The sequence below is a fragment of the Vidua macroura genome, chromosome 5 (assembly GCF_024509145.1).
Source record: "Vidua macroura isolate BioBank_ID:100142 chromosome 5, ASM2450914v1, whole genome shotgun sequence".
NCBI classification, from domain to species: domain Eukaryota; kingdom Metazoa; phylum Chordata; class Aves; order Passeriformes; family Viduidae; genus Vidua; species Vidua macroura.
In genome coordinates this window covers 25,970,793-26,088,872 of record NC_071575.1, presented here as the reverse complement: position 1 = coordinate 26,088,872, position 118,080 = coordinate 25,970,793, and the positions used below count along the sequence as shown (strand labels likewise).

The 118,080-nt window shown below is 42.7% G+C and overlaps 1 protein-coding gene across 1 annotated transcript; it reads left to right on the top strand.

Moving 5' to 3' along the window:
- The first annotated feature begins 7,721 nt into the window (after positions 1–7,721).
- DENND5B (DENN domain containing 5B) lies at positions 7,722–113,677 on the top strand. The gene is made up of 21 exons (XM_053978418.1): positions 7,722–7,833; positions 57,050–57,159; positions 62,297–62,963; positions 73,179–73,366; positions 76,567–77,100; positions 78,456–78,687; positions 80,764–80,914; positions 90,255–90,348; positions 93,706–93,837; positions 94,818–94,970; positions 95,418–95,496; positions 96,715–96,796; positions 101,274–101,402; positions 102,137–102,258; positions 103,907–104,052; positions 105,698–105,816; positions 106,849–107,036; positions 107,687–107,769; positions 107,915–108,041; positions 108,793–108,967; positions 109,813–113,677. Exons 1-21 carry the CDS (start codon positions 7,722–7,724, stop codon positions 109,994–109,996), a joined length of 3,807 nt encoding a protein of 1,268 aa, XP_053834393.1. The 3' UTR covers positions 109,997–113,677.
- The last annotated feature ends 4,403 nt before the right edge of the window (positions 113,678–118,080 follow it).

Genomic DNA, 118,080 nt, shown 5'->3' with positions numbered 1-118,080 from the left:
TGTCACTGTGACAGCAGTGTCTCTGTGGCCCTCTTCAGTTGTGGCACCATGAACTGGTGCTGGGGGAGCCAGGACAGGAGCACCTGCAGGTGAACTAATCCTCAACATGAATAAATGGCCCAAAAATAATGAAGCATACAGGCTCTGTTATCTTCCAGACAAGAAGGTAAGCACTTCCACCACTGAAATCAGCACATCTCAGCTGCGTGTGCTGAGTGTCAGGGCCTTGAAGACACTAATGGGTCTTACTGGCCCTGGCTCTCCCCACACCCTGCCCACAGCCCAGGACCCTATTTCAGCACCTCTGGGGCTGTCAGTCCCTGCCCAAGCAATGTCACTACAGGGCTGGTCTCTAGCTCCCCACATTCCTGTCCAGTCCATTCATGGACCCCAGCAAGCCATCCCTCTCCCCCTTGCCATCCCTAGGTTGTGTTTCCAGTCTGGCTCCCTTCAATGTCACCCATGGGCTGACATCAGAGTTGGAGCTGCCACACTCTGACAGTGCCTGGCACCAAAGGTTACCGATGATCTCTTGCCTTCATCCCGGCCCCGGCTAGTGTTGAGCACCAGGAAGCCAATGGCTCTGATTTAGCTGGGAAAATACTTTTTACTGGGTTTTCCCAGTAACAGCTGAATTTTAGCCTGGAGGGAGGTACTGAGCTAGCTCATTGCCACATTAGGCAGTGTCAAATGCTCCCACCCCCAAAGGATGTGCTTGATGGGAACTGCTGGAATTGCTCAGCATGGATCCGGGCTTAAATAAATTGGGACTATTGCTTTGCAAGGAAGTCACTAAGAAATATGATCTTCAAGGAGAAGCAAACTGCTTTGATCTCTGTCCTTCTGGTTGAGCTCCTCTGTGTGAGCTCAGAGCTGATTTCCAGCAAAGCACGAGCACAAGTCAGCCGGCATAGAAAAGCTGCGGTGTGGCTGCTGTCAGTAGTAACTCTCCTGGGCAGCAAATACTGTAAGGAGGTGTGCCGTTCTTGGACATGAGGAATAAGTGGCAGAGAGATGTGGCTGAACCTGTGGATGTAAATGTTTAGATTTTTGCTAAAAGCACTAGTAGGGAAATTGAAACAGACCCTTGATTAGTATGAACTGCTTCTAGATTCAGAACAACACCACTGCAACGATGTGAACACAGAGGACAGAGCAAAGGCAGTCCTTGCTAAATGACATCAAAATTCACAATACATATTCATTGCAGGAAATACTTTTCATCCGTCCTTGATTACATATTGGCTATGGATTCGATGGCTTTGGATTTCTTTAACATGCCCTTGGGCTTTCGAGTATGCTAGGATGCATTGTAATGTAGATGCAGGGTGTCTGGCACTTCTTACTGAATGAGGCTTCAAAGGGAAGTTTGAATCAGACTCTAATTACATTTGTAATAATGCCAAAGGCATTTTGACAAAGGGATTACCTGCTGTTCATGGACAGATTTTGTCCAGAGCACTTGAAACCCGTGGGGTTGGTTTACGCTTCCACTGGTATTGGTAGACATGGGATTACCTGATTTTTGGTAACTGAGATAAAGGCAGGCAATATTTGTGACTAGGCTTTGAACACAACGGTGTTACTTAGGTAGATGTGACAGCTTGAATATCTTCTCTGGAAGCTTTCCCAGTGCCAGAGATCATCTAACTGGGAGCACAGACCACTGACACAGCTGTGCCTGAACCCCTGCCACTGCAGACAATATTGCTGTGGGCATGTGGCCCAAGCAGCTTGCCAGGATCCCCTCATGCCTTTCTCCTTGCCACAATATGTACCTTTGAAGCTCTGGTGCTTTAAAAAGAAGCACACGCCTTTTCCTCATGCTTTATGTGGGCAGCTGTATTATGTTGTAAGACTCTTCTACCTTCTCAGGTCTTCCCCAAACAGACAGTTTGGAAAGGACTGGGGTCCTGGAGCACTGAAAACAGAGGAGTTGGAGTTTAGAGGCAGGGAAACAAAACACCTTCAGTAGAGAGCAGAAATTAGTTTGAAATGAAGAACAGAGATTTGCTGTCCTCACTGAATGCCTGCCTCATCTCAGGCCTGGTGTGAAAGGCATCTGTCAGCAGAAATGGTGGTGGGATTTTTGGCTGGAGGACTCGGCATAGGGGCTGCTGCCCTGTAGAGGTGCATCTGCCTCCTGGTGCATCGGGCTGGCCTGGGGAACAATAGAGCTTTGTGCCTGGCAGATGTTCAGGCAGTGTTTGCTTTCTTTTCCTGAGGGCAGTTGAAACACAGTGACCTGATTTGCACAAGGGCTTCTGCAAGTCAGGTTACAAGCAATTTGGCCAAGGTCATGCAGTGAGTGAGTGATGCTGTCAGAGATAGATGGACACCTCTGTGTGCTGTTTTAGCTTGATAGTCCCAGCACAACACTTCCATTAGTGCATGACATGCTAGTGATTTATCCAAGCAGTACTTTGCTCATTAGGTTTTATCTCACTAGCAGTGGGCACAGTCTGTGTGTCTTCTACATCCAAAGAGCAGGAAGTGTACCTTACTCAGAGCAAAATAAGGTCTTTGACCCAAGGATCTTGGCAGTGAACCATACAAAAAGGAATGGTTACATATGATCTTTCTCCTGACTTCATGCAGTGAGGGACTGGAGCAAGCCCTCACCTGCTTGGCAGGAGAAGGTGCATCTCACAAGCTCAGTACAGAATCACAGGCAGAAGTGGAGGAAAATGGCAGGAATCACCACAGATTTTTGCTATACTGTACCACTAAACACAGGGAGAGGAAAGAGCAGGGTGGTGAAGGACACAAACCTCCAGAAACCAGGTTTGGCAACTGCAGGACTTGCCTAGGAGTGGTTTCCAAGGCAGTGTTAAGTCTCACCTCTGTGTGCCCTATGTGCCTGGGGGGTTGCTGTCACATCCCCCCCTCCAAGACTAAACCCTTGAGGGGGTTCAGGATGGGGGGAGGTTTGAAAGGCCAGAGAGGCCAGCCCTGAAGCAAAGCTGCCTCCTCAGCAGAGGGATAAGCTGCATGCTGAGAAGCCTGGCTTGCAGCATGATGATGATGTGAATGAAAACGGACAACACAGTTCCATCCCTGCCTGTGTTTTGGGATCTGTTTGCTGATGGTGAACTGGATGCACTCAGGACAGGCAGATAAGGCTACAGATTTGTTTGTGAAGGAAGCAGTGGGAACACAGAGCCAGTCCCATGAAGGAGGGGGGAAGAAGGTGCAATAAACTATTGCATAATTTCAGTTGCCTCATGAAACCTCTCCATCAAGGATCCTCTCAGAAAGCAGATAACAGTGGAATGAACCTATATGTGTTTGCAATGCAAAGGCATGTGTATGACAAATGTACATAAAATTAATAAAATGCAGTGGGCTACAATAGGGAATTAGAGATTTAAAACCTTCACATTTTAAATCACCGGAGCTTCAGAGGTCCTACGGCAGAGGTCCTGGAAAGTAATCATCTTTTACTTTATCTGTAAGTCTGCTGGATGAATAATAATTACACAATGTGGCAGAGGAAAACCATGTGCCTTTATTTAAGTTTAATCTTCATAGATATGAGGCAGGTATAGAAAGTGAGTTACTTGCTTTAATGGTATTATAATTTGATTAGATGTTAGAATATGTACCTGCAGTATCTGCTTTCTAAGCAATGATGGATTGGGCTGGAGGAAGTGTTCTTTGCTTTTTGCCTTATGGTTTAATTGGGATTAGACCCTGAGGCAGCCAACACTTCTCCCATGCTCTAAGCAGTCTTCCTGCATAAGCTCAGAGAATGAAAATTGCATTCTTTATGAACCTCTCTATAAAATCTTCTGCTGTTGTTTTTTTCCAACTTCTGCTATAGACTCTTCTGCACTTTGTGCCAGAATGACTTGGATTTCAGTCTTACAGTCCATCCTTAACTGATCCTTATCCCATGACTATTCACATCCAGCTCCTCGTGAAGGGGCTGACAACACTGCTCCACTGAAAGTCAGCCAAGGGTTGAAATGTTCTGAGCATTACAAACGTTCATATTGCATCTTAGTGGTTTTCCTTCCTTCCACCCTACAGGATCTCATGACCCAATAGATGCTAGAGCAAAACAGGAGAGGCTTTCAATGGAAAATCAATGTGGCTTGGCAGCTTGTGAAAGAGAGGTAACTGTGGAGCTGTGTGGAGGAGTGAGCAATCCATCACAGCAGCATGATTTCCAATTCATGGAAGAATGATGAAGAAAATAGAAAGTGAAGCAACAATGTCACAGCAAGGGGAAGGGACATAACCTTTAAATAGCAGGTTTTTCCACCTCTCTGAAGCACTGGGCATTGGCTTCTTGCAGAAGTAGGCCAAAGAGCTTGATGGTCTGATCTTTTATGGCAGATCCTAAGGGCATGGGGAGCTGACATGCTTGTTAGCATTTGACCCAGTTTAAACTAACAAGTTCTGAGGAACAAAGACTAACTGAGAGGTTATGGAGAGGGAAGCCTGAACCAAACTGACATTGAGAGAAATATTCATGGCAACTAGAGATACAAATACCTAAGGAAGAAGAACAAATCTGCCAAGCCAAAAACCTTCCCTTGCTTTGCTGTACCAGTGGCAATTCAGCAGGTGAAGGAACAAAGCTGCTGCCATGAGAGAGCAGATCAAAGTGAAAGGTCACAGGCAGATCTGGTCTATGCCAGTAGTTTTTTTGTGCCTGTCCAGTCTGAAATTCTCACTCCTACCTTATCCCTGTTCTTTGGAGCAATACATAAGAAGTTCTGACACTGCTTTGTGCTCTGCTGTGCCAGGGAGAAACCTCATCTCCCTGGGGTAATTGTTAATATGATTTGAATAGAGGACACCCATCCTGTTCAAATCTCTTGTGGAATTTTAACACTTTTTGTTGGTGAAAGGAAAAAATACTCATGATCCCACCCAGTTATCTCTGATCATCTCAGATGTGTCTCATGGCACAATCCTATCAGACACTGCTGCTTCCCAAGCTGTACAAATGTTTTCTCATGGTATTTGCCTGATTAATTAGTATGTGCAGCACTTTGTGATGCTTTTAAGTCTCATCTCTGTTTTTCTCTCACTCTTGCAAGAAGCTCCACAGCATCTTTGTGGATCTGCTGTGACTTCTGTAAAATTTAAGCACTCGATGTTGCAAGTAGAGCAGAAGTACTGAAAGCAGGGCAGCCTTTTTAAGGAGGCACAGGTGATCAGTGCAGGGTGGTTTTGGATGGTGAAAAAACAACCAAAATGCCTAGATTCTGCTCAAATGTCTTAAAAGTTACAGATTCCTTGGCATGAGAGCGAGGATGGAGGGGGGAAAAATCCCATGAGAGTGAAGAAGAGTTACCCAAAGATAGTGTGCAGTATCTAAAGCTAGATCAGCTTGGAGGGAAATATTAGATCAACTCAGATGGAGGGGTTTAGGTGAGAAAATCCAGGCCCAGAGACATAACATGGCTTAACAGAGCCCAGGCAAGCTGGGTCTGCTGGCACAGCTTGCAAAAGATCTGGGTGGCCTCATTAGGATGACTTTTGTGCCCAGAAGATCAGTTGTCATAGGAGAAGAAATCAGTGCCCCACAAAAAAAAGTGTCTGTGGCAGCTGGACGTATAGAAGTGGGATCTCAACCTCACAGGTAACTCAGGAAGAATGAGTTTATTAATTTTACACCTCCAATCCCATGTGTTGTGCTTTTTCCTCTTGTTTAATGCTATATACATTACTGATTTAATTGAGATTGAGGTGTCTGTGCATTGAGTTTAATTCAAGAAAAAAAATGCTGCCCTGTACAGAAAACAGCTAAACCAAAGCAACCTAGAACCAGCTAGCAGCTGGTTTTTACTTCAGGTGAAAAGCTCAGAACCTTGTGTTAATTTTTGGGTTATTTTTAGAAGCAGTCTTAACTCATATATCCTTTAGAGAGGCTGATGAAGGGAGACATCCATGCCATTGGGCCACAAAAAAAAAAAAAAAAAAAAAAAAAAAAAAAAAAAAAAAAAAAAAAAAAAAGATAGCTACAATATCTACAATATAAGCACTTGGTTTTGAATGAGAGTCACAGATTGACTTGTCAAGCTCTTACCATCTGATCTAAAGCTGAATAAGCAAATACATACAAGTTAATAAACAAACCAAACTAAATAAAACAACCTAGCTCTGGTGCAAAGTCGAGAATTACTAGTCTCACGGAAAATTTCTCTGCAGCTCCAGAAAGGTTCAGGTTGTTACTGAGTGCTGCAACTACAAGAATTGGGGATTGTGAGAGCATTCATCTTCTTTTAAATTAAAAAAAAAAAATTATTATTGGAGATTGGGGTTATTGGGAAGGGAAAAAATATTAGTTTAGATCTTGTCTGATTTCGTTAGAACACTAGAGGAAGCTAAGAAATAAAAGGGCATAAAATCTGTTAATTTGACAGGATGAAGAGAGAGAGATGCTGACCTAGGTGGCTTCCAGGTCAGACAGTTACTCCATGTACCTCCATAAAATGACACAAGGTGGATGAATTATCAAGTTCCTTGTAGGCATTTTCTTATCATAGGCACTTGTTGAACAAGGACATGTAAACCATAAAAAGAAAAGATGTGATTCACACTGCTAAGAAGTAAAATAAAGGGGTCATAGGAGTCCACAGTAAGAAAATTACAAAACTGTAATTATTACAGGCAGCATGTTCCAGGACTAATAAACAGATAAAACACAAAAGGATAAAAGTGAAAATACTGAATGATTTGATATCCAGAATACTGGATAATACTTGAATACTGGAAAATACTGAATGATACGATATCCTTATGATATCCAGATGTCAGAATTATCGACATGTGGGGGGGATCTCATCACTTTGGAGCAGAAAAAATTACAACTTCAAAAGAATCATCTCTGCCTCTTTAAAAGTAGGTGCCGCTCCCGGATAGAGCTGCCAGTATTTTGGCATCGGGTGATCCTAACGAGAAGGATTTTAGCAGCGCGGGTAAAATAATGCTGATTTATTTCTGGACACGGCAGAATGGCTAGTAAATCTTAAATAAACTAGAAACGAAGCAACATTTTAGATTTTTGCTTGGAAACGGGATGCGGGTAGCCAAGAAATAGCTCTCCCGTAACGTGGTACGTGTGCCATCCATCACGGCGCGGGGATGGAGACCGCACAAAAGCCATCCGCCGCGGGTGGTGGCTGTTGCTTCCACGTTCGGGGGAGGAGAAGAAGCCGTTTCCCCCGGCAGGATTCCCGCAGGAAGCGCTCAGCTCAGCCCGGGCGCCGGGCGGGGCTCGGCCCGTTCCGGCAGCGAGGCTCCGGGAGCTCCTGCTGGGGCGTGGGGGGGAAGAGACATTCCCGATAGGAAGTGGCACCGTCTCCTGCTTTATTTAAATAAAGCCAACCTCTCCTGCTCACACGCGGGGGAGCTTTAGGCTTCAATCGCGTATCCCAAGGATCGCGGACACAACGGGTGACAAAGCCGCCCGCGGCTCCCCTGACACGCCGGGAACGCCCGACCAAGGCGCGGGGCGGGGGCGGCCGCGCAGGGTTTAAATGCCCCGCGGGGGCGGTCCGGCAGCGCGGCGTGTCCCGCCCGTCCCCGCCCCGCTCAGCTGACAGCGGGGCCGCGGCTGCCGCCCGCCGCCGCCGCTCGGTGCCCGCCTGCGCGGTCCCGCCGGGGATGGGGGGCGGCGCGCCGTGACCGGCCCGCGGGCGCGCCCGAGCCGCGCTGCTGCCGCACGGAGCCGCCGCCGGGAGCCGCCGGGAGCCGCCGGCGGGATGAGCGGGAGCGGCAACCCCGGGCCCGGCGCGGCGCCCTGCCGCTTCGCCCACTACTTTGTGCTGTGCGGCATCGACGCGGAGAGCGGGCTGGAGCCCGACGAGCTGGCAGGTGAGCGGCGCCGCCGGAGGCCTCGCCCGCACCGCTGCGGCTCGGCGGGCGTTTGGGATGCGCTGCCTCAAAATGTCTGCTCCCCCCGAGCAGGGGAGGAGGAGGGGTCGCCGCGTCGGTGGGAGCCGCAGGAAGGGAACGACTTTAGAGGATAAAGCATCCTCCGGAGGGGCTGGTGGAGCATCCCCCCGAGAGCAGCTCCCGCCGGGCAGTGGGGAGCGTTTGGCGGCCGGGATGCGCCGTCCCCCGCAGGCCGGGCTCCGCTGACCCCGCTGGCCGGGTCCCTGACGGTGGCGGGAACCGGCAGCCCCCGGCGGGTGGGCGCAGCGGCCCGGCCACGGCCAGCGGGGTGCCACTGGCAGGAGAAGGAACCCAGGGTTACGGAATTGGAGGGAGCCGAATGACCGAGCTTTCTGCCGGGGCAGATGCATTTTCTTCAGTCTCTGCACTGGAAAGGAGGGGGAGGGATCTAGGAAGAACTGAATATATTAATGGACTCGCATCTTTATTATGTTTATTCGCACCTTATGTCTATTCAGAAATAGTCTTCTTGCATCCTTCTTTCCCCCTCCACCCCAAAAACGTTACAGAAAAAAAAGGAACGAAACTATTGCTTAGGCTCTAACACATTTTCTAAAATGTTTATTTTTGGTGGGCTCATGACTGGATATGAGCTGATTACACTGGCTTAAGGCAGCAGTTCTTCCTCAATGTCACTTTTGTTTATGCAAAAAAACCTATTTAAGTCCGGTTTTTACATATAAAATTTGATCAGCTTCAGGCTTAATAACAGGGCTTAATTGCATGGAAGCTAAGCATTTCCTCATGGAGTTACGAGTTTGGAAGTGTTTAAGTGCCAATGTTTGCCCATTCCCATGCCTTCACACTGCAGGCAAAGGAGCTGTGCGTGGCTGAAGTTGAAGTCAGCTGTGAGCCCCTCTGCCTGGCGATGGGATCCTGAGGATGGGATCCTAATGAGGTCTCTGCAGCTATTGCATCAGGAAGTAGCTTGCCTTCTGGTTGTGTAAGAGAAAGACACGATGATCTATATCAGTGGTCAATGTGCGCTGGTTGAAGTTCATGTTTTTGTCACCAGTAAAAGGGGTGGATGCACGTATGTTTCCAAGGAACAACTTTCCAAGGAACCTTATCTTAAGGCAGGGTTATTTAGTCTCTATCCTTGGCAGTGAGCACACACTACTATATGGAGGTAGCTCTGGGGTTTCCAAGTTGAAGCATTAGCTAAATGTACTTTCATCTCTTTGTTTATTCACATGTACTTGTGACCACAGAAAACTGTTTGTTTTCAGTTTTGCTGCTTTTAGTAGAAAACTCCTGACTCCCAGAAGCCACCTCCCAGCTGATGGCATACAGGATTTGATTTGCATGGTGTGACCTATTGGGGTTTCAGCTACCTAAATTTTGAGTCATGAGAAACTATTTTTAAAGCTCTGTTGGCTGGTAGGCTGTGCCTTCCCTGATGTACCCAGACTTTCGAAGTTGTCTTTTGCTGATTTCCCAGGGAGGTGCACAACTGTGTTCTTGCACTGCTCAAGGATAGCCTGAGTGTGGTGGGTTTGTGCAAATGTGGTGCCTCGACTACAGGGCTCCTCTTCCGTGGTCATTCAGTAGGTTTGGCTGAATTGCTCCAGCAACACTAAGCAGATTTCAAAGCTAAATTAATCTCCCTCTTCATTTTTCAGTGAAAGAAAGTAATTTTGGCACATATAGGATATATTTATAAAATTCAGTGCAGTTGTGAATAATTTCAAAGAGAAATTAACAAAAGTAGTAATTTTTGAAGCAATGTCTTTGCAACCGGCTTAAACTAGGCAAGGTCCAGCAATATGGTTTGGACATACAAACACTTCTGGTAATGCCAGTTCAGGAGGCATTCTTAATACCTTAGGAGGGTTGGGATGTGACAGAGGAAGAAGTGGAGTAACAGAAATATGGTGGGACTTAACATTGCCACTGAGCAATGCTATATTTTTAGGGACTCGTGACACGAGCTTTCTGCTATCAGCTGGGAGCTCAGCAGTGGGAAATGCTGGGGAGGAACAGGGAGTGCTGTGAGCCACAAATATAATACAGCCATGGAAAATTAACTCTGGTTTGGGATGTAGCTGAGAAAACATTTCTGTTAAAGCTTGGGGAGTACTAATGCTGCTGTAGGCAGGCAGTAGTGAGAGCCCATCTAGAAATCTGTGTTACAGGTTTCAAAAACCAAGGTACTACAATTGAATTCTCTGCTGTAATGGGTGGAGAGAAAGATACTTGAGGAAACAGAAAGTCTGTTCTATCACAGCAAACCCACAAATGGCTATTCTTTCTAAAAATGTTCTTAAAATTATTTGTAGAAGTAAATGACCCTGTTCTTTCATGTAATGTAGCTGTGATAGCTACATCTTGCTGTCCTTGTGCTTAAAGAGCTTGTTGAGGTAAGTCACAAGGCATCAATGAAAAGTTGCTGTGACTTAAGCTGCTACACAGATCATCTCCAGTTTAGCAAAAAAAAAAAAAGTAATCAAGAACCTGCTTATCTCCAAACCCATGAATCCCTTGGCAGCCAGTGTTCACAGAGCGCCCTGCTCACCCCAGGTCTGACTGATGGAGCTGCCTTGGGGCTGAGCAATGAGCAGGAGAAGGGACAAGAGGAGCTCTGCTGCTGCTCTGGAGGCCCAGGGCCTCTCCTGTGAAGAGAGAAGCAGGAGTTAGAAAACCTTTGACGATTTGAGATGGACTCGGTGGTGGTGATCTGTAGGCAGCTCTCCGTGGTGCATGGTGTGCTGAGGAGCTGCCTGTGAGTCAGCTCTGGCATCATCTGGAGCTCCCTGACCTGTGCTCTGCCTTGGCTGGGACAGCCCAGGACTTTCCCCAGTGTGGGGGCACTTTTGGAGCTCCCTGACATGTGCCCTGCCTTGGCTGGGGACAGCCCAGGACTCTCCCCTGTGTGGAGGCTTTCCTTGCCTTAAGCCCAAAATCTCTTTCCACAAAAATTCTCTTCAATTAAAAACAAAAAAAAGCACAAAAAAAAAACCCTCATCTACTGCATAAGGCCTGAAATGAAATGTTTCAGTGTTACTCGTGAAAGCAGGGCAAAGAACTGCTTTTATGATTCTTGTAGTGTTGATAGGTCTGTTCAGAAAATGAAATAAAATCAACATTTATGGTTGTATAACATTTTGACATGCTTTTAGGGATGAGTATTTTGTTTTATAGTTCTTGTTCCACAGAATGGATGCTCAGGGCTTAAAATAAGCTTGGTAGATCAGAATTTTCCACCAAGCAAAGGGTTCATTTTGCTTAGATTATTTTTTGTCTTTTGCATGTATGATGTTTTCTGGTACAGAATTTTTTTTTTTTTTTTTTTTTTTTTTTTTTTGAGTGAGTGAGTGAGTTGCTCCACAGCTGGTTCTTCAGATGGCTGATTTGGAGTTTTTAAGTGAACTAATTTTGAACAGCTAAAAGCTGTTTACCTATTGCTCAACTTGGTAGTGTATCCAGGCACACAACAAAATGGTGTGTAGATTATGATGTTGTCAAAACACTTGTGGCCCTTATCACAAAGCTCTCACTCAAGGATGGAGGGAAAAAACCTTTTTTTTCCCAGGCTCTTTCCAGGGACTTGAAGGAGGAAAGGAAAGTAAGGATTTCTTGGCGTTTAATATTTGGAGAGATCATAAAAGAAAGGCAGGGTATTTGATGTGAAATATCTTGAAAAGCATGAAAATTTCAGTATTGGTTTCAGTGCCCTGTTGAACTCCACTAAAGTAGGGTGAAAGGAGTTCTTCTGTCATATTTAGGGCTTATGGAAAATAAATTTCAGTTCACTTTCCTCTTCATGCCTGCTTCTTTCAGGTAAAGCCATTTTGAGACTCTCAGCCTTGGAATTGTATGTGCTCAAATGAATTTGTTATAGTAAATATTTAACATTGCTTTAACCAAAAGGACCAAAAGAAAATGAAATATACTTCATTGGGGAAGTAATTTAGTGCTCTGGAGGAAAGTTGGGAGAGAATTAGGGGTGGGTGTTTTGTTCTGAAGTGGAAGGACTGGTCTCCATTGAGGGTGCAGTTTGGGGAAAGAGAAGATGCAGTAAGCCAGTGTGGGAACTGGAACTTGAAGGACCGTCCTGGATGGTGCCTTCCCTGTTTTAGGCATGAATATTGGTGGAGTTATGGTAGCCTGCTTGCTGTGTGAAAAGATTTTTAAGGTTTTTATAGAGTTTTTTTTTTTCCACACATGAACTGTAAATGTTACCTTGCACTGTCTAGTTTTGGCCATTGTGTAAAGATTCAATGTCTTAGTGTCCTATTCAGTGTATGCTTGAAAACTGTGGAGAGCTTCATTACTCTACTTTTAAGATCAAATTCTTTATTTTAATGGCCAGCAAATCAGAGAGCAGATATTGGTCATGCTCACTGAAAATGCTGAATGTCTTGGGGAAAATGTACATTTCTTCTACCTTATGCTGTTTCCCTACAAATATCCACATACTGGAAATTAATTTCTCTTCAATGAAATGTTAAAATCCAAACAGGGCATGCTGCAGTCTGGCTAACCGTGCTTCTTATCTAGTAGGCTCTTATTTTTAGAAAGCGAAAAGACTTTTTTGTCCTTGTGTGTGCTTGGCACCTGTGTGCTCACGCCTCACAGAACCTCCCCACCGCCTGCGCCGCTCTCCTTCGCGCTTCCTCCGTGCCAAGTCTGTGCGCCAAGTGCGCTGCCAGAAAACTTGGTGGCATTACTACAGTCATACAACTTCTTGTGTGCATGGCTTTTCTGAAAATAGGCAATTGGATTTTTTCCTAGTTTGCTGGAAATAGACTAAGTTTTCCTTTACCGAGGAATATCTGATCAGTTGCGATTCCTGTTCATGACTTACGCAACTGACACAAATGAAAAGCAGGCTACAGAAGTTTTGCTTTTCACTTTTAAGTGCAGTCTAGATTTGCACAAAGCATTTTGGAGGCATTGTCCAGATTAAGTAACCTAGATGTGAATGAGAATGGTGCAAGTAGAGGCAGAGATAACTTGAACAGCTAACAAAATAAGCTAACTAAACTTAACTTGCTCATCAGAAGCAGTTGAGGTCAATTGCTTAGGATTTCTCATCTTTGCAGGGCTTGTGGGAGGAATGGAATTCAAGCATTTCTCCAGCCCCCCCTTAAGAAGTGATGCTCAAATGCAGCACTAAATCTTCTGACATTATAGCTGGAAAAAAACCAAGTCTCATGGATTAGGGATTGGATGGACTAGCTGGCTTATTGAAGTAACTGTCATTTTTTGTGAGCTGTCATAATAATAGGGAAATACTGTGTATTCATTTGGGAAACCTGTTTGATAAAAATCTGAGCTGGATTAATATTTTGTTCATGTGAAACCAGATCTTATTCTGCATATATAAAGTATTGCCTTTCTATTTAAAGGAGTGTGGAGATAATCCCTGCTTTTGGGAAACCAAAATTGGATGCTGAAACAGAAACATTGGTGGCACGGATAATTGCTGTAATGGTTAATTTTATTTTTTTTTTTTGCTATTGGAGGAAACCAGAATTCCATTGTATTACCACAAAGATTTTAATTTTATTAAAAAAAAATCTGAATTATGCATTAAAGACTTAGTTCCTATAGGAGGATTTCTGTAGCCAAAGGAAACAGTGCTTGTTATAAAGAGCTGTCAATATTATTGACAAGTATGATCTCCAGTTACAATAACCTTTAAAAAGGAGTAACTCTCTTGCTGTCTTGGATAACACACCATTTGTGGAACTGCTGATGGCTGTGATGTATTGCTGTGTTTCAGCAATAGCACTTTATTCTCTATCTGTATATATGCCAGAGAAATACTGGATTTAAATGCTTGCCCAGCCCTGGTGTGATTATTCTGTTATACATTTGCCTTCATCTAAGTTTTTTATACTGTATTCCTTTGAAAATAAGGTACAGATTGGGTGTGAAAAACATCATTATTCCTATCAATAGCACTGACTCACTAATGCTAAACCAAAGAGAATTACTTGTACTTTGCTTGCCAGATAAGCTGCTGTTTTGATTTCCACTTAGAAAGACTAAAACTTCTTGCACTCTTGGAGGCTGCTTGGCTGCCAGTGGCTGCTGCAATAGCAGAGAAGAAGATGTGACAGTGCACATGAGGGGGCTTTTTCAGGGAGGATGCCAGGAACTGCCCTGTTAATATTGCAGGAGGCAGCCCTTTTCCTTCTCACACTGTAATTGCAGTAGTAATCAAAGCAATGCCAGGCAGAATGGCTGAGCTGCTGTCCTTTATAAGAACGACCTAAATCCAGCCCTAATCTTGTTCCTGCGCCTGCAGTCACTGCTGGCCCATCCTGGCGGCTTAGTGGTGCAGTAGCTGTGGAGAGACGGGGTCCCAGGCCCACCGCCGCCTGCCTGGGGCACAGAGCCCTGGCAGACAAGCGTGGCACGTCCCGGGGAGGGCGGCAGTGCCGGGTCGGGCTCGGCACGGCCCTGTGTCGGTGAGGAGGGTATGGATGTGGTGGTGTGAGCCTGAGGTCAAGGTCCTGCTGCCAGGGCAGAGGCTCCACCCTGGTCCTCAGGGTGCTGGAGGATGGTGGCATTGGGGGAAGGCGATGCCCAGCGCTCTGTACATGGAAGAGCAGTAACCATAAATATGTCAGAATTGCTCAGGGCAGTGTGTGACTGTAATATTGATTTCTCTGCTCAGCTGTTTTCCCCATGTCCTCGCCAGAGCCATTTCCCAGTGCTGCAGGAGCTGTGCCAGTGCCCTGACGCCCTTCCCACAGCTTGCCTGTGCCAATGCAGACCTCCACGTAGGAATAACTCCAAAATGAGCTGCTTCAGGAGAGGCTGCACGTAAGCCAGGAGGGTGAGGGTGGCAGGGCTCTCTTGCCTGCCTTTTTCACCTGCTTGTCATGGACTAATCAAGTTGTCCTTAATTCCAGCTCGTCCCTAAAACATGCTGGCAAGTGTACAGCCCACAAAGCCTCTGCGTGGGCTGGCACTGGATATGTGGCTGGCACACTGCTCCTGCTGCAGTTCTGGTCTATTGCAATGAGGGCTGGAGTCAAGGAGAAATGTGAATGAAGGGGAAAAAAAACAAACAGTGCGTGCACCTCGATGCAGTTAATGCTGTGATCTTTTGCTGGTGCTGTTTGAGATCATGTAGGACCACTTATATATGTGGAAAGAGTTTCCTCTTGAGCCAGCTCTGGTGTGCATGGAGAGGAACGTTGTGCAATATGTGAATGTCTATATAGATCATGACTGTAAATAGCCTCCCATTTTTTCCTTCTCTTTTTTTTTTTTTTCCATTGTCTATCTCTTAACCAGCGAATAGCAAAAATATATACAGTAGGAAAAATTACATTGAGGAAAACCAAATTTGATCAGGAAACAGTAAGATTTCACTGTGTTTTTTTTGATCACATTAGCCATATTGATAATCCCAAAAGTAATTAGGGAAGAAATGGTGATGGGTCATCATAGTTAAAGAAACATTCTGGGGAGATGACTAATGTGTGATAGACTGCTGAGGTGTTAGATGTAGGCATGGCTGGAAGAAATTTCTGTTATATTACAAGTATGAAAATATGAACAACTCCATTTGTGCTTCTTGCTTGGAGTCAAAGATCATTTTTAATCAGCTGTCTGATCATTGTATCTCATTTGAAGGTTCTCTCATTGGGTGTCCTAGGCTTGGTGGAAGTGCCTGGCTGAAAACATGAAGCCACTCTCCTTTGGGGTCTGCAGTTTTGCTTCTACCCCCATGACTACTCAAGCCATGAAAAGTAACATCAAAACATCCAAGCAAATTCTTGAAGAGTGAAATGGGAAGAGTATTCCATGGGAAAGAGGAATGGGAAGAGTCCTTCTGTGGTTTGAAGTACTTTGCCAGATTTCAGTGACTTGCTTCAAGGGATAGTACAAAAATTAACTTTTAGTAGAATATGATATTGGAGTGAGGGGTCTGTTTTTGGTGAATCTGTGAAGAAATCTGGTTCTCTCACTGGAGAACAGTCTTCACAATTTCATACAAACATGTCAGCTGTTCTTGGTTTGTATTCAGAGCCAATGTTTAAATATGTCAGTCTTGTAGAGTGAGCACCCTCTCACCCTGGAGCATGAATTTGAGTTTGCTTTACAGTTGTTTTAAGCATCAAATTGCAATAATAATTCTGGGATCTAGTAGCACTTAAAAAAAACCTAGCAAGCTTTATATCAAGCTTGATATAGAGTCAAGTCATGCTTTGAATCTGTGTGAGTGGTAAGTTGCACAGCATGAAAGCCAAAAGTATCCTCTGTCCACCCCCTTCTTGGTATTCTCTTGTCATGTTAAAGACTAACATGTGGAAGGGTAAGGGGGCTTAATCTGAAACACCATTCTGTGTAAACAATGACAGGATTAAACAAAAAAAAAAGCCAAGCTCAACCGTCATGGGTGTGTAGTGGCTGCTGCTTTTCACGGATGACTGAAATTATTTGTATAAATTTGCATTTTCCCCTCAGCATCTCTATAAAGCTCTGCTCATTTCCATGCAGAGCTATTTTCACGTACAAGCGGATTGGCATGCGGTGGCACGCGATGCGATGTCATGTCACCTGTAGGAGCAGGAACTAGTGCTACAAGGGAAAATCAAGCATCACCACGTCTGCTCCTTACACAAGGCTGCCCAGGTGTCAGAGGTGCTTTGAGTCCCTTGTGACTGAAACACAAGAGGGCTGAGCTCTTAGTAATGAAACTATGAAACCCAGAACTCACTTATCTGGTAATTCCTCAATGAAATATTGATCAGATGGGCGAAGCAGCCTGCTTTGGACTGAATGCTTCCAGCATCTGGAATCAGCTGGAGCCTTCTGGACAGCATGCTGCTGTCATGGTCCAAATAGGCATTGCTTACACTGGCTTCAGGTGTCTGACAGGTTCTGCAGAACGTGTTCTCATTGACCTGGAGCCTGCCTAGAGGGTCCAAATCATTTGTTTTGGAGATCCCTCTCCTGCTTTTTCTCCAGATTGCTGCTGAGATTAATCCAGTCAGATGGTGTAAATACCTTCTGCTGGGCTCTCTGGTCTCCCCTGAGATGCTTAGGAAAGAGAATTGAGATTTGTTGTTTTAAATTCAAATTATGAAGTATTTGAGCAAAGAATGCAATATGCAATTGAATAAATATTTGGCTTTTCATTGTTGAGAGAGGGGAGGATTTGCTGATGAGTTAGTTATTCACACAATACTATTTTTTTATCAGCATTCCCACTTGGTATTCTTGTTTGTTTTATGCTGTGCAATACTCTGACATGAATTTAAAATGAAGAACAATTTTATGCTTAAAAACAAAACACTAGCTCTGTTAACACAGACTTTCAGCTGTAAAGCTGGCTGGTGTGGAAAAGATAAAGGGCTGCTGCACTGTTTCTAAAATGGGAGTTTTTGGAATGTAGATTTTGGGCTTTCTCACTTTTATTCTTCCAGTATAGCTATACAAAAATGCACAGCACCAAGTATTTGAGGACGAATTTCCACTTTTTGTTTGAAAAAACCCGAAAACCAAAGAACCCAAACGAAACTAACAGAAACACTGAAAACACCAAACCCCCTAAAATTTTGTGAGGATATGAAGATTAAATGTTGGTCATGATTCACATTGCTTGAAAACTGCCAGGTGCTTTATAAAATGACTGATGGTAGATGTGTGTAAAGCTATAAAGGGTGTATTTTGCCATACATGATGCCTTGTAAGCACTGCAGAAATATCAAGGCCAGGAAGAATGGTATTACAGTGTCTTTAATGCACCCCTTTTGGGGTTGTCAGCCTTTGTCTGTGACTACTATTGCTATGAATCTATTAAGGGAGAACATTTATCTCTGGAAATCAGGATAGCAGCTATTCAGCATGGATGGATTAGGTGTTTAGCCGTTTCCCAAGATGATGCTGTTCAAGATAGGTTTCTCTTACAACATATTTGCAAATATATTGACTCTTTCTGGCTTTAATGAGTGTGATAGCAGATGTTGTTTGACTCTCTTAATTCAAACAGGGATGTGTTGTCTAGTGTTTGTGTCTGAAATTGGGGAATGACTAAGAATTAAAGAATCCTGGTGTAGGGAATGCTATTAAGTAATCATTTTTTTCCTGTATAAATATGAACATCTGCATGGGGTGAGGCAGCTGTAACCGTGGTCTGCTATTGCACTTAACAAAAGGGGAATGGTGATGGGAGATGTTAACTTTCACAATAGCAGTTCTGGGCAACAACTTATTGTCAATTCTATGCCCATGTCTTTGTTTCTCTCTACTTGGAGCTGCCCACAGGGTGGTGAGTTGAGTGGGGAAAGAAAGAGCCCTGTTGAAATTTGCTCAGTGTAACACACTGTTAAAAAAAACCAACAACCAAAACCAAAAGAAAAAAAATCCCTCCAGCCTTATGTGGGCTGAACTTCCCATGAAAACAGTGCCTTAATGAGCTCAGGCCCCTCAGCCCTGTTTTGTCCCTGTCAGCAGGTGAGAAAGAGCCGAGGTCCCTGGCGCGGGTGCCCTGGCTGTGACCCAGGAACTCGGGGCCCCGATTAGTTCAGCTCTTGTGCTTTCAGCGGGAATAAGAATGACAAAACATCTTGTCTGGGGGCCTGGATGTATTCATGCTCCTCGCCTTCAGGTCCATGCTGGCGCTGGAAGAACCATTTGTCCAGGAACTGGGGAGAAAAGGCACAGATTGAGGTTTGTCCCAGAGCTGGGAGTGCATTGCTCAGAGCAGCCGTTGCAGCGATGTGTCCAAGATACAGATCGTATATGATGGTGATAATTATCTGAAAGCTATCTACAATTCAAAATCGGTATTGGGTTTCAGTTATTGGTTAATATTTTGTCAGCACTTTGTGACAATGACTTCTGACCCTGTCCCAGTATTTCTTGTGATGCACTGAATAACTCAAAAGGGATGCTGATGCTAACTAAGCAGGAGACCATCTGTGTTGTTAGTAGTTCAGTGTTATCACACTCAATACTCAGCTTGAGTGATTGATAACATGATCACACTAGGCTTGTTTCCTTTTTATTAAAAAAAGATCAAAATACCAACCCCCCCAAGCCAATCTTATCCTCCCCCCCAGTCTTATCTACCAACTTCAACTAATTTTGTCAGAGATGGAATGGAAAAGAAAGAGGATTTTTTTTTTGTGAAGTCCCTGGAGCTAGAGCAGAGATCCTAATTAACCTTCCAATAGTGTAGGCACTCAGTTTGTGGTAACTGGGAGTGGGGCTGCAGCCGAGCCTCATCCCCAGTGGGTACAGCTGTGAAAAGCAGGTGAGCAGTAGTGAAGGTAATGAGAATGGAGTGCCCAGATGCACTGACCAATCACCAAAGGGAACAGAGGGCACACAGGTGCAGTGCACGAACATGAGGGGTATAAAAGGTTGGGCTAAAGAACAAGAAGGGCAGATGCCTGCAGCCTTCTGAAGTGGCGTGGTGTTACTCTGTATGGGCTGATGTCTGAAGCCTTCTGATGAGGTATGGTGTTACTCTGTTTGGGCAAATGCTTAAAGCCATCTGAAATTGTGTGTTATGGCTGTCTCAACTGTGACATATGCTGCAACACAATGGCACAAAGGCTGCAGGAAAAGCAACAGCACTTTCTAAAACAAGGGAGGCCCCTCCACGAGGGTATCCTGGAAGGCTAATTGGCAACCCTAGAGCTGGGCTCCAAGCAGAGTGCATGCTGCCTCCTGCCCATCTGGTGGGGTGAAGAGCAAAGGTAACTCTTGGTATTGAGGGGGAAGGAAGGACTATTGGAGCTAGCAGGCCTTTGTGAGCAAAAGGAGCTGCAGATGAGAGAACTGTGATTTCTGTCCTGCCATCCTGTTGCATAATTCCTAGTGCTATTCACCCATACCTGTGAAAACCTACAGCTGTGCTAAAGCTATCATTCTTAGTATTTCTTGCCCAGTCTCAGGTCCTACAGTGTGATAACAGGCAGTGGGAACAAAGCTATGTTTGGCAGTAAATAGCAGTTCTCAGATGGCTGTTTGCAGGGTCCAAGTCCTTCCTCAAGCTTCATGAAAGGATTTTGGAGCTTGACTATGTTGGTACTATTGCATCCAGATATGTGTCTATGGAAAAATACTAACGTATTTTTTTGAAATATACTGAATGGGAGATACAGAAGCAGAATATACTGGGGAAGAGAGCTCTTTACTATCTATTTTTGTATCTTCCCCCTTCCTACATTCAAGAACAAACCAGCTCATCCTCATGCTTTATTGTTCTAAAATACTATTCTGACCTTTCTGATGATATTGTTAAGAACAAAAATCTGTAGTCTGATGTATTGAAGTGCTAATGATGCATTAGGAGTCATAAAACTGTATTAAGTGCATTAAATTTTGAGTAACTCCAGTAAAAGACTCTGCAAGGGATGGGTAATCACTTTACATTTATGAGTTGTCTTGGAAGTAAATGACAATATCCAGCTGAATCTGCCTGCTGAAATAGCCTAGAAGGAGATGGCATTGCCTTGCAGTGGAAGGTCGGCAATGTGTGCTTGATTAATCTGTTCACACCAAAGTGGCATGGCTCCATGCTTCCAGCAAGCTTGTAACAGATGAATGCATTAATGAGCCCCTGGGTAACTGAGACGACCCCTGGGGGCCAGGGGATGTGGGGAAGGATAAGCACTGCTGACTCAGTTTCTCGCTCTTATAGTACGTATTTTTTTTTCCGAACTGTGCTTAAGTGATTCCTTGTTAAAGTGAGACTATTTAAGTGCCTTGCTGCGTCGCTGACAGTAGCAGAGCTATTTGTGCGGGTTTGACTGGCTGAGTTACTTAGGCCTTTTTGTTTCCCTGACTTTTCTTGACTTAAAAAAATGTTATTATCTTCAGATGTGAAACACTGACTCTTAGTTAGTTGCTGCTAGGCCATGCTGAGTCTTTGTATGTTAGAGAGACGCTGGGATCAAACCTCCCTTGGGGCCAGCCAAGTGATCTGCTGAGCCACCATCATCCTCTGTGTGTATTCAATTAACTGGCTGGTAAAACTGTGTAGAGACCTCTGAGGGCTGATGACAATATGTGTTCTGGAAAGTTTGGAAATTATTCTAGCTATAAGAGAAACAGTTTCAGGAGGCTACTTAGCTTTTGCAGACTTGATTATCTTTAATTTTCACCATCTGAATAGGTTTAATAAGAAAGGAATTGCAGTTAAATTTAAGCAGGCTTTTGTGTTCAGGAATTAAATTTCTGGTTTACTTTCTTGTAGTGGCTTACTGACAATTGTCTTGCTAATGCATTTAAATTCTGCTCCTTAAAAATGTATTAAGTGGTTTATTTGTAGGAGGTCATCAGTTTCACAATATTGTATAAAACTGAAACCAAATCCTCCTGTCTGCAGCTGCAGTGTTAAATAGAGCATCATTGTCATGTGGTGAGCATGGCTGTCAAAACACTTTGGTCGAAGTGGGTAACATGAACAGTTCTTCTACATTAAATATTTATAGAAGAAAATGCAAACTCAGAGGGCTGCCAGCAGACAGACATACTGCTTAAATACATTGTTGTGGTGGCGAGGGCACGAATCTTTGCACTGCAGCTTTAGGAAGAAGACAGCAACCTGTTTCTCCTTGCTCATGGCCTCAAGGGTGTGCTTTTTCTGCATATGCACATGTATGAAAAGGAACTGGAAATTTAAAACTTTGAAAGGAAAACAATAGCTCTGCACAAGTGATTTGGCTGCCAGCATTCCCCAAAATGGTTTGTTCTGCTACAGCAGCCACAGAAGAGCACAGCACAAGCTTCTCTTGCGTGCCTGGCCTCAAGGGCAGCACCTCCTTATTTCAGGTCCACTGGTGCAAACAGGTGGTGAACTAGAAGTGGCGAGATGCTGAGGAGAAAACTACGTAATTAAATCTGGCACTGTAGTATAATAAATCTCTGTTGTATTCTTTAGCTTTCTAGAGGCCTTTCGAGCAGTACACAATGGCTGTGATTAATGACTGTTGTATTGTCTTAAATAATAAGCTTGAGCCTTTGGATAGGTGACATAATTTAGCCGTAATGAGCGTCAGCTTCATGTGTTTGATCTCAATGCTTTGAATTTCAGTGTCATTGTTGCCATGTCCTTGAGAGATTGTTTTATGCTGAAGAAAACCAGTAAAGCAGGGGGATGGGCAGCAATTTTTATGAGGGTGTGAAGAATCCAACCAAACTGTTGCTCTGAGGATGCTGACTTTCTTGTTGTCTCTCATTTTTTTGATATGCGAGATGAAAGTGATTTGAATTGTTTATAAACTGGACCCACTGCTATTGAGAGAGATCTTTTCTTTGATAAAAGTACTCCTTGCTGGGAGGTGTCTGCTGAGAGTACTAGTCATGGGTGTTTCCTTTTTTGTGTCAAGATGCACCAAATAGCCATAGCAGGGAAAAAGATTTTCGATCCTTTCCACACCATTGCCTCATCCATCACCACCTCAGCAGGCTTCTCTGTTGTTTTCTCTCTTGACTGAAGGCAGCAGTTCTTTGATATGAGCTCCTTGTCTTCACTTTGCCTGGATTCAGCTGGCAGATGAGAAAAAACATTTTCTTCCCCGCAGTACCTGTGAAGAGCTTTCCCCATCTCTGTGCTGTGTATCTGCTCAGCACTTCAGCAGGGCTGGAAAGGGAGGGCTGTGAAACTACAAAGCACATCAGACCTAATTATTCAGCCAGCATAAGGGCCTTTCTTTCCTGCTTGGGCTACTCACTTTTGCTTGTGTGGGTAGTTTGACTGACAGAGTGTGCTGATCCCAAAGCCATTGCACTGTGTCATAGAAATGCTCCAACCCCAAATCCATCCTCCTTGGGGCAACCTGGCCCAAGGGGGCAGCTCTCATAGCAGGGCTCATCAGTGGAGGGTCAATGCAGACTCTCCCCTTTGTCTTTATTTTTGCAGGGATGTGGGGAAAGGGATTTACAATCCCTCACCCTTTCTTAGTAAGTCTGACTCATTCTGTTTGGTTTAGCGTTGTGGTAGAAAGAAACATAATGGATTTGTTAGGGTCAGTGCTTCACAATGCAACGGTTGACTTTGATGGGCAATAGGGCCTAGTTTGCCACTCCAGACAAAGGATTTGTAGGTCTTGCAGGCTGCCATCTGTTTCTAAAAAGCAAGTTTTTGTGGAGAAGTGATGCAGCTTGCATGCTGAAAAAGTTGGGGTCTTTTTCTTGAAAACTGCTGTGCCCTTATATTTGAGCTTTAAATTTCAAAACTAAACACAGTTTATTAATAGTAGGACTCCCTTTTGCCCTCCCTCAGGCAAGCTGAACATCCAAATAACATTAGTGATGTGTTGACATCATCTAAAATATTTGTATTTTAGAATGCACACATTGATCCCTAGAGTGGGTTCTATTCTTTTCTTCAGCCCCCACCCAAACTCTGAAATGTAACATCTGGTTGTATTCAGGTTGTTTGCCTTTATTCTGCTACATAAGCATATAAGGCACAGATTGGAGAAGAAATAATGTGCAGCTTTCATTTGATTTTTTCTTTTGTGCTGAAGTTTTGTCCTCCCTTAAAAACAACTGAAAAACAGTTGATCATATTCTGCCCCTATAATCCAGAGTGGAAATTCCTGCTTTCCTGCAGTGAGTCTGCTGCAGAGTCTCTTAAATAAAGTGGCCAGCTGACCTGCAGGGCTTAGACGTGCTGACAAATACTGTCTATTTATGTGCTGTGCGTTAACCTGTTAATGGATTGTTTCTATGTATAACTACTGGAGGAAGCACAGAGCTGCACAATCCAGGTCTGGATGGCAGGAAGACATCCTGCTGCAGGACTTAGCAAATGTAACTAGTAAAGCCTCTGCAGTTCTCTTGTTTACAGCTGGAGATGAACAGGACCTCCAGCACTATAAAAAGATCCTGGATTCTGGTCCTGCCCATTTGTTTAGCCCTTTGCTCTCATGGTGCAGTCCTTCCCAACACCCTTACTGTGCTTTTTCCTTTTTTCATTAAGGGCAGTGACTGGTGTGGCTGCTGTAGCTGTGCAGGTACACAGGAGCATCACTAAAAATGGGGCTGAAAGTGCTGTGCTGTGACAAGTGAGCTAATATGCTGCTGCTGCTGAATGTTATATTAAGACTGTGGTGGCAGCCAAAGGAAGCTGGCACCTTCCCTTTGCCCCCAAACACAGCAGCCCAAGGTGTGCCTCCACAGACATCCCAGGCATCTTGTCACTCTCCTGCAAACCACTGTTTGCCAGCCACTAGCTGGCTGCACTGGGACTCATGCTCTCACTGCTGTGTTTCTGGCTGTTCCTGGAATTAACCTGTTCTCCAGACTTGCTCCCAGCCCTGGCAAGTGGCTCGGTGCTGGGGGCTGGTGTGGGAGAGTGGGCTTGCTGGCTTCCCTGCCCTGCTGGGCAGAAGGAAACCCAGTCATCAGCTGGTGAGCAGCAAGACCAGTTCTGCTTCCCTGCCCTGGGTTTCCTCACAGCACTGTGCCTGAGCCAGTGCTGTGCAGACAGCAGTGAAAAGAGGATTTTTTTTTTTTTTTTTTTTTTAAGGGAATTAAAGGAGTAAAATGACTGCCTTTGATGTGGTGGCCTGGTTCTGTACTGAGCTTTCTGCCACAAGAGCTGATAGCCTGTCCCTCTGCCAGATTTTCCTCTGAAGGGTGGACAAGGCTACTGACAAAGACCTGAGGCCCAGAAAAATGGCGTTCCTGGTCAATAGGATTAATTTAAATGAGGGGGTACCCAGCTCTTACATGAAGATGAGAGCAGATCCATAGTAGGCAGTCTAAACACAAGCTGCTTCTACTGATTCAGGCTCCCAGGTCCTCTACCTGGCTATTTTGTGGAATTTAAATAGTTTGCCAAGGAAGGGCTTGTCATGTCTGGGTATGTAATCTAGACAGCTTTGGATCAGCTGATGCTGATGATTATCTTTGGAGATGTGACAAGGATTCAATCATCAAATACATGTCCCAGGAGTGAGCCTATCCAGCTACCTCTAAACTCCTTTCAAGCAGCAGAAAAACTTCTGTCTCCCTTTAGGTGCAGCAGTGCCATGGTGTCAAGTCCCCACGCCTATATGGGACCCTTGGAAATATGCTTGAGGAAGCCCATCATTTTCATGCAGTTAATTTTAAACTTCAAAAGCTGAGACTTTCTTGACTCTCTTTCACTAAAATACAGAGTGACACAGAAGCTTCACAGAAGTGCAGTTATTAGCTTAAGAGGCTCAGATAAAAATTGAAAGGGTTTTGTTTAAGAAAAATTTGCATCAAGTACTTCTAGGTAGCTGTGTTATGATTATGTCTAAAATGAGTATTGAGTTTGAGAAGCCAGCAAGTTCTTCATAGTCCATTTGTGGACTCCAGGTTTTTGGCAATGTGTATATACTGCAGCTTTGGAGCTATCAAATTTATTGAAGTGGTAGGTGTATGACCCTCTGTATCTTTTTTGTGTAGTCTTTGTATTTTCTAGACCTTAAAAAAAAAAAAAAAAGATAAAAAGGGAGAGTTACAGAGAATAAACTTCTGAAGAGTGAGGACAAAAATGGTGAGATTGTCATTTGTAGAAACAGCAGTTGATTTAGTCAGTTTAGCCAAAGAATCTTTGGCTCTATCAGAGAAGAACTTTTTCTGCTGTACTTAATTGAATTTGCCAAGCTGGAACAAGCCCTGGCATAGCAGTTTCAACCCCTGCCTTTGCTAGTCAGCAGCATACAGAGCTGCAGAGAAGTGATGAAAAACGCTGAGCAAATGCTGTGTGAACTGGAAAGTCAGCACTGAAATGCCTTCTTGACCTGGTGGTGATTGTCATTTCCTCCTCCTGAGTCAATTTGGGACATTTGGCATGTGTCCAACACACAAAAATGAATTGTGTTCTACAGGGTTTCTCTTCCCTGCAGAGGTCCAGGCGGGTGCCTGTGCAAGACAAGCTGTGCTCTGGAGAATGCATCTGATCAAGCGCCTATGGAGGAGGAAAACTCAGATTAGTTGGGAGCTGCAAGAGGAAAGGAGGAGTTCTTACATACTATTGCAAAGGAGCATTGCTTTTGTCTGGAGGCATAAGGGTTATAGTGGAGAAGCCTAAATCCTAAATTTCAGTCCTGATGTGGCATTGACTGTAGGTCCTGAGGAGCTTAATGTTCTGTCATTCCTGCAGTCTACTGGAAAAAAATGTTATTTGAACAGGCAATGAAAGCATTGGCTATGGAAGCCGCAGTCATTTGCACACACAACTGGATGGTTCTGAATCAGTTCAGTGATGAGCAGTCCCAGCCTGCCTAGTGAGATAGTGGGGAGCTAGCATCCTACCAAATTAGTTGTTACTTGAGTTGTGAAGGAGAGGAGTGGTGTGCAAATGAATGCCTTCCATTTGAGTTCATTTGGATGTAGGAGCTGCTGTTTTTGTTTGATAAACTTGATAAACCGCATCTGCTGTAACAGTGATTTCAATTGGAGGAAGATAAATTGAGGTGGAGAAGGAAATTGGAGGGCATAGACTCAAGCCTGAGCAGGAAGGTTGTTTTAATAACCTTGTCAAATGTATGCTGCTCTGGTTCAGGGTAAATGCCAATTCTTCAAAGTCCTTAAGGTAAGAAAGGCAGAGAGCTCAGTTTTTCAGGTATATTTGAATATAATATTCAAATATATTTGAGATGCATCTGAAAAGCAAGCTCAGTTTCCACCAAATGAGCAAGACAGAAGACTGTGTCATTTCCTTGAGAAAACAGACAGACTCTCTGCTGGGTTTGCTTTCCCAGTGCTGGAATGAGAGCTTTTTCTTTGTGCTATCCAAAATGCTGATTAGTAAGATGTCCTAACAAAAAGGAGGGGAGAGGAAGAGTGATGTAGTTTCTGTGGTTGTGGGTGTGCCCCTATGGGTGTGTGGTATTTTTGCCCTGGATTAAGGGCGCTGGTGTGTGCTTCTGTTGGACCTAGAGGAAATGACTTTCAAGTGAATTGAATAGTATTGGGGGTGTGTGTGAGAGAAGAATAGAAGGCAATGAGCAGAAGTCTTTTTCTAACTTAAGGTAAGTTTCACTTCTATTTGGTGCACTGGACTAAAATAGCACAGATACAAAGCTTGAGATTAAAACGCACACTAAAGCTGGAATACAGACTACTGTTTGGAGTAGCTAAATTGCAGAAATTTGTAGAGAACATGAAGTCTGTGGCTTAGGACATAAGCAAAACCAGTAAGAGATCTGATAGCTTTTTTTAGGTTATAAGGCAAGAAGGATTATTATGCAGAAGTAGTTAGAGTTAGGGGTGCTGAAAGTCAAAGCAAAGATACACAGTGCCTGGGAAGCTGAGGGTGGTGGTGGCTGGTCTTTCTCCAGATCAGTGGGGGACTCTGTGTGTGTGTACAGATGCATGTGCAGACCAAGTTACTCTTTCCCATCACAGAAGAACCCCAGGTAACCTGGTTTGTTAGAAGAGGGAGTTTCTGCAGGCTCGCAGCTCTCCGAGACCCTTTTCCACTCACTAATGGCAATTCACTGGATATTTCTGACTGTCCTAAATGAGAGACAATGACCTCGATGACCAATAGGGACAGCTTCAAGAAGAATCCTGGAAACCTGATGGCTTCTTGTGTGCATTTTTTCTGCACCAGATCAGAGAACTGTAGTAATCTTTTGCATAAAGTGTCCAGTCAGTGATCTGAGTGAAGGACCTTGCTTCATTTGGTGCCAGGGCCCTTGCACGTGAAGCATATGCAGTGGCACTTTTTTGTTTTTTTAATAACAACCAATTCTAATGCTTGTTGAAGAGCCTCATTATTCCACAAGTCCTAATGTTCTACCAGGAGTGATCTTATACATCTCTTCAAACTTTTCACTTATGCTAACAGGAGAAATTTTGACATCTTTTTCCCTGACTCTGTCCCTCGGTCCACTAACAGAAGGTTGTGGAAATGTGAAACAAGAAATCAGTCTTTTTGTGTGTGTCTGTTTGTTTCTATGTATGTTCATGATAAGTCAAGATAATGTTCTTAACTTTCTTAAGGCTCTGAGTATAAAATCCATATTTCAAAATCTATGAGGTAAGAAGTAAAAAGACATAAATGGGAAGTCCTTTCAATAAATGTTTAAGAGGATTTGAGACAGATGACATATAGGGATTACCTCATACATATATATGTATATTTGTACTACAAGATGAACTAATGCTAAACCTCTGACAGACAAAATCACAGTATTTCTTAAATGGGTACAGCATTTACATTTTTCTCAAGATACGGCTCTGATGTGGAGTCATTTCCCCAGGCTTCTTCAGAAAGCTGTGGAAGCATGAGCTTGGTTGCATTCAAGTTCTGTAAAACATTCAGTGAAATTGTGGCTGACAGCAGTGCTTTTTCCTTTCTCTTTGAAGCTTCCAAGCAGGTAGAGTCTTGTCAGCCAAGGTGGTGGTTTTCAGGGCTGCATCATCTTTGTCCTTGCATTGCAGATACCACACAGTTCTGCAGGGTGATGGATGGCTTCTGAAACAGGCTGCACAAGCTGTCCTGCTGCTGGAGCAGGAGTGAGTGAGGACTGAGTTGGCAGTGGTGATGGTTACTGCAGCACTGACAAGCACTGGCTGCAGGAACAGGAGAGCTGCAACTGTTCATGAAAAATTCTAGGGAGATATATGACTTGATTGTGACTGTCCTATCTGGGGATATTTAACTGCAAAAAAAAAAAGACTTAACCAAACTAGCATGCTGAAAATATCACAGGGAGCATGGAGCAGATTTTGACAATTTTCAAAATCTTTGTCCATTCATTGGTGTCTGAAATTCTTTCCTTCAAAAACAATTTTCAAAAGAATTTTTCCTGTCCTCCAATCTTTGGCTCTTGTATTGGAGTATTAACAAAAAAGGAGGTGTTTATCTCAGGGTCTCTAAGCCTGTTTTGCAAGGAGAGGTGTGGTGCAAGAGGCTTCCAAGGACTTGCTCTGACAGTAGATACCTTTCAGAAGAGAACTTCTGTGTGAAATTCATCTTCACAATACTTACCTGAGAAAGATCTTGCCAGTCTCTTTGCCTTCTCTTTTACCTTGCTGCATCTCTGAAGAAAAGTACTTTCCTTTTTGAGACATACCAATTTCATACAAGACAACTAATTGTAGTTGTGGCCATATGTTGTATCACTGGGCTAAATTCTGTTGGAAGGCTGAATTAAAAACTAAGATGTCTTATTCAAGCAATCCCACATGTTTATTAAGTAGCTTCAGCTACAGATGCTGTTCTGTGCTGCATATCAATGTCTGTGTAGCGTGCTTAAAGGGTCAGCCTAATGCCAGAGATGGTTCAAAGTGCTTTCTGTCATCCCCTAATGGTGGTTAACTCCTGTGTGGGAATTCCTGTCCTGGTCAGGTGTGTTGTCCGTCTTGTTTACCAGCTGGTATATGCTGTTGCTGTGGAGTGTGATTCAGGGACCGTGTTATGAAATAACTTTGCTGCAGGGAACATCTTCATGGTAACCCTTTGGAAAGGTTGATTTCCATACTGAAATAGTTGGGAGTTGATGCGTGTGTGCATGTGCATCCTCCTGCTGAGCTCAGTCTGTGACAGCAGACATGGGCAATGGCTTTTCATTCTCTACTGATACCGGTTAGGTTTTGTTTTGCTGTCCTCTATGAGTTCTTCTCTTTATGATCATCCCCAGCATGTGAAATAATTCAGCTGATGGCTGTATAACTTTGTTCAATTTGATGGAGGAGATTTAGCCCCATCACTGTATGACCTCTCTACTGCAACTTGTAACTTTATTTTAGAAAGTGGTTTAGTCAGTTTGGAGGGGGAGGGAAATAACAGAGCTTGTGATGATATTTTTGGAAGTGAGAGAGAGGAGAATGTAGTTTATTTAGATTGCTTCCTTGAGGCTGCCAGATTAACTTTCTGAAGACTCCCAAAGCAGGCAGATTTGGCATTTTTGAAGAATATGCTTGCTGCTCTTTTACACAATATTAGGAAACTGTTCCAGCTCAGGAAGATGCCAGACCTCTCCAGTAGTCTAATAAACTGCAGCAGCAGTTGTGGTTTGCCCCAAAAGGGTGTTGGTGTACCCTGCCCTCTTGGAAACCTGTCTCAAGTGGTACAGCAGTTTCTCAGTGCGTGGTTACTCATGCTTAACAAGCCATGGTCCTTCAAACAGAGGCAAGTGTCGTGGTTTGACATGGAAGTGAATTTTTTTCCAGGAAGTTGGGTCAAACCAATCAGTGGTCAGGTTTGGATATTGGCACCTGGAGTGACCACTGAAAGTATGGACACGCCTCTGAGAACACAGGGGGTTAAAAGCAAGAATTCCCAGGGGAACTGTCTCTTTGGTTCTGGTTGTCAGAGAATGCGGAGCTCCCCTGCCCAGCCACAGGCTGGGTGGGGGAGGGGAAGCCATGCGGCCTTGTCCAGGTAGGCCGAGGGGGCTGAGGGTCTGGAACCAAGCCAGCTCCTGTGGATGGAAGGGTGGAGAGAAGCGGAGATGCCTTTGTGTCCCCCCCTCAGAGAGAAAGAGACAGAGAACCTGATGGCACCTGGAGATTTGCTGTCAGAGGAGATGCAGAAAGGGGGGGGATGATGCCCAGCGTGGGAGACGGGAATGCTGAGCAGAGATTTCAGCCATCCAAGGAGTCTGAACCTTTAACCCTTTCTGGGAAATGAGGGCTTTGTAAAATATTACTCCTCCTCAATTTGTAGTGGAAGAGAGACAGTCCGGGACCTGAGATGTTAGAAGAAGAAATATTTAGGTGGGAGGAGATGATGAAGTAGCTTTTGGCTGGACTTTTCTTGTTAGCCATAGACTGAACCAAATTCTCCTGCAATAGAGACTGCATTTTAGGGGGATGCAGTGGTGACCCAAGGAGACCTGCTTCAGCAACCACCAGCACAGGAATGGCAAGAACAGAGGAAAGCTGAGGAGGGAATGGTGATGCCCTCTGTCTTCAGGAAGAAGATGATCTCTGTTCCTGGGCCCTTGGCCCCAGGGGAAAATGGGGAGGACTGTAGTCCCAAGATGAGAAGCTGAACTGTTGTATCTTTGGGTCCATGGCAAAGCATCCTTAAAGGAGCCCTATGAGCAGTCTGTCCATGCACGGTGGTGAGAGCACTGTGACATGGAAAGGAGAGTGTCACACTGGCAGACTTTCTCTGGGCGGTTGCCATGTGTGACATGGAAACACAGGAGGTGGCAGCTGTGTTTCCTGGGGGGTCTGTGGTGCAAGAGAGACTTCTCTCTCCCTTGATAGATTGAGTATTGATTATCTGAAGGGTGGTAATTTGATCAGGAATCCCGGGTGATGTTTCATGGTGGGTGTTTTGGAAATTGGGAGGAGGAGGGATGTGTTTTAAAAGGTCTTCATCCTGGATTTAGTCCGTGTGTCTTGTGTAGTAGTAGTTTAATAAAGTTTTTTTTTCCCTTTTTTATTAAGCTTGGGCCTGCTCTGCTCTGTTCCTGATACCATCTCACAGCATTTATTTGGGAAGGTGTATTTTCATGGGGGTGCTGGCATTGCGCCAGTGTCAAACCATGACAGCAAGAATATGAAGAAATAAAATATCAAGCAGATTGAAGTTCAGCGCAATCGTTGCTTTAATCAAAGCTGCCCTCCTCCACAAAACCAGCTGAAACAAAGTGGTGGACTCATCAGTATGGATTAATTCATTTCCAGATGAGTCTATCAATATGGTGATCTTTGATGTATTCATTTTATCCAGTTCATTTGTTATGCAGCTTTTCTTACCAGACAGTCTCAGTCTTACAGGAAGCAGCTTGGTATGGCAAAACTTAATTTTTATCCGTGTTTTTTGCATGTCTGCCAATGAAGTATACATGTGGTTGTTTATAGGCCTCTAATTTGGGCTTGTCTATAGAAAATTCCTCATCGGATCCCCAGAATCCTTCTAGGAAGAGCTAAAAGAGCCTCTAGGTCCCATTTTAATTTGTGGGTTTGTGTTGTGATTGGCTGAGGGTTCAGCAGATCTTCACCTCTGAGCACCTAGGAAGAGTGGCACAGGCTGACAAAGATTTGGCAGGGCTCCCCTCCAGAGTCCTGTTCCCAGGCTGTGTGTTCTTTCCTGCCCTTCCCTTCTGCTTAATGGGCAGCATTCCTGAGCTGCCCCTCAAGAGGAGTAGTGCTACTTAAAACACTGCCTCCGCATCAGAATTGGTGCGCAATATCTGTGGGACTGAGGAGGCAGAAAGTCCTCTTGCCAAAATTCTCCTCACAAAAGAGATATGAAGTAATTAGGCTATTTATGGAAAGTTTAAGGTCCTACTGTCTGTGATGGTTGCCTACAGCAAGTATCTTGTGGAAGAAAAGAGGTGGGTGGGAAATCTCTGGAAGTTGTGTGAGCATGTGGTGTGGCTGGGTCCAGATGCCGTGTATGATTTCTGAGTAGCAGCTACTGATTTCTGGCCCAGTTGTCACTGATTAAAACATTAAATATCCTTACAGTGTAAAACATAAGTTGATGTGTCTTTTCAATGTCATCCTGTAGTTAGTTTTCCAAGGCTTCAGTTTACAAGGACAAATCTTTTGGTTGTAATGTAAGGCCAGTAGTGGCTCTAAGGGGCTGTGTGAAGGAGTGCATTCTCCTAGGGCAGGAGACAGGTCACTGCTTTGCTGTGGCTTGGAGAGCTGCAGTATCTTGCTGAACAGAAGGCTTTTGGAAGTTGTATAAAGTATTTGGTATGGCATGGCACAAGGTAATGCAGCATGTTGTGAAATATTAATGTAGAACTTAAAATCTTGCTTTAAAAACTTGTTAAACTTTAATTACAACAAATACGGCTGAGCCACCACATTAAAATGTTAGAATTTGATGTTCAGTGTGTGAGTTCAGGCAGGCAAAGATCATCCTGAAATATACATGTGAACAGGATTTCCCCTGCCTTTCCTCTTTAGACTAGTAGGGAGGAAGCACTAGAAAGTAAAGTGTGACGTCAGCAGTGCCAGTTACAGCAACACACATGGATTTAAGTCATTAGGTTCATATCCAGAAAAGAGCTTGCCCCCAGGAAGTAAAAAGCAATTGTTCATTGCCTTCTTAATGGGGCTCACGAATCTGTGTAATCTAAGGAAAACTGCAGAGTTCGAGAGGAACTTTAATTCTGTAATGCAGGTACAGGTTCAACATGAGATTCAAGTCCCTGTCCACACTTCCAGGATTTGTCCCCATGTTTTACCCAGCTGAGGATTGGGCCAGGTATTTCACCTGGCAATGCTGAGCTCATCCCAGTGAGATGGGTGGTATCACCAGGGGCTTGTGGAGGTACAGTCACCTTACAGGTCTTGTCTGTGGCCATTTTACAAGCTTTCTGGCTTAGCCAGGATGTTTTTCCTTTACTAAAGTGTTGTCAAAGGCATGGCATCATTTGAAGCACTGCTTAATCCTTAATGAAGGACTGTGAGTAGTGGATTGTCTTGGCAATGCTTTGAAGCACCCTGTTTGCAGCTCGGTGATCCATACAGAGAACTCAAGCACTGTTCATTCATCTCCAAGAGGGCCTTTTGCTTTTGGTTGCAGCAATTATTCAATCATGAATGATTAAAAAAAAAAAAAGAAAATGTTCCTAGCTTGTCACAGGGATGGCTGCTCTAAAGCAGTGAAGAGCCTCAGGCTCTTCAGGTGCAGGTTTCTCTCCCTGTAGTAGTTGTCTTGGTATAAATTATAAAAGCAGTTATGTCCAATAACAGCATATGACTGGACTGCCTTTGCAGTGTGTGTTGGGGGTGGGGGGGAAATGAGCATTATGTTCTTAAGAGGGAGTTGCTGGCTACACAATTCCTCCTTCATAAGCCAGCTTTTGGTAAGGTAGCTATGGGAACATTTTTCAAAAAGAGGTAATTAAATATTTTTCACCATTCCACATTTCAGGTTGGTTTGCACTTATTTCATTCTTACCTTCCTTTCTTCTGTGTCCTAGCAGTTTTCTTTCACAAGTTTGGGGCTTCAAGTTCTATAGAGCATTAGGTGTCTTTTGTTTCCACTTTTTGAACCAGAACTCATTGAAATCCTTTTTCCTTTAAAGAAAATTTCCATGCTTGAGAAACTTAAAACTTTTTTTTGCCTGCAAAAGCAGAGACAGTTTCCCTGAACTGTTTAAAGCTGGTGTTGCTTTCTTTATTTTCTTTATACCCTCCCTATCCTCCAGGTGTCTTTTTAACAGAAGAGGTTGAAAACACCTCCGAGGCATCACAGTCTCCCATGGAACCCATTGGAGCTTGTGGAAATTTTTATATTGTAATTAACATGCAGATGTTTAACATGAAAATTTTATCTGTGGGTCTGAACATAGCATAATTTATCATGTGTAAATAAAGCAGGCACAGATCTTTGCAATAATAATGAGACTTGTTAATAAAAACTAGAAGTGAAAACCTGGAACAGAAATGTCCAAGTTTTTGTGGCACTCATAACAAAGTGAATTGACTCAGCTGCACAGGTGTTTAGAACAAGGACACAGGAAATAGAAAATGTTGGTTTCTCTCTTAAAATAAAGCCAAAATTAACAAGCACAGCTTGTGGTACCTTTTTATAGTCAATACAAACCTTCTTGGTAGAACACCTGTAGTCTCCTGACTGCAGTCTGGCCAGTAAAGGCTGCTAGCTCTGGGTTAGGTGTGAAAAACTCCCAGTGACATGTGTATGTCTTGTTCAGTTTCTCTAGTGCTACAAAGGTCATAGTTCTGAAGCTCTGATTAGAGATGGCCAATATTATACAAGAGAACATAAAAATACTGGAAGTTTTCCAAGTTATTTACCACATCAGCCATACTTTTGCAGGGATCCATGTGATCCCAAACCCTCCTGAAAATCTGATAGGCAAAGCAGAGTGTGGCCTGTGGGAACACAGTATCAGTGTTAGTTAAAAGTGAATATGTGCAAGACAGACTGAAGAGTGTGTTTGAGCAGCAGCAATAGACAGAAAATTGTGAAGAAGCCAGTGAAATGGTAATAAGTAAAGTTATAAGAAAAATTATCTGGATGGGTCTGATCCTCACTAAATACTTGACAAGAGATGGTAAGACAGCCCTGAGAAGAGAATATTCATCTCTTCCTGCCTCTTCCCCAGTCAGAGCCTGTGGAGCAGGTGCAAGGATAAGAAATTAAGCAGAAGATTGCAGCCACTTTAAGGACAGCACATCTTTTTGCCTCAAATGAAGCTTCAGTACCCTCTACATACGTTTTGTAACTGCTTGAAAAATGCCAATACTCTAAGTTGAGGCAGTATATTAAACAGATAAGTACCAAAAGATTAGTTACTTTTTCTTTAAATTATGGACATGATGATAATTTAAAAGTTACTGTATTCACTAGTCTATGAAAAATGGATATTATGCCTTCCCATAATGTACAGGTCTGTCCCTTGTAGTGAATACAACATGAACACGTTCTCATCTGTTTTTTTGTTCAGTTGTTTATTGTGATAGTGTTTTAAACAGCTGTTGCTGAATAATGGAATGTGTCACCAACTCTGTTTTCAGATGAGTCTTACTGCTAGTGTGTGAAAAGTAACAGATGCTTCAGGATAGTGGCTATCTAAAGTCTGCTAGGAAAAAGATCGAAGTGTATAGATACCAGGCGCCAAGGTAGACTTCTTTGGTTCATAATTTATTTATTTTACCTATGTTCCCTTATTTGTGTTCCATTTAACATTCCTATGTCCTTGGGCTGTGCATTTGGTTGGCTTGGTTCCTGTGGCTTTCTTCTAAGGTAGCTGACTTGTGTTTTTTCATATTTCCCAAAGGAAAGATGATGTGCCAGAACTCTGTAATTTTTTACTTTGAAAGATTAAGTAAAATTTAGAATATTTAATTCACACGTTTGGATGAGTGTTGCAATAAAGTTGTCGTGTTACTGAGGACTGCCATTGTTTATCCAGTTGTTTTGCTATGGTCTGTTATACACACAAAAAAAAACCCCAGCTACAGGAAACATATGGTGTCAGTTTCAGTGTGTTAATTCATGATTTGTAATCTTAACCTGTTTATTTGGCCTGATTTTTAGTAACCTCCATCAGTAGGGTTGGTTTGTTCTATTTATTGGTGGGGCACTGTGTCTGTTTACAACACAGATGTCTGTCTCCTGCAATAAAATTGAGCTTTTTTTAGAGCCATTTGAATGTTTTTAATACTCAAGCCCACTGCAGTCTCATAACTTAACCCAGCAGCTGAAGTGAAGGCTTTCAAATGAGACTCTTCACTGCTGTTCCTATGGTTACCCTGGAACAGACACCTGCTAAGTAGGAGCCAGAAGGGCAGACAAAATCTACTAGCAGTTGCTGTCATTATTGCAAGCTTATAATTTCCAACTTTTCATTTTCTGTGCAGTATTTTCTTTTTACGTGGAAGTGTATCTTTCTGAGGAGTAGTGACTGGTAGTGTTGGAAAACATTAGCTAGAAGATGGAGACACACCCCCTGGAAACAGGTTTTTGTTCTGCTTGCAAGGGGGTTTATATTTTCCCCCTTTACCAGTTAACTTAAATTGCAGAGCACTCTTTGTGTGCAGTTTTAAAGACAGATCGCATGTTATTGGTAGATGACTTGCATGGGAACTGTGAGCCAGCATCAATGTACCCCTTCCTATCAGATGCTGGGACTAATAAGTGGTATGTTAACTGCTATTGTGTGGAAATAATACATATTTAAAGCAAACAACCATCAGCTCCTTGAGTGCTGGAACAAATGGAGCCCAGGTCTCCTATGGATTTGCTTTGTGCATTATTGATTTTTGCCATCTGAGAATGAGCACAAGCATTTCCTCGCAGCTGGGGCATTTTGTGGGGTTTCCCTTGTGTCACATCTCCTGGGGGAAAGCACACACAGCACTGCTGGTGGGAGCTATGGTATCGTCCTCCCTCTCTCATCCCCACCCCTACACCCACCTTTGGGCTGCAACAGAGTGGTCTTCCCAATTTCACTTTCTGTTCAAAAGCTTTGCCCTTGTGAAAATATCCTCAAGCCTGTGGCATGAGTGCAGGCCAAGTCAGCTTTTGTATTACAAAAAAACCCAGGGTAATTAGACATTCATATAAATAGCAGTTGAAGACACATTAAAACAGAACAATGTTTATTCCAGCTCCTTTCTGGATGCCTGAGTTTGCCTTGCTTTTTACATTACTGTAAATGGTGGATAGAAGATCATTGCAAACAAGGAGCAAAAAAATCGGACTATAATCAAATAATGCGAGGTTTCCTGCTCTCTTTAATGCTGTTTGTGACTCATGCCACTTGTGAGTAAAGAAACATGGAGATTGTTTAGGAGGGACTGAAGGGAAAGCAGCAGGACTACAAATTGGGAATTGGGGCTCTGCTTCCTGTTCTGAATAATTTCAAGCTGTATCCCACGGTGTGGTGCCTACTGAGGCAATCCATGCTTTTGTATCACTGGTAATGTGTCAGGAACACCTGGGGCTGTGGGGTTAAGAGCAGCAACAAGCTGTTGGGATATTGGGAGGGAATGCAGCAGAGCCACAGACTGTAGCAATACGCACCTATCTGGCAATCAGGCTTTGTGATGCATTAATCGCTTTTGTTGTGGACTCTGCCCTCTGAGTCAGCTGCTTGGCTCTGGCCTGTGTTATTACCTGGCATCAGGGTTGGGGTTCTCTCACCCCTGCCCTATGTGTGCCCTCCTGTGTCCTGCCTTGCACAGCCTGGGGACAGCCACCTCAGGGTGTGCTGGTTTCTCCATAATATCCAGAGGATAGAGGGTTTCATATAGTGATGGTGCTCTGCTGCTGTCATTTCTGGGATAACCACCCCAAAGAAAGATGGTATCTTATGTCCAGCATTTGACCTGAAACCTTTTCCAATGGGAAGCAGCTTGAGGTCAACATAGAAGATATTTTGTTTTAAATTTATTTTATTAAACAAATCACGGTGTCGAAATGCAGACAATACAGTTGCAAAGTTGAGAAAAACAGGTGAACAGGGATGAAAGGAAAACTAGCTTATTGGACACCTTCTGCTTAGCCAAACAGCTGACTATACCTCCCTGCTTTGGATATTCTTGTATCCCTCTAACCCATCTCCCCAAGAACCAGCCAGCTGTGTGCTGCTCTGGTACCTGGCTAAGCCTTATGTCCTAAAGGGCTGATGGCAAATCACTAGAGTCTTCCATAGCAAATCTTTTAAACCTGGGGTGTAACAGCAATCAATGCACCTTGCATGCTTTGAGGTTTCACTCAAGACTAGCACAGGCTCTAATATGTCACTTCAGGTGATGGTCCATTTAGAGGTAACTTGTGCGGCTTGGTCACAGGGAATAGTGTAGCAAAGGGATTATTACCACAGACTCACTCTGGTGCCTGCTCTCTGAGGGATGATGGGTGATGGATGAAGGCACTGCTTGTCCTTTGCTGGATCTGAGACTTCTGCAAAGCTTCATCTGTAATAATGCTTTTAGCACAAGTGACTTCTCAACACCTGTGCAGTAAATAACTCTGCCACAGTAAATTTATTGAGCTGTTTATTGACGGTTGCTGACTGCTCAGAGACCTTTCTGCCCTGTCTGCTACTTTCAGGGAAGTGAAACTACTGTTCCAGAAACTGGTGGTTTATTGGTGCTCATCTTCAGATGCTTAAAATCTTCAGTCTTTGATACAGTTATATTTATGCAAACACAGCAAGTCTTGGTGGTAAAATAGGGAACTTCAGAAAGACAGTTAAGTGCGTGAATAAATTCTGAATTTAAAATAAGTAACACTTCTGTCGTGTTGATATATAGACATACAGAAGTTCGCTTTGTACCTCCCCTCTCCTTCTATGTCCATTTTTCTTTTAAGAAAGTTTCCTTTTTTTCTTTTCAAATTATCAGTAAGACTGGCTTTTGCCTCTGTGTAAAAGCTATTGATCAGCTGGTAAGGAAAGAAAGGTGTTTAGATGGTGACCCGAGGCTGCTTTCTGCATGGCCAGATCCTTCTGCACAGTTCCCCAAATGCAAGTTCCTCTGGTCTCCACCACCTCTGTTATTTTGTGTTGGCTTTTTTTTTAAATTTTATTAAACAAAAGATGGTGTATTGCTCTTTTGGAGTGTTGTAGGTGACATGTGAAGTAAACCTAAAATGAGGAATATCTTTCTTTAGATGCCTTTAGTTGCTGGGATCTCCTTTGATGGCCAGACACTACTTGAGAGATACCACACAGAGTCTTCTGTTAAATGAGGACTGGTTAGGAGGATCCCGGTGCATGTGAAGCTGGGTGGGGAGCAGACCCCAAATGTATTCATGGACTAACTGAAAATACAGCTGGGTAATGGCTGGGATTCTTCTTGCATGTCTTCTTTCAATGTACTGAAGATGCATTTCTTCTGTTGTGCAGCAAGCTGTTTTTTGTTGATATCACCTCTTTTGGGAAGCAGGAGAGGGAAATTTAGATGCAGTCTCTCCTCAGTCCAGCAAGCAGAAAATTGAACACATTTTTCATGCCTGAAGGCATGTGTTCTACCTCTTATTTGGTGTTAGAGCAGCCCCTTAGAAAGAAGTTTGTCATGGCTTAGCCATAGCCAGCAACTCAGCTCTACACAGCTGCTCACTCACTTTCCCCTGGTGGGATGGGGGAGAAAATTGGAAGAGTAAAAATGAGAAAATAAGTGTTGAGATAGATAGTTTAGTGGGTAAACTAAAAACAGCCTGTGCAAGCAAAGCCAAAAAAATGGAATTCATTCACTGCCTCCCATGGGCAGGCAGGTGTTCAGCCATCCCCAGGACAGCAGGGCTCCAGCACATGTGACGGTGACTTGGGAAGACAAATCCAAGCCATAGCTCGCTACTGTGAGGAAAATTAACTCTACCCCAGGCAAAACCATCACAAAGCTATAGCTGCATTTTGTGAGGATGCTTGTAAAACACTTGAAGCTTTTTTGCTTGCTGGATCAGACTATGCAGGGACTGGAAACCAGGGAAAGTGGAGCCTCAGCTGTAGCTGACATGGGCAGGAGCCTTGTTTCTGGTGGCTGAGGGAGGAAAAGTGATGGGAAGGAGCATCCTGCAGAGCTGAGGTGCCCAGGCCAAAGGAGGAGTTATTTAACAAATCCATAAACCCCCAATCGGTGAGCAGCCAACCCTGCAAGTGCCAAAAGCCAGGGTTTTCTTAAAAATAGAAGGAAAAACCTATGGTGCTGTATCCAATTTTGGATATGAGTTTAAAGACTTTTCAAAGACCAGAAAGCTCAGCAGTGTTACTTTTCTATTTTGTAAAAGCCTGAGTAATACCAGCCTTGCTGACAATAAGTTTGTGCAAGCAGGTCACACGCAGCTTTTGCCTCTGTGCGTGTGCTGGCTCCGGGAAGATGTTGGATTCTGTAACTCATGTCAAGAGATCTGTGTGCAGTTCTGCAAACATGTGATACCCCAGATCAAATCAATAGATCATTCCTGAGCAGGAAACCTTCCTAACAGGATACCCCTCTGCATTTTAGAAACAAGGGCAGTGTGAGGATAGTGGGGTTTGTGAAGGCTGGAGGCTTTTCTTTTAGGGCTAGAGGAAAAAGAGATGGGGGAAAAACATGCTCCAAGAAAACATGCACTGACTGTCTCTCTGGCTCTGAAAAAAATCTGGGGGCATTCTGCTTGTAATCTTACCCACAAAATACTTTTAAAACTGCAGCTCTTCCCTGGATTAGGGGTTTGCTTAACACAAAGCGGATACTTCCCATGTGTCTTCCTTGAGCCCGAGTGATGGGGCCTGACCAAGTTTCATCTCACACCTTCAGAGCCAGGTTGGCATCGCTGGCTTTTAGGATTTGCTCTGTCCTTCTGTCTCATGCTGGGCTAATTTAGCCTCATCTTGGTAAACAAGAAAAGGGTCCTTATTCAAGAGATTTGAGCTGGAGTGACTGCAGCTGTCGTCTGGTCTGTGTGCAAACCAATTTTGTTCATTCCCTTGCCTGGCAGGAAGCCTGAGCCAGAATTGTGTCGGGACTAATCAGCATTAAACCAATGTCAGAGGGGCTGCAGCAGGCTGCTCTGTGGCAAGGCAGGAGCAACAGGGCTGTTTGGGGGGGATTAGCCTAAGTCCTGTTTGGGATGCAGCTGTGCTAAGAAAGGCACTGAAACTGTGCAGTGTATTTTTCTTGGGCTTTCACAACAAGCAGCAAACTGCCAAAAAAAAGTGGCTTCCCAGTGAGAAATCAGCATGATTTACTCTGTGACTGTGGATAAAAAAGCTAGGAGAAGGTGCAGTGTCCACAGAGCTGTAGTATCCAGGAGATACAAATGATGCCTTTGAGCATGCTGGGCTTTCCTCTCCTGGAGAGGCAAGGCAGTAGACAATGAAATGAGTTCAGTGTATGGTCTCCAGCCAAGAGATGACGTTAGTGATGCTGCTGCTGTTATGTTATACCATAATAGATGTGTTAATACTAAACAACATGAAGACTAGGAGGTGAAATATTTTGAAGAGAAGACCAGAGGTTTGTCAAGGGCTGATTCATAGCTCAAGTGCCTCATGGACTCTGTTTTGCTGCCTGGCATTTACCTTGCAGGTTCACAAGTGCCTCCTGGTTTGCACTGCAAGCATTAAGTCGGAGAACCTGCCTTACACTGTTTTCTCCAAAGATGCTGAAATATTGATGTCTTACTTTGCTCTCTTCTCCTTACAGCTATTGAATTGTCCTTGCAGTTTTTCATCTCAAAAATTATTTTTGTCTTGCTCCTGAGCACCGTGATTTGGCTTTGAAGTCAGCCCTGCTTTAAACAGGGACATGGACCAGAAAACTTCTAGATCTGCTTATAACCTTTCTGATCTGGTTATTCTGATCCCCCTGCTTATACCTGTACATATTTTGGGTGATTCTACAGCTGAAATTCTTCAGCTTCCTCTCAGGGGTCTGTTTGTGTAGGTCCTCAATACTAGTCATCCCTTCTCTGACTGCAGCTATGAGAGTTCCTTGGAAACAACCTGGAGCGGGCTCATGTGTTATCCACAGCAGGCACAGCCATGCTCTGAATACCTTCTAGGCCTCCTGAGCCTCTGCTAAATATGAGTCTGCCTGAATTAACATGTCAAAGCAAACAGCCATGAGAGCTGTACAGAGCTAAGCCCAAATGAACTTTGGAACCATATCCCTGCCACATGCTAAGCATGTTTTTGTTGTTTCAAAAGCTCATTTAAGGGGAGCAAGCAGACCTTCTGGTCTGGGGTGCCCCATTTAATTGTAAGCTACACAACATAAGAAATCCTGCTTCTTAGGGAAAAATCTTCAGAGGCAAACCTGTCTGACATGAGTGAACTGAGTGAGGCACAGGAACAGAGCAGCTTTCTGAATGCTTTCATCACTAGAAAACTCCCTCAGGTCTTAGTGAAGAAAAAAGGACCAAAGGCCTTGCCTTGTACTTACTAATAGATGGTATGGTCTCCTCCAGCAGTGTCTGATGGCCTGGAACATTTAGTGGGTGTGAGATTATTCATTAGGCAGAAGAGTATTAGCTACCAGCAGTGCCTTCCGACACACCATTTTCCTAGAGGGAGGTGAAATGTTTGGGGCATACTCTTAAGTGGGACTAATAGGTTAAAAAAATACCCAGCTAAACAAAAAGACCACAAATTTTCTGAAAACATACCATCCAGCCATGTCCTAACTGAGCTGGATGGGCTTTGGAAGGAGCCTTCAATGCACATTCTCAAATAGCCACTGAAATGGCTGAAAAATACGTATGAACCTCTCCAATTCCAATTCTGGTAGTGGTTTGTTTTTTGTTTTTGTTTTTGTTTTTTTTTTTTTTTTTTTTTTTTGGTTTTGTTTGTTTGGTTTTTTTTTGTTTTGTTTTTTTTTGTTGTTTTTTTTGTTGTTGTTGATTTTTGGTTTTGTTGGGTGTTTTGGTTTTTTGCTTTTGTTGGGTTTTTTTGTGGGTTTTGGGTTTTTTCTTTGGTTGGGTTGGTTGTGGTTTTTTGGTTTTTTCTTTGGTTGGGTTGGTTGTGGTTCTTTGTGGGTTGGTTGGGTTTTTTTCATAGTTCTGGCTGAGAACATCCTGGCTTGCCTGAGGGCTGGGCTGTGTAAATGAGGTAGGGCCGGTAACAAAAACTAGATTTGCTGTAACCCAAAGCCCTTTCTATCTTCTGTCCTTCAAGACTGGTATTTTTTCCTAAACAACTTATGACTTTGAGTTTCAGAGGATTTCTCTTAGTGTGTGGATATTCAAAAATTACTTTCCCCAATGCAGTTGTTACACTTGGATTCTGCAGGAATGTATTTTTCATGCTTAATTATAGGCAGCGTGCTCTATGGTGGCCAGCGGCTTCAGGCTGTTATCCTGAAATTGCCACCTCTTGCCGTTTCTAATGTAAGAGGGTTGGGTGGTTTTTTTTTTTTGTTTTGGTTGTTTTTTTTGTTTTTGTTTTTGTTTTTTTTTTTAATTCAGGGTATTTGACAAGTTTGGGCCCCCTCCTTGTGAGAGCACAGATGGCAGCTAAAGGGATGCTGGAATGATTTCACTCCTACCTTGGTGATGACAAACTGGGTTTCAGGAGAGAGTGGCAAGACTCTGCAAATCTGTTTGAACATATCCTGTGTCTCTGACAAATGTGGAAAGGATTTCATGCTCCTGTGATGGCCAGTGCTGAGGTCAGAGGTCCTACTTGCTTACCTACACTCTCCTAATTGATCATTATGTCCCGGGCTCCCCTCCTGTCCAGACTTCAGTGTTGGGCTTTCTGCCTCTTCTGCCTCAGGGCATCCTCTGAGAAGTGCAGAGCTGTTCTTCTTGTCAGGGAATTTATTCTTCATCTTCACGTAGAAGGGCCCTTCAGGAAAACTCATACAATGGTTTGGAAGGGATCCTAAAGATCATCTGATTCCAACCCCCATGCTATGGGCAGGGACACCTTTCACTAGAACAGGTTGCTCAGAGCTCCTTCCAACCTGGCCTTGAACACTTCCAGGGATGGGGCATTCACAGGTTCTCTGGGCAACCTGTGCCAGTGCCTCACCACCCTCACAGTAAATTTGAGCTGGTGCAGCTCCTTTCTCCATCTTAAAGACCACCTGTTGTTTCAAGTTTTGTATGTGCCCAGCCTGCATAGCCCAGGGATTTGAAGAAAAGGACAGCTCAGACTTGAAATGTCTGGCGGTACAGCAATTTCGGAGTTCATGATCTGACTTCGGAGTTCTGTTTTCTCTTGAGGATCTTTGCAAAGCTTTGTGTTACTTTTTGTTTGGCATACACAGTACTGTAGTTTCCTTACTGAACTTTCTTAAAAGAGCACAATTTCCAAAATATTAAATAAAAGAAAGGTTAGGGAAAGGGAAAAACTGACCTTGGGACAGAACAGAAGTTGCTTTTGCATCTACAGGTTAACACATGGTTGCAATTAAATGCCTTTTCAAAGCAGAAGACAAAGACTTGGGAAACATCAGTTATTTTAGGTAATATTGATTTCATGGCTGCTTTGACATGCTCTGACAATTCAGGGAGATGCAGCAGTGTTGATGTTTGTCTAAGAAAGTGCAAACCTCTGTCACAGAGTCCACCTGGATGACTGTTGCATGTGAGTGAGTGTGTTATCATTTGGGTAAGGCAATTGCACTTTGATCTAACAGGAGAGGAGCTGTACCTGTGTGGGGCTCGGGTTTTGCTGCCATTAACTCAGCTGCTCAAGATCTCCTCCTGTGGGCTGCATCAAAATCCACCAGCTCTTGAAGCAGGGAGAAAGCAGTGGAGAGGTGAAAGGTGGATATGGATTAGTGCCTTCATTGCAGTAATGTTACATCTTCCCCCTTCACTGTAACATCAAAGTGTTCCTGACCTGAATGAAACAGGGCTTGCTGCTTAACCTAAAGCAGCTTTGTTGGGATGCACCAGTGTAAGAAAAGAAGCAGGAATGGTGGGGAAGATCTCTGGATAAACACACCAAAAAGTTGAGATCTCCAGGATGGGAGGCAGAAGGATGTTTCTTTAGGGAGGCAGTAATTTGGGAAGGCGTTAACCAGAAGCACCACCAGAACACTCAGTTCCTCAGGCTGTTTATAAATGGATACTCTGATGCTACAAAATACAGATTCAGGTTGAAGTTTCATATTTCTGCATTAAAATAAGTCACATTCAGGCTGTCATATCAGTACAAACAGAGAATAAACCTTGCTGAATTCAAAGCCTGGGGTGAAGTCCTACTTTAGCAAGCAGCCTTTTTCAGAGGCAAGGAAGCATTTTTGGAAGCTTTGTTGTTTTGCCTCACAAATAAGTTTAGCTAGAAGTTTCAGTGGTTTGAAATTCTTTCATGACCCTTGAATTTGCAGCTGTAGGATGTATGTGAGTGCTCAGATTCCTTTAATCTCATACATACATCATGGTTTTGATTTTAAAGGGGAATTCTGTTCCCCACATGCACTGCCTGTTCTTGTGACAACTTGGAGACCGGCCCCACTGGACGGATTGCCTGTATACATGTGAAATATTCATTATAGTCTGTGGTACTCCAATATTAGTGAATCATCTTACAGTCCTTAACAAGAAAGTATTTTTTCATTCTGGTAGTAAAACTACAGAGTTTATTTTAGAAAATAGTCAGTAATGTGCTCAGGTATCCTCTGCTTAGCTTATTGCAACTGCTGAGATCTGTATCATATGTTGTCACAAATTTTTTTTAGCTTGAATCTTTCCTCTTGTGTGTGCTTCCCATTTAAATATTTTTTTTAATTGCTTCCTTAATGAAAATATTTAATGTAATTCACACAGACCTGTTAACCTTTGCATTGAAGAGGCATCCATCAGGGATGCTCTTGGTGTGTATTCTGCAAGTTGCAGAATAAATCACCACAAACCTGTCAAACCCTGAAGAGGTATGCAAATGCCTGTGTGTCTTTAATCTGACATGTGTGTATGCTGCCTGATTTGAGATGCGAATTTTAATCCCACAGGAGCAAAGCAGGAGCTCCTGATGCTACTGCATCACTGTGTGGAATTAGGAGCCAGCTGGTGTCCAGGTTTGGGGACTGTCTCTATTATTGCTCAGGCCATTTTGTGGAAGACCCCAGGTGCAGGGGCAGCTTTTATCCTGGAGTAGAGTGTTCCTGCCATTCCCCTCCCTTTGAGTGTGCACATGTATGTGGCTGTGAATATACTGCACGTGTGCTCTTTCTTACACAGAGATATGATCTTGAGTTGGTGGGCTTGTTTTATAAGGAATATTGAGTGGGGACTATTGAAACCCATCCTTAAACACCCAAAATTACTCTCTTCTGCCTTGATTTGAAGGAATAACAACATTTTCAAAGCAAAATGATAATATTCTTGGGTTTTTTTTGCAACAGGATATTCAGATTTAGTTCTCCTACATTGTCACGCCAAGACACCAGTTTGTGTTGCTACACCCATACATTGTGTTTATTCTCTCTCCTTTTGCATGTACTTCTTTGCATTTATTAGCCTTTCCAGACCTTTGTACAGTCACAGAAACCACAGGTACTAAAGTGTGTTCAGCTATGGTCTGTGGCTAATCCAGCCTTGATCTGCTCAGTGTGAAATGCTCCTTTTCTAATGTGTAATGTTGTAACAGCTACCGAGGCTCCAAAACAGCATGGCATGGTTTGCCTCATTAGGTGAAGCATTTTATTTAACTCCATAAAATTCCCCTTTATGCCAAAGGAAGGTGTAAAATACTATAACATATGTCATATAGAAATAACAGGAGTTGTGTGCAATGGCCAGGAGGGTTCTGGTGTCTGATTGAGGTGGCTCTAAAAGCCTTGGTTTTCAAGTAGATCTGTAGTTGGTGACAGCTTATGCTTATGTAAAAATTAGAGCAGCAATTATGTGCCCTCTACCTATGTATTTTAGCATGCTAATCAACCTGGGATCCAGGCACCAAAAGATTAGTGGTGAAGAGGAAACACTTGCTTAAGTGCTGAGTAATTTTAGGTTTATTTAGATCTCTGCTGCTTTCATCTCTGCTAAGAGGGCACTGAATAATGGGCAAGACATGCACTTAGGTTGAAAGTGGGCTTCAATTTCTTATTCTCCTTTTCTGTGCATCTCTCCTTGTTCAGAGTCCTACTGGCTCTCTTCAACCCAGTTGCAGGCCAGGAATTGCTCCCCATTCCCTTTTGTGGCTCTCATGAGTCTTTTTACCTTTAGGGTTTAAAAACATTCCTGAAGGATATGCCACTCTTAAATGGATATCTACTGATAGAGGGATCTTCACTGGAGTGGCTGTAGAAATGTGAGGGGAGAACGGAAGAGACACTGGTTTTCATTGCTGGGCTTTGGCAACGGCGGTACCTGTAAGATAAAGAGCCTTTTGCACTTTTCTTTTTTGTTCTTTAAGAGCTCTTGTTGATGGCAGTGAAAGGTGTATAATGGGGTTTAAAGCTGCTTTGTTGGGAGAGCAAGCAACCCCAAAATTCTGAGAGAAAATCTGGTAGAAGCATTGAAACAGTGTTTTTGAGGCACAAGGTCAGGGCTGCACTTGCAGAACTGCCTTCATTTCCAGCTGTCTGTGGGGACAAGTGGGACAAGGGAAGAAAGAATCAGAGGCACGTGGGCATTTGTGAACTGTACTCAGAGACAATTACTTTTCTGGCCTTTTCAAGTGAGATCCTTCTTTCCACAGATGCTTTGGCACCTAATGCTCCCCAAGGCATTAAGGGAAGCCAAAGGATTTTGGTTCTGGCAGCCTTTGTAGGGATCTGAGCTAAATCTAGAGGCATGGTAGAAATGATGCTGCGCTTTGAGTTTTCCACCTGGAATCTAGTTTGGATCCAGAAAATAATTTTTGTCCAAGCCTTTGGATTTGAATCCTGAAACTTTACAGTGACCTGGTGATTGGGTCCTGGTGATTGGGTGAGGTGTCAGCTTTCTGTATTTTCAATAAACTTGGAAACTGGCCACAAAATTGGCAGGAGTGATAAAGCTTAAATCTAGGGGTTTGTGCTTTGTCTGAAATAGAGCTCTGCTGCAATGAATAAAACCTAGAGCTGTATCTAACTAATCTAACTAGTAATGATTTACTTAAGGTTTACACAAGCATAAAGAATATTCTTCATGTGGCTTACATGCACAATTACTGTGCACTGATGCACTTAATGATCCCTTTGGTAAACTCACTGGCATTCTTCAGATTGTAAATGAAGCTCGTGTTGTCTAGCACCTGTAGAGATGTTTGTGGAGTAGTTACAACTGATTTTTCTTTCAAGATGCTATTTTTTTCCTTTTAACAATGTTCTAACACTTGTAGTTGACAAAATTCCTTTCCTCTCCCCTGCCCCCCCCCCAAGCTAATAATAACTGCATCATCCAGCATGGTGTATAAATGCCTCAGTCCTTTGGTGACAGCTTTGCCCACTTTCAAAGCATTTGCAGCAATATGCTGATCTCCAGTCACTGTGGCACAGCTGGGTTGAAGCAGCTGAGAGCAGTCTGCAAACTGAAACGGTTTTCAGGTAGCTCTGAAGTGGAAGTATCAGCTTTTAAGATGAATATAGCTGTGGGCAGCACATCCTTGTCTCTCTGCAGCTCCATTCCTGCTTGCCACCCTTCTCCATCTGGAAGCTCTGGTAATTTCAAGGCTTGCCTGAGGGTTCTTGTGACTTTTCGGTGTCCAGAAGGTTTTTAGTCTTCTAAAAGGATTCAGTTGTTGAAAACTGGTGGAAGACTGGCTGTTGGGGACTGTTGTAATGCCAATTCCTTATTGGCAGCAACTTATACAGCAGTTGCTCAAAACTCCCTAAATAAAGTTTGTGCTACACAAGGGAGTGCTTCTACTTTATACTAATGAAAGAGCTTTGTTAGCTGCAAGTAGCAAAGTTCTTTCTTTGCCTGACCCTTTTCTCACCAAGACCACGTATTAACTAAGTTTTCATAAAGCTAGCAGCTGCAGCCTTTGACAGGTGACGGTTGCCTTCTTGTAACTCTGTGCTTGTAAAGGGTAAAACCCTGTGCAAAAGAAGTAACTCACTGCAGTGGGGATCCACTTCTGGGCCTGCCCTTTCTAAATCCTCCTTTTGCCCCACTAAGGAAACCAGCTGTGTAAACCTCACAGGTGTGGGCCGGATCTTCAAAGGACTGCAAAGAGGCTGTCCCTTCTGAGGGTGTCTTAAGTATCCATCATGTGTGCCAGTGTTGGGTTGTGGACTGTGCTGTTGGAAGAAGAAGAATCTTCCTCAAACTGGGGATAGCTTCCTTCGCTGCCAACAGCATGTGGGCAGTGCTGAGTAAAAACCAACCATGAGTCCTTTGCATCCTCTGTGTGGCTCAGCACATCAAGGGATAGCTCTTGGCAACATCAGCAAGGAAGGGCTTCCTTTAATCTGGGGAAATCCCAGTGTAAGGTTGCTGAGTCCAAGGAACTGAGGCCTCAAGCTTGTGTGAAGTGGGTAAAAAGAAGGCTAAACCCCTGGGTTTAACTGGGTATTCTAGCTGCAGTGTGGACATACTCATGTTCTGTTGATGTCAAAGTTGTTTAGTGCTGAAAATGGTCCAGGTCAAATTAAACTTCTTTCTTTTCTTGTACTGATATGCAAGCTGAGCTTAATTTGGATGGCAGGAGTTGTTATATAAATGTAGCTTTGGTGAAACTGCTTCTGACTTCAAATAACAAAACAGCTGAAACTTGCCATCCTGATGAGTGGAGACTAATATGGGTGCATGATGTTATGTGCATTGCAGAGTGGTTTAAAAAAAACCTCTAACTTAACAGCCCAGTTTAAAAGGTAACAGAATGGACTGAAATTATACAAATAAAACTGTTTGTCCCTGTCTTAAAAAAACCCCAAAGCAAAATTTACTGAAAAACTCCTCTTTCTTTCCTGCATTGCTGCACACAAACCTCAACAAGTAGTAGTGTAGGGATTTTCAGGATGACAGGTTCTACTTGTTTGTGGGGTTTTGTAGGTTTTTTCCTTGCCTTTTTCTTCAGAAATGCTAACTGTAACAAAGCAGATCTTGAGGCAAGACTCTGGTACTACCTCTGTAGCGTACCTCTACAGTGGAGCAGAGAACAAAACCTATTTTAAGATTTGAGTCACAAATTGTATTGGTGAGACCATTTTCAAAATCAATCTGAGAATGCAGCATCATATTCTAACACAAAAATTAGATGCATTTGAACTTGAACCTGTCCCTGTAAATAAGCAGAAAGCACAAGCATGAAAGATGTGCTATGCAAAAGGCATGACTGGGCACCTGGTTCTGTGTTCTGCCCACGGAGGGAGGCGAACACATGGAACAAGGAGTGGGAAACTGGCATTGCAGTGGGTAGGAAGCTGTTCAAACTTCACAGGAATGTGACGGCCTCTAAAATACCTTCATTTTCTTCATGGTTCAGCCAAAGACTGCAGTAGTCAGGTACCTCCAAAGCCAGGGATCCCCTTGCTGGGCAGGCTTTAGCATCCTGCTGTGTTTAAAGACCCGAGACAGTGTCTTATTCCTGCTTGAACATTTATCACACTGCCATCATTAATGTTCTTTTGGGAAGTGAGAGCTGCATTTCAAACTTTGCAATTTCATATGGTTATATACCTTGCTCATGTTCTGTGTAACTAAACAAAGACTTAGCAAGCAGTTTAAGAATAATGACGTGTGAAACTTCAATTTAAATGAATTTTAATTGTTGCGCAGATTGTTTTCTCTATTAGTAAAAATGCTCATTCATTTCATATCAACTGTTCAAAAAAATACAGCAGATTTGAATATAAAAATGTAACAGAAAAGAAAATATGCCACTTGTGTATGAACAGGATCAGCCAAGGATCCCTGAGGCATGTTTTCCCTAGTTTGGGAGCCCATACTTGTAAAGGCAGTAGGAAAAGTATGAGTGAATTCCACACCTTGATTTCTAGAGAAAATAAAGGCCCAAAGTATAACTAATTCCCTGTACTTACAAGTACAAGTCAGGTCATATACCTGCTCCACTGTTGCCTGCTAATGTCTTCAGCCTTTGGAGACAGACTCCAAGGTAATTGTGTAGGAGCGCCATGCCTTGGGCACCTGTTTATTAAACTCCACCTGCTCCACTGCGAAAAATCACCCAAACTGATTTGATTTTTTGGATTTGACAAGATCATAATGCAGTTCTGGGTAAAAGGGATGGTGTAATTCATAATTACTCACTAATGTAGTGACATGTCTATGCTCTCTTGGCAGCTGGGACTTGGGCTATTTTAAGACTGACAGTGCTGATGCTGTATAGTGTTATTCAGATGCTGTATAGTGTTATTCAGTAGGCAGATAGTTTAGTATTTTAATCAAGGACCAAAGGAAGAGATGATGGCAAACTAAATTTCTCATTTTAAGAACCTTTTCTTTTTTATTTAGACGTACTTGTTTATGTGAACAAATCTCCTTTTTAATAGAATTTTTAAAATACCGTATCTTTTCCAAGTGTAATTAATTTGTGGCACTAATAGTGTTTCATTACACTGTGTTTGTGTAAAGAATTAGGTGGTACAACACAGGGGAGTGTCCATAGCTCTGTGTTTGTATAATTGTTGGCAATTTGACTTCCTGTGCAGAAGTTTTTATAGAACTTCTGTGACTGCTTAGCCATGTGATTGATGATAATAAATGGTCAAAGTACTGAAATGGGCATCAAACCAGAGCCTGTCCTAGAGCACCTGGTTATGCATTGTTTCACAGGTTGCTCCTTTTCACTCTTCCTGTTGCAGAGGTGCTGGCTACCTCTGTGGAAGCTCAGTGCCAAAATCCCTTTGAATTAAAATCTTTAGGGGAGAGCTGAAAGGACAGCCTGGCAGAGAAATTTGTAAAGGTAGTGTGGATATGGGCCATCTTGTAGGAGGCATCTCTCTAGTTTTGACAATTGTTTTGTTTCCTTTAATTTAATACTTATGCAATTTTTTAGTTCAAACACCTTAAAATTAGAATGAAATTACTTAAGACATATGGGGTGGAGAAACATCAGCCTACAGATTTGAATATCTTCAGATGCCTCATAAAGAAAAGACAAAATTATCCTAAAGTACAAATTCACGTCTAAAAATCTCTGTTGAAAGAACTCCTGTGCCCTCTGCTGAGGGTTGCCTTCCCAAAAAAATCTGGCCTTGGCAGAACTATCTATGTTGACTACACTGGTGTCTGGATTAGCACTCAAGTAGGAGGTTGTAGCAGAACTACTCTGAATGTACACCTAGAGAGTGAATCACCAGAGAGGTCACTGGTACTGCAGCTTTAACCTAGGTGCCAGCTCCATAAAAAGATTTAGCTTGAGGAGGATTGTGTGATGCCTTTGTGTAGTATGTGAATGTGATTTTTTTTTTTTTTTTTTGACACAGAAATGCCATGGCATCTGTGGAAACATTTTTGTTTGTCTGCAGGAGATGAGCAAACCGGTTAGAAAAAACCTCAGACGTGCTAGCAGGAAGCTCTTCCTTTAGAAGTGGTAGCTGTTGCTACCATTAAATAAACACATTAAAATTGTTCATCCAAGTTCTAAACATAGCTTATTTCTTCAACTTTTAGTCCAAAAACACCCAGTTATGAGACAGAAATGATGACTAGAGCTATTAGATAACTTCAAAATGGCATGCAGTACAGAATTGAAGGTGTAACAACATAGCTAACAGTATTATACTAAATAAAACTTCTTGGGTTTAGTTCAACACTAGCTGAAGGACTGGTGTGGTTTTTCTCCTGAGTTTCTCAGGCTCTAGAAGGGCTCAATATGTGAACAAAGGTGTCTTTCATAATAGGGAAGCTGTAAAGCAGTGTGTTGTTTTTGAAGTACTGAGAATTTAATCTTGTTACTAATTTTGACAAGTATTTCTGCCATGTTTGTCATTGCATTCAGCACCTCTGCAGTAATCCAGTCCTGGAAGGTTTTATTTATCATGTGGATTTACCCTTTGCCAGTAGTGGGGGGAAGTGAGATTGTGAGGGGGAATATTTAACATCTGCTTCATGGTTTTTTCCTTCCCCAGTACATTGTATATATTTTCATTTTGTTCATACTTGTTTTTTTTATTTCTGTTTGTTATGTTGTGTAGTCTTGTACCAATATCTGCAAGCAGATCTCCATGGCAAGAGCTCAGACACTGCAGACAAAACCTCAGGTAAAGAGGGGTTAAGGATAAAACAATGATCAGGACCTCTCTATTTCTTTATTTTCAGTCTTCTAACTCCTCTTGAATCAAATTGAAAATCACAGATCCAAATCAAAACCAAACCTCTTGGACTTCTTAATTATTTTACCTAATTTAAATCGATATTTGGAAAATTTTGTTCTCTTTCTTGAAGCTCTCTTGGCAGATGTGGTTCTCCAGCAAAATCCCACTAGTGATGTCAATATATTGTCACTATATTGGTGAAGAGGAGACTGTGCTAGATCTCTGTGCATAATAGACTGAACAATGTCTTGCATGAGGCCATTTTACAGGATACTCACCCAGAAATCTAGTGAGGCTTAGTTATGTGGATTTGTGAGTAGAGGGGACTGAAAGGTTCAGCTCCACCAATTTCTGCTACAGAGAAATAAACTTTCCTGACACCTCAGGGAAGATTATTTTGCAGTCTAGATTTAAATAGCAGTACTGGTGAGGTTCACATAGACACATACCCCCCAAAAATTTCCAAATAATTTAGATATATTGACAGGGTGTGCATCCCCCCTGTGGTTTCCTGCTTAAATATGATCCATCAATTCCTCTACATATTGGCATGCAAAAGGCAGGTTAGACACTGCCCTCCTCCTCAGCCTTCCCAAAATCCACTACCATCTTAGAGACAACTCAGATTTTAAAACTTTGGAATTAAAACTGGTTGGTTTGCCTTGTCCCAGTCCTCCCTTTCATATAATCTCCATCCTCTGCTGTGAGATTATGAGAATGTGAGGTCAGAAATAAGAACTTTGAGTTAATGTCCTTGAACTCTGATCATCCTCTCACTGCCACCTTGGCATCCTGGGGAGGCATGGAAGAAAAGCAGCAGAGCAGTTCTGCACTACTTAAACCAACCAGTTCCTGGGTCTGACAATTAACAGCTTGCTTGCTCCCCAGCCAAGCACTGTTATTCCTGTGCCCACATTGTTTTCTCACTCACACATTGTGTATTATTTGCTTCTTATGCAGGGTCATCCTGTTATTAAATAAGCTTAACAAAATTCCATCTGCAGGGAGAGGCCATAGCTGGGTGTGCTGAGCACTTTTACTTGGAGGTAGCTGTCACAGAGGTGGTCACCAGGAGCACTGTGCATAGCTGTGCTCCCAGTACATTCCTCTAAAGGAATAAAAGATATTTTTGTTTCTGTAGTCACAGGCATTCCTGTCTGTTCCAGAGCTTGGAAGGAGTGACAGATAGCTGGCATTCCCTGGAGCAGAGGGTGGAAGATGCCTCTGCCTATTTGGTACAAAGCTTTGTGTGTCCCTATCACTATGACAATTAATTGAAACAGAGCTGTTTAAAACTGAAGATTGCTAAATTTTGACGTAGGATCACTCTTATGAAAGTCATCATGATTAACAACTTCATGGCTGTAGTTGCATTTCTCTAGTAATTGTATCCTTCATCCAGAACATGGATCAGGCTTGTTTTCTGATTTTTGACCAATCTTTTTGTTTTGAAATTTAATTAGCACAGTTTTTTCTTGATCTAGCATGCATCACTATTTGCTTTTAATTTGAAACTAAATGTCCCTTTAAAAGCCAGCTCCTTAAAGGAAGGCACAAGTTTAAGAGTACCATTAACAGGATGTAGGATCCAAATGAAATGGAAGTTGAATCTGACACATTTTACACAATTTTTAGAAGTACTTGAATTTTTTTAAAATATCCTGAAAGCAAAAGGATTAAATTCAAACCAAATTTTTTAATTTGTGTCAGAATTGTGCTGTTGTCATGGGCAGCATGCATCAAATACAATGTTCCTGTCCATATTTGTAGTACTTTTATCTGGCCATTAGTATTTTAGCAAATGGATTAAATTTGCATTTAATACTTGTTTCACTTTAAATGTGCCTTGCTAATCCTGTTTGGAAAGTTAGCAAAGAAGCACTTAAAAGCATGTGGGGAGGTTTAATGGAAACTCACTGTTCGTCTAGAATAACAGCTAAGTAGATTCTCTCTGCCACATGTGACTCAGCAGTTCAGAACTACCAAGGCTGAGAGCTGATAGTACCAGGTACCTTTCAGTCCAGACCCCTTCCCTCATGTTTGCCAAGAAGATTCTGCTCCCTGTGGTTCTCTTCCAGCTGCTTGTCAGTGTGGAGCTGGCTGTTGTGGTCCGTGCTTTTCATCTGGTTTTGGTGAGAGTTGAGGTTTTTCCTGCTACTTTGGGCAAATGATGGCATTTCACCCTCACACACAGGCTGCTCCTGTCACATCCTTGTATTGGTTTTTTCCTAGTTTTGTATCTCCTCTAAAAGCTTGCCCTGCTTGTCTTTCCATGAGGCAGCTTTGTATGGAGGGTGCAATGTCATGTCCTTTCAAGCTAATGACAGGTTGATTTACTCCAGTGTGGCGTCTTGGCTCTTTGCTTTTCCCTCATGATCACTGATTGAGAGAATTTTATTTTCTCTATGTGTGTTTTACCTTAAGTTTATATTTTTCTCAAACCACTGGAATGGTAAAATGCAAACACTGCAGAGACTCTACAAAGCTAAGTTGTTTGTGCCATTTTTTTTCCTGTGTAAAATGAATCCATGTTGTCAACCTACAGGGACATTGTAACTGCCGGCTTTGGGCAGCTGAATTTCTTAAAGCAATGCTTATACTTGATAACCAAAACTTTTTCTATTTTTTTTTTTTTGTCATGAGAAAGGAAACCTTCAAAGAAATTTAAACTTCAGCGGTCACTTACTGCTAGCAGTAGAGAACTTCATTAAGTCATCCAGATATTCCCTTCCTACTTTTAGTAGAAGCAACCAAATAAATTTAGTATCAAATACCTGCCTTTCTGCCAAGTCACACTTGTAAGGTAAACTCTCAGATGTGAGAATGATTGAAGATCTAATTGGGAAATAACCTTGTGCATATTTGTTTGATTATATGAGCATGTTAATTACTGTTTGATTCTGAGAGCTAAAAATGTTGCTGAGTATGTCTAAGTACATACCTGGAGAGAAAATTTTTGCTGCCTTTGCTTGAAGGGATCTTTATTTTGTGACATTTTGGGAATTGGTGGATGACACTGTCTTTAATGGCTCTGCAAAGAACTTTTGGACCAAAATAAGAGGTTATTCTACTGCCATTTTCTGAAATAGAGATATGGTCTCTGTTTTTGGTGTACTTGGTCTGAACTTGCAACTGAGTTTGAGGAGGATCTTCATAGATTATCAAATCCTACTGTTAAACCTGGCACTGCCTTTTTGCTACTAAAACATATCCCCAAATGCCACATTCACATGTTTTTTGAACACTTCCAAGGGTGATGATTCCACCACTATGATGCTGCAATGTGTCTAAATCCTGTGTTCAAAATAAGTATTGTATAAAAGTAACAATATCTTTAAAATCTTAGAGATGACTTGGGAAGGAAAAGATTTCAAACCCCTCCTCAGAATGCGCTTGCATGTGAGTGCTGTTGGAAGAGCTGGTTTTGTGTGATAGTGTAATAGATGGTCATTTAATTAATAGATTTTAAGAACTCCTTGTTTTGATTACTGTTTTGCATACTGTAGACAATCCAGTGAGGGAAACTCCATTAATAACATCACTGTGAAATACAGTATTTGTATGCTGATAACTGGATGCATTTCTGCTTGAAGTCTAATTTCAATCTTCCTCTTTGCACTTGCTGGATTCTTTGTGTGGAGAAAGAATGTCCTTGAAATTTGTTGTAAAAAAAATAAATGTTTAATTGTCACATAGGACTTGTAATATAAAAAATATCATCTATAATGAATGCTTGAATAATTTATAATAGCCAAGAGGTGCTCATATTTTTTATTAACCTTAAAGACAGCTTCTAACAAACTTTGAGGGAAAATGCTCTTTCACTGACTAAGTAAAGCCATCTCTAGATACTCGAGCTGTAGGAGAAGGTCAAGAATCCAGTTGATTGCAAGGTCTTTTTCTGTAAAATTTCAGCAGTGATTTTTCTCTTGATAATATATTTCTATTCTGTAAATACTAAACTGGAGGCTGTGTTGCAACTACAGTAAGATTTTGTGGGAAGAAGGGTAAGGTCAGACTGAATGGGAATCTTTTCTGTTTCTCTTTTAAAAGTTGTTCCTCTGAGATTCAAAATATCCATCAGATTTGACCAAAAAAAGGAAAAAAAAAAAAAAAAAAACCAAACAAACCAAGTCATCTCTCTCTGAAGCCTCACTGCTGTTTTGAGTCATTATTTCTTCATTTATTGCAGGAGAGAATTTCGACCAGAGCCCCCTAAGAAGAACCTTCAAGTCCAAAGTTTTGGCCCATTATCCTCAGAACATTGAGTGGAACCCCTTTGACCAGGATGCCGTCAACATGGTAGGTAGAGAAAAACTCTTTTCTCAAATTGTTACCAACAGCATCAGCCCTCGAGAGTTCCTGGGCTGTTTACAGCCAGCCCTTGTGATGCTCTTGTGGTGTTGTGGCTGTGGTGCTTCTGCTGGGACTAAGAGCACTCACTGGGCATGCTGCATGAAAAGCTGTAGAGGAAGAGGTGTTGGGAAAACACAGAATACTTTGAGACAGAACAAAAGTGCTGCGTTCCCTCATTAGTTCTAAGTGTGCTGCGTGATGAAACAAGTCCAAGCACCATCCCAGGGACTGGGTGAGGAGGGGTGTGGTCACCTAGAATACCTATCCCCAGGTAGGAAGGAGGCAAATCAAGGAATTTTTAAGGTACTGATATCCATGTGGGGTTTTTGAATACAAAACACCTTGATTCTGCAGACAAGGGAAAGCAGAATCTTTATGCAGAAGCTGGAACTTAGCTACAAACCGCAGCTTTTGCTGGGTCATCACTTTTAATGGCACCTCTGCACCAGTACATCTCCTGTACATCTCTTTCCTCTCAGTTATATTTGATGTGAGCATCTGTGTGGCTGAGTCTATGGACTGGGAAAGGAGGGGAAAACAGTTCCTGGAGTGGGGGCGGTGACAACTGAAAGACTGATGATCCACTGGGAATTCTTCTGAAAAGCTGGTAATTAAAGGATGATTCCAAAATCATCAAAGCACTTGTTAAGAGCATAACCTGACAAAGACAACAGATTACTGGTATTTGAGCTTCCCAGTACAGAAAATGGCATATATTTCTTAACTTAAAAATAACCAATTGTTGTAGCAGTAAGATTGAACAATATTTTAGCTGTTTTCAAAAATGTATATTGGGTCTAAGTCAATACTGGAAAATTAGGGAGGCCCTTCCCCCAGTCTAGGTTAGATGAGCTTTGCATTTGAGGAAGGCAGAACAGCACACCACCTGCTTCAAAATAGAACTGACCTCATTGTATGGTGCAAGTCAGAAATCAGAAGAATCTCTTGGCCCTCACCCAGCAGATGGAGAGATGAGGAATATATAAAACCCACATTAAGTTGGCTTTTTCAAATGGAAAAAATGCATTTGGAACTTCCCTGCAGTCATGAAGATGTAGAAATCTGGAGTTCATCTCAATTTCCACCAAATTTTATTTTTTGCATTCTGACAAATATTTAGCAGGAAAGCAAGGGAGCTGGGAGTAGCAGTGACACAGAGAGCTGACGCTGTGGCACTGCACTTGCACAGAAAGGCAGAGATGAGCCCAGCCACTCCCTCTGCTTGCTGACAGCTGGGGATTTCTGTCTTCTGCTTCCAAATGTGCGCTGCTGGAGTTGGGCTGGTATTTGGGCTGGTCTCCACATCACTGATACAGAAGGCATGAAGGACTCAGAGCAATGCTTCATCAGGAGTTAAGATGGTAACAGCTCAGCTGCCAAGGTTATTTATGCCTTTTAGTTCTGCCTTTGCATTGGGGGTGTTCCAGTATGAAGTGATGAGGGGTGTGCAGCAGGAATACAGCAGCTGGAATTGCTGTGTTATTTGTCTCTCACGTTACAGTGGAGAATGTCTAATATTCATGAAGTTTGATCACTGTAGATGATTGGACAAAAATGGAATGCTAAAACCAGCAAGAGACCTATTAAAATAATTGAGCTGAACTCAATGTGCATTGAACACATCTTTCATTTGCAATGTGTCTTGGAGAAAAAAAAAGCATTTACTAACAGCAGCAGTATTTAACGATCTTTTAAATTCTCTTTTGGAAATTTTTTTTATTGTTTTGATCTGAAACATCATTTAATGTAATATCCACCTCCCTGGAATCTCCCGAGGCAATTACTGGCCTTTCTGATCTTGCCTTGCTGTATTAGTTCTGCTTATGTGTTTGCTTTATGTGAACTTCCAGAAACAATTTTCCTCAGAGAAGAAAATGCATAAATCCTTGAAGGGTAACTTGTGAGAACTCTGGCTTTGCTGGATGCCTAAGGAATTTCAATTGCCTTCTGGAACCATCCTGTTGTTTTAAAAATAGCCCCCTGAAATCCCAAGCAATCAAGCTGCAAAGGGAGTAATGTTTTCTCTCCGTTTCAAAGCATATGTCAAAGTACAGAGCTCTCTTTAATAGGGAATTGTGTCTTTCCCTCCGCTGCTTTTTGTGATTATCCCTGCCTAACCTCACACACCATCTTCTGTGACCATTCTGGAAGCATTGTACCAAACTAAAGTTCTCAGTAAAGAGATACAGAAATTTTTAGAATATGAGCTTCCTATTTTAGCCCTCTGATTCATCAAGGTATATAAATCTTTGCCTGTATTTCTAAAACTCAAGGAACCATTATCTGTTTAATGTCTCACATACTAAAATAAAAGAATTAAAGGTTCCCTGGTGGCATTTGAAGAAGCAGGCTTTAACACAAACAAAAGCATCTTTCTCTCCACCCCCTCACCCACAGTGCCATTTGGGTATGGAGCTTGTTGCCACAGCATGTTGTGAACATGAGAAATATGTAGAGGCTTAAAAAGTGAAATAAAGATCTAGTGGAGAAGAGGTGAACCAATGGTGGTGGGCAGTGGTCCAGAGGGGACCTTTGGTTCAGAAATACCTGCAAATGATGATGGCTGGGAGGAGGCAGGGATTATGGGGGGTATGTGTGTCCTGCCTCTGTGCTTGAGGAAAGGGTATCTGCTACTCAGGACTTCCAGAGACAGGTTATGGATTAGCTGATACCTCTTTATCTATCCTGGTGTAACTTCCTTTTGTTTTTATAAACCATCTTGGTTATAAGCCTTATTGCAAATCTGGTGTGATTCCATGGTTTTCTGCTGATGGATACCTTTAAATAGTAAATAAATTATTAATAGTAAATAGTTAAATAGTAAAGTGCTCAGGAAACCAAAATCCTGTCCTTTGATCAGTAATCTTGGATAGTTTTAGGTGTTTATACAAAGATGCAATGCAGGTGACTGACTGTGTTCTCAGCATTAGTGAGCCAGATTCACACCGGCAGGCTAAAATTTCACCCCCCTTAGCACATCCCAAGCTGCTCTCCAACACTGTCCTCTGGCATGTGTGACACAGATGAGATGGGAAATGATTGATGTGCGAGGCCCTAAGATGAAAGTTTTCATGCATTAACCACAAATTCAAAGCTTTCTCTGTTGCTGGAAAATGATTACAGGCTCTTCCTTTTGATCTTAGCTTCTTAAGTGACTCCTGGTCATTCCTCCTGCCTTGGTTCTTCCCATCTTTTTTTTTTATTTTTCCTTTGCTTTTTCCCATGTCCTCTTATAGGTCTAACAACAGCAGAAGTCTCTGGGGCAAGGTTTGCAGCTAGGGTCTTAAAAGGTCAATATTCTGCATGTGTCAAGTTGTGGCTGAAACTTAATAGATGGCCATCCCTTTGTGTGTGCTTACCCAATATATAAAGGACAAGGGAATAATAATTAAGGCTTGGAGGAAATGTATTTAAACAGCCTTCTGAAACAGTCTCAGCTGCTCTGAATTTCCCTGATGCCTATCTGTGTCTGATTGTAATAGTATATCTAATTTGCTTGTCCAGGTATTTTTCTGTGAAGTGAAGAAAATTTAATCTCTGATAGCATTGAGATTTAAGCCTATGATTTCAGCCTGGTTGGCTCTGATAAGGCTTACAGCCACCATTGAAAGCCCATATTCTAGAAATAAAATTTTATTAAGCAAGCCTGCCAAAAATGAGGTTGAGGTATTTATTGTGGATAATAAATTTAAATAAAGTGTGAAACAAGGATTTTTACTGCTTCTTTATTGGAGAAGCCTTAACCATAGCCCTGCTCTTAATGCCTGAATAAAAACTATAAAGCTCTTGAATAAAAATGTGGCTGCTCTTCAGAAATAGTTCAAGCTGCAATTTCATGCTTTGTGTCAGCAGAGCCCATCAATTGAATTAAATTCTTCTGCCAACTCCAGGCTACTTATTCCCCTACGTATTACCTTTTTGAGCAATATATGAGAGCTGTCCTAGATAATTTAGGAGCCTGATAGCCTGTTGTGGAGTCTGGACCGCTTGCCTAATTCCCAGCTTTACCAGGCTGTTGAATGGTCTCTGCAAGATGCACTGCTGAAGTTCAGGGCAGGATGTGTCTGAAAATATATAGTTATTTCTCCTGACCTCTTCCAGCATCACAGGAATTAACTCTTGGTCAAGATGAGACATTAGGGGACATACTCAATTGTGCCTAGGTTCACATACTGTGGTAAAAGTTGGCTTCTACTGTTGCCTTTTTTGAAAAGGAACACTTTGAAGATTCTCCTTCTCTTCTTTCCTTTTATTTCTTCAGATGGTACAAATAAAGCTATAGTCCTTTGTTTATAAATATACTTATTAAGCTAGAGCATGAGGAGTTTCCTACTAATGTGCAATTCAAACAAGTTTTTCTGGGTGTTTGTTATTTTGTATTAGATGGTTGATAGCATTCCCAAAGAATGTCTGGAAGAATGCCTTGATTTATCACTAGGGCCATGCTTCAGAGAAACACCCAGTGTAGCAGAATCACTGCAAGGGATTTTGCTGAGTGGTAAATCAAAAATGAGGCTTTCATAGATTTTTGGGTGTTTCCCTCCCTGCCCCTCCTTTTATCCAGCCTAAGTTATTTGGTAGCACTTAGAGAAGAAAGTACATGTAATAGCTGCCAGTCAGCTGGGGTTTGGTTTGTTTGTTGTTTTTTTCCCGCAGAAAATTAGGGAAGATCAAAGAATTCCAAGAAGTCTATGTAATTTAAATCCAGTGGTATAAGATGCTTCTTTCACTCTGATTTTCAAGTACTGATATATGCAAATGAGAGCAAAGCTGGATGCTTTTATATGATACTTAAATAAATGACACAAAGGCTATTCAGTAGTGAAAACAGTTTGAGCAAGTAATGAAAATGAGTCGTAATGACTTAATAGATGGATTATTTTGGAGGGTGCTTTCCTTTCTTCAGTCATGTCTCCTTCTCGAGTAGCATCAGTTGTTTTGCTCTTGGTTGTTTTTTTGTTTTTTTTTTGAAGGTAAATGGCTTGTTGTGATGCAGAGGACAAAAAGAATGTGCCTGTATAGCAAGAATAGCAAAATAAAACTGTCTTAGGTAACTCTGTCTATTTCTTTTCTCCTTTCTTAGCTGTGTATGCCCAAGGGGCTGTCTTTCAGGACGCAGGCGGATAACAGAGACCCGCAGCTGCACTCGTTCATCATCACCAGGGAGGATGGCTCCCGCACGTACGGCTTTGTGCTCACCTTCTACGAGGAGGTCACGAGCAAGCAGATCTGCACAGCCATGCAGACGCTCTACCAGATGCACAACGCAGAGCAGTACAGCAGCGTTTGCGCCTCCTCCTCTTGCAGCATGGACTCCCTGGCCAGCAGCATCGATGAGGGCGACGCCACGTCCCTCGCCAAGCTCCAGCGCTACAACTCCTACGACATCAGCAGGGACACGCTCTACGTCTCCAAGTGCATTTGCCTCATCACCCCTCTGCCCTTCATGCAAGCCTGCAAGAAGTTCCTGATCCAGCTCTACAAGGCAGTGACCTCCCAGCAGCCACCACCTCTGCCCCTGGAGAGCTACATCCACAACATCCTCTACGAGGTGCCCCTGCCACCCCCGGGGAGGTCGCTCAAGTTCTATGGGGTTTACGAGCCCATCATTTGCCAGAGACCTGGGCCCAATGAGCTGCCGCTCTCTGACTACCCTCTGAGGGAAGTCTTTGAGCTGCTGGGCCTGGAGAACCTGGTCCAGGTCTTCACCTGTGTTCTTCTGGAGATGCAGATCCTTCTGTACTCACAAGGTGGGCACTCATCCAGCAATGTCTGTTTCCAGCAGGCAGTTCCTGGGCATCTGCAGCCACAGGAGCTTATAGAATTTCATGTTATACAGAGCTGAGGTTGATTTCTGAAATGTGAGAAAGCATTGAAAAAATGAGAGAAATGAGGGTGTCCTAATGAAAGCAGCAAATAATTGTTTCCTCCAGGCAGTCTAGGTGCTGCTTAATTATGCATTGTATTTATCATTTGTGGCAGCTAGCAATAGAATACATTTGATTATTATCCTCACACTGCCCTTGATCATGCAAGACAGCATGAAATTAATCCTATCTTTTTCAAAAATACCAGCAGCAAGTAATACATCTTGCAGAAGATGCTCTTGCTGCTACTTTGTTTTTCAAATTCCAGCAGCATATCGATTCCTGCCTCCTATATGATGGATATGTTCTTGTTAAAAAACACTGAGTGTTTTAGCACTTGGAGGCTAAAGATTTAATGGTGGGTTTTGAAACTGAGTGGAGCTACTGGTCATTCCTTTTTAGTCCTGCTTGAGGTATTTGGGAATGTTGATGACAAGGATTCTGGTACTTCTTTTTGAGACACTAAGATTGCAGTTGGCCAAACATTGGCAGAAGTTGCTTGCACAGAGCCTGTCCATGTTCCATATTGAAGTGTGCCATCCATCAAGCTTTGGAAGATCTGGTTTTGGTTGATTTTGGAAAATCTCTTATGGTTGTGTCTTTCTGTAATAGTGCAACACTCTACTGCAGGTTTGGGGAATCCTGACTTACTACTGGGCATGCTTTGGGATTTTACACCCCTATTACTGTTTCCTCTAGGATGTTGGTTCCTGTGAGTCTGGCCCTGGTAGTATTCAGATGTACATGTCAAGGTCAAGTTTTCCTGCTGACTTTCAAGGGGATGTTCAGACTTTTTGGGTGTTCCTCTAAGTCTCACTGGAAGTCTGTCCATGTAATTTGGCTTCCCAAATGGCATCTGTGATTCTGACCCTAAATTAGGAAGATGTGCATCAGGGAAAAATTTTTGGGGTGAGGGGAGTGGTTTCATCAGAGGAGAATAAATCACCTGAATCCAGGAGGTACACATGCCTTTTAGTGAAAAGAGGAAAAGATGCTGACTACCTATGCTTGTCAAGACAAGTGGTTCGAGCAGCAGACAGCTTGAAATGGAGTGGGGAGAGAGGATGGGAAATGGTCGAAAATGAGTATGGATAATGAACCTTCAGGCTCCAGAAGGGATCGCTTTTGTTTGCCATATAAAAGAAGAGGTCAGGAAGTGTGTAATGGTAATGCTAATAACTAAATGACTGAGAATGGGGAAGAATGTTCAGGGAGGTGGAAAAAGGGTAGTTCTTCTGCAAATGACTGAATTCAAAGGACTGATAGTTCTTTGCAGAGCTCTGCTCCACATGGACTCCAGGGGTTTGCTTTCAAGAACTGAAAATGAAAGGTTTTATCTTCTCTCATTTGAAGTGTGAGCAGAAATCCTGCTGTTAGTTTTGATTAGGCTGCTTTTCCCCTCCCTCCTGCTTCTGTGTATGTGTGTGCAGTTATCCCCTTTCTTCTTTGGTTTGAATCATGCTGCCTTTGCCACTTTGCACTGGGGTTTGATATTAAACAGTAGCACCACTGAAATGCCTCTCACCCATCCCTGCTCATCAGTCCCACCCTGGTCCCTGCTTATGGACTCACTGAGAAGTGTTTTTTTTTTCTTTTTTCTTTCTCACTGAAAGATAGTAGCATTAGGAAAAATGTGCTTGTCAGGTTAGATTTTTGTAATATTTTGTGCATGTAGAGAGCAACCTGTATGTGCATTAGTTTTGCAATAGTCATTGAGACAGATACAAAATATCTACTAAATAATTTTGACTCAGCCTTCATGTCCACCAGAAGTTAGATAAATGTTGTTCTTCCAATTACTGGTTATAACTTAATAGTTTACTTGGCTTGTTTGGTTTCATTGGGTGGGTTTTTTTTAAAGAAAAGTGAGATAGTGAGAAGTAATCCTTTCCACCGTTCAAATTTCAGATTTTTTTCTTCCCCCTCTCTTCTCTTCTATTTGTGAATCTAGGGATGTCCTTGACATGACTTTTACTTGCCTATCTAACGTAGACACAATTTGGTGGTGCATGGGGGAAAGTATATAGCTGTCTTAGGGAAATTCTGTGATTATGAAAATAGCAGTGTAATGCTGGTTCCCAGAGGTGAGGAATGTGGAGTGGAGGGCAAGTGCAAAGCCTCAGTTTTGGCATACCCTGATAGCTGAGTGCTTGGCTAATTGTGCGCTGAGGCTTCTTTTAAATGTCAGTCTTTCAATTCCTGAAAAAGAAAACCACAGCTATTTTCCAATTTGAGACATAACCAACCTGGAAGGTACCAAAATCTGCTCTCTTCAGCTTTGAGATCCATCAGGGAGAAGCACTTTTTTAACTCTCAATTTCTTTCAAGGCAAAGGATGAAAAGGCTTTGGCTGACATCTCTTGTTCCAAAATAACAAATGAGAGAGGGATTTTGCAAGTTCACCCTTCTTTGCCTTCCTGCTTTAAAGAGGGTGGACTCGTTGGACTGTGTTTCCAGAGGCCTGGCCTTGCTGCAACCTTCCCAAACTCAACAAGAGATGAATAGAAGATCCTCTGGTTGCAATTTCAAGCAAGACAGCATTATTTACACAAAATCACAATTCACTGACATTATCCTGTACTACTCAAGAAATCAGAGCAGGAGCAACACCTACTTCAGTTCACTAAACTATTTCAGTGAGAGCTGCTGTTAACATGTATGGGAAATGTAAGGTGACTTTTTTGTGGTTCTTGTAAACCTGTTGGAAGGAAGCTTTTCATTTAAGCTTGTCAAAAATTTAGTTCTTCTATACAATAAAGGCTTCTTTTGGAAAGTGGAATGAAAATATAAATTGTTGCACAACCCCAACCGTACAAAGAAGCCTAGCTGGTAATAACAGCAGTGAAAGACTGGCACAAAGGTTGCACAGAGACTGTACTGGCTTTTCTGAAGTGGTTTTTCTCAAGGGAGCTAGGAGTTGAGGATGAAAAAGTTTATTTTTAACCCTGTAGCTGGGGCATAATGTTTCCAGCAGCCTGAACAAAGGCATCTAAATCAATGAAGAGGTGAGGGTGTTGGGTGACTTTATCCAGCTTGCCCTGGATGTGTTCCCAGTGTGATAGGAGAGTGTCTGGCACAGCTCTGCCTTGGGGACAGAAGCAATGAGTGGCTGTTTGTACCATGGCTGCTACAGTCATCTTTGGGTATCCAGTTGCACTGCTGATGGTGTCTTAGGGGTGACTGGTACCTCATCACCTGGGAAAATGCAGGGATTGTTGTGGGTTGTATCTTCACTTTACAGCTGTGGTAAGCAGAGACTGGCAGCCAAGAATGATGAGCTCATTTTTTAAGCTGCTTTGTTCTGATGCATGTTGGACTGCACAGCTGGGTAACTGGCAGAGACCTGTGCTTGCACCTCAGTGGCAAGATGAAAAGATCAGCCCTTGCTGTTCCTGGAGACTCTGTGGACTTCCAGGGAGTTAATCACAACCACTGCTGGTGAGAAGTGCCAACTCTGGTCTGCAAAAGTGATGTGGAAATCTGTACCTGAAATCACCTTCACTCTACATTAATTCCTGCAGCTTCAGGTTCCATCCTTCTGCATATAGAGAATATTTTTAAGATTAAATAGGGCAAGTTTTCAACATTTGGGCTTTGAAAACCAAGGGGAGGGATTAGATATGCTTTCACTACAATTCTTTAGGGTGCAATCTTTGCAGTGGTCTTGTAAGTGCCCTTTATTTAGAGCACAGCTCTCTCATGCAGCTGTGCAGATGTAAGGTCTTGTCTATGTCCACTCTTCAATAGCTACCACAATATCCAAAGGATAAGCAACAAAACATCACTGGTGTGAGATTCCTGCTGGAGAGGGATGAATTAAACTGTGAGTTCTGTGGAAACCTCAGCAATCCATTTTGTATGTCTGCCTTTCAAGGGATTTAAGCATGAGAGGGAACGTGTGGATGAGACAGAGATAAACTTCTTAGAGCTTAGGCTGTTTCTGCTCATTATAATTTTGAGTGTTTTCCAAGTTGTTTTTCCAAGGGCTTGAGTAATTGGTTCTCCAAGATTGAAATGTTCTTTGCATTATTTTTTTTTGATCTTATAAATTGTAATACAAATTACTACACATGTATAAAGTCATTGCCTAGAAAGTGTTGTGTCTGAAAGATCTTTATGAGGTCTGTTTTGGGGTAGATTTTTAAAAAATAATGCATGCATAATGTGTTTGCCTTTTAAAGCATTTTTACATCAATAGCTACATAGAAAACCTTTGCTCTTCTACTCATTATTTAAATAGTTACCCTCCACACTAATATTCATCCAAATCAGTGGGAAGTTATTGCAGAGAACAAATTGTATGGGGACAAAATCTCTGTGCTGTGGAAGAGACCTGGGTTTATGGCCTCAGTAGAACTCCACTCAGAGGCTGCAGTGCATGTTTCCCTGGAAAAAAAGACAAGTTATTGGGTAGAAAAATCAGAGAATGACATATAGCCTTCCTTTTAAAGTTAGGTGAAATGACAAAATTGGTTTTTAATTAGAAGTTGCTCAGTTTTGTTAGCTGTCAGTATAACCTGAAAAGTGAAGCTTTTAAAGCATCTGGAAAAAAAGAAGGAGCTGGCTCAGGTCTGTCCCACAACCCCACTCCTGTTGGTGTTCACAGTGAGCTGTAAAGGGAGATAGAGCCACTGCTTTTAACACTCTGCTCACACACACCACAACCTCTTCATTTTTTTTACTTGATTGTTTTTTTTTTTTTTTTCCATGGTGAAACATCTTTACTTTTTCAGAATGAGGGGAAGAAAGCTAAATTAGGCCTTTACATTGCAGTTATGGCAAATGCCGAGATAAATAACATGGCAGTCTAAAGTGATCATGACCAAAGTTGTTCCCTGTTGGACTCTTGTGTCCTCCCCATCATCGTGCTGCTGGCTGGGGAGCCTGTTCTGCCTCAGCAGCCATGGAAGAGAGCAAGGGGCTCCCTGTGTGTTCAGGAGCACTTTCATGAATCCTGCTGCCACCTTGTCAGTCTTGTCACAGACTTCTGCCCTCTTCTCAGAGACTTAACGATGCTGGTAATGAGAGCTAATTCTTGAGGTGGCTCTTAATCATAAATTAATTCATGCTGAATTTACCACTGATGGCAGGCTGGGACATAGTTAAATTATATAAATGAAAATGTATTGAAGCAGAAGCTTTTTAAATGAAGTGTTGGCCAACATGGAAAAAGGGTAAGAGCTGGCCTCAGTGAATATTGGCTATGGGATGTTTCCCTTGGGGCAGAGTTGACCCCCAGTTTGAGAGGCTAAATCTTCAGGCAGTTAGATGCAGGCTTGTCTTGACCCTTCTATTTAAGAAAATATGTATTTTCATATTTGCATAAATTGTCCCACTGCTTTTATCATATAATTGATGTGCTACATCACTCCCTGGTAAATGCACCTTTCCTTTGGGAATGGAAGGGCATTGAGATGCCAGCGGTCATTTCCTTGGGACAGGCTGCTGGTTACAGCCCCATGTCATGGCACCTGTCCAGGTTCCCTGAATGCAGCTCTGCTGCAAGGTGATTTCTCTAGTGAATAAATATTTTCTGCACCATTTTTGTGTGTTTTATCTGAACAGCTCTTGAAAGTCACCAGGACTGGCTTGTCAGTTGTCACAGCTGCCAGCATGCAAACCAGATGAAAGGTGGAAGCTTCCAGGGCACTTTGATGTCTGCAGCACTTGTGTGTGGTGCTTCTGTAGAGCTGTTGAGATGTGATTTGAAAACCTTTGCTTTCATAAACAATTTCGGTCTCCAATGTGAATTTCAGATTTTTTTTTTTCATCTGCAGTATGCTATATATAAACATTACAGATCTGAAAGTACCCAGACCCAAGACAGGTCTGGTTAGGAAATGTTCTTGACTCATACTCAGAGCTCAAAGCAATTTTATTTTCCAGTTTTTTCCAATATATCTGGCTCATCTAATTCATATCTTGTTAAAAAAAAAAGAAAAGAAAAAAAAAAAGGCAGCTGAATAATAATTGCTTATAATACTTGGACTGAAGTGGTAGCACGTGAAAAAACTATTGGTCACAAGAATGTTTTAAAGCCTGTTCAGGTGTTTTCCTCTGAAGAATTAGCTTTTATTCATTCGGGTTCATTGATGTTTTGGGGTTTTTTTCCTCTTTTGTTGGTTTGGTTTGTTTTGTTTAAAGACAATTGTTTTGTGCATATTGATAAAGTACTCTTTGAGAATACCATCTGATTACCATCTTCCAGGATACATTTTTAAATATGTGGCTTTGCAAAGCTGCAGTTTTCCTTTATGTGTGTCCTGAAAGCAATAGAGCAAAGGAAGTGGTGTCCAGATAACTTATCTCTTCAAATGCTTCCAGGTGCTTTCAAATTGTATGTAAAGTGAGACTTCAAAAGGAAAATAAAGAAGCAGTCTATTTTTAAAGCCTTGTACTGGATTTAGAGGATCCAGGCTGTGGCTCCAGCTCTGTGGTAAGCTTCCTGCCCTACCTTTGGTAGGTTACTGGAACAGAGAGTTGGAAATTGGCCAAGTTGTGTTTTCATTGGGAAGGCTGGAGGTGTTGAAACTGGAGTAACGTTGCACTATTCCCAGCAGGAATGCCTTTTCTGGGGTGAATGAGCATGTGTGCTCTTACACATGCTTTATACACAAATTTCCTGTGACTGGGAATTTGCTGAGAAGGTCCCAGGTGAAACTCTTTTCTGTTTATGACCAAAGATTTGAATCTGTTTTGGGGGTAGAACCTGAATGCAGTCTTAGCTCTCTGGAGCAGGGATAACACCGATGTCTTTTTGCCTCCTCAAAGGATCTTGGTTTTGCTTTGATGCAGCATAAGAAGGATTTTGAGATATCAGACTCTTTTGTGGCAGGAAAAAGAATTTTTATGTTGAGCTCTTTGAATTGCTTAACATCTCAGAGCTTCTTTCCCCAGTATGTATAATGAAAAGAAGAATATTTTGTTTTGTTTTTTTCAGTCACTGCCCATGTTTGAACTTTAAGGTCTTTGGAATAGATATTTCTTATTGATTATTGTCCTGTTATTGTGGTATGGAGAATCAACATCAAGAGAAAAAATTGTCAAATTTTGTCAAATTGTCCAGTTTTGTCCTCTCTCAGAAAAATATTTGTAGGGAATTGATGTTCACGTGCTGAAACCATTTCCATCTCCAGCAGAAAACAGTGATTAGTAATTCTACAGGAATATCTCAGGGTGTGCATTTTAACACCCTGTATCTTGTGAGCCATGTGAATGTTACTGGAGCTGGGTAAAGCTGGCTGAAGATGGTGCTCGAGCAACAGAACTGCCAGCCTGCAGTGGAGCAGGTCCCTGCAGCCATTGCATGTCCTGCACAGGGAATCGAGGTGCTTGGCGAGGGGTTCCCTGGCAGATGATGCTGGAAAAGGGAGGTGGATCCAGAGGCTTTGAGCTTGACTCTGCTGCCCTCTCCTCTTAGTGAAAAGGTTGTGTGAGGGACAGCACTGCACCAAATCCAGCTAAGCTATTAGGAAGCAGTGGTTGCAGTAGAAGCCCCAGGGACCACTTTGCCCTGGGGTTATCCTCCTTGAGCAGTTTCTCTTGGAAAATGTTCTGTGAACAAATTAGAGATGGAGTTTTGAACACAAGAGTCTTAGTATAATTTTGGTTGGAAAATACCTGGAAGATCAACTCCAGCTGTAAGCCTAACACTGCCAAGCCCACCTCTCAATCATGTCTCTAATTGCCATATTTACATGTCTTTTAGATGCCTCCAGGGATGGTGACTCAACCCCTTCCCTGGACAGCCTGTTGCAATACTCACCAACCTTTTCAGTAAATAAATTTTTTCCTAATATCCAATCTAAACCTCCCCAGGCACAACTTGAGGCCATTTCCTCAATCCACTGTTTCCAGGTTTTCCTCAGTAACCATGTAAGCTTCCCGCAAATGATGATAGGTACAAGAATCTCTCCATCAAAAATTATTTCAGGCTTTATGTGATAGGTGTCTAACCTTGTACAGGCTTGAAAGTATATAAAAAGTAATTAGAGTTTCTGTCTTCTTTAAACAGATAACAAAAAAAATATTTACAGATTTTTGTATATTTTTCTGGAGGAAACTGGAACTTCCCTCTCTTCAGTCAATACTGCTGAGTACATAAACATTTTTTATATGGTAATCACTGACAAGGATTGCTAGATGATAACAGCCTCATCATTTAGTCATGACTAGTTTTTTTTTTTTTTTCTTAAATCAGCTTTTCTCATAGTAAATTGTCTACAAAATTTGGGCTAGTGACCATGTTAATTATCAGTAGCACCACAGAAATGTCATCATGCATTTCCAGAGCTGAATGCCCTTATCCAAAAAGATCCTTGTGACTTTTCTGCCAAGAGCTGTTTCTTCATGTGGCTGTGTAGATCAGGACAGAAGGTGTTTCACATACTAGGATGTGCTGCTTTTTCTATTTGGTTTTTTTGATCTTTAAAGCTTTCAGAGTTATGGAATGTTATAAGACTCCTAAGTTTCTCCAAGTAGGTATTAGAACTTGAGTATGTGTAAGTGTTCTTCAACAAGACAGGGATTGCACATGTATAGTTGTAGACCACTGCATGGGCAGGGATTCCAAAGCAACTGATCTGTAGCTGGGAGTGTTTTGGAGGTGTAACCTTGAGACTGACTTGCATGCATGACAATAATTTTGCAGACTGACTGAATAGCTATTAGTAAGACAAGATGAAAAATGTTTTTGCCCTGCTAACTGACCTTCTGCAAATTGTGGCTGGTTTTCCATAGAGAGGTGCTAGCAAGGAGAATGGGTGATGCAATTTGTTGTTGTAATTTGCATATTTATTCAAGAACATCTTCACGGTGACCTCCTAATAGCTGAGCAGTGTCAGATGACAGCGCTTTTGCTGTTGTTTGGTGTCTGCCAAGGCCTCGGGCTGCGATGTTCAGGAAATGGGAAGGGTGAAGCTGGGCTCCTCTCCAGACAAAAGCAGTCAATGGGGCTGTAGGAAAAAGCCTTCTCACCTGACTCAGAACCAGGGTGTTCATGCATGTGTCTTTCATCTCCTGGAGTGGGGCAGAGACGATTAGGAGAGATGGGCAACAACTTAAGTGTTGCCCAGGATCTGGGTCTGGCCTCCATGAGAGGGAAAATCTTTTGATTGTTCAAGCCAGAGCTTGTGAGACTCGCTTGGGTTTGGGCACTGCCATGGAGCTTACAAACCCAGGGGTCTTCCCCTGTTTCCAGATGGATGGTCTACAGTTTTGAGATTTGCGGTAAGGATGACCATCTCTTTAAGACCAGTATGTGATTGATTTATTTATATCAAAAATTTGTGCTCAATTTATCCCTTTATTTATATTAATAAATATCTTGTGGTATTGCATCATGCCAGCCAGATATTTGATAAATAATTTGCTGTTACCCAGATTCTGAAACATCCAGATCAACTGGACCAAAAGAAATTTTAATTTAAAAAATAATGCACAATGTGCTTAGTAAAATCAAGATATTTCAAAGAAATGAACTAGTGGGTTAAATACAAATTTGGGAAAGTAACGTAATATAAATACACTAACTGCACAGAATATATTTGAGAACTAAATTTATATTAGGCTTCTGTTTGGATTTAACTTAAAAGCGCTGCTTTTATATACTTAGGGACTGTAAACTAATGCTGGTATATGGCCAAGACAAGTCTTCTGGAAAGTACACTCAACTTTGGAAATAGTAGCAAGTGAAGCCAGAAGCAGGCAGGCAGGAGCAAGCAAGAAACCACAATGTTTCCTTGAAATTAATTTCTTTCTCCTCTTCTTCCCATGTAAAAATACATGCTTATTATGGAATCAGAGTATTATTATCCTGTACTAGAGACAGAAGTTTTGGTATGTTTTTAATAAATTAATTTATTGACAGAATAGATCTAGATAAGGTATGAATATCTATGCTCAGCTGTTTCTTTATGGGAGGAATGAGTTTTAACAGATTAATTAATGTTTAAGGTTTTTAAGTACTGTTTTATTTTCCAAACAACATCTTATCATGTAAACATGGTTTCTGTCTTGTTTTATCATGGATGTCCTTGCCAAAGAGATCTCAAGAGCAGAACACAGGGAGATAATTCAATATCTTTCACCCATGTCCAGATTATCAGCGGCTGATGACGGTGGCAGAGGGAATCACAACGCTGCTGTTCCCGTTTCAGTGGCAGCATGTGTATGTCCCCATCCTTCCTGCCTCTCTCCTGCATTTTCTGGATGCTCCTGTTCCCTACCTGATGGGGCTGCAGTCTAAGGAGGGAACCGACCGCTCCAAGCTGGAGCTGCCTCAGGAGGTCAGTGTCTGCTATCCTGAAATGTCTTACTAATATTTGTGTGAATTACTGCTGGGAAATGATGCCTGGTGTTAGTAGGCTTCTTTGGCACTGTGGAGCCAGCAGGAGTGAGATAGTAGGGAAGCTTCCACTGCCCTTCTTGGTCCATTTCTGAATTTAGTGAGTACCACTTACTGTTTTGATTTCTAAATGCATCTCCTTATGTTTGTTGTGACAAAGCTGAAATTTTGCTGGCTTTCCCTACATTACACACTCCACCAGGTTTTGTTACTCCATCAGTGTCACAGTCCTTCTGACAGAGGGCTAAAGAGCATTTCATTCGGGGAGGATCTTGGTGGGTCTGGGTCTCAGGTGCAGTTGCTAGATGGTGTGAACCTGTCCTTGTCCCCCTGCTGCTGAGGAGTGTGCTGTGTCCTGCCAGCCCCATCCCTTCCGTGGCTGAGCCCATGTGTTCCTGGGCTATTGCTAGACCACCGTCCTGGCCTCAAACAAGCCAGGCTTGCATTAATACTGTGCCTGTGAACCACTTAGAGAGGAAAAAAAAGGAGAGGACATCTTCTTAATCTCAGGGTTAAATCCTTGGTAGTGGAGAGTGAAATGCAGATTTTTCTCCTCAAAATTTGATGAAGGTGATTAAAACTGCTTCACATTTTAACCTGGCCATATAGCAAAGTCTTTGGGATATGGCTCACCTGTGTCTGCATTCCAGAGGGTGACTGGAACCCCAGAGCATGCCATGTGCTTTTAAACTGAGGTTTCTTTTTAAAATCAGTGGGAACCCCAAGAGTATCTGTTCATACAGCAGCAACATCTCCTGCCATTGGCTGTGCTAAGGGGACTTTGCTGGAGGCAGAGTCCTTAAGGCTTCCAAATACCTGCTCTGATTAAGAAGACAGACAGGAGCAGCAGCAGAGGAGAATATGCAGGAGTGGGAGTTTTTGTGTGCAAGTGGAGAGATGAACACAGGGCAGGGGTAATACAATTTTTAATAAAAGTCTATTTTACATATTGCATGAAGGTGATTGAGTCAGCCTCGGTGGCATGGAACTGCAAATCAAGTTTTACCTCATGAATACAGTGACTGAAGCACATGAAATCTGCACTGGTGTGGAAGCAAAGCTGCTATCTAGCTATGCTCCTCAGTAAAACCATGCTAATATTACATAATTACTGCAATTTTAAAAATTATTAGTCACGTGCATCTGCTTAGCAGATTAAGCTGTCATTTTCCTTCAATTAAAATTTTAATGTAACAGTATTTAGTATTCCAGTATCGTTGGAATAGCAAATATCACCAGGGAGAGAAGAGTAAGAGTGGGGTGGAATCTGCCCCCTCCGTGATGTTTAACAAATGAGAGAAAAATACCAGCATTTATGAATACCACAGGTCCAGTGACTGTGTGAGAGGGAAAGAAAGAAGACACATTGAACAGGGAAGATCTTGAATCTCAAATTCCTCTAGACAATAAAAAATAAAAAATCCCTCCGCATGAGAGCAATGATGAAGAACTGTTCACATCAGCATTCCATTATTGTTCGGGCCAGGGGCTAGCTTTTCAAGCTCTTGCTCTAAATATAAACCATTTGTTTGTTAGAGATAAAAATTCTAACAACTGGCCATCATGCTGTCTTAAGGTTACTAATCTCCCTGCATTAACTTTAATCATCAGATGTTTTTGAAGAGGGGAGTGAGACCAATTCCCCAAGGGTTTTCTGAATCTAAATCTCATTTTTCAAATTTTGTAAATGATATGCAAAGCTGAAATTAAAACGCCTTTGAAATGAAATTATTGATAGATAAGAAGGCAGTCCCTGAGCTAAAGAACTCTACTGATTCATACCACAACTGTCTAATAGCTACACAGTTAAATAAAGCAAATTGTTTTGTATGAAGAAATGTATTTCTTTGTACAGACTGAATTTAATACGAAAAAGCTGAAAGGACACTCCTCCTCTACCAGGTGAATCCTAATATGCTTTAAAGTATCTATGTGAAAGGCGATTAATGTTAATAAACATGTCCCTGAAATATCCAATATATTATAAACATATTTGCTGTGAAATGTATTGTCCTGCTGAAAATTAACCTCTCAAAAATGAAGGAAAATAAATTATTTGTCTTCATATAACCTGAAGATTAATCTAGAGTGTTTGGTAAGAAGCAGAGAACACTAGAAGTGCCTGGGAGAAGGCAGAGGAGCTGTGCTAATGGCCAAATCAGGCTAACAAAGACCTGCTGCTGCCCTATGGGTTTTCTGCCTCTCCTGTTCTGCAGTTTTATGCCAGGATAAAACACAACAGAGTACAGCACCTTGGGAATCTGACCTGGTTTAAGATTTTACTCATCCCAGTGCACTCAGCGAATTTCAGATGTAAGCCGCTGTTCAGAAGATCAATTACTGTTTTTCATTCTGCTGTTACTCCTGAGGGTGCATTTGCAATGTAATTAATTTTTATGTGAGGTTCTTCTATCTCTCCATTGACACTTACCTAGTAAAAGTATCTACTCTACTAGATTAATGTCTTCACTTAACTTTAATCTTACAGGCTGAGATCCATCTCCATTCATAGCAAAGCTAAGAGCACTCTCTTTAAATCTCGGGCAGAGGAATTGCCACTATTAAAAGCCTCCATGGAAACAGGGGGTCAAGGGAGTGGAGAGATAAGATTTGGCCACTTGTAGACAAGCTGTACTCAGACATAATCCCAGAGGATTTCTGTGGGATCTTCTTTTGTAGTTTTGCTTGAAGCAGCATCATCTTTCTCACTGAACATCTCATTTCTTGATAGCACAGCTGCAGAGGCTTCTTGCAGTTGGATCCTGATAAAATAAATGTGCCTGTGAGATGCAGTAATTCACACGAAGGGTATTTGCATGGGCTGAGAAGTGGTGCTGCACTTCCTGCTTGGTGACGTGTCCTTGGCTGCTCTGGGAGGGCATATGAAATCTTTGTAGTGGAAAGTTTGGGGTCTGCATGTCCTAGGAAGGGAGGAGAATGCGGGAGCCTTTATTTGTCATCCAGTTGACCCTCAGCTTTACTGAAGTCTGAAATGTCACAGGCTAGACAACACCACTAAAGTGTCCTGCTGATGTGTGCACTTACCCTTCTGTCTGGAAGCACCGTGGGAGAAAGGGCTATGTGGCAGGGGAACCAGTTCAGTGCTGAGTGTCCATTTTGAAACTTTTTTTTGTATTTCAGGCAAACTTGTGCTTTGTAGACATCGATAACCATTTCATTGAACTGCCGGAGGAATTCCCACAGTTCCCCAACAAGCTGGAGTTTATCCAGGAGATCTCTGAGGTTCTCCTGCAGTTTGGGATCCCTCCAGAAGGCAACCTGCACTGCAGCGACAGCGCCACCAAACTCAAGAACTTGGTTCTTAGTGACCTGGTGAACGACAAGAAGAACGGGAACATCCCCAGCAATGCCCTCAACATGTACGAGCTGCTGAAAGGCAACGAGACGATCGCCCGCCTGCAAGCCCTGGCCAAGAGAACGGGCGTGACCATGGAGAAGATGACCATCACCACCCCCCTCACAGAGGAGAAGGATGGGAAGTTGTCATGTGAGGAGCTGGAGCTGAGGGACTACAAGCTGAACGTGCAGCTCCGTGAGGTTTTCGCCAACCGCTTCACGCAGATGTTCGCAGACTACGAGGCGTTCGTCATCCAGGCTGCCCCCGACATGGAGTCGTGGCTGACAAACAGGGAGCAAATGCAAAACTTTGACAAAGTAAAGATAGCCATGTATTCCTGTCTCCATCTAAAAGGGGGAGGGAGGATAGCTGTATTTGTGTATATATAGCCTAAAGTACCCTTTAATCTGCCGTTCCTCATCTGCCTCACTGCAAGATTTGTCCATTTCCATTACACAGGGCCAGATCTCCTGCCAGCGTAAATCGGAGCACATCCACTGAGCTGTTCAGAGCCATCCTGGCTTGTACAAACCAAGCTGGCAGGCTTCTGCCCAGCTCATGGGGCTGCTCCTGTGGGCTTGGTGGAAGTGTAGCAATGCAAAGTGACTTCTTTTTCTGTCTTTCTTTCCTTTTTTTGATTGTTGGGAGGAGAGGTGCACACTTGAGACAAAAAAACAAATCTAGTCTTTCATTTTTCCTAACCTCATGGTAGCGTTTTTGGCGATGGGTATTGTTGTTCTGAAGAAGGTTATCACTTCAATGGAGTCATAACAACACTCTTTTAGTGTATGCACAAGAGGGAAAAGGAATCCCTTGAGATTAGAAATGGGGATATAAAGAGATGGGAGGATAGCAGAAGGAATGGGAAATGCTGGGAAGCTTGCACAGCTGCTGAGTGATCCTAGAAAGCAGATAGTGTTCTTAGCCATCGTCTTTTTTTAGGGACAAGTCCTTCTGTAAGGAAAAGGTTAAGAGGATGAACAGTGAGGAACAGACTAAATACTGATCTGAGTCAGTTTTTGATTAAAAAAAATTGCTGCCGTGCCTTTTATTGGTTTGTTTGTTTTGGGGCATTAAACAGTGCAACATTCAAAAGGATGGGATGGTTTAGGCAATCACTGCTAGTGCTTCTGCAATAAAATGGGCTGTTAAGTTTAGGGTTTTTAAAGCTCAGTTAGAGACTTAGACACACAGTCAATTCTAATTGGAAATTCATGATTAATTGCCCTGTGTAACATCGCAGAGGAGCACTGTGCACCCCTTGATATGTGTGACACCTTAATAAGTGATATGGTCCCAGGCAATGATGCCCAGACCAGAGGTCCCCCCCAGGGGGCACATGTGATGGTCTGCCATGTATTTCACAGGTTTATTCCTGGGGGTGAGAGCTGCTAGGTTGCTTTGAAAAAGCAGGCAGCATGAGCACTACTTCAGTAACTTGATATCCCTTTGTTCTAGCTGTCACAAAGCCTCCCTGACTGCTTATTTCTTACAGTTGTGAACCAAACCCCTTGGTAGATGGGTTCACAGCTCTCTGAGAGGTGTTTCTGTGGTGGGGGACCCCTTGTCCAAGCCTTCCTGCTGGTTGCTGGATCAGTTCTCTGCCAAAGGATGGCTGGGCACATCACTGATGGGTGGGAACATGGCACTAATGAGCTGTTTTGTATTTCAGGCTTCCTTCCTTTCGGACCAACCTGAGCCTTACCTCCCATTCCTTTCACACTTCATTGAAACACAGATGTTTGCAACCTTCATAGACAATAAGATAATGTCCCAGTGGGAAGAGAAGGATCCTTTCCTACGAGTTTTTGACTCACGAATTGAGAAAATAAGGCTATATAATGTCAGGGCCCCTGCACTGCGGACATCCAACTACCAGAAATGCAGCACTTTGAAAGAAGCAGGTATGTTCAGATGGGCTGGTAAAATATTCAAAAGTACAATGTCAGCCACCAAGAAATATAGATCCTTGGTCATCTGAGTGTAGGCAGTCCTAGAGCTACCTGAGGACTCAGCAGTGTACTTATCTCATCTCAGCAGAAATTTTAGCATGCTGTTAAACACCAGACACGACAGGAGCCTTTACCTTCCCTTTGAGCTCTCCTGTGCTGGTGCCTTTAATAAAATCAAGCCAAACCCAAATGGAACTGGCTCACCGTTTCTCATTTCAGGCAGCTCCTCTTCCTTTGCCAGGAGAGCTTTCCTTCACCCTGGTGGTGGGACCAGTGCCAGCCACACTGAGGAGTCGAGCCCCAGTGTCTGCTCCACTGGCCTTGTCTCCCCCTTCCCATAAAAAGATGTTGTTTTGCCTTACACCATTTGGTTAGAGCAGCAGGGGATGCTGGGCAGGGATGTAATCCTGTGTGGCATATTTAGTACCTCCAGTAATAGATGTTCAGTGTTAATGAACAATATACTGTACTGAAAGCTTGGATTTTTTTCCATTACTGTCACAGAATGCCTTTTCAAATTACATTTTAATTTCTTACTTAATGTTTTTGCAAGTATTTATTTAATTTTGAAGTAATACAGGGAACTTATACTCCTAAATTTGTTGGGACACGTATTAGTAAGATAGGGCAAACACATTTCCCATGGGGTTTTCTTTTGTTTTAACTCCTTCAGTGTTTTACTTGCTATAAACATTTCAGAAATAGAAATCTGTGTCTGTTTAAATTTTTCTGTCTAAACCAAATTCTAATTTGCAGGTCAGCTGTCTATTCAGCGTCTAGTTTTGGCAGATATTGTGGCACCAGAACCTCATTTTCTGTCTTGTGAAAAGCAGCAAACTGATAGTAATACCAATTTTCCTTCATATTTACCATTCACAGTATATGTGACCCCAGCACTGATCCAGCACCTGTTTGTTTAACTATTTTCAGAACCCTTCAAATCCTCTGACCCCACACTACCCCCTCCTTTTCTCCAAAACAGTACCATACAAAGTGATTTTTTTTTTTTTGGAGGGGAAAAAATACTTGCTGAATTTCTAATGATAATGTATGTAAATCTTGTGACAGCTTCTTTCCCATCACAGCTTTATAAAATAGGAAATAAGTTCTATGTTGTTATTAACAAATGGAAAACAGATTTAGCGTCCACATTTTGCATATGTATTCACTAGCTGTGATACACCGAAAGAACAGGCCTGCCTGTTAATAAATGGGCTAGAAAGAGCTGAATATTTAAGCTGCTAATTAAATGCTGAATTTGCCCATACACCTCCTTTCCCAAGTTCTTCACAAGTTAAGAGGGTGACAGGTTTTATTTTCATCCTGCTCAAGGTTCGAGATTGAAATCCTCAAGTCCTTGAAGCAAAGGATTGAACCGCTTTAGTTTCAGTGGAGCTGAGATTCCCGGGGAGCCCTCTCCCATCTTACCATAGCATTCCCTGTTTCCAAGAATCTGCTCGTCCTTCTGATGCTGCTCCGGTCTTAATACAGTTAGCTATGCAAAAAGCATAGGCCTGTCATCCAGTAAAGGTATATCTAAATTCAGGAGGAGGATATTTATAGTCCCAGATGTTTGCAAAACTCAGGTGTCCCCCTGCAAGCATCTGCCCAGGGAACGTGTCTGGGGCTAAGCAAAGTGCCTGGTCCCACAGGGGTTGCAGCTGGCCTTGGAGGTGTCTGTTCTGCTAAAGAAGCCTTAAAATCAAGCAAGGAATTTCTGGGAAAGATTGCATTGTTCTTGCTAGTTCCTAATGCATCTCATAGGCTCCTGTAAATACCTGCTTGCTTAACAGCTAACTTGCTTGCACCAGTGCTCATTATGTTGGGTAAAGAAACTAAAAGCAAAATTTAAAAACTTACAGCACAAGTGTCTCCTCACCTCTGTGAGTGGCAGATTTCTGTGTCTAAGGTCACTGTTTAACTCTGTAGTGGGTTTTCAGGGGTCTGAGCATGACCACTGCTGTTGCCACAGCACGTGTCCTCAGGTTGGTCATGACGCAGTTGTTCACCTGTGACTGTCACCTGCAGCCCAGTCCATCGAGCAGCGGCTGGTGAAGATTGACCACACGGCCATCCACCCTCACCTGCTCGACATGAAGATTGGCCAAGGGAAGTATGAACAAGGGTTTTTCCCAAAGCTGCAATCTGATGTCTTGGCAACGGGACCCACCAATAACAAGTAAGCGCAGGTTTTATTTTCTGGATTTAAAAACAGGTTTCTCATACAAATACTTCACATCATTGGACAGAAGTCCTAATTTTGGGTGGCATATAGCCAGTCTAATGAATGGAAACCCAACAGCTGTTTCTATTTCAGGTTTGTGTGGGCTGCAACTTTTGAAAACATAACCATAGTTTGGGTTATGTCAGGAAGCGTTAGCTCTCTTTTGGGGAAGATTCCTCATCGCTGTTTTCTGTTGAGTGGTAACTACTCTGTTTTCTCATACATAGTTTTTGTTTTGTAATTGGTCTTATGAGTTTCAAATGAATTGTTTGGCTGTTTTGCACTAAATACAGTAATTTGGTAACTCAAGCCAAAATTCAGATTCTGAAGGAAATTTTGGTGTTGAAACCTTCACACCATCTGTGTGGAATGAAATTAGTGTCCACTCTGTTCCTTTCTTTTCTTTAGCTGTTATTACACAACCCAGAGATTTTTATAGCTCTCTTTCAGTTGCCACATTGGAATACTCTGGAAGAATAACTTGTTGAGGGTGGAAAGTATGGTTCTGTACCTGGATTTCTTTTTTGAGTCTGATAAGGTTCTGTGGTGCACTTTGATAAGAGGGTAGTGGTACCTATAGCTGTGGAATTGAGCATGCTATTACATGGTTCATTTAGCTGATGTAAAATAGGAACCTGGAGCACTAATACACTTCACATCTGTAGAGTTATAATACAAAGTAAGTGCTCTGAGTTCCTTTATTTTTAATCTGTCTTACTGCAAAAACTATGAATGAGGTGTTTCTCCCTATTCAAAAATGAAATATTTGTGCATCATTGATTACAAACTCATTAAATTATCAGCTGAAGCCCTTAGTTTCAGTTTCTGGTAGTCAAGATGTGAGAGCACAGGTAAATCCAAGAGCTTCAAAGGTTACAATTGTCCAAATGTTAAAGCTACCTCTTGTTTTAGACATGTGCATGCATACATGCTGCTCTGAGCTTCTGCATGAGGTGCCCACTCAGTTCTATTTAAACACCTTTTGAGCATACTAATGCTAGCTGAGCCCTTTTTAATAACCTGCTAGGAATAAGAGTTGCAAATGATAAGATATCCTTAAGCACTGAATGTTTAAAGAAATTGAGTTCTTTAAAAGAAATTTAAAAAAACCTAGAACCAACCAAAAAGGAGGAACGCATATTTCAAAGTTCCTTTGCTTTCAGGCTTCCTGCAAATGGAGACAGAATTGTATGGGTAATGGTCCTTTGAGGAATGGAGGATTTCTTTATCTTGTGAGATGCTGTATTTAGCAGTCTGCCTCTTATCCTTATGGGTGGGTTTCAGTTTCACAGTGTCAGCAACAGTGTGAGTGTGCCCAGCCTGCTTAAAGTTGCTTAAATCTTTTGTCTCTATTGCAAAATCATAGGGAATCTATGAATAAGCATCACTTAAAAATAGTTTTCCTTATTCTCTTTGAGATTTGCTTCTGTTAGATTGGTACCTGTTCTAAAATGACTTTAACTCCTTGAGTGATGATTTTGATTTAGATCACAGTATGTTTCAGAATTTAAGTACCAAAATCCCATTGCTTACCACAAAGCAATGTCTAAGTGACAAATGTTTAGAATTCCTCCAGTTGTATGTTGCCAAAAAGGCTTGTAATTGGAAAATCTCAAGACCATCTGTTTATATCTTTCTTCTCCCTGGTTTTCATGTGAGCAGCTGAGAAGACTCTTTCTCTCCCATTTAGGACATGTAATTCTGCTGATTTTACACCCATGTATAGAACAGCTTTTCCATGCTTTCTGCAAATACAGCGTGACTCTTCTGACCACAAAATCAATTGAAGTATAGCTTTCCATTAATTTGAATTTCCCAGTGTATGATTCTTGGAGATGTGTTTTACTTACAAGACTGGAGCTTTGCCTATGGGCATGGAGTAAGAGAATGTTCCAGCTACATTTCCAGAGTCTTCAGGTGTAGCTATTGTGTGTTTATATTATAAAATTAATGCAAACGATAGAATGAATGTGTAGATGAGAATTATTTTTGCAGGCTTCAATTTTACATTGCAAATTTTGTCCTGAATTTTGTATGGAAGTGTATTTGTGGGAAACGGGGAATAATTCCCATGTTGCAGTCAATTGTTGCTGGACAGTAGCAAACAAACCAATTCAAAGCTGTTTTAAGGAAAACGTGTCCTCAGTGGCCAGCAATCAGGGATTTATTGCTTCCCTTGTGGGCTGATAAACTAACAAATATATAACCAGAGCTCATAATGTTATCTAGCTGTTCCCTTCCTGTAAGCAGGAGGAGCACTGAAGATACCTCTGTCAGTTACTGGGCTGTTACACATGTAATATATTATATCTAAAACAATAATAAAACAAATACAATGCAGACAACAAACACTTCTAGTTTCAGTTCTAGATCGATCCTATATGTCATTTAAACTAAACCCAAACCAAAACAGCACCCCAATTCTGTCCTCCCATCAGGCAGCAGTGTCCCACTTGAGGGACTCCCTTGGTGCTCCTTGCCTTTGATACATCCCCCACATCATGGGAAAACCTTCTGAATCTACAGAGAGCAGCTGCAGCTTCCTCTGGGTACAAAAGTATCCCCTCCACGCTGCTCTAACCATGTAAAGCAGTGGCTTCTGCAGAAGTCCTCCTAGAAAGCATCCCAGGAGCAAACAGGCTGCAGACCCTCAGGCTATTTGTGTGTTATTCTGGAAAAGAGCTGTGGTTTCCAGAGCCCTCATTTCCTTTCTCAAACCCCAGCACCACACTGTGGTTTCTCTGTGTTCCCTTCTTCCCTGTATGCATTTTCTGCCAGGCTTTAAAACTGTAGCTGGAACTCCACTGGCTGATGCATTTGCAGGAGTGAAATTTGAATGACAAAAAGCCAAGCTACATAAACACTTCATGGTTTTTGATTAGCTAATTGTTAAATTAGGGGGAATATGCTTACAGTGCAAAATTTAAACAATGAAACAAGCTGTGTTTTCAATTTAATTGATTACCTTGTAACTTAATTTGTGCTAAGAAGCTTGATAAATGAGATTAAATATTGCAGAGGAAAACAGTGATTCCCAAGCATGGGAATATATTTGCATTCTGGCAATTTGTATTGAATGCTTTCAAAGAACAACTGAAGGGATTTCTTTTCTTGTTTCTTTTGGTTTTTAAATGAAAGGTTTGCTTTGTCACACATTTACAAAATGGCTTTAATTACCCTTTTTTTTGCCTTCCTCTCTGTTTAGTCCTGCTTTCCCTCCCACTTCTTTATTGGAGCCCTGCTTTCCTCCTTGCTTACTCTCCTGACCAGCCTGTTTCCTCTTTCCTGCCCTGGCCACTTCTATCACCTGAGCCCTCTCATTTGCATCCCAGCTTCCCATGAGCCTTGTGCTTTGGTCGCTCCTCTGTGCCCTGCCTTTCCTGCAGTAGTCCCAAAGGAGGTCACAGTGCAAACCTTCAAGCACACTGTTCTTGGCCTCTAACCTCAGGCTTTTGCTGAGTGATGTGTGGCTCTTACCCATGAAGCAGATTTCAGAAGTTATTTGTTTGCTTTCTGCAGGCATTTGTTCCTGAGCTGTGTTTTGCTGATCTGACCACTGTGTCAGTATTTATTTACAAAACCCGTGCAGTAGGAGTGTGTGGAATTGGTTCATTTTTGTGCTCTGTTTTATGACATGACTTGGTGGGCACTGTCCTGTGGCCTTCAACCTTCAAGGTGGAAACTGCAGGGTTTATCTGCCTGGGGCTATGGTCCTCCTCATTTTTAAACAGGACTCTTGTATGCTTGTTGCTAGCATTTAACATCAGGTAATGATTTTAAAGGAAATATGATGTATATAACACAAAGGGGTTGATGTGTCTCTGTGTGATGATGGAATTGGTTCTGGTTTCAACTGAATTATTTTTTGTGTGCCAAATGGTCTTTTTCTTTTAATGAGTGCTTCATATTATATGGCCTTTTACTATCCCCCTGTCTGTTGGGTACTGTTTTAAGGCTGTGTTAAATGAAGATATCTTCTTTTTAATCAAGCCAAACAATTGCAAGTAATATAGAGTGGCATCTCTGCAGTGCATATAGGTGAGCACGAAATGAGTCAGCAATGAGCCATCCACACACAGCACTGAGGTTATTTAAATTTTGTGAGTAGTAAAAGCTCACCTTTTACATAAGAAAATCTGAAACAAGCAGTTAGTATACTTCAGGTAACCTAATGTAGCAAACCACTGATCGGTGCAATGAAAATATGAACCACTTGTAGTCAAGTACATTCATTTTCAGGAATAAAGTGTGACTGACAATCTGTGCTTAAAGATGGTTTCTGAGATAGGAAATAGTGTTCTGGTGACTTGGAACCTGATGGGTGAGTCTCCTGAGTTACTGATCCTCTGCTCAACTGGTGCAAGGCAGGAAAAGTGCAGTTAACTTCTTTGAGTTAATATATCATTTTAACATAGCTGTGCAGAATTAAATCTGACAGGGAAAAATGGGCATTGAAATCATTGCATCCACTATTCCATTTGCTCTCCCCTGAATAGTATTCCTGTCTCAAGGGACTTGCAAATTAAATACCTCATAGGACAGTGGTTCCTCAGGGCTTAAGAGGTGATGCTGCCAATTCACTACAGCTCTTCCTTACAGAGGATGACAGTTGTGTGTGCCACCCTTTAAAATCACTTCTTTCCTATGAACTGATGAAAGAGCCTGTCAGTGCAAGGCCACTCTCTTTAAGGCATTTTACTAATTTTTGTCCATCAAGCAGTTTTAGAGCTTTCCCATTCCAGCCTATGGCAGAGATGGAAAAGGTGCCTAAGTCTCCAGCTAAGCCTTCATTCTCCTTACCATGGAGCAGTGTTTGTGGAGCAGATTCACACTGTGGCTCCCCTCCCCTGTCAGCCCATCCATGATCAGGTGGAGCTCAGTTTCAACATTCCTTTTCTTGTTTGGTCTGGCCTGTGTCTGACTTGGAATCTCTGTGCACAGTCCCACACAAACTACATGTGAGCTCAAGGAGTTTGCATGTGCAGGCTGCGTGTGTTTAATGTGGACATGCTTTCGGGGTGTTTGCTGGAGGCTGTAGCACAGCTGTGTGCTAATTTGTGGATGCAGAAACTCAGATAACTCCTTTGATGGACCTGTATAGGTAGAATTGGTGTTGTTATGATTTGCAGACCTAAATAGCAGCCTGCCTCATGAGATGGTGTTATGAGGATGTCTTTGTTTGGAAAGACAGGTATCTGCTAAGGAAGGCAGGAGCCTCTCCTGAAATGGAAAAATGTAGACCCCCTTCCTCGGAATTGTTATAAATTTGAAATTAATGGGGGCTCTCAGGCAAAAATATGGGAGCAGGAATAACAGTTCTTTATTAGGGAAGAAAACAAAAAGATAAAATAAACAATGCTGTGAACCAAAACAACACTGACAGAGTCAGAATACAATCTGACACCCTGTTGGTCAGGGTGCTGGCAGCAGTCCAATTGGGAATTATGGCTGCAGTCCTCCTGGAGTGTCAGGTGTGGTTCTGTTGGAGCAGTGATCCTGCAGTGGAAGAGGCAGCTGTTCCTCTGGGAAATCCAGTGCAGGAAAAGCCGTGCTGCTGTTCCAGAAACTCAAGACTATATCCAGGTAGAAATGCTTGGCTCCTCCCTCTGGGTGGAGCATCTCACAATGGGATGTTATAGCTTTTATCAGTCATGCAATGACATTCAATAGCCTGTTATCATCAGATGTCTCCCCTGAGAGGATTGGTTGTGGAAGAAGTAAGGAAAACTGCCCACTTAAGAGAAGACAACCGCCATACAGATGGCAAATGGAATACATCTTGCCTTTCAATCTGGGACAGAGGAGATTTAGGTTCTGTCCTACAGACAAATGCATTTGTCTCTTTCCTTCTCTCTGTTATCGCTGGAAATGGATTGTAAATTACAGTAGTGATTTTCATGGTGATGGTAATATTGGTTAAATCCATCTGAGAAAGAAGTTCTCTAGCAGCATGTTCATGCTTTGCAGTATAAATCTTGCCTGCTACACCCATGTCTGATTTATGAAGATACAATTTCTTCATTTCTCCAGGGAGCTTTAAAAAGTGGGGGCCAGGGAGAAGGTAGGGGAAGAAAGAGATGTGTACACATGATTGCAGTACAGCATGGCCAGTCCCTGGCATGAGGTACTGTCTTGCTAGATGGCTTCTGACAGTGCAGCTTTGCTCCTGACTGCCTTACCTCTTTTATTATAGAAATGTAAAAGATGATACTTAACATGGGATGCTTCAAATGTCACCATTACATTCCCTCCAACCTCTGCAAACCTATTCCTATGCTTGTTGGGTCTAATTTGATACTAAATGATGCTGACTTGACTGCTTTTATATTACAAAGGTCTTAGTTGGAGGTGCCTTACTTCATTTCCTTATGTTGAACTGAGCACAGTCTTCCCTGGTCCCTGCTCTGAAATATCACTGCTTTTCCACAGTCCCTGGAGGTGAGGAGCATTCATATGGGACAGACACACTGAAATGAGCCTCTCCTCACCTCTCCATGGAGGCAGCTTGTCCCTGGGCTCCCTGCAGCATGGCACCTGAGCTGTGTCCGCTCCATCCCCAGAGACCTGCTGCACGTAGCAATGCCTCCACTGTGAGGAATAAATGAAACATGCCGTAGTCCATGCTCATGACCCTGCCAGCAAAAAACTAAAGGGGAGAAGGCATTTTTAGGGTCTTGGGCAGCATCCAGGCTGAGCAGCAGGAGGGCTTCATCTTCTCAGGACAAGGAGAGGAGGGACACAGGCAGCAGTGGTTATCTGAAAAGCCCAAGTCTAAGGGCTGGCAACAAGAAAAATGCTGCTGGAGGGAGAACAGCTTTCCTTGCTGCTTTGGCAGCACCTGGGCTGCGGTGTGAATAGAGCAGCAGCTGATGACAGGGCCAGCAGAGGTACCCACATGGGATTTCAGCGGCCTTGGGGAGGTGGTGTGACCACTGGGGCTTTTATTCCCCTTAAAATCACTTCAAGTGGTTGCAGGGAGAAGAAGAGCAATTTAAAATGCAGTGTCTGCTGAGGAGAGGGAATGGTTATTGTAATACTGAAGCATTGTTTTGGGAAAATTTTATGTGACGCAGTAAAGAAAAGGCTTTAAAAGATTTGGCTGCTTAATCCTGTTTATCTGCTGTTAGATCTTCACAAAACCCCCTAGAGAGATTCAGAGCTGCATCCGAATGCACAGACCTCACCCAGCTCCTCTTCCTCAACTTAGAGTTTGGAAAAGAGGGAACATGCAGCTCCCTGTCTGTAATTGCTCCAACTAATGAGCAGCAGTCTTTTTTTTCATTAACATCCAACTATCTTCATGTTTGTATGATTAAAATGTTCAAATAGTTCTGGTTAATAATCTGGAAAATGGTCTGTGCCATCTCCCAGATGAAGTACAGCTCTGGAATGAACTGAAAATGCTTTAATGGTGGTGTATTATTTTGTAATTATTCTGTGGCTTTCGTTCTGCTTTCACCTTTGGTGCAATGCTTTCCCTCAGAGGACGCTTAAAGCAATTCTTTCTTTCATCTTCCAGTAAATGCAGAAATGCAGGTGGAGATGGATCTAAGCTCTGTCTAGAATTCAGAAAATAACCATACAAATTGGAGGAGAAAAACTATGATATGGGGTAATATTTGATCCATAACTTAAATTTCCAATGTGTTATTGGCATTCTGTTGTGTGAAGCAAACATGGTCCTGGCTTGCAATAAATGGAAGGTCTCCAGAGCCACATGGCTAAAGTCATAATAATATCTGCTATCCTCTGTTCAACAGAGTGTTTTTCTGTGGCACTTCTGTTTGTTGAGGTTATTAAAATGTAGGGGTTTATTTTCACGCTCTTAGTTATATAACAAGGCTTTGGCTGTTGCTTCTGGAAAAAAAATTTTAAATGGTGACTTGCTAAACTCAGGAGCTGTACATTTTTAAGACTTCTGTGGAGGTGCAAAGACACTTTTGTCAGTGATGTGTTCCTCTGAGAAAGTATCTGCATTTGCTGTGCAGACACCTATTAGGCTGTTCCATTTTGTTAGCAGAGACTTGAGGCCACAAAAAAAATTGCTTTAAAAATAAATGTGTTGTCGTATGGGATAGTGAGGTGATGAACCATAATTACATGCAGACCCAGATTTCTTCCTTTATACTTGTTTTCTTGATGTTGTGTGTGAGGTACGACGGGACTTCAGTCTGACTTTTTAAACAACAGCTCCTGTGGCTTTTTTTCCCTTTGTATCTGTGTGGTGAGCTAAAATTCAGTCTTTGGTTGACTCTCTGAAGGAACTGATGAAGATAGTTATGTGCACATTTGCAAAGTCATTCCCTCTGGAAACAGAGGCCTTTTTTTGGTCACCAGGCGCCACATCCTTGCACTACTCTTGGCTCAGATTCCCCTCCCTACACATCCCCAGTGTTTTGCCCAACATATCAGAACCCAAGTCCAGCTCTGTGCAAGAGTTTCCTCCCCAGGCATTCATCTGCCTGTGTCGCCTGCTGAAATTCCTTGCCCAGACAGTTAGATCCCAAATTTTATTTGTATATGCTTCTCTTTGGGGTGCACACAGAAATATGTGGGTTTGGGATCTGGAGACTGCTGTCCTCACCAATACAACCTGTGTGGAGAGAGGAAAAATTCAACTGGGCGTACGTGAACAGGTGGAAAAAAACCCCAGGGTTTCTGTGGTACTTAGAAACCAAATGCAAAAAAAAAGATAAGGTGAAAATAGCAACATGACTAATCCCAAGAACATCAGTATTGTTTATAACCTTTAGACATAGGTGCACCCAGTAACAGTTGTTAAAATTGCGAAGGGAAGTTTGTCTCAAATACTTCCTGGAAGTACCACAGAAAGTAGAGAAAGGAGAAGTAGCACTTCTCACAAAAGAGCAAAATCGTACAAATTGCTACTCAAAATAAATAATTGTACTTTTTTTTTTTTTGCTCAAGATGCTGTTCTTGTCAAACCTCATCAAATGCAGCAGTGGTGTTGGGTAACTAAGTACAGTGACTTACATGGCATCAATGCTGTGGCATGACCTGCATTTCAGGTCCCAGGAACTCTCACTGGAGACCCTGGCAGGCAGCTGGGCACATTTCCATGGGTATTTTTGTCCCTTGGGTGGGTGCTGGTCTGTCATCTCCCGCGTGATTTCCCATGGGGACACCCGGCACCAGCTCGCACCCACATTTACTGCAAGGTCCGAGCTTGGGATTTCCCTTCTTTTGCTGCATTGGATGTCCTTTAGCTCCTGACCCAGGCTTTCCCTCGTGCTTTTCTTGTGCTCACATGTGTGTCCCCTCTCTGTGTTCCCAGCCGCTGGGCCAGCCGCAGCGCCACCACGCAGCGGAGGAAGGACCGCCTGCGGCAGCACTCGGAGCACATCGGGCTGGACAACGACATGAGGGAGGTGGGTAGCCTCATCTGAGGGCAGCACGAGCTGTGATCCACGAGGTGGAGGTTTGGACAACAATGTGCCTATTACTTGGGGCAGTTTTGGTGGCTACTCTGTGGTTTGGTTGGGTCTCTGTAGCCGTTTGGATGCTGCTCCACTTGTCACAGATGCTGTACAACTTCAAAGCACACAACATAAATAAAGTGCTTTTATTATTTTGGAACAAGACAGCCCCATTGTCATCAGGGAAATGATTTGCTGATTAAACCCTGGCTGTGTTATTGCACACAGATAGCAGAGCCTAGCAGTGCAGCTGCCAAACTTTGGCCAGGGTGGAAGTCTCTGGAAAAGTCAAGTCCTTGAATAAACGTCAGCCATGTAGAAGTGAGGCAGGATTCTTCCTTTTTTTTTTTTTTTTTTTTTTTTTTTTTTTTAAAGGAACTTTTTTCCATTCTCTTATGCAGATTTCTGACATGAGAATGCCTATTTGAAAGGTTAAGACTTTGGGGCCTTTTTATGCCTAAAGCTTGGAAACTCCCATGCATCTTGTAAATGTCAGTCGCATACATGTGTTTCTTTCCCATCTTTTCAGTTCCTCATCTTTCATCAAATATTTTCTGCCACATTTTCCCATTGATGTCCATATGCTTCTATTGTATGTCACTAGCAAAAAATATAACACTCATGCTGTTTTGTGGTAAAACTCACTGAATAATGCTGGTCAGTGTTGGAGTTTGCTCTCCAAAAGAACCTGAGTGGATGAGAGGACTCTTCAACCATAGCTTTGAACAATGTTTCATGAATGTTTCATGGAAACACAGCAAAACAGCACTTGTACATATTTGTTGCTAGTTTTGCTAACAGGGCTTTGCAAGTGTATTTTAAGCAGTGCCTTGTGTGTGTATATCGCAGCAGAGCCTTCTCAGTACTTTGTCATGTATTTACTTTCTTCTTTTTTTTGGCTGTGGATCATATGCATGCTTCTTTTGCTTTGTCTCCTCTTTCTTTCTGGCTGTTCTGCCATTGGGGCATCTGCCTCCTCTTAGCCATCGGAGGAGCTTTTGCTTCGTCAGAACTCAATGGCCTTCTGGGAGTGGGATCAGGGACCACCCCCTCCTGCACGGCCTCCTAAAAAATCCTTCTCTGAATGCTGCCTGGTATGTTTTAGTTTTTCTTGTTGAAAGGTGCTTTTGAGATGTTGTTAGCATGAGGAACCGCTGTCTTTGCTGCGTCTCAAACATTCTCCTTTCTTGTAGCGTATGAGCACGTCCCTGTAGCGCTTGGAAGTGTGGTTATAATCGGAAAAGTAGCTGGAAAGGAGCTTCCATACCAGCTCCCTGGAAAACACAGCAGCTCCAAGGCTAAAAGACAAGAATTTTGTTTAGCTTTGGGGCTTTTTTCCCCCAAGTTGCTCACCTGGCAATTCAGTTTAGGGTGCCACATGCCAAGAGCATTGCTTTCTGGCTGCTGGATCATTGCATCCCAGTGTGCAAGAGAGTGGTGGTGCATGGATGCTGGAACAGGCAAAGGGCAATCAACTGATTCTCTCAGCCCACCCTTATTCTTCTCTGAAACCTTTGATTTATTTTGTTTTGGTTTTTTTTCTTTAATTTTAATATACTAAGGAGCTATACAATGAATGAGGTTTGTCTGTGTTTTGTACTCTTCAGACTATAACCACACTTTTTATCCCTTCACATTTAAAAAGAAATATTAGTTTTCCTAGTTATATATTCCCTGTATTACTTTTCACTGATTTTGCTGTTAATTTTGGTAGTGAGATGGAAGTCACTTGTGAGGTTGCTTGCTGAACTACATGTTTTCATCATCTGTAATGTTTTTTCTTTTATTCCCACCTGTAGTTTTTGAACGATTTTAAAATCCTTACAGTATTTTTGAAACTGTAGTTACCTGACTGAGAACTTCAGTGGAACACAGCTTTTTCATGGCAGAACACTACATTCTTGTCTGGCTGTTACGGTGATGCTAAGTGGTTCTTGTCCAAATTTCTGTGTTGAGAAAATCCGATTGCACCAGAAAAACTGTACTCCCAGTAAAAAAAAAGGTGGGGCGAGGGGAAGCTATTTCAGTTAACTTCAATGTGTTAAGATTTTGCTTTTGCTTTTCCTGATCTACTGGAAAGTGTCCATGCCCACTGCAGAAGGTTTGGAACTATGTGATCTTTAAGGTCCCTTCCAACCCAAGCCATTCTATGGAATAAATTTTCTGCCCAGACAGAAAGCTCCAAGGATGCAGCAGCCATAGTGACCTCTCAGTTCCCCAGAAAACCCAGCCAGCAGCAGCAAGAATTCCCTGGAGGGATGTGATCTGCTCCTTCCAGAAAAGACTGGTCATTGTCACATACCATCCCCCAGAGAGGCATCCTTAACAGGACAAAAACCCACTATGGAAACACAGCATTCCCACACCAGGCTATGAGCACTATTTTCCAAGACTTTTATTTGGCAATATTCTATTATCTTGTTCTTTTTAAGACAAAATACAAGTAATGCTCACAACATTTTGATAGTTGTGGCCAACTTGTCCACCTTGCTCAGCATGTAGCTCTCTCACTGATGTTGGGGTCAGAGGTAACGTGCTGATTGGTTTGCTGATTGAATTTTGACTTAACAAAAAAAAAAAACCAAACAAACAAACCCAGAACGAAGCAAAAAATACCCTACCCCTGAAGACAAGGCAGTGGAGCAGGAAAGTTTGAAATTCTTCAATTATAACTTGGGTCTTTTTTTAAAGAGTATACTGATTTTTGTCCATACTTAACAGTTACCATAGTAAGAACATGAATGATCCCAAGTGTCAATTCTGTTTAAAATGAGCTTCACTTGTAATCAAGAAGTTATTTGAGAATAAGATTGTCTCATTTTTGCTGTATAAACTAGCTAGATGAAAAGCAATGGATGAAATCTTTCTCTTTCACTAAGTGTATTTCTGCTTCTTATAATTTATTTTCAAGAGATTTTTTTTTCCTATTCATGCATAGTGTGGTCACAAATTAGACAATTAAGAAAATTTAAGTGAGAAATAACAGTGGAAAGAAACTTGGTGTTTTGACTTTATTTCTGAATGAAGGTATTACACTTTATGCACTTGTACCTAACTTCATGCTAGTGACTAACAGCACAGTTCACTGGCTAATATTGACTGATTCTGTACCAATGCAGGGAAATACCTTGTTTTTTTTGTTGTCAAAAGGGATCACTCCACTTTTCCAGCCTGACACCTAAACATCAGACAAATCAAGACTGTGTTTCTAGATTAACACTAGTTCATTTGTTTTCATCACCTTGCTTGCCTAGGATGAGCAGAGTCACTCTGACCTGTAATATCTAAAATTATTCTCTTTATTTTTAGAAATACATGCAGGAGGCAAGGAGTTTAGGTAAAAATTTAAGGCAGCCCAAACTGTCAGACCTCTCTCCAGCTGTGATTGCACAGACCAACTGGAAATTTGTGGAAGGGTTGCTGAAGGAATGTCGCATGAAGGTAGGTCCCCTGTGTGCTCTCCCCTGGATTGCCGTGAGCTCAAGTAGCACCTGCAGGTGTTCTCCTGGTTCACAGCTGGAATGGCATGGTTCTGTTGGAACACCTGGTTATTGCAGGATGGATAGCCCTGTAGTGTTTTTCAACAGCTAGAAGAGAAAGGAATGTGTTTTGAAAGGAATGTGTTTTCACTCTTCTGTTCATGCAGTTGAAGTTGATGGAAGTAGAAAGGACAGGAAGGAGAATCAGGATGATCAGACATCTTCTGGAGGATTTCCTTTAATTGTTCGTATTTACATGTAGCCTAAACAGAATGGCCTGGAAACCCGTGGTCAAAAGGGAAGAATTCAGCACATGGGGCTTCTGCATGTTGTTTATGCAGAAAAATGAAGTATAACAGTTCCCGGTATTAAAGAAGCTTTCATAGCCATGGACATACAACTTCCTTGTGTCTGTTGCAGTTGGTAGTATACTGCTTTACCTGAGTGTTAAACTTTGTTAGCTGTGACAAGAATTAAAACAGAAGCTAAGTAAGAGTGAACACATATTCCGTACTCTGCTTGGTAATAAATCACCAGCATAGAAATAGGACAACAGATAAAGGGTATAGAAGTAGGACAGCTGGAACAGGCTCCCCAGGGAAGGGGTCACAGCACCAAGTCTGCCAGAGTACAAGGAGTGTTTGGACAATGCTCTCAGACACATGTTGTGACTCTTGGAGCTGTCCTATGCATGCACAGGAGCTGGACGTGGTCTTTCTGTGCTCCTTTCAACTCAGGGTATTCTGTGATTCAAAGTAATTAAGCAATTTTTTTTTATATAATTAGTTTTGTTAATTTGCAGTCTCTGCAAATATATTTGAAGTTTCTTTCTATTGCCATGGTCTCTAGATTAAGCATGTGTAAGTAAACACATCTGTAAATTCTGTTCCTTGTTGGATAACATTCTTAAAAACTGTTGGGATTTTTTTTTTTTTTTAATAGACTAAACGCATGTTGGTAGAGAAAATGGGCCATGAAGCAGTTGAGCTGGGACATGGAGAAGCCAACATAACAGGTCTGGAGGAAAATACACTGATTGCCAGTCTGTGTGATCTGTTAGAAAGAATCTGGAGCCATGGTCTGCAGGTCAAGCAGGTTGGTAAATATTGAATGTCATCTCTGCTTTCTAAGCTGCTACTCAATGGTATAACTCCAAGATAAAGCAGGAGGTGTGTTTGGGATCAGTGTCCCTGATTCATATTTTGCAAAGGTTTGAGGAATTTTGGGTGTTTGGGTTTTTTGAGGGGGGATTGTTTTGGGGTTTTCCCCTCTGGAAATTGCAGTAATGTTGTCAAGTACGTGTTTGGTTTATTCCCTTTCAACCTTCACAAAGGAAACCCAGAGGGAGGACAAAGAAACAAGGTGGGTGGCGTGACTGCTGAATCAGTGGGTTGGTGCTCTCTTCCTGAGTTTTCATGGCCCAAAAGAGAAGGATTGGTTTTCATTACTGAACATTTTACCCATCAAGTGCCATTACATTATTCTGCCATGTTTATTGGCCATTATTTCTTTGCCTGGTTTATTTATTTATTCCATTTTCAGGGGAAATCTGCGTTGTGGTCCCATTTGCTTCAGTACCAGGAGAGAGAAGAGAAGCAAGAGCACAGTGCAGAGTCCCCAGGTGAGTACTTGGCAGGTGACTCCATGAGAAGTCCATCACAGCAAGTGAACTCGGCCATGGGAGGAACAGTGCAACCACATGAAACCTGTGCAGGATTTTCTGTGTATTTGCTTGCTAATACCACATTTATGTTTTGAGACTTCTCATAATCATTGTGGGGATGTCTTGATGTCTGGACAAAATGGATTGAAATCACTGGAGGCAAAAGAACATAGTTTCCATCCTTGTCTGGAAAATCACTTGATGTATGTGCACTACCTTCATTCCCTTTTAATGAGCATTGAGTGAGGTATGAGAAGCAGTGTCTCCATGAGAGAGAATTTCTGAAGGAGCTGAAAGTGTGGAGCTGGGAATAAGACAGGAGACGTTTTTCCTTCATTGAGCATTATCTGTCTCTAATCCCAATATGAATAACTCCATGTTCAGTAAATCTTTATACTGCTGGGTGGTACTGTTCAGAAATTGTGTAATTGATCTCTGTCCATCAGTCTGGGTGTTCAATTTATACTTTGGTTTGGCCCCTTACAATCACTAAATTCTGTGTTTTAAGAGAGGTTTTCTGATAACCTTGAGATGTCCCTGCCCAGGTGCTGGGGTATTGTAGTAAAAGTCTCTGAACTTCAGTGGGTCATCTTGCAAGGACTCTCCAATTCAGATCCTGCAGATGGAAACTTGTATGATCAGTCCTCAAAGAGGCATTTATGGACAAACTAGTCTCTCCCATGAAAGGACTTTTTAATAAGCTCCAATGAGTAATGCACTAAACAATCTGGCTGGCAGGCACAAATTCCTGAGAGCAAAATGTGTCACCACAAAGTGGTTTGATCAGAGCAGAGCACAGAAATGCATAGCATTCTTTGTATTGAATATATTACTGTAGTTTAATTTTATTTGAGTTGTTCTCTCAGTTGTGAGCTTTCCACAGAAACTTCTTACTGATAAAACTCACTGCTGTACAGATTTAAGTTAAGGTATTTCACATACAAAAAAAGGAAGCTAGGTCTCCCAAGTTCAGTGCTGGGTTAAGGAAGGAATAGGTAATATATTCAGAATTTTAATTTTGTCTACTTCTACATTTCCAGGGTAGAGTTAATGACAATGCACAGAAACAGTGCAGTTACCAGCCACTTGAGATTGTTTTCAGCTGTATGTAGAACAAATGCATTGCAGACTATTACTCTAGTGTTGTGTTAACTATGTGTATTTTCTCCACTGTAGTTGGTGGTGGAACAGAAAGACGAAAGTCTGATACAGGAATTACTCTGCCTACATTGAGGGTTTCCCTGATACAAGATATGAGGTATGCAATTTGGTTCCTAAAGCATTAATTGTGGGTTTAATTGTGTAGCATAAGGTGAAGATCCTCACTAGCTTTGGGTCTACAAAGGCTAAGGAGAATTAAACCTTCTCTTCAGCCCACATTCAAATCTACAATGTGTTGCCTTTCTGTTTTGAAAAACTTTTTTGTGTGTTCACTTGATCTTTTTTAGTATACAGAGAATGAAAACCACACATATGTTACTGCAATTTCTCTTTTCACAGGGGAGTTCTTCCAGTAATAAAGCCAGCTTCCACAAATAAAAGCAAATAAGTTAAATTCCTTATTATTTACAGTTTGTTTCTCTTAGTTAATTTTTTAATTACTGACCCAACAAGTACAGTTGATAGGCAAAGCAAAGGAACATAAAAACCTGCTCACAATGCCTGAGAAATACTCTTTCTTTTCAACTAGCGTTTCATGGCAGAAAGTAATAAATGTACAAGTTTAGAAGTTTGATCAGATCTAGAATTTGGGTGAGATTGAATCTGGGATGTGACGTTAGGGCAGGTTCTCTCCAGCGCACCACAGCCTGGCTCTGGAGAGCTTTTCAAGCAGTGTTTGTTTGGAACCAGAAGGATTAGAGAGTCAGAAGAGGTGGAGGCTGGTGTGACACCAGCAAGCAGAAGGTCTTCAGGGCATCTCCTTGATTAAGCCACTGCCAGGTCAGGCCACTTTTATGACACTTGTCTTGCCAGGGCTAAGGACTGCAGTGGGATAAACATGCCATGAAAAGAGAGGAGGAGTAATACAATAATGCTCATCTGTAAAGAGCTGAGAGAAATTAAACGTGTAAGACAACATGAGTACTGCTGCTTACCTTCTTACACCTAAAAATATGGCAAAAGAACCTTAGGGTAAAAATAAGATTTATCATAGTTAGTTCGCAAAGCCCTGATTACAGTGATGTGATTTTTGCTATGTGGGTTGATAGATTAGTGAGATTTTTCTGGGGAAAAAAAAAAAAATCACTGTACTCCCCACCTGCACTGTGCAACCTTTTAGTTTGATGCTTTGTAGTTTGAGTCTTTTGTTCTGATTTCAAAGAGCATGACACATGCCATGTAGGGCTAAAACAACATGTAAAAGAGGGAGAGAGAATAAATATAGTGTAACTAGAGGTGTTGTGCCAAGAGGTCATTCTGAACGTGTGTCTGCCATTTTAGCATCCCTCTCGTGGGATGTGGCAGCTCTCTCCTTAATTCAGTCCTGGGAGACTGACAGGCATGTAGAGGGTCCGTCTGAGGGAAGGATGAAGGAGGATCTGGAGCGGAAACTCCTGTGGGGGGTTTGCTGACAGAGGAGGCTGTGTGTTCTCACTGCTGCGTGCATGGGTTCTGTCTTCCACGGGCTTCCACTGGAGTAATGAAAGCCCAGCATGGATCTGAGCTCTCTTGTTTGAATCGCAAAAGTCTGTCTTACTGCTCTTCAAAGTACAGAAGCAGAACATTACCTTTCTTAATATCTTGGGTATTTGTGATTGTCCTCAAACATGTCTGGTCGCAGCAAAATGCTGGGCAGATGGTGAGTTGAATTTGTCATCTGTCATCTCGAGGCATACTTTCTCATGCTTGGAAGGAATGCTGCCTAATATTCCTTTGCACACCAGGCTGAAGTTGAAGGATGGGTAATTGTTAAATTTCAGGGCTTGTGGTGCTGACTGAACTAATGGCTGAAGGATTAAGCATTGCCTTAAGCAGGGCTTGTTTCTGATGGCTCATGCAAGGTTATGTAAACAACTTAAAAGCAGGGCTGAGTCACAGGCATGCTCTGAGTGTGCCATGTGCTACAGGTACTGTGGTGTGTCCTCTGCCCCCCCTTAAAAGCCAGGCATCACAGATGTGGTCAGGAAGATGCTCAGGTGTTTGTTTTGGTTCTGTGCATGGAATCTCAATGGCACAAGCCAGCTTGGGGGTTCTCCCTCCAGCCTTTCCCCTGGCACAGATCTGTCTCATCTCTCCATCCCCTCTTCCAGCTACAGCCTGCTTCCAGCATGGTCTCACCTTTCAGGTATTGCTGAGCATCCAAACCAACTAGTCAACATCAAGGCTGCCCCAAACCTTTGGTCCAGCTGGATTCAGGTTTCTGATCCTTCCCCTTTGGGCAAGCTCTTCCTTGCTATCAGCACTTGCTCTCATGCCCGTGTTGTGCCTCCCTCCTCAGGCAGGGAGCTTGCACTGGAGGATGTGAGCTGGCCACTGGGCCCTCAGCAGTGATCCTTAACCTGCTGTGTTCAAAAAGAAGGCTGAGCAAAGACCTGCTGCCTGCCTAGGTTAAGCTATAGGCTCCTTCCTGACTGTGCTGCTGTGGGAGCGTGCAAAGCATCCCCAGGGCATGGTGGTGCTGGGCAGCTGTAACCTCTGCTGTCAGCACAGCTGTTTGCAGAGGGTTTGTCTCACCATACCCCAGGCTTACATTTGACAGGGCAAATAGATTTTTCTTTATTACTAATGTGGTTGAAAGCGAGTCCAAGCCAGGGGAGTTGCATCGAAAAGGCTGTTCAGTGCTATGACAAGAAGAATTTTCTGTGCCGTGGTGAGCATACGGTGCTTACACTTAGGTCACCAATAAAAATAGAGCTGTTCTGACTCTCACAACTGACAGTGAAACAAATTTGGGTTCCTGCATGCTCTGTTCTGTTACACTGCTTTTGCTGACACCAAGACTGATTACTGAATCTTTTTAATATCTCTGGCAAGCTGCATGCTTGCAGATACTTCTTTTTTTCCCCAAATGCACAATTAATGCTTATCTAGTCTGAACCAGACACAGGTAATGAAGAGGCACAGAGCGTGCATGGAATAAGGTTGAGTCCATCTGTACTTGAATCTTCTCACAGTGAAATAACATATTCTGCTCAGTGTTTCATATTAGATGTAATTCAAGCTGAGCACTCAGGGGAAGGGGAGGAGATGATAGTCTGTGCTTTGATCTTCCCATCTCAAAAGGCTTGAAATGTCTGAGGAGAGTGTCTCGACATGCTGTAGTTGACTGTAGCATGCATCCTGTTTCTCAAGGACTGCGGGTCACGTGTCCAGCTTTCTGCTGGAAGGTCTAATGCTGGCTGCCATGCTCTGAGCCAGGAAGGGATTTCCCGTGCCAGGAGCAAGGCTTCAGCCTTGCAGGTCAGCCTGGCACAGAGCAGGGCTGCTGGGCTGTGTGTGCTCTTCATTTGTGCAGAGAAAACTCATACTTCTCCACAGCTCCAAGTTGTTCTTTGCAAATTTGCCCTAAAGGTCCTGGGCCTGCTCCGTTAGAGGCTATATAAACAAGAGAGTAGTTTTCTCAAGTAATGCAGGGACTAAATATAACACAAAGCACACACTTGGGTGTAACAGATGGGGGAAAGCACAAGACTATAGTAGTCAACGTAAAAAGCATCAGTCACAGCACGACTTTGTTGGATTTCCTTTGGAGTAAATATTGCCACATTCCCCAACACTCAGCAATGCGTGGAGGGCTGTCAAGGAAGTTGCAGGAGTTGGACAGTAAATTGCAATTGGGATTAGTTCAGACCTCAGCTGATGGTACTTGGAGCCTGCCATGGAGATTTGGAGGGCTGAATTGCCTGTGTACTTAACATGCAGACTGCATGAAAATGAAGAAATTTGAGCCTTTTCTTTCCCCTGCTGAAAACTGTTGCTCATTTTTCTTGTTTTTTATTTAACCAAGTAGGGAGTTTTTGGAAGCAACTTCGTCCTGCCATGGCAGTTCTCTTCCTCTTCTAAAACTCCCTGTGCTCTAAAGCTAGAGTTTTTGGCATTCTCCAAACTGAAATGTGGGAATCTTAAAAAGAAAAAAGAAAAGTGTAACTGTAGAAGAAAGCCCCTGTGGAACATTTCTGCTTTCCTACAGATGAAACATATGGAGGGCTGTTCAAATCATCACTTACAGGAAGGCCTCTTATATCCCTAAAAATGTGATTCTGCTTGCAGCTTCCTGCTGCTGTTTTTGCCTCAGCAGTCCTGCTTTTCTCATTGCTGCTGCCCTCAAGGGGTTTGTTAGAACCTTCAGAGCCACTGTGGCTTGGAGAAACTCTCAGGACACATGTTTGTCCTCTGCCCTCCCAGACACACCCGTTCTAGTCAGCAGCTTGAGGTGGCAGCTGAGATGTAACTGGGTCTCGCAAGGTGCCTGCTTTTTTTAAGTGTTAGCAGTGTCCCTGAGAACACCTACCTCAGGCAATGCAGGGGTAAACAAGTTTACCCCTCCTCACCTTGGCCAGGCAACCACAGAGCAGCTCCTATGGGCTGCCACGTGTCCTCCTGCCAGCCTGGGGCTGCCAGGGATCTCATTGCCACAGTGCAGGGTTCTGGGGGCCCTGCTGGGGATCTCTCCAGAAATTATGTCAGAAGACATTTTCCAGTTCACCTGCTGTGTCATCACACTGGATGTTGCTATTTGAAGCATGCAGAATTTTTATGATTCATCTGTTTATTTTCTTCCCCACACATTTCAGGCACGTTCAGAACATGAGTGAGATAAAGACTGATGTGGGGCGAGCCCGAGCCTGGATAAGACTTTCTCTGGAGAAGAAACTTTTGTCTCAGCACCTGAAGCAGCTGCTTTCCAACCAGGCACTTGCAAAGTAAGCCACCTCTTTTCTTCAAACCTTCACTTTCACATTGTGAAGGTGGTATCTCAAGGTGCTGCTGCATGGAGTGCGGCCAGGCACCCTGTGTGGGTACTGTGGTTTCCAGCTAGAAGTGATTGAAGGGCAGGGGGAGCTGGGAGAGGTGGTACTGCCCACCCAGCAGGGCAAAAGTCTGCTCATCTACATGGAAAGCACATCACAGGTTTCAGGAAGGAGGCATTAATTCTTGGTCAGCTCCCTGCACTGACCCAAGCCCCACTGCAGCCCCACAGATCCTTGAACTGACAAGTGGTGGGAGGACCCCAGCTGCTGCTTGGTGAGTTCTGCTGGGTTTTCTGTCGCAGTAGGGAGCAGAAGGAAGATGAGGTTATTAGATGAGACCATTCCACAGTGGGAAGGTATGGGGAAGAAATGAGATTGCTGTGTGTTGGTTCAGATCTGCTGCTGTGAGTAATGTTAGTTTTTACCTGTGCTTTGCAGCAAACCCCAAACAGAAAGGAACTCAGTAGCCTTGCTGTGGGAGCATGGAGGCAAGAGTGCTCTGTAAAACATCTGTGGCACATTTACATGCCCTCTGTGGGTTTCTAACAGCGTCTGTTGTTGGGGAGTCTCATACCTTCCATTAAGAGCTACTCTTCATTTGGTGTTTTGAGATTCAAGCACTTTTTAAGATACATGGTGCTTTTTCAACAGCAACAACAAAAATGCCATGTGCTTGTTTCTCCCAGGAAACTTTACAAGCGTTACGCTTTCCTGCGCTGTGAAGAAGAACGGGAACAGTTTCTGTACCACCTGCTCTCACTCAATGCTGTGGATTACTTCTGCTTCACAAGCGTCTTCACTACAATCAGTGAGTTGGAGAATCAATTTTTTTCCCCCGACTAAAAATTAGTTGCTATCATGGTTTGTAAGAGATGATGTTGCTGGTGCCTGAGTAGCTGAGCCCTTATCTGAGAGCCTTGGTTGTTGCTGTAGGGCTCCTGGGTGCTGGGTGTTGCTCTGGGAAACCAGCTGGAGAGCCAAGGTTGTGTGGGAGTGCTCTGGATAAGAGCATTGCACAAAGGAGAGTAATCAGCAGGGAGTGCTTCTTTCTGGCCTTTGTTAAGTGTGCATCCTAGCAGTCTGCTCTCCTCAGACTGAGGAGGAGATGGAAGATTGGAGGATGAAATACTTCATCCTCTTTGTATCTTAAATCTCTTTTTGTCTCTTCTTAAATGCCAGAAAGATTCCCTTTCTCAGTCTCACTTAAAAGAAGAGGAGCAGAGATTGGATTGATAACTGGAAATGAATCTTTGTCTCTCCAGTACTGGACAATGCAGAAAAAGCAAGATCCCCTTAGATGACCTAATTATTTGGATTCACCTGGGCAGCCATTATTTTCAATTTTCCTGCCTGTTCACAGTGAAGTGAAGCAAATTTTACATGGCTGTGAAAACAGGCACTCATTCTATTTTTTCTCCTCTTAAAGCAATAAATCCCTCAGAACTAGTGCAGCACAAAGAGATATTCATCCTTGGTTACCTTATTTCTGTGAGGCATCCAGCTTAACAGCCTTCTCCTGTAAGACAAGTGCTTGGAATTTGAGGGTATTTTTTTGAGTGCAGTATGATTGGCTGGCACAAAAGTAAAAGAGGCTGGCTTAGCTTCCCCAGTCAAAAAGGCAGCTTGTGAAACATATGGGGAGAGTGGGTCTTGCAGTGCTGGAGGTGCAGTGTCAGAGTCAAATCCAAATTGGGGTGGGTGGCAGTCCTTGTCTTCAGCATGTATGGGTGGTATGGATTTAAAAGCAGAAGAGTAAGAGAATAAGAACAGGAATAAGAATAAGGAGGGGCATGTCCACAGAGACACACCAGACCTAAGAGTCTGGCTGTGGTGTTGGCAGTCATGCCAGCATTTCCTGTCACAGCCTTTCAGTACTTGAAGGGGGCCCATACAAAATATGGGAACAAATATTTTATAATTTACCTGTTGCAGTAGGACATGGAGTGATGCTTTTAAACTAAAAGGGGGTCAGTTTAGGTTAGCTATAAGGAAGAAGTTTTTTTACATTTTGGGTAGTGAGACCCTGGCGCAGGGGATGGGATGCCCCCTCCCTGGGAGTGTTCAAGGTCATCTTGGACGGGGCTGTGAGCAGTCTGGTCTGGTTGAAGATGGCCCTGCTCACTGCAGCGGGGTTGGACTAGATGTCTTCTGAAGGTTGTTGAATGACCGTGACACTCCTTTCCGCCGTGCCCTGCCGTGTGCCCCATCCTCCTGCAGGCGGGTCCGTCCCCTTCCCTGCGCGGTCCCGGCTCTGCCGCGGGGCTGCAGCTCCACCGTGCGGCACCGCTGCCCTTCACCCCCGCCCGCAGCGGGAGGGGTCTGCTTCGCTTCTGAGACAGGCAACAGAGCTTGCCTTCAAGGGAAAGGCGTGGTTCGCCCCAGAAATTGCGTTTACTGTAAGGGAAAAAGAAAATAGATCAAGACTAACGTACTTCCCCCCCTCTGCCTGTTCTCAGTGATCCCTTACAGGTCAGTGATAATTCCCATCAAAAAACTAAGCAATGCAATAACCACATCAAACCCGTGGATATGTGTCTCAGGAGAACTGGGAGATAGTGGTGTCATGCAGATTCCTAAAAACCACCTAGAAATGACGTTTGAGGTGAGTACATGCTCTTCATGTTTTCCGTACAATTTGAAACATGCTTCCGAATCAATATTAATTTGTTAAGGGGTTTTTAAGAGCACAGCATTTCAGATTCTGTCCTGATTTTCAGCATCACTGTAGGTTTAAATATGTACAGAAAAATAGCCTGCCCCTCTTGTGTGAGATGAGGGTTATCTGTGAGCACACACCACTTTTAAGCACAGGCCTTGCTGCTGTCCCTGTCCAGCCCAGAATTCCTCACCTTACCTATCTATTTCCATGTCTCATTCCCTTCTACACTGCCTTGCCTAATTTTCCCTTTCAGTGCTTATTTGCAACTCCTCATCTTCCAAGTTTCTTTTCCTTTCTTTCACTCTGTCTTTCCACTAACCACCACCCAGGTCCCTTTTGACGTCTGGCCAGTCCCAAATCTCTTCTGAGCCTGTTGTCTGGCATTGCTTTTCAACATCCCAGCCTCAGGTGCTGTCTGTGGCACACCAGGAGCTGCCATCCTCACTGGGCTCTCTCCCCTAGGCTTGCTGGGGTTTTCTCTTTGCTTTCCCCACTGCTTTCCCACCCAGCAATTACAGGTTGGCTCGGTGCCATGCCAAAGCAGCTGGTAATGGGAATTGCAGGGAAAGCCCCATCAGGCTTCTCTAGCTCTGGGCTGTACCATATCCATTAAGGAGTGATTTTGTAGGAAAATCTGCTACTGAAATTGAGGTTGCATCCACTGAGCATATGTAGAGTTATCTTCAACAACAATAGCAAAAAAAGCCTCTTGCCAAATGTGGGTTGATTTTGACAAAGAGAGGATATTTTTAAGATAAATGCTCACATCTCATTCAGATGTTACTGTTCTGTAGAAAAGATCTCCAGGCTTCTAACAGGCAAAATGACATATTTAGGTGTATTTCTAAGGACTGTATTGATTCTGTTCTGAATTATTCCTCTGGCTGAAGCTTTCCAAAATATCGACTTGGGTAGCCACCCACTTGTAGAAAATATCAGCCCAAGCTGCTTGTTTGGCAGCATCAGAAGCAGTGAAAACTAAGGTCTTACAAGGGAAGTGTTTAGGTGACGTTAACAGATGTTGTTGCCAGCCCCACCTACAATTACATCTTGCACTGGAATTCACAGTGCCTTGTTTTCCTTCTTCTGTGTCTTTGTGATGCCGAGTCTCATGTTCGTGGTTTTTGTTTGGGTCAACAATAAGCAAATCAATCTTAGAAATTAATAAAGGATCTAGGGACTGCTGCATAGTGTGGGGTGAGTCACCTGAAGGTCAGTATGCTCCAAATGTATTTTTGAAAAGCTGTTTGTACTGAAGATCTATTTCTTCTGCAAAAGCACACCTTTTTATCACCTTACTCAGAAATGTGTAATTAATACTTCTCAGAAATATTCAGAGTGAGTGCTCCCAACAAAGAATGTAATCTCTCCACAAGCTTTTAACAGTTTTATTTCTTTTCTCCTGTCTAAAAATAATTATGCTGCTTTTGAAAATGCTCTGTGTGTTTGGTCGAAAATACTTGTTCTATAAATCAAAGAAAACTAGAAAACTGAATAAAAGCCTATATTTGACCATATGCTTGCATGGGGTGGGGGTGTGTGTTGTCTGTTCTTTTTTAAATTAAGCAAAAACTGTTACTCATTTCAGTGCCAGAACTTGGGGAAGCTGACGACCGTTCAGATTGGTCATGACAACTCAGGGCTACTGGCCAAGTGGCTAGTTGATTGTGTCATGGTCAGGAATGAAATAACAGGACACACGTACAAGTAAGCAACAAGTCATAATTTTCCTTGTCTGAAATTCTTGTTGAATTTAGAGAAAGCAAGAAGGCATTCACCTTCTCCTTAACTCTGGCTGCGGCTGATTTGGGTCCCTGATAGGGTTGGGTTGGTCTCCCCCACCCATGGTTCTCTCATTTCAGTAGCCCTAGTTGAAATCAGATAATCTGATAAATATTAAATAAGATTTGAGTGCAGGATTTTCTTTGCATCTTTCTGAGACAGCACAGACAGTATGGATACTTTTGAAGTGATTTGTATGTTTGTGTCTAATAATGGATCTCTTGATTTGAAGTAGTGTGGTGAAATTGTGCACAAATTAACTCTAAACTCCAAGAGCAGAAATGACCCTCTGGGGGAAATAGCAAGAAAATAAAAAGCTTTGATTTCTTAATCTTATATTGAGCACATACCTCTGTGTCAAAATGGTCTCCTAATTCACCATTGGTTTTACAAAACGTGGCTGAGCAGACAAAATTTTCTTTAAAAATGTGAACTTGGGAAGCTGCAATGCAGAGAGGTGAGCTCCAGATCTCAGAGTTGGCCACAGTGTATAGGGGAAAGTAGGAGAACATGGGATAAAGTGACTGGGTATGGACATGTGCATGGCTTTCATTAGGGCTGTGTGTGGGATCCAAAGCTGCAGCAGTAAAATGTGAGGTGAGGTCTGAGTATGAGATGTCACAGCCTCAGCTGGGTGGAAATTCTATGGGGATTTGGTTGTTAATCATCACAGCGCTGTTAAAGGCTGCATATCAGTTGTGGCTGCAAGTGCAAAATAACTTGGCAGAAAGCAAGATGTGGATCATAAAATGTGTGTGTGACCCAAGCTTTGCGTATTTCCCTGTTTCTAAGGATGATCAGCTGTGGTGCAGGGGCTGCTCCTGCAAAGCTCTGCTTGCTGAGCAAAGTATTCCCTGCCTGTTAGCTGTGTTTGTTGGGTGCCAGCTGTCCCCCAGCTTTGAGACCAGGCTGCACTGTGTGTGTGGCTGACCTGTGCTTGTCCTGGGCACGCTGCAGGTTCCCCTGTGGGCGGTGGCTGGGAAAAGGCGTTGATGATGGCAGTCTGGAGCGAATCCTCATTGGAGAGCTGGTGTCCTCCACATCTGATGAAGAGCTGGGAAAGCAGTGCCGCACCCCGCCCCAGCAGAAGTCTCCCACTGTGACTCGGCGGCTGAGCATCACTTCCCTCACAGGGAGGAACACCAGTAAGTCCTTGCCTTCCTCTCCAGGATCATAGGGAAGGGGTCTGCTGCCAGCTGCTGGGGAAAAAAGCTGCTGTGAACAGGAGGGTTCATCCTGAAGCAAGGTTTGGTGCAGAGCAGCAGCTGCAAGCTGATGAGCTTTTCCTGCCTTCCATGATTGGTGTTTGCTCTGTGACGTACATGTTGCCTCTTTCAATGCCCCCTTTTGACTGTTGAGAGATAATAATCTCTTTCTTTGGAGCATAGAGATATGAGATGAGGGAGGAGGAGGCAGCAGAATTTGCAGTAGCTGATGCTGCTCAGCTTCCCAGCTCACTTTGCAGTCTGTGGAAGATAGGCCTCTCTGAGGGCAGCTCAGAGCTTGATGTGGCTGCTGTGAGCTGCCTTCTGGCAAAGCTTATCTCTGCAGGGACCCTAGGGGACACCGACCTCACATCCCTAAAATTAGCTTTTATGAGTAACTGCACTTGGCTGCAACAGGACACGGGACTGTGAGGGTCACAAGAGGCATTCTCTGCTAAAGCACAGAGATGGGACAGTGTAGATCCTGTTCATACATTGTCCAGCTCCTGTAAAGTTAGAGGACATGAGTGCTGAAATATCAAGCAAGCAAAGATTAACGTTCAGCTAGTCTGCTCTCCATCATTTCACAGAGCCTAATACGGGGCAGATCCAAGAGGGAATCGGGGAAGCTGTGAACAACATTGTAAAACACTTCCACAAGCCAGAGAAAGAGGTAATTCCTGCTTTTCATTACTTGCCTGCAAATTTTTATAAACAGAAATGGCACTGAAGTACCAGTAGATGTACTACCTTTAGCTCTGAAGTTTCTGTCATCCAAACAAGGCGAGTTGTACTTACCTGCTCTCCCTTTTCCACAGAGAGGGAGCCTTACCATTCTCTTGTGTGGAGAAAATGGTCTGGTTGCAGCACTGGAGCATGTCTTCCACCATGGATTCAAATCAGCTCGCATTTTCCATAAGAATGTCTTCATCTGGGATTTTATAGGTAAGCTGGTGTATGATTTGGAGGAAAAGGTTTAGGGCAAAATGACTTCTCACACACAGACCTTGGATTCTTATCAGCTAGGGTGCTATTTATCCTGCCAAGCATCTGCTCCAGGTTGCTTAAAGTCAATGAGAAACCTGATGGTAGAGGAGAAGTACTAAACTCTGTGCAAGAGAAGAGTGTGAATCTGCACAGAAATTTAAGAGTGCCTAGTTCAAACAGCTGCTTTTCTGAGAGAAATAAGGTAGGCTGGAGGTTGGGGTAGAGGAGCTATCAGTGTTGGGGGGAGAGCTAGGAAAGGGCAGGGAATGAAAGGTTTGGATTCCTGATTTATGAGAACTCTCCTCATCATTGCAATGGTGATCCTTACCTGTAGGCCTATGTAGGGGTAATTTAAGATGTACTTCCTCCCTTAGAACAAGTTTAAAGGCAGAGATGCTCAGCCTGAGGTTAAGTGCTTACTCAGAAAAAGTGAGAAATCAATGCTGATGGTATCACTTAAAGTGAAACCATTGAGGGGTGCTCTGGTGCTGCTCCTTGGTGTTACCTGTGTTAGACATCAACCAGACTGACCAGTGCTATGCCATGGCAAAGGTGGAGGTGACCACCTACCTGTGATCTTCAGAGTCAGGAATTCATAGATAAACTGTGGAATAGCTCTCAGCAGGCTGTTTTTTTAAGGATTCCCTTGTATGATTCTGTGTCACAAAGTGCTTCTTCTCACTGGGTTCTGATGTTCTCTCTACCACAGAGAAAGCTGTTGCTTACTTTGAAACCAGTGATCAGATTGGAGACAATGAGGAGGCCCTTTTGCTTCAGAGATCTTCATGCAAAACCTTCTGCCATTATGTCAATGCCATCAATACAGCTCCAAGGAACATTGGAAAGGATGGCAAATTCCAAATCCTGGTTTGCCTGGGGACGAGGTACCAAACTGCTCTTCATTATGTGTGTCCTCTGGCATTAGACTAGAAGAATATTTTCCCACCATTGTTATTACCTTTAGTTTTCCATTTCAAGCCATCTCACACCTATCTATTATCCAGTGCCTATTTTAGGCAGCTTTAGTACTACGTCAAAAATTGGAGCAAAGGAGCACTACTAATACATGGCTAGTGTCTAAACTGCTAAAAATGTTTTGAGCTTTTTTTATAGCTGTTAGCTTGACAGTCACGTGTATGAAATCTGTCTTGAAATGCTATTTTTGATGAAGTACTGACTTTGGGAATGCAGAGTTCCTTTTCAGGAGCTGGTGAATTTCTAAACCCTCATTCAATTGCTTGTGAAAATGGGATGCCTGTTATAATTTTGCCAGAACTGTTCTAGAGGAACCTTTCTTTCCTAATAGGGCACTTTCTGTCTTGCACTTGGAGAGGGGCAGGAGGGTGGGACTTACTTGTATTTTGGAGGGTAGAAATTAGTATATCTATAAATAAGTGCCATTTTTGTCGTACCTGTCTGGATACTTGGAAAACCAGCTGGCAGTCTGTCAGATTTTCCTCAAGTTTTACTTTCACTGTTCCTGATCTGAAAATGTTCCTGAATTCTTACAAATGTCCAATTCTGCTAATACCTTTCAATTTCTTTTCTACAGTAGGTAGTATTTTACTAATCAAATCAAGGGTTGCGATTACATGGCAAACTTGTACATGCAAACAACACCCACCGCTCACCAAAAGGGGCTGCATGTTTTGGATTGTGCTCTTGGAGAAGAATTCCAGTGTGATATCTGTGGTAATTGCTAAAACGATTCCTGTCCTCCCCTTTTCAGGGACCACTTGCTGTCTCAGTGGATCCCGCTGCTGGCAGAGTGCCCGCCCATCACGAGGATGTACGAGGAGAACGCTCTCCTCCGGGACCGCATGACTGTCAACTCCCTTATCCGAGTCCTACAGACATTGCAAGATTTCAACATCATCCTAGAAGGATCGCTCATTAAAGGAGTGGATGTTTAGCATGGCTTTGCTGAGAACTTCATTACTCCTTTCCCAAACAAGCAAACCACAATTGGAGACCTGTCAGGACTTGAATGCCATGGTAGTGCACCACTGTAAGGCAAAGCTGCTGGTGGAAGCAGGATTGGGAAGCCCAGTTTGTGCCTGATGGGGACTGGCCTCTAAAGCTGCAGAAAGCTAAGATGCAGTATTGTCGTTTATTTGAAACAGAAATTTAGTACAAAAAAATAGAGTATTTTCATGTGTTAGATGTGTGTAAATATGCTATCTTTCTTTAAGAAATTATATTACTCTAAGAAATTTTTCTTAGAGTGAATGTTCCTGTTCTGACTATGAGTAGCTTAAACCCAGGGGAAGGACTTGGGGGAGGGAGGGAAGGACCAAGGTGGGAAGGGATGCCACTACTTGCTTGCAAGGAAGAAGCCAATCAACGTGTAAATACAGCGCAAACTCAGCAGGGCTTTTTTCAGGTATTGCAAATTAATACAGCAAATATCCCTATGTAGCCATTGTGATTGTGTCACTCTTGGAAATGCTGTAAGCATATGCTGGTTTACCCTACTGTACATGGTCTCTCTTAGTTTGTTGTTTGTTCAAAGACTCACCTTCCCGTGCATGGAAGTAGTGAGTTGTTATTTTTTTTTTTCTGTAAGGTGTTTTGTGTCACTCCTGTTGATCTCCAAAAGGGGAAATAAGTGCTGGAATGCTTAAACACTGGAGAGAAGGACTGCAGTCAGTCTCAGAGCCTGAGAGGATGAAATACCTGTTGAAGCCTTTGTGCTGCAGCCTGAGATGGGGAATGGTGCTTGCTTGACTCACTCAGTGTGTCCCTTCCCTGTCTAGATGTTCTCATGATTGACCCTCACCCTCAGCCAGTTTGTGTTGTGGGTGACCTTTTTTTTTCCCCATGATGAGGAATTTGGTTTATGCCAAATTCTTGCTGTACTTGAGAAGAATCATTGCTGCAGAGCCACAAACACTGCTGTTGCTCTGCTACCAAACTGTATTAGCTGGCTTTGATATGCTGACAGGTTATGAGTCTTCCTTTATCCTGCAGAATGAATGTTCCTAGGGGAGTACAGGATCTTGGATGATTTTCTTTTTTTAATTATTCAGCTACAGAAAGAAAAGAAATTAAGCAAAGGAGGAAAAAAAAACATTCTCAAGTTGGTGTTTTGAGGCTTCTCTCCTACACTCTTTCCAGTTAATATGTTACTAATACAGTGCATATATGTAGATACAGCTCTTGATGAGGAGATGGGAGCAACTGTATGATACAAATTGAACAAGAGATTATATCAACATTACCTTGTGAACACCACGCAGTAAATAGAGTGTATTTTCCATTCTTGTGGATGGGAGTTGGAAGGGTCTGAGGACACAGCTTCACCTGGTTTTAGTTTTTGGATGTTAGTTCAAGGTTTTTGTTTTCACTTGTTTATTCCCTACAATCTTGGGTATTTGGTCAGTGGATTCTTTCGCAGTCTCACTGTCAGCTGAGACTTGGGAAAGGCCCCTGACTGGTTCTGGCATAGTGCACATGGTGGAAAGAGGGATGGGAGATAAGGAAAAGGAAGGAGGATGAAAATTAGGGTTTGCTTTCTCACCTGCCTTTTGTCAAGCTTCTCTACTTTCCTGTGCTCCTTCTGCTGCTCAATTCGTAGAACAGCACTCACTTCAGTGTCAAAGTTTCATGTCAGATTCCCAACCAGAAGAAAACTCTTCATGTAACTTTGTTTCATTGGAGAGTTTTATGTTATAGAAGTCTTTTTGTTTCTAAGAAGTAAAATAACACTGTCAAGGAGCCTTCCATTTTAATGAGGGTTCCAGCTTTCAATAACCATTCTTTCCTCCTGAGCTTGTGCTTCCTTAAACTGACTGAACTCATCCCAAATAATGCAGGCAGCACTGCCATGTCACTGCTGTGGGTGGGAGTAACTAATGTAAAGGCTGTGAATGGTGTCTCGAGTTAGTAGCCAGAGCCCAGAGCCGTGTGACATCTCTCTTACATTTCCAGAAATGTGAAAATTGGGGTGTTAGGATTTTCTGTGTGGCCAGGCATGTCTGCTTAGAGTCAGCAGACTCTAATGATGATGCATGACAACTCTTCAGCAGCAATTGAAAATGTGTCCCTGTACTTAACTCTATCAATGAATTATACATTTAGCACCAGAAACCATGTGGCAGCATTATTTGGTAATGACTGCTTAGGATGTTTTGATTTCTATTACAACTCAGGCCTTTCATGTCTAATGACTGCTGTACAGGATTTTTTCACGCCCAGCCCAGTCTGAGTGACTTTCATTTTGCTGAAATAACCACCTCTTTAGTCCTTGGATTTCTTCACAGCATCATCTGCATTTGCAGGCTGGATGCTTCCCAAAGTACACTGCTGCAGACTTCTCCAAAGGCTATGTCTGACTGGAACAGTCGTAACATTCATCTGACATGACAAGGGTTAAGTGCAAGCAGGATAAAGGAGAAATGTAGGCACCTCTAAAGGTCATTCATTTAAATGAATAAACCACACACAGAGAAAAAAGGCAATAACTACATTAAGTCTTTCTTAAGTTAAATCAAAACCTGAGAATTTTTAAAATTCAGATCAGGGCCTTTCCCCATTCCAGGCTACATTAAGAAACCTTTAGCACTTAACATAACTTCACCTCAGCTTTTTCAGCAAGTGTTGACTTGTTTGGTTTTGTCAGGTTTTGCATCATATTAATAATAATACAATAAAAATTATGTATGTTTCATGTTTCCTTGTAGGCAATAAATCACCCCAAAAGGGGCACAGCTGAGTGTCTCAGATTCCTGGAGTAGTTATTTGACAACCTTGGGAGAACGGTTCTTCATAGTGAATTTTTATTCTACCATGTATGGGGTTTTTTTAGTGGACTACTTGTTGATTGGAAACAGTGAGTTTTTTTCTGTAAGGTCTACAGAAATCATTCTACCCACTAGAATGGTGAAAAACCCATCAGGATTCTTCTAAGCTAACACAGTTTTTACTTCAGTGTTAAAGCACCTTCTTTGGTTGAGAAAGGGAATCTTGGAAAAGACCAAAGCTCTCTGGTATCTGCTTTGTAAAAAAAAACAAAAAAAAAAAAATCCTATCCAATGCCCATCTGCAGATGTCTGAGTTTGCATAGTCCAGTTGTACTAACAGCCAGCATGGTAACTTGAGGGAGTCAGAGAATCTAATGCCTCACTATGTACAAAATGTGTATTTATAATTCTCTGAAACAAATGAAGTTGTACTGTTTAGTGAAAAAAATCTACTCATGTTTATTCCAAGTTGGTTTGTGTAATTAGATATCATTGTTCAAAAACATGTTTTTAGGGTAGTTGCGCAGCAGCGTGTTGGAGAGAATTCCTTCTTTCAATCAAATGAAGGTGCGCATCGTGAGAGGAAATCTTGTGTGTTACACTTGAAATGTACAAATGTGCCCTGTATAGCTTAAAATGATCCCTAAATGTCTCCATTAAGTATATTTTGTCTTTACATCATTACTAATGGAATAAGAACTGGATTATTTTCAAGACAACATTAATAAAATATTGTTATATCAAGCACTTTAACATACACACCACAAACCGACATGGGTTTTTCAGGTTTTGAAGTACATTGAAATACAGCTTTTCATGCTATGTCCTTTACAAATAAAACTGTGAGAATAATGGTTGGTGTCAGTTTCTCCTTGCAGAGGAATCAAGAGATATGGGTCTCAAGCTGAGAAGCTGATCTGAACCTGGAGGGAACAAATTGAACAGAATGATCCAGCTGGTGGTGACTCTGGTGCTGGGAACTTGCAGGAGCCAGAGTTGGGGAGAAGGGGGCGTGAGGGACTGTTTCCAAAACTAGCCCTTCTGCCTCCCCTGACACAAAGGGGAGGCAGAGACCGTGCTGACCCCAAGCAAGTCTTTATTCCAAGGCTTGGGTGGAAAATGTGGCTGATTACAGGGAAGAAATGGGATCACAGCAAAGCTGAGCTCTTTCCAGGGTGGCATTTGCTTGGCAAATGGGATTGCTTTGCCCTTGGTATCTGGAGGAGTGGGGAGAAGGAGGGTGGGATTAACTTGTAGCAAAGGATCTCTTTCCTCTCTTGATATGAGTAGCTCTGATACTTGAACTCAGGATTAGAATGCTAGGATGCTCTCTGGTCTGTCAGGTAGCATGTTGTGGAAGAAGGAGGGTTAATGGACGAAAGAGAGATGGATGCCTACAACAAAAGAGGTGCAAAAAAAAAAAAAAGAAAAGATAATGAAATGTCCTCTATTCTAAGTTGGAATGAATTTTCAGAAATTTCCCCCATGTCCCTCCCAGCTTCAGATATGCTGGAATTGGCAAAAATAAGAGAATTTTTGGAAACTTGGACAGTTTGAAAGGCAGAGCCCTGCATGTGTGTGTGCATGGCATGTGTGAGGTGTGGCATGTCTGTTCATTTATTTTAACTCTCTGTTTTGAAGAGGCAGAGAATCTCAGGAGAGGACCGAAAGTCTTAGAGCTGGGGACCCTATATGTGGGAATCCTGAAATACATTGTGTGATGATACTGGTGCTTATCAACATTATAGATGTGAACAAAATCTATAGAGCTGCTTCTTGTCAAATGTCAGTGGGTGGGGTAGCCACAGGTTTACACTTCCTTACTAAATGTATGTAAATTAGAGATAGTGAGGTCTGACATCTTAAAGGCAGTAGGGCAGAACTAAGCTTTCCAGGTGAGCAAGTGCAAATAAGTTCCTCTCCACTCTGCTGTCGTGTATGCAGTTTGGGAGCACTGCAGTGTTTTCTGGAAGGAGGAATAGAAGAGAACTGAGAACTGGCATGGGTAGGAGTTGAAATAGCTCATCAATCTACTTTGTTCCTTTCCAGAATTTCAGGTAAGCTCATTCAATAAAAAAAAGTTGTGTTCAGTGAAATGGTGAGTGAAACTGCTTCCCTGGCTGTCACCCCATGAACTCGGAGGCTGGGGCTCCTGTTGCTGCAGTCAGGAAGCATTTCATTGCTAACATTCCTGATTTCTCTCCTGCTATTCCATCAGCCATGTATCATAAGCTGTTTTAAGCCCAGCACAGGGTGTGAAGGGAATGGGAAAATTCCTGTACGGGTCTGCTATCTGGTGGCTGCTTATGGTAAACTCTCTGTGGCTCTGCTGAAGCCACTGCAGAGCTGATTTGTCAGTGGGGAGCTCTGGTTCTGCAGGAAGGCTTGACACTTCACAGGGCCCATCTGCATTCCCTGCAAACCTCACAGAGCATCTCAGAGCCTCTGAATGAACTTCCTCTGTCAGGCCAATTATTTTCACCTTGAACCAAGCCCACCTTTGTCCTGAGGGGAGGGAGGGAAAAGACTTAGGAGGAAACACAGCCAACCCCCCTGATCCTTACCTGCAGCATATATTTCATGCTGAAAAGGAGGTCACTGCTAGGTGATCTAATGACTACCTTGTTACCATTCAGTAATGGATTCAGTGGGGTCCATAAATGTAAAGTAGTTGTGGTTTGCATAAGAGATACTCAGGTGTTCACACCAGTCACTGAGTGGTAGAATAATCTGTAAGAGATATCCCCATCTTCACACAGGACATGTAGTGACAGATTTTCCTCTGCTCCCATGGCCAGCTTATACAAGTCTAAACTAAAATTAAGCTCAATGCCAGCCAGATGTTGAGTTTGGTGCCCTGCAATCCTTGTATTCTGCTTTCAAGGAGAGGTTTCCACAAAGGCTGGTGCTAGCCTAGGAAAGCCATTTCCCTTACCCTGTTGCTGCAGCCAGTGGGAAGAGATGGGCTCCTTCAGTAGGCCTTGCAAGGAGAAACCTCACTTAGCTGCTTTTAATTATGCCTAAAGAAGTCCAACAGGGGCAGCTTGCCCTTGGAGGCTGTGCAAGCATTAATCTTTATGAATAGCACTGTCCTCCCATACAGAGTTTGTTCCTTCAAAGGCACCGAAGTGATACATTGTGATACATTTACACATCAAAACAAATGACATTTACTAGAGTAAAATCTAAACATGATGGACTCCGGCAGTTCTTTTTTTACAATATATTGATAATTTAGATATCAATTTTAGAAGACAAATTCCTTATTTTTCTTACAGAGGCATGCAGTAGAGACCAGAAAATGTGTCTTCAATTTCTAAGTCTCCCTGACTTGCCCCAAGAGCTATAAGCAATTTGCTTGTGTCATATGCCATCTTGCAGATAGGGAGCTGATGTACAGAGTGGGGGGACTTTGCTGCAGCCCGTTCTGCCTCACCAAGGAAGATTGTTCATCCGTGGGGTCAGCAACTGCCCCTCCAGCATCCACTGGTGTGTGACTGAGAGCTGCTTTTCAGTGCTGCTGTGACAGAAGTGCCGTGGGGTCTCATCTGTGGTTAAATCCAGTTTAAAAGTGTTGGTGAAACCTTTTGATTTGTGGTGTTCTGGGCTTGCAAGTCTGTCAGGCTGTGTGTGGTTGGAGAGTTTTGTAATTGTCCAGACAGAAGAACAGGCTTTCTTCCTACTTAGCTACAATACAGGAATTATGGTTGCTATCAGCAATGTGATTAAGCACTGCAGAAATGCACAAAAATCCTTGTTTGGCTGTTGTGTGAGGATGGCAGTGATTCCCTATCAAAAGGAAAGGAGAGGAAACAGATATTTTGCAAAAGCACCTTTCGATGGCTTTTCATCTTGATTCTATAGCTCTTCTAGGAGGTACAGACATTCCTTAACATGGAGTTAATCTTGTCCTCCCCCTGCCCCACAGCCTGTCCCCGCTCATTGCATGCCCAAATAGATCATACCAGATCCACCATACCCACAGAAAATATATGGTGGAGGACCTGTGTAGTGCTAGGGAGAGATTTCCAATAGTAATCAGAAGTGGTCAGTACAACTGAGAACCATCTTTGGTGCTGTTGTTTGGTTACGGGGTTTTTTAAAGGCGTGGATTCAATTTCAAATGAACTGGGAAGTCATCCCAAAGACTCTGTGCTTCTGAACTTGAGATAGTGTGAGCTCTTCCATGAAGTCTCCTTAGCCTGTTTCTTGGGCTCAGTGCTCCCACCTAAGTTCATCTGCTTGCACACATGCAGCTTTTGAACTGTCATTACCCCATGAGATAAACAGAATGTGCTCTAGGTTGGACTGTGAAATATGAGCCCTGCAGCTCAGAATCAGCATGGCTACTGGCTTGCCTGAGATCTGAACTTCTTGCAGATGGTTTCTGGTTCCTGACTGTGTAAATTGTGTGAAGCTGGCTAGAAGTGGGTGTGGTGCACAGGATATTCTCCCCCAACCCATAAAATGGCTTGAAGAAAAACTACATTCAGGGAATGAAGTTCAGTGGAAACACCACCCTATGGCTCTGCCCAGCTTTCATGTTCCTAAAGCTGTGGAAAAAGCTTCCATTCGTGGTAACAGGAATACAGGAGAACTAGGAAAAACCTACAGACCAGAGAAGCTATTTCATTCATCCTTGGGACGGACTTAGTTAGAAGAGAATTTCACATGTCAGCAGGAATTTGTGCTAGACAGGGGTAGTGTGGGTAACTGTGTTCATTGAGAAATAGGATAGCTGCTCTGGGCTTAGTCATTTGTGTTTAACTGGCACAATGCTAAAAAGTGAGGAATGAACTAGCTGCTCTTCAATTCAAATGTGTGTCCTGGGAAGTGCAAATACAAGTTGATCCATCATGGCTTGCTGAAGTCAGTGAAAGTTCCTAAATCTGATGAGTTTAGACAGGCATTCATGAATGATGTAGTCTGCAAAACCTATTTGTTTGTGCATAGAAGAGAAGCAACCCTGTTTTGGGAAAATAATAAAATTACTGTTGTTGCTGCTGCTTTCAACACACGGTTTTGGGACTGTTTATTAGGACAGTCCCAGTCTTCCACGTAAGAGTTGAGTTCTGGATGATCTCAGCATTTTAAGTACAAATAGCTATCTCTGTGAAGGGCCAGGCTTGTGCTAGGGAAGATATTGTACAGCCTCGTGTTAATCTCGTCAGTTAAGATAGCTGGGAGAGAACAGTGGCAGGACAGGGTGTGACAAGCAGGACACTGACTGTGAAGGCTGCTGGTGTTGACTCTGA

Coding starts and splice junctions, on each gene's coding strand:
- DENND5B (XM_053978418.1), top strand. CDS start 7,722: ATGAGCGGGAGCGGCAACCCCGGGCCCGGCGCGGCGCCCTGCCGCTTC. Junction 62,964..73,178: donor GATCCTTCTGTACTCACAAG/GTGGGCACTCAT, acceptor ACCCATGTCCAG/ATTATCAGCGGCTGATGACG. Junction 78,688..80,763: donor CAGCACTTTGAAAGAAGCAG/GTATGTTCAGAT, acceptor TGTCACCTGCAG/CCCAGTCCATCGAGCAGCGG.